This window comes from Emys orbicularis, chromosome 4 (genome assembly GCF_028017835.1).
Source record: "Emys orbicularis isolate rEmyOrb1 chromosome 4, rEmyOrb1.hap1, whole genome shotgun sequence".
Lineage (NCBI taxonomy): Eukaryota > Metazoa > Chordata > Testudines > Emydidae > Emys > Emys orbicularis.
The window spans coordinates 124,363,295-124,503,002 of record NC_088686.1 but is presented as its reverse complement, the minus strand read 5'-3'; the positions used below and the strand labels follow the sequence as shown (position 1 = coordinate 124,503,002).

The following is a 139,708-nucleotide window of genomic DNA, read 5'->3' as shown; positions in this document are numbered from 1 at the left end:
ACTCTGAAGAATTTTGGAAACTTGCTCTTCTTTTCTTGGCAGAGCTCCGTGTTTCTTCCTACCCACAGACCCCAACCTCTTCTCCAAATAAGAATCTGAAACAATTTTGTCCCTGCGGGGTGACCATATGTCCTCAGTGGAGAACAGCAGCTGGTCACCATGACATTGAAAGACCAGGTTATGTAGTGGTAGAGCTGGCTGAATAGTAAACTAGGTCGATTCACCAATAGTTTTGCAAATAGAAGTTTATGTTCCGTTCACTGTGACTCATAGAGTTGTGTTATTTGTTATTCACAAGGATTTGGATGGCCGTCAGATATTGGGGGAAATGATCACGGATCCCAAAAGTTTTACTATATTTAGCAACAAGGATTATTTGTGCCACAAAGTGCCTTTTTCACTACTCACAACTTTCCAGTTTTTAAAAGTTTCTGACAATCCAATCAGGAAGCATAATCACCTCCATATGATTTGGACTTAGGTGGCCACTCACATAACACAAACCACAGGCAGCTGAAGCAATTTGCTCATGAACAACACCTGTACTAAACATTATTTGCCCGAACGGTCTGCCGAATCCAGCTGCAGTGTAGTCGTCCTCTCATGGGCCCTACCTCGGGCCTTCCCACAGGAACCTACGGTCCTGATCACAGTGTATTCACCGAATTATGAGGCCCAGGTGTTTGTGATACTAATGCCTGTCCCCCTGAGCCCTGCTCCCTTTGCGTGGGATGCAGTTTATTTTGGGCAAGGTGGGGCTGACTGAACAGGGCTGGTTAACCACAGACCTCCTGGCACTTGAAGGCCGCCCTGTTACAGAGTGTAATAAGGAGGGGAGAGCAATGGGCCGTGCTATCGTATAGGGGCCACCTTGGCCTATTCTGCCCATCGCCCCACCCTTCACATCCCCGGACCCGTGCAATCTATGGCCTCAGGTTAAAGGAACATGCATCTCCATGGGACGAAAGACCCTTGGATGGCGGCATCTCCTGGCTTTAATCAGGGCTGCATTTCTTTTATGTCCGCCCTTGTTTTGGGGAAAGGACTCTGGATATTTATTTAGCTATTGGTTTGGAATTTTACAGCCAAATCCCATAACTCCATGGCTCAGCGGAAGGGAAATCTTTAAAATCCAGCTGGTGAAAGGCAATGAGGAGAGAAATGGATCAGCCCCTCTCTGGCTACCGCCAGAGTCAGCCTCATGGGACCCAAGTTGAGAAAGCAACAAAGATGTGTTGGTCCTTGTCCCCAGCAGATGCCACCCCAAGGGATATGAGGCTCTCCTTGGGCTGATTTCCCCCGGTAATTGCTTCCTGTATGCAAGTAATCGGTTGCAGAAATGAAAGGACATCACTCCTTTTCCAGTTAGAACTGAGCTTGCCCTCCAAGATATACTATTATTCACTGCAATAAATAACTCTCAGCTGAAACTGAAAGGCCCAGGAGCTAGGAATGGTTCAAAGGGGCAGTGGGTCATTTCTTGAAGATACTTAACCAACCATTCTTAATCGTCTGATGTCTTCTTGGTCTGTGAGAGTAAACATCCCTCCTCTGGAATTATTAATGATACGTTTATTGTTCTCTCTCTAATTCCTATTTTAGGTCATCTAGCCCGCCCACCTCCCCAGAGTCAAGGCCAGATTGTTTTCTAGTGTTTTCTCCAGCCTTGCAGGAAGGCTGGATTGTCAACGGGAGTTCAAATTCCCACTGAATGGGATTTGGGGGCCTAGTTCCCTGAAGTTCCTTTGAAAATCCAAGCCTTACGTGCCCTCTTCCTTGGGGAGATATTCCACAGCCTGAGAGATCTCATCATTTTTCTTGATTCTCAGCCCGTTTCCCCTTTCTGAAGGTCTGCTCTGACGCCTAGCCAATGAAAGACTCCTATTGACTTCAAGTGGGAGTTGGGTCAAGCTCTGAATTTCATCCCATTTCTCCTTGTGACACCTCCAGGGCTCCACTCCAAACGACTCTCCCTCCTCAGTGTTTACATTCTTCTGATATGTCTTGACAGTGACCATCTAACTCAGGTATCCGCCAGCCAGGCGAGACATAATGAGCTATTAATCTCCCCTTTTAAATCAATCCCTCCAGCCCCTGTGGTCATTTCTGTTGTTTCCCTATGAACTCCCTCACCCCAGCCATATGCAGAGGGACTATTACGGGATTGCATAGGCGTAGCTGGGAGCAGAATTTGGCGCCTTGAGTAGTCTATGCCAAGAGCATGTCTGAGTGGCCGCCTCCTTTGTTTGCTATGTTGATAAGCTGCACAGGATGCTGGCACTGTATAAGCAATCATAAACAGAAACCAGACTGTAAAGGGCTATGCAGTCCTTGAACCCTGATCACTTGCACTTATTAAAGAGCTGGCTATCTGTCTCACAATAGCAGAGTTCTGGCTAGATTTCAGTTTGAGGAAGCACATTCTGCCTCTCTAGAGTTCCTTCTCCAGTTTTAGGCAGATGCAGGATTTTGTCTTCATTTCCTGTCCTGGACAGCAGCGTCGTACTGCTGTTTGGTGTTATGCAACCTTCCCCTGTGTTCCGCCCCAGAGGTTCATAGAATCATAGATTATTAGGGTTGGAAGGGACCTCAGGAGATCATCTAGTCCAACCCCCTGCTCAAAGCAGGATCAATCCCCAACTAAATCCCCAAATGGCCCCCTCAAGGATTGAACTCACAACCCTGGGTTTAGCAGGCCAATGCTCAAACCACTAAGCTATCCTTGCTGCATTTCAGCTGGAGGGTGTGTGAGTGAAATGATTCTTGTAAAACACTTTGGGCCATTCAGCGTGGGAGGTGCTACATAATAAAAAAAAAATATTGCGGCCTAGGAAATGTAATAAAATGCCGACGTTCTCTAGCACCTTACATGCATGGGCCTTGTAGCAGGGTGCCCTGCCCCTTTAAGAGCTGACCAAAACCATACAGTTAGCCCTGTCTGCCACATCTGGGCTGAGATGTGGGGTTTAATTAGAAACAGCTGGGTATGGGGGTGGGAGGAGGGTGCAGATGATTCCCCTATAAAGCAGTAGGAAGCTGTGGAGTGAAGGGGAAGCCTGGGAAATTGCAGTGTGTGGAACAGGGTCCTGCAGGGAAAACCCTGAGACCAGGGGAGTTCCCCCAACTAGGAAGGGCTGGGAATAACCTGCTAAAGCAGAGAAGACCCTGAGGGTACGTCTTCACTTACATCCGGGTCCGGATGTAAGCAATCGATTTTCTGAGTTCGATTTATCGCGTCTGGTTAAGACGCGATAAATCGATCCCGGATCGATCCCGGAAGTGCCCCGGATCGATCCCGGAAGTGCTCGCCTTCGACGCTGGTACTCCAGCTCGGCGAGCGGAGTACGCAGCATCGACGGGGGAGCCTTCCTGCCGCGTCTGGACCGCGGTAACTTCGGACTAAGGTACTTCGAATTCAGCTACGTTATTAACGTAGCTGAATTTGCGTACCTTAGTCCGAAGTGGGGGGGTTAGTGTAGACCAGCCCTGAGACACCAGAGCTGTGCCTAGCTTAAGGCAGGAGGGAAGATTTTTGTGTTTCATTTTGAACTTTAAGTTAATAAACCAGTCCCGAAGGAGGGCTTTTGTCATGGAACTTGTTAAAGTCCCTTTCTGGAGTACATTTGAGGAACCAAGTGGGGAAACTGAGGCAGGGCGCTGCTGCTTGTAGGGCCACCGCTGGCCCTGGCGGGGGGTGGGTGCTTAGGAGGTGGCCACCCTGTCGGCACACCTCAGGACCCTTCACATACATTAATTGATGCAAATTGCATGAAGAAGTAGGGAAGTCTGTTTATACCTATTTTACAGACGGGAGAAACTGAAGTATAGAGGCTAAGTGATTTGCCCAAGGTCTCACATGTGGCATAACTGAGAGTAGGGATCAAAGATTCATGCCTCCCGGCGCCCTGCACTAGACAATGCTATCCAGATGCACAGTAGGAAACAATTGTGAGCTGCCAGATATTTTTCCAGTTATAATTTGAGCTGTCCTATTAATGTCTCTCATGTGGGGCCAGCTATCTAAACACTCACCATCCACAACTAAACCCAGATTTTCACCAGAGCTCTGCTCCCATTTAGGCATCCAAACAAAGGCCAAATTTTCCAAAGGGCGCAGCACTCAAAGTGAGGAGCAAACCTGACAATCTGGCAGCTGGGTCAGGCAAATCAGGAATTGGTTGACACGATCTTTTTGCGTTGGAAAATGTCCGTTTGTCGAAGCCAAACCTTTTCACAGCAGCGTTGTCAGTTTTGTTGAACTTTTCTAGGTCCACAATGGAATTCTGGGCAGAAGCAGAGAGAGACCCACCCCCAGAATAGATCGTTGGTTAGGACATTGATGTCAGGACCCAGGTCTAAATCCCTCCTGCACTAGATTCAGAGCAAGGATTTGACTTGGATGACCCATGTGCTCAGTGAGGGCCCTAACCACCGGGCTATTGGCTTTTCTGGGTGGCCTCTTTCTCATGTTTTATCATGAACATCTTTGAAAGGTCTCGTTTTCCTTCTGCATCAGAACAAAAACAAAATTTGAAACCCCCGAATTTTGCACCCAGCGGAATCCTCCTTTTCTGGCCAACCTTTGAGCTGAGCAGTGCTGAAAAATCCTGCCCCTAGTGGAGGGTTACCACCTTTGAAATGCAAAAATACCAGCCCTGCCCCTCTTCCCTCCCAGAAAAGCCCACTGCAACCCCAACCACAAGGCAACGCCACAACCCCCCACCCCGGAACAGCCACTTATAGTATCTAGAGAGATAACACATATAGATAAGATTGTTACCAATCGGGTGTTTGTTTTATCAGCACATTTTGCCAGCCACTCTCTGTAATCTGTTTCAGAGGGGTAACTGGGTTAGTCTGTATCAGTAAAAACAACAAGGAGTCCTTGTGGCACCTTAGAGACTAACAAATTTATTTGGGCATAAGCTTTCGTGGGCTAGAACCCACTTTATCAGATGTATGGAGTGGTGGGCTAGAACCCACTTCATCAGATGCATGGAGTGGAAAATACGGTAAGCAGGTGCCAGATAAATACTGTATTTATCTGTATTTAAATAATACTGTATTTAAATAATGTGCTTACTGTATTTTCCACTCCATACATCTGATAAAGTGGGTTCTAGCCCACGAAAGCTTATGCCCAAATAAATTTGTTAGTCTCTAAGGTGCCACAAGGACTCCTCGTTGTTTTTCTCTGTAATCTGTTTAGTTTCACCAGGTGTCACTGAATGTGCAGTTTCTGATGCAAGGGCTTTTTTCAGTGATATAGTAGGATCACTCGCACCACTGCACTGATCTTCCATTATTTAATATGCCTCGCACGTCTCCTTGCTCTCGCCTGACTCAAACCCTCTCTCACACCCGCGCGGTGCATTTGCTTGTCGGTGGGCAGACAGCTGATGTATTTTCAGCAGTTTTGATCTGTTCTCACTTAAACTGCGGAAGTGGGAACACTGCAGCATCATTAGCTGGACACAGAAACTTTTAACATTAGGTTTCAGAGTAGCAGCCGTGTTAGTCTGTATCCGCAAAAAGAACAGGAGTACTTGTGGCACCTTAGAGACTAACAAATTTATTAGAGCATAAGCTTTCGTGGGCTACAACCCACTTCTTCGGATGCATATAGAGTGAAACATATATTGAGGAGATATATATACACACACTGTATATGTGTGTGTATATATATCTCCTCAATATATGTTTCACTCTATATGCATCCGAAGAAGTGGGTTGTAGCCCACGAAAGCTTATGCTCTAATAAATTTGTTAGTCTCTAAGGTGCCACAAGTACTCCTGTTCTTTTAACATTAGATATCCCGGTGCATTGTGATAATCATGCAAATCTTTAGACCCATGTAAAAAAAACCCCAACAGATTAAATTATTTATCTGGCAACTGGCAAATCCATAAAAATACCGGCCAGGCTGGTCAAATACCAGCCAGCTGGTAACCCTACTAACGGTGACCCCACCCCCAGTTCTGCAGACAGGAGCATTAGTACCACAGGAAGAGGGTAGCAAGAACTTCCTGGTCTGGCTGACATCTCTAAATCATCTGCGAGGCACACATGGGGCTGGGGTTGTGGGAGTGCATTCAGCACTCATGACAAACCTGGGCATCCGCTCTGAGCCTCTTAGTGGTTTTCCAGATAGATGGGGAGATTTTACTACAGATCCTGAGTCAGGCATCAGTCACGCTCATTTAACAGCAGCTGGTACAACAGCCCCAGCTGCCACTCAGCAGGGATGTCTCACAACATCCTCCAAGGAGCCGTGATGGATGCCCTCTTTCCTGAAGTACTTGCCTTTAGAATCTGGGGAAGAGCAGGCCTCAAGGCTGCATCAGACAGGGGGTTAACTCCTCAGCTGGTGTAAATGGAGAGCTGGGCCCCAGAGAGGATCCAGCTGCTTTTGCTTCCCCTCTTGCCCTGCCCACGCACCAGCTAAGGAGAGGGAGCTCGGCGATGGAGGGAGGGTGGTGCTCCCCAGCATCTGTAGGAGGGTGAGGGAGCTGAAGAATGGTGGGATAGCCAGACTGGAGAGGCTGTCCACTGGCTCGGAGCCCAGTGCTCCAGCAGACACACTTCAGGCTCGGTTTTTCCCATGAAACTTCCCTGCCCCCACCAGGGCCGGCTCCAGGCACCAGCCGACCAAGCACGTGCTTGGGGCGGCACCTTGGGCCGGGGCGGCGCTCAGGTTTTTATTTATTTATTTATTGGGCAGGGGCTGGCGTGGCGCGGCGCTGGGGGGGGGCGGGGGCTGGTGCTCGGAGGAGGGGCGGGGGCTGGCGCGGCGCTGGGGGGGGCGGGGGCTGGCGCTCGGAGGAGGGGCGGGGGCTGGCGCGGCACGGCGCTGGGGAGGCGGGGGCTGGCGCTCGGAGGAGGGGCGGGGGCTGGTGCAGCGTGGCGCGGTGCTGGGGGGCGGGGGCTGGCGCTCGGAGGAGGGGCGGGGGCTGGCGCGGCGTGGCGCGGCGCTGGGGGGGCGGGGGCTGGCGCTCGGAGGAGGGGCGGGGGTTGGCGCGGCGTGACGCTGGGGGGACGGGGACTAGCGCTCGGAGGAGGGGCGGGGGCTGGAGCGGCGCGGCGCAGCGCTGGGGGGGCGGGGGCTGGCACTCGGAGGAGGGGCGGGGGTTGGCGCTGGGCAGCGCTGGGGGGGCGGGGGCGGGCGCTCGGAGGAGGGGCGGGTTTTGGCGCGGTGCTCGGAGGGGCGTGGCTTCGGGCGGCGTGGCGTTCTGGGGGGCGGGGATTCAGGCGGCGTGGTGCTGGGGGGGAGGGGATTTCGGCGGCACTGGGGGGGTACGGCGGCGCGGCGTGGCGCTCGCGGGGGGGGGCGGCGCTCTTCTTTTTTGTGTGGGGCGGCAAAAAAATTAGAGCCGGCCCTGGCCCCCACCACCCTGGTCTCTGGACTTCCACTTCCTGCTTCAGCCCCTGCAGTTGAAAACTGTAGCCCTGAGGCCCAGATCCTCCAAAAGGAGCAAGCAAGGCCCCTCCCGACCCACCCCCATGGCAGAAATGGCAGACATGCTTCTGTTCTCAGGGCGATGAGAAGGAGGCGTGTGGGGTTAATAAAATAAAAGAGTGCTGAGGATGCTTGCCTTCTTCAAATTAGGAACGTAATGAAACAACCAAACAACACAGTTCTAAGAACTGCACCGATATACATCACTGATATTAACCACAGCCACCATCTTCCTGGTGGAAATAGAACTGAGAAAGAACGGGCCTTTAAAATGAAACCGTCTGCAGCTCCCCTTTGTCTGGATGGGTGAGGGGAACACAGCCCAGGATAAGGCCAGGGCAGGTGGGTGGAGGGAGAGTAGATGAGTGTGTTGGAGGATAAAGGGGGGAGGGAGACGGGTGTGAGCGGAGAGGGAGGGATGAATGGATGGTGAGTAGACAGGGAAGGCAACGGATGTGAGTTGGTGAGTAAGGGGCAGTGGGGTGAAGAGAGGTGGAAAAGGCTGAGGCTGGGAAGGAGGGAGAGAAAGAAGGAAGGCACATGATCATTGCTGGAATCCTGACAGAGGCGGGTGAGAAAAGAACCAAAAGATGCTACATTCCACAGAATGGGGCTGTACAACATCTGTTCCCCTTTCACTGGCTTGCCAAAGCCTGAGCTCAGGGGCTCTGTGGTTCCTCTGCTTCGGGGGATGGCAGCTCCGGGAGTTACAGCAATAGCTGGGGCAGGCGGTACTGAAGGGCGGAGAGCACTTGCTGAGTCCCTTTTAAACAGTGGCATTTGAAAGCGACATGCACGCTGGGGAAAGGCCTATTTGAGCTGGGTTGGAGGGACGGCCCCTGAAAGGGGTCGCCTACGGGAACACCAGTGACCGCCCCCTCCTCTGAAGGGAGGGGCCAAAGAAGTTAACTATAACGGCGTCACAAAGCAAACATGCACGGCTGGGGTGAGGTCAAAGATGCAGCGGGAAGGGACCAGAGTGGGACACTGGGCAGAGAACCGCCAGGTGGAAAAAGCTGCTGGTGTATCTGACCACCCACCTGCATAGATAGCAAAGCCCCACCCCCAGAGAAAGGGCGGGGCTTGTCGAACAGCTGTGTGGGGCAATGGAAGAAGAGCCAGGATGGGCATGATGTCAAAGGGGGACGTTTGAGGGGAGTGCCCCAGCCCAAGGGAAGGTGCTTGTTGAACAGCCCTGGAGACTGATCAGCGTCTCCTATTTTAATATCTGTAACCTAGATAAGATCTCTCCAGGGTCACTCATCACAGCCCAGTATAGCTCGCCCCAAAGCCCTTCTGAGAGGGGAGCTCAGCCCCCGTGGCCCGTTCCATCTTTGGCCCCTCTCGGCTAATGCTCCTGACAAAGGTGACTGCTCTTTGGGGACGTGGACACCTGTCCATCAGCACTTCAATGCTGCTCTATAAATGCCTGTGGTAGAGAGGAACTGGGCTGAGAACACCTACCTGTGACAATCTGACAATCCCCTGGACACACCTTATGGAAGTTAGATAAACTCTGCCTCATTTATTGCAAGGTGATGAGTCTGGCTCCCCCTGGCCAGTCAAATGCCTGCACCTTGCAGGTTGTGGGGGTGATACCTGCAGCCCTCTGAAAATCTGGATACTTATTTTGGTGCCTAGATGGGAGCTGAGCTTCTTTGGAAAATCTGGTCCTGAGTATTGTATTATTTGTGTTGCAGTAAAGCCTAGGAGCACCAGTCATGGATCAGGCCCCCTTGTGCGAGGTGCTGTACAAACAGAACAAAAGGACAGGGCCTGCCCCACACAGCTGGCAATGTCTACACGGAAGCTCTACAGCTGTGTCACTGCAGCATAGCCACCACCTATGGCAAAGGGCGAGGTTCTGTCTGCATAGGTAATCCACCTCCCTGAGAGGCAGTAGCTAGGTCAATGGAAACATTCTTCTATTCACACAGCACTGTCTATACTGGGGTTAGGTTGGCTTAACTACGCTGCTCAGGGATGTGAGTTTTTCATACCCCTGAGCAGTGTAGTTAAGCCAACTTAATTTTCTAGTGTAGACCAGGCCTAAGTAACTTACCCAAGAGGTTGCACAGGAAATCTGCGACAGAGTTGGAAATAAAACCTAGATCTACAGATTCCTTAGACAGGAAGGAATGTCTTGTGTCTGGTGTTGCAAGACCTCTACTTCTCCCTTGACTGAAGCTGAGAATATTGTATTAAGAAATTTCTAACGCTTTGCCAGTTTACATCAAATTTTATACAGCTTTCCTAGTGAAAAATCCTGGGGGGGGGGGGGGTTTAAGCTAATGCTGCTGAAATTCCTTTCCGAAGTTAGAGGTGGTGTCTTACTTTTTTTAGGGTGTTTCTGATGTCTTTTTGATTGCTGAATCTGTCTGTCTAGCTAGCAGTTTCTCAAAGGGCTGTTGCAATCAATAGTCTATGCTACCAACATCTGCTCTTTGTTTTCATTGCCCTGAGTAGCTGAAAACCTATCTGAGACAACCTCCCATTCTTAAATGTAAATGGTCACATATGTAGAATGACCAACAATTTATTGACATTAATAACAAAAACTAAGGACCTGTCCACATGGGGAAATTTACCAATAATAATTATACCATTATAGTTATACAGTTCCAATATAACATAAGCTAAATCACAACAATGCACTTTTATTCTGTAATAAGTGTCCACACAGGAGCTATTCTGATACAGTAATGCTGAAAAAATTTCCCCATGCAGACAAGCCCTAAGAGACAAGGAGCAGATATCAAAATAAAGAAATGCAGGAACATTACAACATACAGACTATAGACAGGAAAATGTGAAAGCTGACAGCACAGAGATGCATTAAATGGAAACTTCCACTCTTAAAAGAGAGCTCTATGTAGTTCATGTGGGCTAGACCCCCCTCTGAGTCCCCAGCAATCACATTTATCTTTTTTATATATAGCTTTTTTCCCCCGCTCTCTTTTCCCTCTCCCTGTTGCTGTGAAAGATCCACACATAGTCAGAATCATTTCCCCCTCTACAAAAGAAACCATGGCACTGGCTGCATCCAAAGTGCTGTCAAATGTACAAAATAAACTGAAAAAAAGAGAGCTGTTTTTTTTCTTTTTTTTTTTCAGTTAGAGTAACTTTATGTGCTACAAATACCTCTACATACAAACATTTCAGAAAGAAATGTGACTACTTTTTAAAAGTTATTGATGTCCTACTAAATGGACTGCAAGGTGAACCTTTTTACACCTGTCATAATTTCATGGTAACTGTAAGGAACAAGCACTCAGGTTTCAAGCCTCTAGTCTTCACCTGTCTCTGGACTGGGACCCACAACCCTCTCCTTCTGACCGGGGGGGTAGGCTGCAGTCACTGTGCACTCATTGGGTATTTCTACACAGCTCATAGAAGTGAGCCTCGCAGCCTGGGTCAACAGACTTGGGCTAGAGGTGAGCTCACGCTCTATAAATAGCTGTGTGGACAGTGCTTTGAAGGTCAGGCTTGGGGCAGGTTGGTTAGTTTGTAGAGGAGTTGTAGTAACCTTCTTCCCATGAAGTTGAATGCAATCCCTGGTCCACAATGGTAGATAGAACATTCATAAATTTAATATAATATGGTCTTCAGATACTGCATGTGGTTGCAATGCCTGTCACAACCACTGTCTAAACAGCAGAGGAAGTAAACTCAAATGTATATCAGGTAATTTGTTCTTCCAACCAGTCCCTTTATATATTTGAGAGACTCTCCCCTTCCCATCCCAAGTGATCCCTTCCAAAAACTCCCTCTTTGAGTGACAGCTCCCCAGGCATGATCTGTCTCACATGCACATCTTTTGTGCTGTAAAACAGCACAATCTCCTTTCTCTCTGTCTCCCCTTCCTGTTAGGATTTAAACAGCATCCCTTACTTGGGTCCTGGTGGATTACTCTGACAGTTCCATATCATCTTCCCTTAGTGACAGTACATCCTGTCTGTTGTCATACAGGAAAATGGAACATGAATTCAGGCCTTGTAGAGATGAGGCATGGTCCTTGCAAAACTGAAAATGGCAGAAAGAGGTCCACAGGGCAAGAAAGTCTGTCATATGCAGAAGATCAGTTAGATCTGTCAGAGGAGCAGGTGGATTCATTCATAACTCCCCATCACTCTAGTTATGCCATTGGGATTGTTACCAAGCATCCACTCTTACGACATCAGAAGAAATATCCTTTCTTGTATATTAGCAAAGATTGCTCATGTAGATGCCTTTCAAACAACTGCAGCCAGCCCTCGTAGACCCTAACCAGCTCATGCTACTTCTCATAGTGTACTTAGTATGTGTGTGTAACCTATTTCTTCTGGCTCTAGTAAAATCCCTCTGTGGTTTGGAAGCCTCACGTGTTCCTGCTGAGGAACTGTGACTGGGGAATCCTGTGACAGTAGCGATGAAATGGATGCTAAGGAAAGCACCAACGAGAGAACTGCCTCTAGAAAAAAGAAAAGCAAGAGGCACAAAGGTATGACTCCTTCACTCACCCAGTCAACTCTGCAGAGTCCTTGCTGGGATCGTCTTCTGCGTTTGCCAAGCTAGTGACTGCTATTTACAGATCAGCAATGTGTCTCTTCAAAGAGTTCAGTGAAGTGTGTTTGTGCATGTGTTTGTGCATGCACTTGTGTGCACAAACGCTTAACCAAAGGAATGCTAGGTAGGAGACGTGGTTCATCTCCCCTTTCTTACTGAAGGTGGATTGTTGCAGTTGATTGAATCATGCCTAATTGGTTGATTTCGACCACGTATGTGCTGCAGATAAAAACTTTCCTGAAACACTATATAAAATCCTACAGTTATGCCACATGAAAGGAGACCTGCAAAGAGAGAAACTTTGTGCCTTATTTATTATTTTGATGTCTCAGGAGAGCACTCCTCCCCCTTTAAAGAAAAATAAAGGGTGGCGATTGCTGAATTGTTTGTATAAAGTATCAGGTATTACCTGTTCTTGTGGGAGGATTCCTTGAATGACTAGAGAACAGGAGTGAGAGCTCTGAAAGCTGGTATAGGGTGTTGTATCTTTCACGCAGAGCTTATCTTCCAGTTGTTTATTAAGAATGTGAGTTAAATAGTCTGTTAACAAAAACAGACTTAAACAGTTGGGCTAAAAATTGCTGCCCTTGTCACTTGCACAGATTCCATTCTCATGCCTCTTGGGATGTTCTCCTAGCTCTGAGAAGTATTCCAGCAAAACAAGAAGCCCAGACTGTGTACTGCTAATGTAAAAAGCAAGCCAAAACCACTTTTGCCTTGGTGGAAGAGTTGGAAGCACAAGCCCAATTTCTTCCCTTTTTGGATATCACCTGTCATCCTGCAAACATGAAAGCGTTCAAGAAATGCAAAAGATAGGGATTCCATTAGCATCATTAACTCTGCAACTTTTGCTGTTGTTACTTATTTAGCAGTTTAAGCAATAATTGAAAATCTATAAATGGGCATTGTGGGGAGATTAATGTTCATATTAAGAACATAAGAATGGCCATACTGGGTCAGATCAAAGGTCCATGTAGCCCAGTATCCTGTCTTCCGACTGTGGCCAATGCCCGGTGCCCCAGAGGGAATGAACAAAACAGGTAGTCATCAAGGGATCCATTTCCTGTCGCTCATTCCCAACTTCTGGCAAACAGAGGCTAGGGACACCATCCTTGCAAGCGCAGTTATACCCAGAAAAGTGACTGTAAACTGACACAACCTTCTAGCCCCAGTGTGTATTGGAATTAGTCCTGTTGATTTGCCGCTACAGTTAAAATGTAACTTTTTTTTAGTTGCTGTTAGCCTTACAGAATTAACACTGCTCAGGCTCATTCATCTTCAGCAGAGCTATCAACTAAGTTTGATTATCAGGTCCAGCCTCATTGTCTTCAAATTACGATTTCAATTACATCTGTGAAACCCCATGCAATTCACAGAATTGCATATCTGTAACTGAGAGCAGCATTTGCTCTGCATAATCCTTATTGCTGGCAACAATCATGCAATATCAGGGTTGGAAGGGACCTCAGGAGGTCATCTAATCCACCCCCCTGCTCAAGGCAGGGCCAATCCCCAGTTAGATTTTTGCCCCAGATCCCTAAATGGCCCCCTCAAAGATTGAACTCACAGCCCTGGGTTTAGCAGGCCAATGCATGAGCCTGAAAGAACACAGCTTGACTCTCAGATTTGAGCCTGAGTTTGTGAGGCTAGCAGTTCATTAAAGATGTTAGGGTGTCTTTTTATGGGGTCAACTGAGCAAATTTGGAGCAAAGGACCCAGAGTTGTGTTTTTTAGTCACTTCTGAATAAAGCTGTGTTTCAGCAATTCTATTTTGTGCAGCTCAGTAGGATGTAAGTTGTACCACAGTGCAGATAAGCTATATAGCTGCTATCAGGGTGGATTTGATTTAAATCACTAGACAGGCAGACTCAATTTAATCATGGATTTCTACATAAAAGTGCATTCTTATTGGTTGTTATAACCTTAATACATATTCTTCACAACTCAGAGATAGATGAGACCTAAACTGGGTCTCTCTTACAGCCTGCTGCCATTATAGGTTTTCCTTTCTAGTGAGAGAATGGTATGGTAGCTCTCAAATCAATGAAGGCTACACTCAGAGAGACCTCAAGACTTCAGGAATATGCTGCTCAAACATAGGGTTACCATATGTCCGGTTTCCCCGGACATGTCCGGCTTTTGGGTCTTTAAATAGCCGTCGGGGGAATTTGTAAAAAGCTAAAAATGTCCGGGATTCCCCCCCGGACGGCTATTTAAAGACCCAAAAGCGAGGACAGGGCAGCCGCGCTGGGGGAACCGCGGTAAGCCGGCGCCACTCATCTTTCCTCCCTGGGCCCGGGGGAAGCGCGCAGCTGAGAGCTCCCAGCGCGGCGGCGCCAGCCCACGGGGCCCCCGGCCTGGCCGGCAGGAGGCTGCAGAGCGCAGCCCTCCCCCTGCCCCGGCACACAGAGAGGCAGGGAGGTCTCACTCCCCTGCGTGCTGCAGCGGGGCGGGGCTTGTAGACTCGGGCAGAGAGACCCCCCCCCGCCCCTGCCCCCCTCCCCTCGACCCGACCCGACCCCAACCGTAGGAAGGAGCCAGAAGGACTGGGAGGGACCTGCCTGCTGTATGCTTCCTGGGAGCCGCTCCAGGTAAGCACTGCTGGGCTCACCTGGCCCCCTGGCAGGTCCCTCTGGGGGGGCTCCCCTCAGCCCCACTGCCCTCAGCCCCCACCCTGACCCTGTTCCCTCAGCCTCCCCCGCAGTCCCTCCTGTGCCCCCCACCCACAATCCACTGCCCTCAGCCCCCACCCTGACCCTGTTCCCTCTGCCTCCCCCGCAGGCCCCCTTGTGCCCCCCACCCTCAATCCACTGCCCTCAGCCCCCCTGACCCTGTTCCCTCTGCCTCCCCCCCAGTCCCTCCCCCCATCATCTCACCCGACCCACTGCCCCCAGCCCCCACCCTGACCCTGTTCCCTCAGCCTCCCCTGCAGTTCCCCCTGTACCTCCCACCCCGAACCCACTGCCCTCAGTCCCTGCCCCTGTTCCCACAGCCTCCCCCACAGTCCCCCTGCTCCCCCCAACCCACTGCCCTCAGCCTTGCCCTACCCCAAATCTCTTCTTCAGCCTCCCCCGTCATCCCACCCCCATCGCTCCCCCTGCTGTCCCACCCCCTCAACTTCCCACCATTCCAGTACTGCTCCCCTCTGTCTCATCCCCTCCAGACCCTGTCCCTCTCCCCAACCCTCCCCAGCCCCATTGTCTCCCCCGCCCCACTCTACACAGCTCTCTCTACCCTGTCCCATTCATGCTCCCCTCAGCCCCTACCCTACTCCCCCCCCCATCCCAGTCCTGTCCCGTCCCCCTCAGCCCCCCCCAGTCCCAGCCCTGTCCCCCTCAGTTCCTCCACCCTGCTTCCCCCCGGTCCATCCCCACACACCCACCGACTCCCTCGACCTCCCTCCCCCCAATCCCACTGCCTGGACCCACCCCCGTCCCACTCAGGACATGCATGAAAAAGAAGCAATGGGCTTAAATTGTAGCAAGGGAGAGTTAGGTTAGACATTAGGAAAAACTTCCTAACTGTAAAGGTAGTTAAGCACTGGACAAATTACCTAGAGAGGTTATGGAATAGCAGTCATTGGAGTTTTTTAAGAGGTTAGACAAACACCTGTCAAGGATGGTCTAGTTGTTATTACTCAGTGCAGGGGTTTGACTAGATGACCTGTTATTGTCCCTTCCAGTCCTACATTTCTGTGATTCACACTGAATTGCCTTGTGGCACTGTCTAGTAGTAGTGGCACACAGTTCTCTGACATGCAGGTTTATAAAATTGTAGTTAATATACAGTTTAGAGCAGTGGCTCCCAAAGTGGGGTTCGCGAACCCCTGGGGGTTTGCAGAACGTTACAGGGGGTTCGCAAGAAAAAAATCATTAATGGCGGCCAGAGGACCCCGGCATTGGAGGCAGCAGGTGGGACCTGGTTGCAGGGCAGACAACCAGAGCCCCAGGGAGAGCGGGGCCGGGAAGTTGGGGCCGGAAGCCCAAGCCCTGCCCCCGTCAGCGGGGGAGCCGGCAGCCCGAGCCCCAGCGCTCCGGCGGGGATGGCAACCCTGAGCCCAAGGGAGAGCGGGGCCGGGCACTTGGGGCCGGCAGCCCGAGCCCTGCCCCTGTCAGTGGGGCAGCCGGCAGCCCAAGCCCCAGCGCTCTGGTGGGGCTGGTAGCCCCGAGCCCCTTGAGAACGGGGCCGGGAAGTTGGGGCCGGCAGCCCGAGCCCTGCCCCCGTCAGCGGGGGAGCCGACAGCCCCAAGCCCCTTCAGAGCGGGGCCGGGCAGTTGGGGCCGGCAGCCCAAGCCCTGCCCCTGTCAGCGGGGGTGCCGGCAGCCCTGAGCCCCAGCGCTCCAGTGGGGCTGGCAGCCCCGAGCCCCTTGAGAACGGGGCCGGGCAATTGGGGCCGGCAGCCCGAGCCCTGCCCCCGTCAGCGGGGGAGCCGGCAGCCCTGAGCCCCAGCGCTCCGGCGGAGCTGGGAGCCCCGAGCCTCAGGGAGAGCGGGGCCGGGCAGTTGGGGCCAGCAGCCCGAGCCCCAGCGGTCAGCGGGACCTGCAGCACAAGCTCAGTGGAGCTCAGTTGACCGGGGCGGTCAATGGGGTCCAGCAGCAGGAGCCCCAGGGAGTGTGGATCCAGTAGCCCAGGCCCTGGTGCGGGGCCAGTAGCCTGAGCCCTGTGGTGGGCAGGTTGGCAGCTGAGACCCCCAGACCTGCAGGTGGCAGCTCGGACTCCTGTCTTTGTCAGACAGGGGAAGTTGGCATGGAGGGCAGAGTTAGCAGGAGCAATGCTGTACGTGGGGGGTGGTCCAAGCTAATTTGTCCCTCGCAGGACACCCTCCTAGGGAGAAACCTCATGGCGGAAGAAAAGCTGTTTGGGAGCCAAACCAGCCGGAAGCACGTTGTAGCCAGTGTAGCAGTGTTAAGGTGCCTCTGTAATTGTCACTCTCTCTGGAGTGCTGTTTTGCTTCAGTGAGACTTGAGTGAATCTTCTCATTTTCTAGTTTGTTGGTTGTTAGCAGTCTCTCTCTGTGTTGTTTTTATTAGAACTTTTGTACACAAGTTCAATGGATAAGTGGCTGAAAAAGGAAAGTGTAAAGTCGCAAGAATCAGCTAGTGTTTCCTCAAGTCCACACTGTGGAAAATCTACGTCTAATGATCATGATGGTCCTGGAAAGTCACTTACAAAGAAAAGAAAATATGATGATGATTATATAAAATATGGCTTTACATGCATTGGTGATCAAGAATGTCCAAAACCACTGTGTGTGATTTGTGGTGATGTTCTAGCAAACAGCAGCTTCAAACCTTCTCTACTTCGGCGCCATTTAGAAACTAGGCATCCTGCACAACTCGACAAGCCTGTTGATTTTTTCAAGCGAAAATTAGCTGAGAGGAAAAGTGACATTACCAGTTTTATATCCAAAGCAAGTACTGATAATGAAAATGCACTTGAAGCATCATACCGCGTGAGCTACCGAGTAGCAAAAGCATCAGAAGCCCATACCATAGCAGAGAGATTGATATATACGTATAAAAGACATAGTTCATTGCATGCTCGGAGAAAAGGCTGCAAAAAGGATTGACATGGTACCTTTGTCCATTAATACGTTGTCACGAAGAATTAATGACATGTCAAATAACGTAGAGACCACAATTGTACAGAGAGTGAAAAATAGTCCATATTATGCTATACTGTTGGATGAATCAACTGATGTAGCTAATCTAGCTATTTTGCTACTGTTTGTACGTTATGTGAATGAAGGTCTGGTTGAAGAAGACTTGTTGTTTTGCCGACCACTGGAAGAACGTACAACTGGAGAAGATATCTTCAATCTGACTAATGCATATTTTCAAGAAAAGGAAATAGATTGGTCCCGTTGCCTAGGCATTTGCACTGATGGGGCCACATCAATGACGGGGAAGTATACTGGATTTGTAGCTCGAACAAAAAAGGTTGCATCAAAAGTCTCTTGGACTCATTGCATCATCCATAGACAAGCCCTCGCAACAAAACACATGCCTGAGGGACTGAAGGAAGTGCTGGACAATGCAGTGAAAATGGTGAATTTCATAAAATCACGGCCAACAAATTCCAGAATATTTCACGTACTTTGTGAAGAAATGGGTAGTAAACACGATTGTCTGTTGACCCATACTGAAGTTAGATGGCTCTCACGGGGCAAAATCCTGGTGCGCTTGTTTGAGCTTAGAATGGAAATCCTAGTTTTTTTCAACAGCCACCCTTTCCACCTTGCCAGCTGTATGGAAAATAATGTCTGGCTCCAGAGCCTAGCTTATTTAGCAGATATTTTCTCAAGAATTAATGACCTAAATTTATCTCTTCAAGGTCTCAATATAACAGTTTTCAATGTGCAAGACCGAGTTGAATCCACGATAAAGAAGTTGCAGTTCTGGGAAAGTTGTTTGGAAAACAATCAAACTGAGTGTTTCCGTAATCTTCATGACTTCCTGGCAGAACATAAACTTCAGTTGGATCAGTGCACTAAAACCAATATAACTGCACACCTAAAAGGACTTTGCACAACATTCAGGGATTACTTTCCAGCTATATCAGGCGATAATGACTGGATTCACAACCCTTTTGATGATACCACTTTCTCAACACAGATATTGAACACTGAGGAAAAAGAGAAATTGATTGAGATCTCCTGTGATTCCGAACTGAGAAGGAGTTTCAGAAATCTGTCATTGATCAACTTTTGGCTGAGTTTAAGAAATGAGTACCCCCTTCTGGCAGAAAAAGCTGCTGCAGTTTTGTTACCATTTTCAACAACATACTTATGCGAGAAAGCGTTTTCCTCGTATGCACATCTGAAAACGAAATACAGAAACAGACTTGATGCCGAACCAGACCTGAGACTTTATCTTTCTCCAAAGGTTCCGGACTTCAAAGAGCTATGCAGAGCAAAGCAAGCGCATCCATCACACTGAGGAAATTGAAATTTAAAATCCTGGAAATATTCATTTTTAGAAGGGGGTTCACGAGATTTCACAATTTAGAGAAAGGGGTTCGCGGGCTGTTAAAGTTTGGGAACCACTGGTTTAGAGTATAGCAATTTTAAAGCTCTGCATGTTCAGACCAACTGAGCTGAAAATTGTGATCTTGTATTCAAAACTATTAAGATGTGGGCTGAAATAAAATCAGCATGAATTGCTCAACAATATCAATGGAATCAGCATTGCGCTGCTATATATTGTAAAACATTACAGTGAAATCTTGCAAGTATTACATAGCACGCCGCCTTGCCCAAGTGGTAACTAAGCATAACATCTTCCTGTTTCAACATTCTTAACTTGTATCCCTCCTAGAAGTTTTTTTTTTTTTTTTTTCAAACACTGAATGCTGCTAAGTTATGAGTTTTAACAGGTTTTTTTTCTTTTAAACCACAGCACTGAATGTTATTCTAAAATTGTTTTCCAAATATTCTTAAACTCCCAGTTTATCCCCCGCTGATGTTCATTGTGAAAAGTATTGCAGGTCTAATAATAATATTTGGCACTTTTGTAATTCACTGTCCAACATGTGTTTTGTGCCCTCCTCTGGTGGATTTTTAGAGGATAACTGTATAGCTACCAGCTAAGGGAGTTATAGCTTGAACTCAAGTAGTAGAAGCTCATGCTTTTAAGTCTGGATGGCTCGGGTTCAGTCTTTGGTGACTAGTTATGATGGAGGTTGCTACACTTATAATCCCTTTAATCAGAGGTTCTGAATATGCTTTGTTGTAGGCAGAACTAGCCTATAGTTAAGCAACCGAAAATTTAGAATGGGAAGTGTTGAAATGTTTGGCAAAATTATAAGGCTTCCCATCTGGAACGAACATCCCATCTGAGGGATGGGGGCGGGGAGAGAGGAGAGTGAGACAGGACCAGGAAACTGGGACAAGGAATCCAGAGCGGTAGTGGGGGACAGTTGAAATCAGATGAGGAGCTGGGGCGGGTTAGACAGCAATAGGATAGACATAGACTGGAGGGGACGGGGAAGAAGGGTCTTTGACTACTAAAGACCACTCCGTTCTCTGAACATTTGATTCGCGGGAAGCAGGGGAGGGGGAAGAGTAGGGGGCGGAGCGTTCAGGGGAGGGGGCGGAGTCAGGGCAGGGACTTTGGGGAAGAGGCGGAGTTGGGCGGGGAAGGGGCGGAGTTGGGGCAGGGCCGGGGGCGGAGCCGGGGCCCCTTGGAGTGTCCTCTTTTTCCAGGACTGCAATATGGTAACCCTATCAAACAGTTTCACTTTTGTTTCTACTGCCTGTCCCTCCCTTCTCACATTTATCTCCAGACTTCTTCTTCTTGTCCAGATGTATTCTTCCCCCAACAATCTTCTATTTATTGAACTTTTTGAAACTTTGCACTTTGAGAGAGAGGTAAGGGATTGACTCTGTGCACACAAATTTGCAGAGGGACAATAGGGTTGAGGTCTGTTATTTCTAACCTCTATATATTATATTATTTATTTAAAAACACTTTTTCTGTTAACAAGCATGTTATCTCTGGAGACCCAAATCCCCAGTTTGAGAACTGCAAAACTAAGCATCTCTGATGGTATCTTCTAGACTGAGCACTGAGTCCCATTGGGTAGATAGAAAGGTTAACCTAAATAATCTATACAGAAGCCCCTGGAACCCCATAAAACTGGGTCCCTAATCCATGAACTATTGGAACTCATTTACAAAACTTTTCTTAAACATTACATGAATATATTGTCTCATACTATAGAATTAGAATTTATAATCCCTATTCCATGATGAGATATCTTTGAGCTATAATGTTTCTTAATTAAAACTATCTTTAGATAGGTTTTTTCCTCAAAAAGCATTTTATCAAAAAAATCCGATTTAAATAAAGAAAATCCAATTTTTATTTATTTTAAATCATTGATTTTTATCCATCCTGGCTGCAATGCTGTGGATACAGGATTATGCAGCTTCACAGTGCAATGGTTAATATCCTAGCTGAAATTCAAACAATTTAATTGCATGTAGTTGAGAGGAAAACTGTAAGTTTTTATAAAGTAACTTTTAGTTAATTTTAAAGAAATTGACTTATGTGGTCCTTTCCATCTGAGAATCTCAAAGCATTTTACAAATAATAATGAATTTAGCTTCATAGCAGTCCTGTAAGATAAGAAACAGTTCCCCATTTTAGAGATGACAAAATTGAGGCCAAGAGAGTTTCCAGGAGAAGAGGATGGCACAATGGTCAGGGCGATACTCCAGGACTTGGGAGACGTGCGTTTAGTTTTTTGCTCTGCCTCAGACTTTCTGTGTGACCTTGGGCAAGTCACTTTTTAGTTTCTCTCTGTCTGTACAATGGGTAAGGCTGTAAAAAAAAAAATAATCCTGGGCTGTGACCTTGTTGCAGAAACCACAACTTTTAACACAGTTTTTTAGAGTAGCTGCAAATTTGAGTGGCATCGCTAACCCATGCGCCAGGTCACATCATCATTCAAATTTAGTCCAGCCACTCCTCCATCATGCTTGCCTTTGGGAGCCAAGTGGGACAACCAGTGTATCTTATATGTTGCTGCCCTGCTTTGGAAGGTAGGCTGCATGCCTTGGAAAAACATGCTGGCAATATTCCAGATAGGTAACTGCAACTTTAACGAAGTGTGGCAGCAACTTTTGAACCAAAAAATGCAAACAGCTTTCCACAGCCTTAACAATGGGAATAGGCGCACCTCCCTGCGTCACCAGGGGTGAGTGAGGACAAATATCTTAAAGATTGTGGGGCGCTCAGTATTTTAGCCTACAGAGGACCTGAATTTCCAAGGTAAACAAAGCAGTTTTTTACAATGCTCCTTTTACAATGCTCCTTTACCGTCATAAAGAAGAAAAAACATGCCGAAGCCCAAAGTGACATAAGTCAATAGAAGAGCCAAGATCGCCTGGACTTTCAGACATGAGTTTTAATCTCAAGACTATCATTCCTCCCAACTTCTATCCCTCCTTGAGGATTAGCCACAGATTAGGTTTGAAATCTTTGGGCCCCAGACAGCCCCAACCTAACAGGGCGTGCATTACATCCAGGGTGGATTGATCTAAATCGTGATTTAAATCAGCAGGTGGGAGAAGCCTTGATGGATGGATGTATGTTTGTTTGTTTTAAATCATTGCTTTTAATCATGTTTTGCATTTGTACTTTTTAGTTCTTTTCCTAAAGAAAGGTTCATGCTTACTAGTTGATAGACATTAAAATAAGTTCATTTGCAACTAAATACAGCCTTTACACTAAATTTGGTGCTTCTTTTTGCTAACCGGGAAGATGCACTATATCTATACACATTTATTTTAACAAATATATAGCATAACTTATGTTTATTCTGATTCTTAATTTTTACATTTATCATGGTAGAAAATGGTGACTGATTCCTTTCTAATTTACTGGATGATGATTAAAAAGGTTATCAAAATATTTTACATTTAAAACTCCTTTATTAAACAAAGGAAGTATTGTGTAGTTAATGAATTGAACAGATTTTCTGATCGCCATGTCCTTCAAGATTTTAGAGCTAGTAGATCATATCCTCTCACACCTACTTTTTATTCGTAGAGGGGAAGATGAAAACAAGCTTTCCAGCTTTTTCAACTTCCGAACCAGTGTCACAACTTTGAATGAACTAATAATTGAACTGAACTAGTTGAATAAACTGAAATTAAGAAAATACTCTTTCTGGACCTGCAAAAAGGCTACTGCAATGTCAAAAGCTGGTTTAGCCTTTGTTTGCCAGAAGCTGGGAATGGGCAACAGGGGTGGCTCACTTGATGATTACCTGTTCTGTTCATTCCCTCTGGGGCACCTGGCATTGGCCACTGTTGGAAGACCAGATATTGGGCTAGATGGACTTTTGGTCTGACCCAACATGGCCGTTCTTATATTCTTCTTTTCTTATGTTAACAAACTTTGGTTCCAGGTGCTCAGCCAGTGACTTGACATTCTTTAAAACTTGGTAGCAAATATGTACTGCTTAATATTTTTTGTGTAAAATGTAAATAATTTTAACATATTTTAAAAAGTTTAGGCCTTAACACATGTTGTCAATTTCAAATTTAATTTTAAATAGGATAATTAAAAAAAAAACACCTGTATTTAATTTAATTTTAAAAATTCTATTTGGGGATTTAAAAAAAAAATCATCCGTTTTTACCTACCCTTATTACATCCAAATGAAAGTTCTCTCCCACAGTTCTCAATGCTGAGTAAGGCCTGTAGAATCTATTGAGATATCCGTGTCCCAAAAGGTATCTTAACTTTTAAAACTTGAGCAAAATCCATCAGCATTGATAGTATTAGATTGTTGGAAAAATATATGTGCTTTGTGCACAGGTATTTCTAGGTGCATTTGGAATTAAACAAGTATGTGAAACTTTAGTCTAGTGGAACAGTTTTGAGAGCTCCGTGTGAGTGGAAATGGGTTGTTAATGACTAGAGAAGCCTTCCTGGAAGTGTTTGCTTTCCTGACAGGTGTAATTGAAATGTAGATAAAACAAAGCACCTTTTAAAGGTGGGTTACACAAGAGATAATGACAGTCAAAAAGGGAAACTTTAAACTAGGCAACTCCCACCTTTTCATGTTCTCTGTATGTGTATATGTATCTCCTTACTATATGTTCCATTCTATGCATCCGATGAAGTGGGCTGTAGCCCACGAAAGCTTATGCTCAAATAAATTTGTTAGTCTCTAAGGTGCCACAAGTACTCCTGTTCTTTTTAATGACTAATACGTTTCTTTCTCTCTTTCTACATTTTGTTTATGCTGATAGTGAAATCCCACCAGTCCCCTAAAGCACCAGTGGGGCCTATGGGTGGGTCTACACTTAAAAAGCTGCAGCGATGCAGCTGCGCCGCTGTAGCGCTTTAGTGAAGATGCTGCCAAGCTGATGGGAGAGCTTCTCCTGTTGCCATAGGTGCTCCATGTCTGTGAGAAGTTCTCCCGTCAACATAGCGCTGTCTACGCCAGGGGTTAGATTAGCATAACGGTGTCACGCAGGGGTGTGGCTTTATCATACCCCTGAACAATGTAGTTATACCCTACAGAGTGTAAAGTCTAGACCTGGCCTTAGTGTGTAAAAATGGTCCATCCTCAAACACTTGTTTCCAAGTCTTTTGGGAAGGTTAGTGTTGTATGAGATTTGGTGTAACAGATACCAGCGCTCCATAATGCTGCTCTGATGCCTCTTATAAAGAAAGAACTGACCCAAAGGGAGAGGCAGTCTCTATGGGGTAACAATATTTTGGAGTTCAGGTGCCTCTAGCCTTAAGTTTCTTCATGATGAGCTACTGTAAACGAGCGTATGGACTGAGCCCGTCTTTGGCTAATGTGGCCTCTGTGCTGTCCCACAGCCACCTCATTTACAGAGTGTGTGTTCATGGCAGGTCGTGCAGCACTTGCAGAATAGTGCTCAACGGAGAGGAGCCAATCAGCTCAATTTGCATGCCTTAAGGTTTATAATGCAGGAGCTGTGTTACATAATGTGTGTTTGCTATGCTTAGAAAACCCTGATGAGGCTGTTGGAGAGGATTATCCCATTGACATCTGGCTGTTGCTGACCTCCTACATACGTCCAGAAGATACAGTGAAGTTTTCTCTGATTTGCAAAAAAGCCTGGACTGTCATTTGCACTGCTGCCTTTTGGACCAGACTCTACAGAAGGTGCGACCACAAAGAGTTTGTAAACATACGCTTCAGTATTTGTGGGTGTCCATCAGTGTCGGACCAGAATTTGCTACAGAGCTGTTAATAGGGATCTATCTCCTCATTGGGTCAGTCATGCTAGATGTTGGGACATGGTTCTTTTCTAATGTGGTTGCAGCATGTGTGCCTCTGAAATCTTTGCCATTCTATAACTGGTGGTGATTGGCATCCTGTATCCTAGTCTGGGTTGTTTCTATTAAATGTTGGTTTGGAGAACTTTAAATAGTATTTCTTAAGAGATTTGCTTCCTATCCGGTCTGTTTCACAGCCTGAAAATAACCACTATTTTGTAATCTTCCTGTATGTCTAATGTTTAAAAATGTGGTGAGCTCTAATTGTCAAGGCCTAAACACTCAAAAGAATGTCGTGCCCATAAGAGTACATCTTGTGTGCAAAGCTCTCACAAAATGCTTACAGGAAAGTAATGGCATTGCCTCATTTTGAAGGCTTAATTTTTGGGTGATGTTTTGCCTCTTAGTCTCAGGCATTCCTTGCGGTGATCTGCCCATAAATTAACAAGGGGCAGGACTTAATGAAAATAAAGGCATTGTATCAGACTGTGCCGGGTTTTAGGGGCAACCAGAAAGATGGTAGAAGTGGGAGATGGTGCAGAAGAGGAGGAGGGAATAGATGGAGAGCATATAGGTGTCAGCTCACTATGCAAAAGTTCAAGCTTCTTCCTCTGGTCACATCCTTGACTCTCCTTTTTCACTGGGAAGACTGACATTTATTCCTATTATTAAGCATATATATCAGACAAAATCAGCGTTCTTTTCCTATTTGTACTCTTGCCTGTTTTCTGTTTTGCTTCTCAACCTCTTTGTACTCCGTGCCACACACTAAAGATACTAGAGACCTTGCTAAGTCTCACTCACAGCCTTGGCACATCGTGGTGCGAAGACCTTTTGAGACTGGCAGGCCATCTAATGCAGAAACAGTATGGCGCCCTTGCAGAATCTGAAGATGGCTGCAGGTCTCCAGACACCAGCTATATATGAAGGGGCAATGTGACTGCCAAGAGATGTCAGTGGGTGATGTGGTATAAAAGCAGAGTTTGACCCCTTTGTTCAGTCACCTTCTTTAACACTTATTTTGTAGCTCCCTGAGATTTACCTGAAATCCAGTACAGTTATGGCTTTTCAAGGGGTGTCCGAGATCCTCATGAGTGTGATGTCGCTCATGATGACCTGCTTTGAATTAGGTAGGGGACTGTTAGTATTGGGACTGCTTGCCCGTTCCTTTACAGAACTGTAACCGCCGGTTTACAGCCACGCGGTGGAGGCGGGAGAGGGGCAGCATACAGGGATCTTTCCCTGGGACAGCCGCGAGGGGGTGGGACAGGGGCAGAGTTCATGCTTGGCCGATTGCTGGCAGCAGAGACTGGCATTGCTTTCAATGTGAAAGGAGGCCAGTGGTACTACTAAAGTTTTAAGCAGCCACAAGTCTACGGCTTACCATGTCTGCCTGCTACAGAAATTCTGGTGTCCTGCCCCGCTTTCCAGATCGGCAGTGCAAGACCCCAGGCACTGAAGGCGAGGTCCGAAAATTCGACCTAGTCCTGAGTGCGTATGTGATAGGTGCAGTGCATGGTCTTGTTCACAGAGAAAGACTATGTTCTTTGTTCACAACAACATTTATCTTTCGGAGGAATTCACTACCTTTTCTCATTCCCACAGCCACATCTGCGACTGTCTCCCAACCCTGCCTGGCATCACACTCCCAGAGGCTAGCGCACATTAGGCGGAGGAAGAAGAAGACGCGAGAGGACATGTTCTCAGAACTAATGGGCTGCTCCCGAGCCCAGGCAGCCCAGCAGAACCAGTGGAGGGAAAATTTGTCCCAAATGCACCTGACACACATGGAACATGAGGAGAGGTGGCGGCAGGAAGACCAGCAGGCGACTCAAACGCTGCTTGGACTTATGAAGGAGCAAACGGACACGCTCCGGCGCCTTGTTGATGTTCTGCAGGAACGGAGGCAGGAGGACAGAGCCACGCTGCAGTCTATCAGTAACCGCCCTCCCCCGCCACCAAGTCCCATACCCCCCTCGCCCAAAGTCCAAAGAAGGAGGGGCAGCAGAGTCCGTGAAAACTCTCACTCCACCCCTGCAGACTGCTCAAGCACCAGAAGGCTGTCATTCCCCAAAATTTGACAAGTCCTTTCCTGCCTGCCTCACCCAAGCCCCCATCCAAGTTTCACCCCCCAGGTTCATGTGTGGTTGTTAATAAAAAATACGTTTCTGTTCATTACTGTTTCAATCATGTTCTTTTCGAGGAGAGTCTGTCTGAAGGGGGGGAAGGGGCTTGGTAATTGGACAGGACAGTCACCTTTAGCAGGGTACAGAGGCGGGGGCAGGTCCAGCAGCGGGGCACATACACAGTGCAGTGACTAGTTACCCTGGTCAGTCTGGGAGGTGGTTTTCATGTTCTGTGCGTGGGGGGGGGGGTTGCTCTGTGACTTTGTGGCGGGGGAGGGCAGTTACAGATCTTATGCAGCGGTCCTTGTCCTGGATCACAGAGCCACGCAGCAGGGGATCTGTAACCCTCCTCCCCCTGCCATAAAGTCACATAGCCCCCACATACACGCAGTCCCGCTCAGGAGGGCTGGCAGGCTCCGTTGAAACAACCAGTCTGCCCCTGCGAATCCTGTCCTTCCTGGAGTTTAGAAGGATCATTTGCATCAGTACACTACACCCGCTCCCCACCACAGTCTGCGTCCCAGGTTTAAAACATTCCCGCGAAAACAGTAATAAAGACAACGGTGTTCATTAAGAAAATAAAACTGATTTTATTTTTTTGGAAGGGGGTATGTAACTGGAGAGGATAGTCAACATTAACTGGGTAAAGAAACGGGGGCAGGTTCAGCTTCTCTGTACAGAAACTTACGTCAATGGTTACCCTGCTCACTCTGGAACCTTGCTTTCAAAGCCTCCCGGATGCACAGCGCGTCCCGCTGGGCTCTTCTAATCGCCCGGCTGTCTGGCTGGGCGTAATCAGATGCCAGGCTATTTGCCTCAACCTCCCACCCCACCATAAAGGTCTCCCCCTTGCTCTCACAGAGATTGTGGAGCACACAGCAAGCTGCTATAACAATGGGGATATTGGTTTCGCTGAGATCACAGCGAGTCAGTAAGCTTCTCCATCTCCCCTTGAGACGGCCAAAAGCATACTCCACCACCATTCTGCACTTGCTCAGCCGGTAGTTGAACAGTTCTTTTTCAGTGTCCAGGGCGCCAGTATAGGGCTTCATGAGCCAGGGCATTAGCGGGTAGGCTGGGTCCCCAAGGATCACTGTAGGCATCTCCACATCCCCAAGAGTTATTTTGTGGTCCGGGAAGTAAATACCTTCCTGCAGCCGTCTAAACAGACCAGTCTTCCTGAAGACGCGAGCGTCATGAACCTTGCCCGGCCATCCGATGTTGATGTTTGTAAAACGTCCCCGATGGTCCACCAGTGCTTGCAGCACCATTGAAAAGTAGCCCTTTCTCTTAATGTACTGGCTGGCCTGGTGCTGCGGTCCCAGGATAGGGATGTGAGTTCCATCTATAGCCCCACCGCAGTTTGGGAATCCCATCGCGGCGAAGCCATCTATGATGACCTCCACGTTTCCCAGGGTCACTACCTTTGAGAGCAGTACCTTGACGATTGCGTTGGCTACTTGCATCACAACAACCCCCACGGTAGATTTGCCCACGCCAAAGTGGTTCGCGATTGACCGGTAGCTGTCCGGCGTTGCAAGCTTCCAGAGGGCTATGGCCACTCGCTTCTGGACAGTCAGGGCCGCTCGCATCCGGGTGTCATTGCGCTTCAGGGCAGGGGACAGCAACTCACAAAGTTCAAGGAAAGTCCCCTTCCGCATGCAAAAGTTTCGCAGCCACTGGGATTCGTCCCAGACCTGCAGCACTATGCGGTCCCACCAGTCCGTGCTTGTTTCCCGTGCCCAGAATCGCCGTTCCACAACATCCACATGACCCATTGTCACCGTGATGTCCTCGGCGCTGGGTCCCGTGCTTTCTGACAGGCCTGTGCTACTCTCAGACTTCAGGCCCTCACCGCGGTGCCGTAGCCTCCTCGCCTGGTTTATCTGCATCTGCTTCTGGGAAAGGTGGATGATAACCTGCGAGGCGTTGACAACGGCCACAACTGCAGCGATGGTCGCAGCGGGATCCATGCTCGCAGTGCTGTGGCGTCCGCGCTGTCACTGGACCGGAAAAGTGCGCGAACTGATTTCCCGCCGGCGCTTTCAGGGAGGGAGGGAGGGCGGTAGTGACGGACGGATGACGACAATTACCCAAAAGCACCCTCGACCCTTTTTTTTACCCAGAAGGCATTGGCGGCTCGACCCAGAATTCCAATGGGCAGCGGGGACTGCGGGAACTGTGGGATAGCTGCCCACAGTGCACCGCTTCCAATGTCGACGCTTTCCCCGTTAGTGTGGACTCACAAAGTCGAATTACTGTCCTGAGTGTGGACACACAAGTTCAACTTTGCAATATCGATTCCACATATTCGATTTAAGTGAAATCGAACTACCCTCGTAGTGTAGACATACCCTTAATGTGCATGTGTTAATGACTTCATGGGGACTTTACACATGCATGGAGTTAAGCACATGCTGAGGGTTGGCCAACCAACACAAACTGTTCATTAAATGTCAAGGTTTTGGATTTTTTTGTGTGTGTGTGTGTGTGTGTTCATTCTGCAATAGGCAAAACCAATGCCTCAAAACTCTTAATGGAAAAAGCAAAAGGCATGTGTATCCTAGAAATGCATGAGCACTCTCCTGAGATGTAGGAGACACAGGTTTGAATCCCTGCTCTGCCTGACTGGGTGCACCTGTGTATTCCTGCATCCCAAAATGGAGTGGTGCAAGGTCAGGGTCTTGAACTGTAGAGGGTTGCAGCAGGGATCATGCTTTTGTTATGCTCTATTTAAAAAAAAAAAAAAAAATCACAACAAATTGGAGCCTGGAGGTTTATAGGCACAAGGCAATGAATTTGTCATTTGCTAAAACCTCAAAGTGTGTATAAAGATCATGTTGTAGTTGTAAGGACCTTTTGCTTCTGTGCTTAGGTCATGTACTTGGGGACTAACAATGAGAATTTTTGCTAAAACCTGGGCACTTGTCAGCTAAAAGCAACAGGAGGAGAAAGACTTGGGTGTATTAGTTGATCACAGGATGACTGAGGTTTTACTGTGATGCAGCTGGCAACAAGGCTAACCCAGTCATGGGATGCTCAGGTGAGGTTTTCCAGTAGAGACAGGGAAGTGTTAGTACCATTATACAAGGCACTAGTGAGACCTCATCTGGAATACTGTGTGCAATTCTGGTCTCCTATGTGTAAGATGAATTCAAACTGGACCAGATACAGAGAAGGGCTACTAGGATGTCCAGAGGAATGGATAACCTCACTTATGAGAGGAGATTGTGAGACTTTTGTTTAGCCTAACTAAAAGAAAGCTGAGAGGAGATATGATTGCCCTCTCTAAATGCATCAGAGGGATAAATATCAGGGAGGAATTCAGTTGAGCACTACCGTGGACAAATGGATATAAACTGGCCATAAACAAGTTTAGGCTTTAGATTAGACAAAGGTTTCTAACCAACAGAGGAGTGAGGTTCTGAAGCAGCCTTTCAAAGGGAGGTGGGGGGGGGGGGGCAAAAAAACCTCACTGACTTCAAGCCTGAGCTTGATCTGACTATGGAGGGGATGGTATGATGAGACTGCCTACAATGGCATGCAGCTGATCTGTGACTGCTAACAGTGAATATCTCCAATGCCTGGTGATAGGACACTAGATGGGGAGGGCTCTGAGTTACTACAGAGAATTCTTTCCCTCGGCATCTAACTGGTGGGTCTTTCCCACATGTTCAGGGTCTAACTGATCACCATATGTGGGGTTGGGAAGGAATTTCCCCCATGTCAGATTGTCAGAGACCCTGGGGGGGGGGGGGGGGTTTGCCTTCCTCTCCAGCACAGAGCATAGGTCACTTGCAGGCTTAAACTAATGTAAATGGTGGATTCTCTGTAACTTTGTCTTTAAATCATGATTTGAGGACTTCAGTAACTCAGCCAGAGCTTATGGGTCTATTGCAGGAGTGGCTGGGTGAGGTTTTGTAGCCTGTGATGTGCAGGAGGTCAGACTAGATGACCATGATGCTCCCTTCTGGTCTTAAAGTCTATGACAGAAGAGAGAGGGGGTTCCCTGAAAGCTCAACCATGGCAGCAGACAGCCACCTATAAGGAATAATGCAATGGTGGAGATACAAGTTGCATGCAACTGGATGGGTGCCTGTGCCTTTCTTCCTACCAGCTAAATGACTGTCTACGTTGATTGCATTGTCACATCTTGCACATGAAAGACTTGGTATCATCTTGGCACAGAAGTAAGATGAACGATTGCCTCAGGGTACCAGAGACAAGCCAAAGGGAGTGGTATAAGCTACAATTTTTGCATCAGGCTTGCCAGCACTGATCTGTGCCAGGATAGAACAATAGCAATAAGCTATTTCCTCAACAACCCCATGGCTTATTTAAATGATGCAAAGCTGGGCGCCAATACTGGGTGACTTACAATAAGTCAGTGACTTGGGGGGAGGGGCAGTGTGCTTTCCAGGACTGCAGTGATGGAGAGGGAAGGCTTAGCTAACCGAACTAGCCGGGAGCTGAAATGATAGGGTGGCGGCAGAAGAACAAGTTTCAGACACAAGGGTGCAAGTTCTGTATTTTTTGCTATTGCTGCCTATTAAAACTCTGGCCATCCCCAATTCTAAAGGCAGGGTGAAGAAGAAGGGAGGCCTCAGTAGCATACTGAAAGGCCAGTTCTGAATATGTATAAAATGTCATTGACTGGGGTTTCTTCCAGACACTGAGGGTAAGGGATGATTATCCCCTGACAGAAAAGGCCTGCTTCAAAGTCCGTGGGAATCCTTCCATTGACTTCAGGGGGCTTTGAATCAGGGGCAGAGACACTAGACAGGAGAGAGTTGGAGGAGAGGATGAAACTTCTGTAGGGGAAAAGTGCTGAATGTGATAGAAAAATGGCCAAATAAAATGTTTCTCCTGCTGAAGTAGGGAGACTTGGGCTGAGGGTTAGCAGTGCCATGAGAAAAAGACAGAGGGAGCCTAGGAAAAACACCAGCCAAGAGAAGCTCAAGAGGCCTAAGCCTATGGAGGTGTCCTTGCTTCCCATCCTCAGGTTTCACATAGCTCAGGCTGAGGCCTGCCTCGTTCTGTGGAGCGCCATACTTGGCCAGGTTAGGTTTCTTCAAGGCCTGATACGAGGCCTCTCTGATTTTTGACTAGGGTTACCATACGTCCGGATTTCCCCGGACATGTCCGGCTTTTTGGTACTCAAATCCCCGTCCGGGGGGAATTGCCAAAAAGCCGGACATGTCCGGGGAAATAGGGAGGCAGCATAAGCCAGGGTCCGCCTGGCCCCAGCACGACCCGGGTCCGCAGCGCAGCCCAGCCGCCCAGCTACATTGTAGCGAGCTCGGGCGGGGGAGGGGGAGCGCAGCCGCAGAAGGCGGCGGAGGGGCCGCTGCTGCCCCCGGAGGCCGGGCGGACCGCGCGCCCCAGCCGAGCCTGCAGGACCACAGGGAGGCCGGGCCCAGCCAACGGCTCGGGCTTCCCTCACGGGCGGGGACTCCCCGGCCACTGGGGGACCCTTCCTGCGGCCCCATCACCCCACGCGGCAGGAAGGAGGCTGCGGCGCGGGGCAGGGAGTGCGGCGTGTGCCGGGGCTGCAGGGACCCGCGCTGCCCCGGTCGCCGCTGAGCATCCGAAGCCCCCGCCAGGCAGAGGCTGCCGGGGGAGCGAGGGAGCAGGGCAGGCGGGGGGGTGCAGAGGCTGCAGGGTGAGGAGGAGCAGGGCAGGCAGGGACATAGAGGCTGCGGGGGTGGGTGCAGGGGCTGCAGGGTGAGTGGGGAGCAGGGGGCACAGAGGCTGCAAGGGCGGGGGGATGCAGGGGCTGCAGGGCGAGGAGGAGCAGGGCAGGGGGGGGCAGGGCAGGCGGTGGGGTGCAGAGGCTGCAGGGCGAGGAGGAGCAGGGCAGGCAGGGGCATAGAGGCTGCAGGGGCAGGGGGGCGCAGGGGCAGGGCAGGTGGGGGGCGCAGAGGCTGCAGGGGCGGGGGGGGTGCAGGGGATGCAGGGCCAGTGGGGAGCAGGGGGCACAGAGGCTGCAGGAGCGGGGGGGGTGCAGGGCTGCAGGGCGAGTGGGGAGCAGGGAAGCACTTAGCAACCCCCAACCAAGATCAGAGCTGGAGGGAGGAGGGGGAATGTGGGGTGCTCAGAGGAGGGGGCAGAGTTGGGGCAGGGACTTTGGGGAAAGGGTTGGAATGGGGGTAGGGAAGGGGCAGAGTTGGGCGGGGCCGGGGGTGGGGAAGGGGCGGAGTTGGGGCGGGGCTGGGGGCAGGACCGGGGCCCTGTGGAGTGTCCTCTTTTTTAAATGTTTGAATATGGTAACCCTATTTTTGACTAGTTTCACTCCTAGCTTGGACTCTGCCAAGGCCACCAGGATTAACCCCCTTAATGATTTTATAGCTCTTTTAAAATAAGATTAATAATCATGGGCCTCAGTTCCACACCTCATCAGAACAATGGCACCTCCGTCAGCCCCTTGCACCATGCCATAGCCCTGTTTCAACACTGACTCAGAGAGAACGGAGTGACTCCTAGCGAATTAACACCACTGTTTTCTGTACCTCCTGGGTTTTGCCCACAGATCCCCCTACTCAGCACTGAGCAGGCCTGATCCTTCCAAAGTTATGACATGTAATGTTAGGTCTCAGCTCATATCCCTTATGAGGTTGGTGATGGGACAAAGCACCAGAGTGACTAGGGGCCAGGACTACACCTGTACAGAGATGATGATGTCACCTGCATGAGGGGAGAGTGGGGATCTGTTGCTCTCTAGTGGCTGATTCACATGAATGTTAATGAGTGTGCCACAGCCACTCCCTAGAAATGGTTAGTCCTTTAGCTCAGAAACTCCTGGGTTTTGCTCTGAAGATAATGGAGTTTAAATCTCAGTGTGGGCCCGAGCAGGGGCAGTTAAAATTGCAAGCCAGAGATTGACATACAGGGCAAGGGGGTGCAAAGCAATGGGACCAGAAGACCAGACTAGCAGCATGTGTTGTAGGTCAGAGTTAAGGGTACTAGCAGAGCTGTAGGGGAGGCTTGTTTGGCAGCTGCTTGCAGCAGGCTCAGGGCCCCGTTCTCAATTCCCCAGTCACAGGAGCAGTTTCTCTACACACCTTGCCTGCTGCAAAGATAAAGCATCTTTGAATGAGTTTTCCATCCCTCCACCGATGCTCTCCCCCCCGGGTTCACAACACAACAGGGAAGTAGGGAAGAAGCAGACAGTTACCAACTCTCATCATGTTAGTGTGAGTGATGCAATAGTTTGTGCTTTTCTTAAAGCTCCAGCTCCTGGAGTTATGTGAACATACCAGAACATCAGCTTTCCTTCAAAAAAAAAGGGTTTCTAGCCCTCATCTTTTTGTTTTATGTTTGTATGGTGCCTGGCACAATGGGGTCCTGCTCCATGACTGGAGCTCTTAAGCATTTCAGTAATACAAATAAATAATAATAATAATGGTTGTAGAGAGAGAGAACCTTGAAAGCATGACCTCTGCAGATTCAAAAGCCAGAAAAGCATTTTAAAATAGCCACAAATTTGTTATTTTTAAAATCTCATGATTTTTAAGGGAAGCTCATGAGTTTGGGGGGCCTCATGATTTTTGAATGCTCAGGGCTGGCGATACTCTAGGCAGTGAGAAGGGTAGAAAGAGCAAGGGAGATAAGACGGAGAGCCCCAACCACAAATAGGCAAAAATCATGAGATTGCTGCAAAAATCATGAGATTTTTCAAAAAATACACTTTAGGGTTTTTTCATAGGTTCATGGATTTTAAGGCCAGAAGGGACCCTTAGATCAACCAGTATGACCTCCAGCATAGCACAAACCAGAGAATGTCACCTTGTTACCTCTGCATTGAGCCCAATAACTTGTGTCTGAGTAAAGCATCTTCCAGACAGGCCACCTGCAGGCTGGTCTACACTAGAAAGTAGGTTGACCTAGGTGTGTCCCTCAGGGCTGTGAAAAATTCACCCTGCTGAGAGACGTAGTTAATCCAACCTATCTCCCAGTGTAGATGCCATGAGCTCACTGGAAGAACTCTTCCATCGTCCTAGCTACCACCTCTCGGAGCAGTGGATTTACCACAGCAACAGAAGTACCCCTTCCGTTGCTGTAGTAAGTGTCAGCACTACAGGGCAGCACTGCAGCTGTAGTGTTTCTAGTGTAGACATAGCCTAATCGAGAATCCACCACTTCCACTGGCAGTCTGTTCCAAGGGTTAATCACCCGACCTGTTAAAAATGTGTGCCTTATGTCTACCTTGCCATGGATGGTGGGTGAACCATGGGCTTGGGGAGGCTAGCCCCCAGCCTGGCCCACCCCTTCAGCCTGAGGCCCCCCGGCTGCCAGCCCCCCCCAATCCTGGGTTGCCCAAGCACCACCAGCCCTAAAGCACCAGGGCGTACGCACACACATGGAGCACCAGGCAGGCTGCCCCCAGAGCACTGGGTGTGTGGGCTGTCCCCCTCCCCCAGCACCAGACCACTGGGCAGGCATCGGGCAGCCCTCCCTTCCCCCCCAGCCCTGGAGCGCTGGGTGGCACGGCCCCAGCCACCCAAAGTCCTAGCCGCCCCAGCTAGGGTGACCAGACAGCAAATGTGAAAAATTGGGACAGGGGGTGGGGGGTAATAGGAGCCTGTATTAAAAAAAAAAAACCCAAAATCAGAACTGTCCCTATAAAATCGGGACATCTGGCCACCTGAGCCCCAGCCCGAGCCTAGCAGGCTTCCTGGAAGAGGAGCAGCCGGCTTGCCTGGGCTGGGGTCAACTAGCAGCAGCAGGAGGGGGTCTTGGGGCGGAGCGTGGGCAGGACCATGCGGGGCTGTTTGCGGAGGTATAGCCTTCCCAGGTTATTGTATGTGCCACCCATGGATTTGGCTGGCTCCAACTTCCAACCACTGGATCTTGTTCCACCTTTCTCCACTCGATTAAAGAGCCCTTTAATAGCCAATCTTTTCTCCTGATTAATGTACTTGTGCAATGTAATTGAGCCACTTCTTGATCTCCTTTTTGATAAGCTAAACTGACCGAGCTCTGTAAGTCTCTTGCTATCCGGCACTTTTTCCAGCTGGCAAATTGCATTTGTGACTAGTGTTCTCTGTACCCACTCCAATTTTTCAATAACCCAATCACACAGAACAAGAAAGAAAAAGGCCTCATTCAATACCATGGCCACCCACACACTGACTAGACCTTGTACCCACCCACTTCCCGGACCCCCATAGGATACACTGACTATACCCCTCAGATTACAAGGCTGATTCTCTCTCAGGTGAGCTATTCAGGTGCCTGGGACAGCCATGCCCTCAATGAGGGGTCTCAGACCTATACCCCTGAAAACAAGGGGTCTCCGTTCACCAGCTGTTATCCAGGCAACTTGGCCTTCTGATTTGGGGGGCACTTGAGCCCTGTTTTCAAGCTTTTCTCTGCAACTGTGAGGGCAAGAAACTTACTTTTATTTTGAATGCACACTGAGGTTCTCAGCTAGTCCCTTGTTTCCAGGAGATGGAGCTTGAAATAAAACATCAGTTACCACGGGACTTGCAATAAAATCCTGAGAGCTTGCAACACTGAAAAGGGAGCATAACAGGAGGATTCAATGGGCGGGGGGGTCTTAGGGCTGAAGGGTTCAATGGTTTTGTTTCCCTTTCACCCTGAGCTTTGCACTTTTCACCTGGCCCCTCCCCAGCAGCAGGCAGCTCCCCAGGTGCTGCCTCTCTGCTCATCTGATTCACACCCTGCCCCCCTCCCCTTCCCCTAGAAAGCCCCAGACCTATCTCTACTTATGAGAAGTGACCCCTGGGCAGGGCTTCTTCCTTAGCACCTTCAGCCATGGGGCTGGGCTGTAGGTATTTTGTAGGCTTAGTGCTGCTCTGGTCTGTGGGGACAGTCCTTGGGCAGGGGGACTTCCGTAGGGTCAGTTTCTCTGTCTTGCAACAGGGGTATGAGTGTGGAGACTATGGGATGCAGCTGCTGGTTTTTCCCAGACAGGGCCATACTGTCCGCTTCAAAGTTGTGGGTAAGTGGCTGCTTCTTAAGAAAGCTAAGAAGCCTCCTGGTTGCTTGTCCTCTTAGACATGCAGGAGGGTTTTATGGGTCTTCTGTGGAAACCTTTTACTTATACAATATGTAATGAGACCACCTTTTCTTTTCCTGAAGTTCCTACTCTAGTGCTTCTTAGTGGCCTGGCTGTTACCCTCAAATCTTGAGTAGCCTGATCTCCTGAAGTAAGAGTCTGTGGCTTCTGTCCCCTGGAGAAAAGACTGGAGTTACCTAGCTGGATTCAACTGTTAGGGCTACATCTTTCCTCACAACAGCCTGCTGACTTTACCCTCTGCTATTTTTTGGGTCACAGAGGGAACCATGCTGGGGGGAAAATGTAGAGGGACATAACAAAATGTGGCTAGGTATACCAAGCTCTGGTGTACCTCAGCCCTCTGAGTTGCAGACACCTGAATCCTGTGCCTTCTGTGGGCTATCACCTCACTGTTGTCATGCAAAAGTGTGGGATGGCCTGGCCTGGCCACTATCCGCACTCCTGGCTGTAGGTCAGGCTTGGTAAATGAGGGCTGTCCTGTACCTTTTGAGCTGCTTACCACCATGCTAAAGCTCCACTAAACTGAAGGATGGGACAAAAAACAGTCTGTTCCAAACTTGGCTACTTGGCAAAGCTTCATCATGGGCTTTAACTCTTCCTTACCCGTGACATGTATCTCCACAGATGAGTTTGGGACACCCTTCGAAGTTACCAACTGCTCCATTTGTCTCCATTGGGTCACATCTGGCGAGCAAGGAGTAGTGATCTTCTCGGCTGGCTACAATGGCTGCCACGTTCAGAAGAAGGTGAGGGGGCTTCGCACATGTACCTGAGCAACTACAGAAGCTGTAGCTGGGTCCATACCTGCTGCCCCAGCAGCCTGTGCAGATTGGGGGGGAGGCGGGAGGTGCTTGGCACCTACAGACAGTCAGTATTGTGGCATAACAGACTAACTGGCATCTCTTCATTGCAGGATGGCCTTAACCATCTACAGGTCCGAGTGGAGGAACTATTGAGCACCGGGGCCATCGCTGCCACCCGTGACGTGACCATGACATGCCCCAAGCCCCCTGAACATGACCTAACCCCAGAGGAGACCATGCGCCCGGTGCCCCAGCCGCAGCCGGGCCTGGTGCGCCCGGTGCCCCAGCCGCAGCCGGGCCTGGTGCGCCCGGTGCCCCAGCCGCAGCCGGGCCTGGTGCGCCCGGTGCCCCAGCCGCAGCCGGGCCTGGTGCGCCCGGTGCCCCAGCCGCAGCCGGGCCTGGTGCGCCCGGTGCCCCAGCCGCAGCCGGGCCTGGTGCGCCCGGTGCCCCAGCCGCAGCCGGGCCTGGTGCGCCCGGTGCCCCAGCCGCAGCCGGGCCTGGTGCGCCCGGTGCCCCAGCCGCAGCCGGGCCTGGTGCGCCCGGTGCCCCAGCCGCAGCCGGGCCTGGTGCGCCCGGTGCCCCAGCCGCAGCCGGGCCTGGTGCGCCCGGTGCCCCAGCCGCAGCCGGGCCTGGTGCGCCCGGTGCCCCAGCCGCAGCCGGGCCTGGTGCGCCCGGTGCCCCAGCCGCAGCCGGGCCTGGTGCGCCCGGTGCCCCAGCCGCAGCCGGGCCTGGTGCGCCCGGTGCCCCAGCCGCAGCCGGGCCTGGTGCGCCCGGTGCCCCAGCCGCAGCCGGGCCTGGTGCGCCCGGTGCCCCAGCCGCAGCCGGGCCTGGTGCGCCCGGTGCCCCACATCTATCCTCCACCAAGGAACATGGGTATGTCATCTTGTGTGGTGGCCTTAACTGGAACTGTTCCTTGTCTCCTCCTCACAGCTGCTATGTTAGAATTGAGAGTGGTCATATCTCAGGGGAAAGAGGGTTGAGTGGTGTGGCTCATTTCTCCCACAACAGTAGAAAAGGAACTTGAGATCACACAGGAAATTCTGTCACTGGTGCCTGCTTGATGACTGGCCACATCTTGTACCTGTGAGACCTGGTGTGGGGCTCTGTGTACATAGTGGTTTGAGGCAACCTGTGGTGTGAGGATACTGGAATGACTGGGGATCTGGAATAAAAGCCTATTTGAAGGGGTGGGGGGAGTATCTGGTGACTTGGCAGCTGGAGTAATGGAGCACACAAATGGCTACGTTTTTAGGGAGGGCCGACTGCAATCCCTTCAGAGGATCTCCAGCTCTCCTTAATCTACACCCTGCTGTTCTAGGTGCCCATCTCACACAGGAGCAGTGCCGAGTGGTGACTGGGAAGATCCCCTGCCGAGATGCCCTAGGCCGAGCTGCTTGCTCCCAGGCTGGCTGCTGTTATGATGAGACTGACCCTACTACCCCATGCTACTATGGCAACACAGGTAGGAGACCTGGTCTTGTGTTGGCTCATGGAGCCCTTTGCTATCTCTGTCCTGGGAAGCCTGGCCATATGCTCTCAGTTGAGATTGGTCACCACCTATTAATGTGGTGAACTAGGCTGGGATTCAGCTGCTGCTCTAGGACTGCTGTCTCAAGTGGAAACTACTGCCATGTACCCCTTACTCAGGGCGGCAGTGAGCGCCAGTCACATGCAGACTGAGTTACTTCCCAGAGCATGGTTTTGCTGATCTGTCGTGAGTAAAGCAAGACTAACACCACCAAATGTGTGGCAAAAGAGAGCAGCAAGGGAGCACAGTCTGGCATCCACGGAGGGAGGGAGGGAGGTGTGTGTGAGTGACTCTTCTAGCTCCATGGGGTTGCATTGTGGGTTAGTATGGCCTGGAACCTGTTTCCAGAGCGCTGCTGGTACTTGACAGATACAAGCTGCTGCCCTACAAGGAATATGAAATACTGATGTCTCAACAACAATCGCTATATAAACAAGGGTGGGATCCAGGACTCCTGACACATCGTGTTCCAAATCTATTACTCTGTCCTCTGTACTTAATCTGCTCCCTTGTGTTGCAGTCACTGTTCAGTGCCTCGTGGATGGTCACTTTGTTCTGGTGGTCTCCAGGGACATGTCTGATCACCCTATCATCCTGGACAGTGTCCGGCTAGCCTATGCCCAAACAGGGTGTGATCCCATCAGAATGACAGAGGCTTTTGTGATCTTCCGCCGCTTCCCCGTCATGCAGTGCGGCACCACAGTCCAGGTGAGGACACTCCCTGTGGAAGCCAGGGAGAGTGCTCTGCTCAGGATCTTGGGGGACTAACCCATCCTATGTCTCAACTCTGCCAGGTGATTGGGGACAAACTGATCTATGAGAACCAGCTGATCTCTAGCATTGATGTCCAGACTGGGCCAGATGGCTCCATCACCCGGGACAGCACCTTCATTGTCTGGGGATTGGTCCTGCTTTGAGCAGGGGGTTGGACTAGATGACGTCCTGAGGTCCCTTCCAACCCTAATAATAATAGTCTATGATTCTAAGTTGGCCTGCTCCATGCTTGAAGGGCTGGTGTTGGAGAAGTAACTCCAACCTTCCCGTATCCCAAGGGGATGGGAATAGGCTGCTTCACTGACTAGTGAGATACTGTGATCCCTCCGTTTCCCCACTTCAACAGCCTCTCCTGTCCAGAAGGTTTCCCAAGCATCTTGCAGACTAAGCTCACTTCAGAAAAGGGTCAGCCACCTTCTGAAGTGCAGTGCACCATCTACCTAACAGCATATAGAAACAACTGCTGTAATGGGCTCATCTAGGGAGGCAGACCAAAAGTACCCTCTGTTCATGGCACTTTGTATGCCATGAATGAGATTTGACTACAAGTGAGCAGGTGCTTCTCTCCCATCTGAGAAGGCCCCCATGTGGCCATGCTCAGGCACTCCTGCTTGGTCCCCGAGTTGTAGGGAAGAACATCTGAGTTGCTGGAAGGGTTGATGCACTGGCATCCTTGGATGCCTCCCATCCAAGTACTGATAGGGCCTGACCCTGCTTGTCTGAAGTGCTAATAAGGTGACTGCCAGAAGCAGTATTCGCTCAATCTGAATTCATTGAGCATCAGCCCGACCCCCCCCCCCCCCACACACACACACATCTCCTCCCTCTGCTCTCTCCTGTGCAGCTTCCATGCTCGCTGCATCTACAATGCCAGTGACTTCCTGCCAGTCCAGGTGGAGGTCTTCTTGCCCCCCACACCTGCTCCAGTCACCCAGGCAGGACCCCTCCAGCTTGAGCTGCGCATTGCCACAGGTAGGCAGCCCCTTTGACTCCAGCACAGAAATCCCATCTCCTGAAGGGATATAGGCATCTCAGCTCTGCTCTCCTCCTGCCCTCTCCCCACACAGACTTAAGCTACAGATCCTATCTCACGGAGAGAGACTACCCTGTGGTGAAGGTACTCAGGGACCCTATCTACATGGAGGTTCGCATCCTGCAGCGAACAGACCCTAACCTGGTTCTGTCTCTCCACCACTGCTGGGCTACCCCAAGCGCAAACCCCCTGGAGCAGCCACAGTGGCCCATCCTCGTGGACGGGTGAGTGAGGTGCAGGCATCCATATTAGTGGAGGAAAGAATAGTGCTTGGTCAAAATTGAACAGTGTCCCTTTGCTCTCAGGTGCCCATTCTTGGGAGACAACTACAGAACCCAGCTTGTGCCCATAGGCTCTGAGCTGCCCTTCCCAACTCACCACCAGTGCTTTGTCCTCTCCACCTTTGCCTTTGTGGACTCAGCCTCCCAGATAGCACTTGATGGAGAGGTAAGGATGACCTGAATCTACTCAGGGGTGGGAAGGGTCCTTTCCTGGTCAGGCAGGGACCTCCATCCTCTATGCTCCTCTTGTAAAGAGCAATGTCCCCACCATTTGTGATGCTTGCCTCCTAGATGAGGCCATGGCCAAGTGGGAGGGTGTAGCTTTAAAAACCTCTTCTCCTCCTCCTCCCCCCCCCCCCCCCCCAGCATCAAGCTGGAGCAATTGGTTCCCTTGATCTCACTGGCCTATGATGCTCCTAATTTAACACCTCGCTTGAGTCTGGCACTTAGTGCCATTACCCCCAAAATGGGCACAGCATCATGATAGCTGCTTTAGGAACACAGTCCCTTGAACTACATGTGATCCAGGTTGTATATGAACAGTGACCAGCTGGGAGTCTCCGCATCTCAGATGTTTAATGTCCTAGCTCCAGCTGGCTAGTGGATAATGCTCCCCAGGATCGTGTTACCAGCATCAGGTGTCAACAGCCTCCATGGCATTGCTATACCTCAAGATGCATGTCTGGGTGCCACTGGGGGGGGGGGTGTACACACACATACAATCAATCCTGGAGGGGGCCATTTAGGTACCTGGGGTAGAAATCTGTCTGAGGATTGGTCCTGCTTCGAGCAGGGGTTTGGACTAGATGACCTACTGAGGTCCCTTCCAACCCTGAAATTCTATAACCTGGGTTCTCATGGGGCTTAGTCCAACAGCACCTCCTTGTCATGTAATGCACTGGGGCTGGTACTGCCCTCTGCTGGATGGAATCTGTTCTGGTAAGCATCTTTCCAATGACCAGAGTCCAGCAAAGAAGATAAGCCCTACTGCAGCTAAATGTGTCCTCCATTTAGGCCATGTGATAGCAGCTACTTGTTCTGGAGCTGAAGGGCCCAAATTCCCTCCCTTGGTGCTGCCTATGTGTAGGGAAGCTTGTCACAATAGAGTTGCTACCTGCTGGGTCGGAGCTACTCTAACTCAATTTCCATTTGTGTGGATTTCAGGTGTACCTCTTCTGTAGTGCCTCTGCCTGCCGTCCCTCCCAGCTGGAGCTCTGCAGGACCATGTGCCCATCAAGGGCTGCTATAAGTAAGTCTCTGAGGCCTTGCCACTGGTACACAGTGGAAGCTAAACATCCATGTGGGTTTGAGAGCACCCAGCCCCACTGCTTCAAACAAATATTTGAGGATATCCTGGGGCATAACAGCTAGAACTCTGTTCCATTATATAGTCACTGCAATGTGAACTCAGCTGGATCCCCTACATGTGACCCGCCAAACTAGCTAGGTGCATTGTGAATTTGGAGGCAAGTACCTGGGCTAGATGGTACTATGGTCTACTCTGTAACTGCACCCTTGCTATGTAGGCACTGAAATGGGCCACTGGGATCCCCAGAACAGATTTCTAATATAGGCTACTCCTGCTAAAATTGCCTCTTCCCACCTGATCCAAACCCCCAATGACCAACTCCGGAGGACATACTGAGCAGAAGTCACTTATCTGGGCAGATGGGTCTACATTGGCCTCTGCCTCATCAAATACTGCACTCTCCACCTAACCTTAGACAGCACTGGAGAGCTCTCTGAAGACCACTCCTTAACTCTCCCCTTTCCATCTTCCAGGAGGCCGCCGGTTTCTGCATATTGGAAATGGGACAAGAGAGCTCCAGGACCTAGTGAGTTCTCGCAGACCTGTGATCTTCCAAGCGAGTCCTGGGCCACGCAGAGAGCAAGTCTGAGAACACAGGTGAGTTGTCCTGCCATTATGGTTAACTGGTCTCTTGTGTAGTAGCCTGAGACCTGCAAGTCAATGTTGCCTCTAATGTGGGTACTACTCCATGTGCTAAATGTTCCTGGGACCACACATGGATGAGCAAGAAGTGATCATCTTAATATATAAGCTTATGTTGATTTGCCATAGTATGACTCCCAGGAGTAGAAGAACACTTCCTCCTGCTGTGGTGAGGGACAACCAACCCATCATTCAAAGCAAGGCAGACCCCAGTGGGGCATAGAATCATAGAATATCAGGGTTGGAAGGGACCTCAGGAGGTCATCTAGTCCAACCCCCTGCTCAAAGCAGGACCAATCTCCAACTAAATCATCCCAGCCAGGGCTTTGTCAAGCCTGACCTTAAAAACCTCTAAGGAAGGAGATTCCACCACCTCCCTAGGTAACCCATTCCAGTGCTTCACCACCCTCCTAGTGAGTGGTTCCCCCCCCCCCCTAATATCCAACCTAAACCTCCCCCACTGAAACTTGAGACCATTACTCCTTGAATAACCCCTTGATGGTGACTTGCAAGCCAGGGAGACTGTGCCTACAATCAGGGCCGGCGCAACCCATTAGGCGACCTAGGTGGTCGCTTAGGGCGCTACAATTTGGTGGGGTGGCGACCATGGCGGTATTTCGGCAGCAGGACCTTCCGCTGCCTCTGTGGGGGGCCGCATTTCAGGGCAGGACCTTCTGCAGCCTAGGGCGGTAGAAAAGCTGGTGGCGCTCCTGCCTACAATGCACTGGGCTGGTATCAGCACTGACCTCCGCTGGATGGAATTTATCCCCAGGAACTTTCTTTATTGACTGACTGGAGCCTGCAAAGAATAGACGTCTCCCCTGCTAGGAAGAGATGGATGGTGACTTAATGCAGATGCTTGCCTGGTACACTGAGTTGATCAGGTGTAACCTCAAATGGATGTAGTGAAGGCCAACCCACTATTAATGGGTAGTAACAGCATCACTGGGGAAAGGGTGCCTAGTCTTATCTGCATTTGCACATGCACACACCAGTATTGCCTTAACACCCTCTTTTCCTCCTCCCACAGATCCTGTCTCCAGACTGGACCTGACTCCTGTGCTTCTGACTGTACTCTCTCTCTGGTGGCTCTGGCCTCCCTCATTGTTGTGACCCTGTTCTGCAGGAGAAAGGGCTGGATGACAAGATCCCAAAGACTCCATAGTGGCTCACTGTCAAACAAGGGTGGAAAATAAAAACTGCTGAACTGCACTAGTGGCTTGTGGTGCACTTTGTCTGGAGGGAGGCTGGAGCCAGCAGCTGCTTTGTGGACTCTGCCTCCCAGGTGGTGCTTGATGGACTGGTAAGGGAGGAGCTAGAAATCTAACTAGGGGAGTCATTCCTACCATGCTCCAGGCTGGGACTGATTCCTCCTGAGCAGCCCTGGCTCTAGGCACTATCTACTCTGCTGGAACTTGTTTGTGGGGTGGCAGAGGGTAGGTGTTGGGATGGAACAACTTCCTCCTCGATCAGGGGGAGTCCTGAGGTCTCCCTGCAGGTGGGGAAGGTAAACTAGCTACCTGAGTCAATATGTTTCTTCCCCCACACACCCCTGCTGCATGATCTAGTGTGGCACCTGGCTGTTGGATGCCCAGCAGATGGCTAACCTGAGTAAGAGTCTCCTTGTGCCCTCTCAGTGCAGCATGGCTCCTCTTTTGTCACCACTCAGGCTGGTTCCTCTGAACAGAAACATTCTGGGTAACACTCTCTCTGGCCTCTATTGGAGTAGATCTGGTGTCCACTAGCATACTTGTTCCATCCTATAGCGTCTGGAGGTCCATGGGAAGGATCTCCTAAACCCTGATAACCACAGTAATGGAAACTCCTCAGGCTCAGTGCTAGGGGTCTGTCTAACCTAGGACTGTTATCTGCAGGGTAAACTCTCCTTATCTCCTTCCCCAACCATGCTACACAGGAGGCTTCCCTTAGAAAGTAGGACCTCACAGCAGCTGGCTCAGTGCATTGGGCAGCTCTAACTAGCTCCTAACTTGTGGGTTTCGGGTGTACATTTTCTGTAGTGCATCTGCCTGTCACCCCTCTCAGTTGGAAGCCTGCAGGACCATTTGTCCACCAGGGGCTGCTACAAGTAAGTCTGATCTATTTTATCTGTAGAGCAGGCAGGATGTGAGGCACTATTTTACTAGCACCAGATCATTCAATCTCTGTGGACCTAAATACTAGAAGAGGGCACATTCTACATACCACATGAAGATCTCCTAACACAAGCATAGCCTTTCTTCTCCTCAGCAGAAGACCTGCATGTCAGCCATTTCTGTATAACCTTCAAAATACAGTGCACCTGGCTACATGCATTGTAGGCTACCTTGCCTGTGTCAAAGGCATCTGGTAAGTCACCACTGGAGCCAGGCTGCCATCCAAATACAACAATAGCCTTGCATGACAACTCTTCCAAGATAGCACAATGCCTGGATCTGAAAAGGGGTCAAGCATACTGGTGCTCTTCTCTCCTCCATACATCCAGGGTCACTCACATGAATCCATGGGTCCTCTGTTTCCACTCCTTACTGGGACAGCAGTTGGCATTCTGTGACTGGGCCCTAAGGGGGGTTCTGCCCCATCTGCTGGGTGCTCTTTTCCCATTTCTCTGGAAGCCCTGGTGAGCAATGCGAGGCCCTCTCCAACACTCTCTCGAAGTCACTGGTTCCTCAGGAGCCAAAGTGGAACAGAACCCTTGGACTTGGTGAGTGCTTGTGGGTGGGTGAAGTTATCTCAGCAACTGGCCGGGCAAGATGGCAAAGACAAAGGTGAGTTAACACCAGTTAATGGTGTCCTGCTGGCATGGTAACCCTGAGTAACTGAGGGAGCCTGAAAGTTGGTGGCACTAGGCCAGACAGCTTCTTGGAGGGTGGCTAATCTCAGGTGCATTATAGCTTCTGAGCTCCAAGTTGCTGTACCCAGGAGTGGGTGGTTAGGATGAAGTTCATTATTCCAAGGGGTATCTAACTTGCTTTTTGACAGGGGTGGAGAGAATTGGGACGAAGGGACTCATACCGTGTCCCTGTAAAGCTGAGACACAATCCTAACTCTCCCAACTAGGATCTCAAATGGGAGTAATGACTTCCCATTATATGGCAGGGGACACCAGGGATCCTTCTACCCCCTGCAAGTCTATGCCTCAGTCTCACTCTCCTCTTCTCTCTCCCCCTTTTCCCCCCTCTCCTCCCCACCTCTTCCCCCCCCCCCCCCCCTAAGATCCTGGCTCCAGAGAGGACCTGAACCCTATGCTTCTGCACACTGTGTTCCTGGCACTTCTCACTTATCATTGTGGCCTTAGTTACTGTTACTGTGAGTTTGACCTGGAAGAGATGGAGTCAACTGAGAAGGCTCTGAAACTTTTTTTTTTTTTGTAGTGGAGTTGTGAAATAAGACAAAACATGTTGCATCTCGCTTGTTGGGGTATGTTGTAGGTGGGAGTGCGCCCTACAGTGCTCTGACCTAGCAAAGGTCATGGTGGGTAGTCTGCAGCATTGCTCATTTTCCTGGGTGTCACAACTTCCTATGGTCGTGCTAAGGTAGCTAGCAATACTGTTCATGCCAAGGCTAGGTCGCAAATGTGGGGAGGAAACTGGAGATGGTAGGAAGAGCCACTTTCCGTTCCCAGCTCCAATGAGGAACTTCAGAACAGCCTTTCTCCAGGACAAGAGATGTTTGGGGGGGAGATTTTGGACCCCATCCCCCCCAGTCTCCTTATTCTCCATGGTCTGCCTCAAATGAACTCTAACTCTGCTTTCCAACTCAAGGGGCTTAGAAGGAACTAATGGCTGATGCTACAGCATTCTTCTGTCTTCATCTCAAGACTAGATGAACTTTTCTGGAGGTTAGACTTTAGTGAAGCAAGTTATTGGGCTCCATACAGATAAATACTTGCAGGCTATTTTTGTGGATTGGATGCAGATAAAAATTTTGTATGCACACAGGGCTTTACAGCTAGAGGTAACTAGGTGACATTTAATGGCCTGTGATACACAGGAGGTCAGACTAGCTGATCCAAGGGTCCCTTCTGGCCTTCAAATCTATGTATGCTAGAACTACTAGAGCTGTGCAATGATGGTTTTATAGAGGATAGTGAGTGCAATCCCATAGCAGAAACTGCTAGTCAAGGTTGTAGGGAAACAAACATCAAAAAACTTCCTGAAGAAATGGTGAGAGGGCTCAATCTTCCACTCACTCTACACACAACCGTACTGCTAATTCAACTCTTCCACCAGGCTACCATAGAGGCTGGTAAAACATTAGCCACTAACGGTTCCCTGGTGCTAACAGTTAGCTCTGATGTAGCAACACTGCCCTCTACAGTTGGGGCACCATATCTGAAAACAGCCACCTCAGTGCAAGTATCACAGGGATCTATGGTTAATCAATAAACAGGTCAGATGCCATCATCTGTCCAAGAAAGAAGTCTGTGAGAAATGCTCTTAACATGGGGTCAGCCTTGTTCTACCAACCTTCCTGCAGACCTATTGTGAAAGGTGAACGGACGGTGTGCCTGTAAACAACTATACCTGGCTTTGCACTTGAGGATAACTAGTGTTCATGTGAGCAGGGCAGGGTTTATGATGTCCTCCTAAACAAAGGAACAGAGCAAAGGGCAGGAGGCAGTTCCAGTGGATGTGTGAGGTAGGGTGTTGTCACAGAACAACGGGGCTGGGGTTTTGAAACACAACCTGCCAATTCTGGAGGCTTTAAAAAAAAAAAATGCATGAAGAGCTTTCCTGGCAAAGTTAGAGAGATGGAGTCCTGTGGTTAAGAGTCAGGCCTGGTCTACACTACGAGTTTAGGTCAAATTTAGCCGTGTTAAATTGAATTAAGCCTGGACACGTCCACACGACGAAGCCCTTTTTTTCGACTTAAAGGCCCTTTAAACCGGTTTCTTTACTCCACCTCCAATGAGGGGATTAGCGCTGAAATCGGCCTTTCCGGGTCGGATTTGGGGTAGTGTGGACGGAATTCGATGGTATTGGTCTCCGGGAGCTATCCCAGAGTGCTTCATTGTGACCGCTCTGGACAGCACTCTCAACTCAGATGCACTGACCAGGTAGACAGGAAAAGCCCTGTGAACTTTTGAATTTCATTTCCTGTTTGCCCAGCATGGAGAGCACAGGTGACCACGCAGAGCTCATCAGCACAGGTAACCATGATGGAGTCCCAGGATCGCAAAAGAGCTCCATCATGGACCGAACGGGAGGTATGGGATCTGCTCACCATATGGGGAGACGAATCAGTGCTAGCTGAACTCCGTAGCAGTAAACGAAATGGCAAATTAGAAAAAGTCTCAAAGGCCATGAAGGACAGAGGCCATAACAGGGACGCACAGTAGTGCCGCGTGAAAATTAAGGAGCTATGGCAAGCCTACCACAAAGCCAGAGAGGCAAACGGAAGGTCCGGGGCAGAGCCGCAGACATGCCGCTTCTACGCGGAGCTGCATGCTATGCTAGGGGGTGCAGCCACCACTACCCCAACCCTGTGCTTTGACTCCATCAATGGAGAATCACGCAACAGGGAAGCGGGTTCGGGGTACGAGGAAGATGATGATAGCTCACAGCAAGGAAGCGGAGAAACCGGTTTCCCCAACAGCCAGGATATGTTTATCACCCTGGACCTGGAACCAGTAACCCCCGAACTCACCCAAGGCATGCTCCCAGACCCTGAGGGTGCACAAGGGACCTCTGGTGAGTGTACCTTTGTAAATATTACACGTGATTTAAAAGCAAGCGTGTTTAATGATTAATTTGCCCTAGCAATCGCAGCCAGTACAGCTACTGGAAAAGTCTGTTAACGTGTATGGGGATGGAGCGGAAATCCTCCAGGGACATCTCCAGAAAGCTCTCCTTGATGTACTCCCAAAGCCTTTGCAAAAGGTTTCTGGGGAGGGCTGCCTTATCCCGTCCGCCATGGTAGGACACTTTACCATGCCAGGCCAGTAGCACGTAGTCTGGAATCATTGCATAACAAAGCATGGCAGCGTATGGTCCCGGTGTTTGCTGGCATGCAGACAACATCCATTCCTTATCTCTCTTTGTTATCCTCAGGAGAGTGATATCATTCACGGTCACCTGGTTGAAATGGGGTGATTTTATTAAGGGGATATTCAGAGGTGCCCGTTCCTGCTCGGCTGAACAGAAATATTCCCCGCTGTTAGCCACGCGGTGAGGGGGAGGGGTGAAGTGATCATCCCAGAGAATTGGGGGGCGGGGGGTTAGTTGGGTTTGTACTGCATGTTAACCTGGAAACCGCAGCCCCTCCTTTTACATTGTAAACCCATTTTAAATGGCCAACCCAACGGGTGCTTGGTATGGGAAATGAGGGCGCTGCTGATTGAAACCATTCCCACATGTTATGAAGGTTAAAAAAGCCAAAAGACTGTGGCTTACCATGGCTGCCTGCAAGCCGAATTCTGTTGCCTGGCACTGCGTGAGTGATCTCTCACACCAAACCGGCAGGCCCTCAATATAAGAGGAAAAATGCGACCTTGTAATGAAAGCATGTGTGCTGTGTAATGTGAACAGCAAAATTTAACGTGAAAGAGTGTATCCATTGTTCTCTAAAATGTGTCTTTTTTTTAACCACCTCTCCCTTCTCCTCCACCAGCTGCAAATGTTTCTCCTTTGCAGAGGCTAGTGAAGATTAGAAGGAGAAAACGGCGGACTCAGGCTGATATGTTCTCGGAGCTCCAGATGTCCTCCCATGCTGACAGAGCACAGCAGAATGCGTGGAGGCAGTCAATGTCAGAGTGCAGAAAAGCACAATACGAACGAGAGGAGAGGTGGCGGGCTGAAGAGAGCAAGTGGCAGGCTGAAGAGGATAGGTGGCGTCAGATTGCTGACAGAAGGCAAGAGTCGATGCTCCAGCTGCTGGAGCATCAAACTGATATGCTCCAGCGTATGGTTGAGCTGTAGGAAAGGCAGCAGGAGCAGAGACTGCCGCTACAGCCCCTGTGTAACCAACAGCCCTCCTCCCCAAGTTCCATAGCCTCCTCACCCAGACGCCCAAGAACGCGGTGCGGGGGGCTCCGGCCACCCAGCCACTCCACCCCAGATAATTGCCCAAGCATCAGAAGGCTGGCCTTCAATAAGAGTTAAAGTTTTAAACTGCAGTGTGTTCTTGTCCTTCACTCCTCCCCCACCCCTCCCGGGCTACCTTGGCAGTTATCCCCCTAGATGTGTGATGAATTAATAAAGAATGCATGAATGTGAAGTAACAATGACTTTATTGCCTCTGCAAGTGGTGCTCGAAGGGGGGAGGGGAGGGTGGTTAGCTTACAGGGAAGTAGAGTGAACGGGGGAGAGGGTCATCAAGAAGAAACAAACAGAAGTTTCACACCGTAGCCTGGCCAGTCACAAAACTGGTTTTCAAAGCTTCTCTGATGCGCACCGTGCCCTGCTGTACTCTTCTAACCGCCCTGGTCTCTGGCTGTGCGTAATCAGTGGCCAGGCAATTTGCCTCAACCTCCCACCCCGCCATAAATGTCTCCCCCTTACTCTCACAGATATTATGGAGCGCACAGCAACCAGCAATAACAATTGGAATATTGGTTTCGCTGAGGTCTATCCAAGTCAGTAAACTGCACCAGCGCACTTTTAAACGTCCAAATGCACATTCTACCACCATTCTGCACTTGCTCAGCCTATAGTTGAACAGGTCCTGACTACTGTCCAGGCTGCCTGTGTATGGCTTCATGAGCCATGGCATTAAGGGGTAGGCTGGGTCCCCAAGGATAACTATAGGCATTTCAACATCCCCAACGGTTATTTTCTGACCCGGGAAGAAAGTCCCTTCCTCCAGCTTTTGAAACAGACCAGAGTTCCTGAAGACGCGAGCATCATGTACCTTTCCCAGCCATCCCACCTTGTGATCCACCAGGGCTTGCAGCGCATTGAAAAGTACCCTTTTCAGTTTATGTACCGGTGGCTTGGTGCTCCGGTGACAAGATAGGGATATGGGTTCCGTCTATCGCCCCACCACAGTTAGGGAATCCCATTGCAGCAAAGCCATCTACTATGACCTGCACATTTCCCAGAGTCACTACCCTTGATATCAGCAGGTCTTTGATTGCGTTGGCTACTTGGATCACAGCAGCCCCCACAGTAGATTTGCCCACTCCAAATTGATTCCCGACTGACCGGTAGCTGTCTGGCGTTGCAAACTTCCACAGGGCTATCGCTACTCGCTTCTCAACTGTGAGGACTGCTCTCATCCTGGTATTCTGGTGCTTCAGGGCAGGGGAAAGCAAGTCACAAAGTTCCATGAAAGTGCCCTTACGCATGCGAAAGTTTCGCAGCCACTGGGAATCGTCCCACACCTACAACATGATGCGGTCCCACCAGTCTGTGCTTGTTTCCCGGGTCCAGAATCGGTGTTCCACGGCATGAACCTGCCCCAGTAACACCAGGATTTGCACATTGCTGGGGCCCGTACTTTGGGAGAGGTCTATGTCCATGTCAATTTCTTCATCACTCTTGTCGCCGCGCTGCAATCGCCTCCTTGCCTGTTTTTGCTTTGCATTTTCTGGCTCTGCATACACTCCAGGACAATGCGCGTGGTGTTCATAGTGCTCATAATTGCTGCGGTGATCTGAGCGGGCTCCATGATCCCAGTGCTATGGCGTCTGGTCTGAAAAAAGGCGCGAAACTATTGTCTGACGGAGGGAGGGAGGGGCGAGTGACGACATGGCTTACAGGGAATTAAAATCAACAAAGGTGGCTGTGCATCAGGGAGAAACACAAACAACTGTCACACCGAATGGCCCCCCCAAAGATTGAACTCAAAACCCTGGGTTTAGCAGGCCGTTGATTTCATGGAGGGAGGGGGAAGCAAATGAATACAGAACATCTATCTTTTACATCTTAGGCTGGCAGCAGACGGTGCAGCATGACTGATAGCCATCAGCATCTTCTGGGTGCTTGGCAGAAGATGCTGCATTACGATTGCTAGCCATCATCGTCAAGATGGTGCAATAGAACTGCCGGCAGGACTGAGTCTCCAGGAGACAAAACATGTCTGCCCAAGCGCCTCTGACCGAACTCACTGAGGAGTACGACGACGATGGATACCAGTCGTAATACAGCATCTGCTGCCAAAAGGCAAGGAGCTGCTGCTGTATAGCAATGCAATATCACGTCTGCCGGCACCCAGATGACATATAGTGATGGTGAGCTGAGCGGGCTCTATGCTTGCCGTGGTATGTCGTCTGCACAGATAACCCAGGAAAAAAGGCGCGAAACGATTGTCTGCCGTTGCTCTCACGGGGGGGGGGGGCTGACAACATGTACCCAGAATCCCCCGCGACAGTTTTTGCCTCATCAGGCATTGGGATCTCAACCCAGAATTCCAATGGGCGGCGGAGACTGCGGGAACTGTGGGATAGCTACCCACAGTGCAACGCTCCGGAAGTCGACGCTAGCCTCGGTATTGTGGACGCAGTCCGCTGACTTAATGCACTTAGAGCATTTTATTAACACCCCAATGGAGTGTTGATAAGTATTATGTACATGGTATTAATAAATATAGGGGGTGTTGGGCAGTTAACCAAATGTATTATGCTCTTTCCATGTCAATTCTGTTCACCCTTGTCAAGTATCCCGTAAAACTGTAAAGCTGAAGTCAGCTTTGGCACGCCAAAGTAAGTGTCAAAGACAAAATGCATTAATGTTCTGCCCCAGTACGAGCTGGGGTGATACCGTCCCAGACCAGTAGCTGGAATACTAGTATCTAAAACAAAGATGAGGAAGAAAAGGAACAAGTTAGGAAACTGTTTTTCAGTGATGTGTAAAGAGTTTTGTAACTTGGAAAATACTCTTAGCTGAAATGTGTAAGATGAATTCAACAATGCTGCATGAGATGGCTTCCCAGAAACTGGTAGCCCATTGAACCCTTTCCCTGTACTGTACTGTTATAGACTTTTAGCAATAAACACGAGTGACCTTGGTTATTTGGTCTCTTGAATACATTTCATACAAAACCAAGGTGTGGTCTAGCAGTTGATCATACAACTTATCACCAATCCACATTTTCTGATGGAGCACAAGAGCTCACAGCAGGAAAAGTGATTGCAGGTGGCTGAGGCCCACTTCCCCTGCAGGGTTTTGGAAATTGAGAGCCCTTGACTGGGGCTCAGTATTCAGTGGGAAGTCATGTGCAGAGAATGGTATGTGTGTGATGTGTACACAGCAAGGTGCAGATGAGTTCTGCATCAGTTCAAGCTCTCTCAGGTACTTACAGGTCACTGCTAACTATGAACTGCAGTGACTGAACATGAAGGTCACAGATGCATGAATCACTGAGGCCGGAGCTGTGAGGGTGGGGTACATGTCTTCTGGCCAATCATAAATGGGAGGAGGGGGGGGGGACTAAAGGACCTGGAAAGTCCAACACCTTGTGTATGTAACTTATTCCCACTCAGCACAGCTCTCTGGCCCTCTAGTGGTAACTGGCTACAGGGAGCCTGCTACAGCCATGACTAACAGAGATGACTGCTGGCTGATGCAGATGCTCATGTGTTAAGAGCCAAAGGTTCCCTCACTCAGTCCCTACTGCTGCTATTTCACAGAGGAGCATCACCTTAGGGGTGTCTAGTCAGAGGGCAGCTGGTTCAAAGGACTTTTCATCCCCAAGGCTTTCAGTGTCAGTTTGCTGAGCCCTGCAAAATGGTACTGCTTACAGCTGCTGTGAAGATTAGAATCTTGCCAGCATTTCAGCCCAGGTTGTCTAGCCAGCACCCCAGTTGGCTTCATACCAATGCTGAATAAGATGGAGGGTAGGACTGATTCTTGCCACAGCAGGGTCGAGCCCTAACAGCTGCTTGAGAAGCTGCTGTGATAGCAAGATGGGTGTTTGAACCATGCCTGCAGCTACCATTAGGGGCAAGGATCTCACTGGCTTTCACACAGAGTGGATCTGATCAATGAAATATCTAAGGAAAAGGCAGCTGCTGAAGTGGTACCAATGGCTCCTTTGAGGGGAGAAGCCAGCACACCTGTGGCTAATGAGCTGCTTCCTAAGTGAGTTTTAAAAGAGGGCACCTAGGCTATATAAATGGGGGCAGGCCTGAGGACAGACAATCAGGAAATGGGCAAGAGGTCTCCAGGGAATGCTCACTGCAGACCCTCCTTGGAGAGAGGAAGTGTCAGGAAGCCAATGGAGGGGCTGGGCCTGCTGCCCTTCCTGCACCAGAGAAAGCTGAAGGCAGCAACAGGGTAAGCTGGCTCTCTCAGAGCCAGGTGGGGCTGAAAGCTGGGCACGAGGTGTGAGGAGACACCAGAGCTGTCCTGGAGAGTCTGAGCATGGTGAGATATCAGCACTCTACTTCATGTGTTGCAGATACAATTTGAACTGTGCTGGGGAATTCTGGACTCCTGTGGTAGTTTCTTGCAATAAATTAACCCTGCAAGGGTTATGCACATTTGGAAAGTCTTTAAGGACTATTTCTGGGGAAACTGAGGCAGGTGTACTAGTCCTGGGCTCCAGCAGGGCCATCCTTTGACAAATCCCTTTCAAACCCCACTAAAATGACCCATTTCATCTATAGTGTTCAAACTGCAACAAAACTAAATTCTGTGCATCTGTGAATTTCTGTGGGAGGCCTGATCTGGTGGTTAGACCAAGGGCTAGGGCTTCAGGCCTGCAGCCTGGTATTCCCAGCCCTGCTACGTGACCTCTGCCACATTCACTGCCCTTGCTGTAGAGTGGGATTGTGATACGTTCCGTACCTACTTTGCAGAGGACTGGGGAGGATTCATATTCTTAAAGGGTTTGGAGATCACTAGCTGAGGGGCACGTGAGAAATAGCAAGAGCCTGTTTGTACAAGAAGCTACAGCAAGTCCAATGCTATCCCACAAACTCAAAGGAGGTTAATAATTTCACAACTCATCCAGGTACCAGGACTTTACTCATCAGCTGAGAACTGCAGGGAGATGGGGCCAGGGGATACTGACCCTATGCCGGCTCCCACCTCTCTTCCGGTCATCACTACTCAAATAGCACTGGGAGCACTTAAAAGGGATTCAGATGATGTGGATAGTATCTCTTACCCTTAGATCCCCTTGCCCAAGGTCTAGGGGCTCTTTCCCCTGCATGCGCTACCCCACAGCTCATCAGGGAGGAGGTACACACAACTCCCACACCCCAAGAGGGTTCAACATTCTTTATTTTTTTACTGAAAGTAGATAGCTGCTTACAAAAAAAAATGCACATTTCCCCATCCCCCACTTCTCTCCCATTCCTATGCCATCCCTCTCTTTCCCCCACCCAGCCTCTCATTCACAGCTGTCCGTCAGTGGATGGGTTTGGTTCCATTTCGTTTGTTACAATCACAGAACAGAATCTAAACTGGAAAGAAACACGAAACTGGAAAAACAAAGCCTTTGAGCACAGGGAAGGAAGGGGGTGCGCTAGGTTGGCCTCCCCGATACCTCAAAGTAAAGCAATGATAACCCCACCCACCCATGTTACCTCCCCACAATAACCCCAACACTACAGTGAAGGACACAGCCCATCCTCCCAGATCCTAGGAAAAGAGGCTACAGACTGTAGAACTTCAGGCTCCTGTCCATGCCCGTGGAAGCGATGAATTTAGCATGGTGGCCAAAGGCCACACCCGTAGTCAGGCCACTGTGCTCTGTAGGGAGACATGAGAGATGATTAGGGGCGAGACACCAGATGGTTAATTTGCAATTCATCCTACTAGACCTTCCCCTCCATCCTAGGGCCACCTCACGCAGCGCACTCCATGGGAATGGGGTCTCAGGGACACAGTGAAAGGAGCAGCTTGCTCATCCACTCGCTGAACCCAGCACAGGCACATGACTCTCCCAGCTGAGCACCTCACCTGTGAAGTGGAGGATTTCCGTCCACTGCTTGCAGATGTAGATCTGGACGTCCGTGCCGCCCAGGGCCAAGTATGTACCGCTCTGGTCAAATATGAGGGACTTCACCTACAGAGAAGAGAGAGATCTGAGCCCCAGGCACAACTCTGAGCCAGACCCGGGGGCGCTCTCCCTCCTATACCAGGCTGCCAGGAACTCACTCCCCCACACACATACTAATCAACCCCCTCCCCCAAACACTCACCTACTCCTACCATACAGCTGGCTCCCAGAGGGGCACCTCTCCCCATATACCCACCCTGCGCAGAGGGAGAACCCCCAACACACATGCACACACCCCATACCAGGCACTGGCTCTCTGATGCAGGGAGAAGCCCAGTCAAACTAGGATGCACAAGGACATGGAGGAAAAGCCGCCAGGTCACACCCCTCAGCTGGCTCATATCGGGGAGAGGTTGGGGGAGCAGGGACAGGGCTTGACAGAGCAGGAGGATCGCACACACCTCAAAGTTATTGTCCAGCTGCAGCGTCTTGAAGTTCTTGAGCTTGCGCAGATCCCAGAGTTTGACAGAGGAGTCGTCAGCGGCCGTGGCCAGGTAGTAGCCGTTCTCTGAGAATGCAATGCTGGTGATGGGACCGGAGTGCCCTGGGAAGTTGGCCACATTGGTGCGTTCCTGAGACAGACAGACAGTTAGTTGCCCATGGCTGAAAGGCAGGCACTGAGTCGAGCCAGGGCCAGCTGGGAAAAGATGGGGGCAGCAGGTAGGCTGGATCTTCCCTTCCCATGAAGAGAGCTTGATCCAGGGGACAGGAGCCTTCTCTGCCCGCCCTTGTGCTGTGATAGATTCTCATCCCCCACAACCAGACTCCAGCTACAGAGCGACTCTTTCCCTGGGGAAAGCACCCAGCTAGGACATCTGTGCACACTATCCAACAGGGGCCAGAGTGGAAGACATATGTGATAGCCAAGCTCCACCCACCACCCAAGCTCCGCCTAATCATGGCCTGCTCTCCATAGTAAGGCCATACCTCTCTTTTCCTGCGTGCTTCAACCAGCACTGAACACTGTCAACGCTAATGTACAGCATCGTTACATTGCAGAGCTAACATCACTGAGGTGAATGGAGCACTTCGCCCCCACTGGTTCAGGCTGTCTGCAAACTCAGGCAGCCACTGCTGCATCACTCGCACACCAGTCACGTGGGAAATGGTTGTAACAACAAGGTAAGAGCTAGAGGCAACTTTCTTTTAATGAAAGCAGAGATCCTAGTGTGCCAGGGAGGAGGCCCTAGCTGGCCTGACAGCCCCATGCTCTAGAAAGTATATAGGGACCTGGCCTCGGTCTGAGCACGCTCCTAGCCATGAGGCTGGAGCTGCCAACATGCCAACATCCTCCAGTACCAGGCTCTGCAGCCATCAGGCACACCCAGCCAGCCAGCCCTACCTTCAAGTCCCAGATCTTGATTTGAGAGTCCATAGTCCCCGTCCCAAAAATGAGCCCATCAGGGTGGAACTGAGCACAGGTGAGAGCTGCAGAGACAGAGAGAGACAGAGAAATTCAGGGACACTGCTGGGGGGGGGGAGGGGGGGGACACATCTCAATTGGATAACAAAAAGGACACAGCAGAAAGCAAAGCCCTCTCCCAGCCTTCCCCATCACAGGGTTCTCAAGGACTCGTGTGACACAGAACACAGCCCTTCCTGCAGCCTCTTCCCCAGCAAGAATATGGAAAGATTATCTAGGAGAAAACATTATTCTAATGTTGATGTTGGACTCCACTTAAACTGTACACTAGATTAACATACAGGGAGTGAAAACATGTAATTCAAGGTTAATAGTGACCATGTTCTACGGCAGAGGTCTCAAACACGCGGCTCACGGGGCTATTTCCTATTCCTATTGCACACACCCCCGGCCTACCTTCAGGCCAGGGGTGGGCAAACTACACCCGCGGGATTGCCCCCCTCGAGCCCCACGCCGCTCCCTGAAGCAGCTGGCATCACGTCCCTGCGGCTGGGGGTGGGGGAGAGGAGCAGAAGGCTCCCTGTGTTGCCCTGATTTCCAGGCACCATCCCCCTGCAGCTCCCATTGGCCGGGAACGGGGAACCGTGGCCAATGGAAGCTTCAGGGGAGGTACCTGGAGGAGCAGCAAGCAGCATGCAGAGCTCTGCGTCCCCCCTCCCACAGGGGCTGCAGGGACATGGCCTGCCCAGCCTGCCCTGGCCCCGGTGTGCGCCGCTGCCACCCCGGAGCTTCCTTCGGGGAAGGGGTTGGAAGAGGCGGGGCAGGGGCGGGGCCTCATGGAAGGGGTGGAGTGGGGGCAGGGGCGGGAGCAGCGAGGGGTGTGCGTGTCAGTGATGCGGCCCTCATGGTCATTTGAGTTTGAGACCCCTGTTCTACGGTCTATTTCTATTTCTGAAACGGATGTGCTTAACAAGCTCCTCATCTTACGCTCTAGAAAAATCATCCAGCTAAAATGAAATGGAGCACAATGACCCTGCGAGCCAGGGGTCCCCGATACCCAACCCTTACCGCAGCCAGAGGTCTCATCTGTGACCTTGGTGAGCACCCGGCCCGTCTGGATATCAGAGAAAGCCCAATACTGAAAGAGAGGAACAAGGAGTGAGTGCATCCCACAGCCGCCAGCCCTCCACTGCCTCCTGCCCACACCAGCTCGCTGATCGAGGTGAGCTCCAACAACATGGGGGGGAAGGAGGGGTCAGGGGTGACCTGGGTCTCACCTGGTCATCAGAGGAGCTCAGGAGATAGTCGCCGGTGGCATGCAAACTCAGCCCTGTCACGGCGCTCTCATGGGCCCTGACAACCTGCACGCAAGTGGCGCTTGGGACCGACCAGATCCGGATAGTGGCATCAGGAGAAGCAGAGAACACCAGCTCCTAGGTGTGTGAGGAGAGAACATGCACAGGGGTTAGAGCACCAACATTGGGAGGGGCGAGAAGAGGTTAATACCAAGGCACATTGTAGGAGGGGACCAGACTGCGATATGGGCCTGGAGACCCCCAAAAGGTGGCCCCAGAATCCCTCCCGCAGCATGGCACGGCCAAAGGAGATGGGGAGTTGGCCCTGGCCCTTACCTGGGACGGATGGAACACTACACTGGTGACCTTCTTGGCGTGCCCTTTGAGAGTCGCCAGGATCTGCTCCGAGCTCTTGTCAAAGACAATGACATTTTTATCCGCCCCGCCTGGAACACAAACAGAGAGGGGTGGGGCCCAGAGCTGTGCAGACCCGTCTCCCCTCAACATCCACCACCCTGGAACTAAAGGAGACCCACAATCCCTGGCAACTGGGTGTAGAGAGGTCCTTACTGCCCTCTACCTCATCCCCACCAGCCCGCAGCCGGAAGAGGGGTGTGCCCAGGAAACAGGGAGACTTTTGACCCATATCCCCGCCCTCTCGCAAACATCAGCAGCAGGTTCCAGAGGCCACAATCCCTGCCAGCCCGGTGGAAGAAGCTGGCACCGAGGCAGCTGTCTTACCGGTGAGGATCTTGTTGGTGTCGGAAGGACAGAGGTCCAGAGCGAGGATCCCTGGGATGCTGGCGCTGTGCAAGCCCTGTACAAAGAAAAGGGGGTCAGACGGAACCACTGTCAAGCAGGAAGAGTCCCTCGAGGCAGGGAGAGATCCTAACGAAGAGCTCTGGGTACAGACTCCATAACCGGGACTCTTTGTTCCCACCCAGATCTGCACCGCACCCTGCTATATTCCCCCACCTCCCTCCCTCCCCAGTGCTTGCAAGCCAGCACCTGTTCGGCTCAGATGGGAGAAGCAAGCGGGAGACAGCTCAGGGTCCAGGTGCCAAGAGATACACCAGGGCTAACAGCCCACCTGCTGAGAGGAGACTCCAGAGCCTCAGTGGACCAAGAGGGAGAAGCAGTGACTGTCCCCTAGCAGCACAGCGCCCCCTGCTGCCACAGCAAGGTGGGGACAAAATGTGCCCAGGTTCTGAAAGGCAGCACAGCCCTCTGTAGTTGCATAAGGGACTGGGCCATCTGGGGAAGGCATTCACTGCATTCCGCAAGGTTTGAGACCCCAAAAGTTAACTTTCGACCGTCTGCATCAGAGAACTCACCACATGTGAGGCCACCTGTCGATACTTGCTGAGCTCCTCTGGCTTCACCAGCTCCTCTGGAACCGTCTTGCCTCTCTGCAGAAGGAAGAGCACCCAAAGAGAAATGACCATGCTCCTGGGAGAGCACCCAGCCCCCTGCCTTTCCCCCACCCGGCCAACCCCACCCAGGGAACAGAGAGATCCTCCTCACAGGACAGATTCCCTCAATAGAGACCTCCAAAACCGCTGAGCTCACCTCCCTGCTTCTTTACCCCCGCTCCAATGCAGAGCCCCCTCCCAACTCAGACCCCTCCAGATCCTGCCCCCCACCGCAGGGAAGGAAGGGGATCCAGGGAGCAGGGTCTCACCTTCTTACGCTCCGTGGTCAGCACCGTGGCTTTGTCTTGAAGCTGGAAAACAGAAGAGTGAACTCAGGAATTGTGACGCTAACAGACGGAAGGCTGGCACAGGAGGGCAGCTCTCTGACTGCCTGCATCATGCAGGAACCAGGGCACAACAGATGGGGCAGGGAGATGGAAAAGAAGCGACTGCATGGGAAGCAGGAATGAAAGTCGCTCCTGCAGCAGAGCAAAGGGTGAATCTGGGACGGATGACTCTTTACCTTCTGGATGATCTCGGGGGTCATGCCTGCCAGCTCTCCCAGATCCATCGGCTCGCCAGCACCCTGGATTGGGGAAAGAAGAGGCCCATGAGTCCAGCAGGAGAAGAGAGAGCACAGTCAGGAGACACAAGGAGAGAGCTGTGCAGGAGGGACTCACCGTGATGTTGGGCTGGGAAGACGGCACAGCCTGGGGGACTATAAGGCCAGCCTGGGGTTTCAGAGTCGCCAACGCTGCGGAGACACAAACAGCGGCTCAATGGGTTAAAATGGGAGCCAACTGCAGGCTCACAGGAGTGCCACAGAGGTTCTGTTACAGCTACCTTTTCCCATCAGTACTGACCCCTGCCTGCTCCAGAGGCGCAAGCTCCTCCCCCTGCCTGCTCCTAGGGCATTAGAGTCAGAATCCCTCCCCGGACTGATTCTCCCCTTGGTGCTGCAGCCTTGCCCTCAGTCAGACCCCCTTCCCCCACCGATTTACCTTCTCTGGCAGCGGTGACCTCTTTGGTGAGACGGGCGATGACGCGGCAGGCAGCATCATGCTGGTACAGTGCATGCGACAGCTCCTGGCGGGTGGTCTGCAGCTGCTGGCGGAGCGTGAAGCTGTGCAGCATGACGGCGTCCTATGGAAGGACTCGCAATGTGAGGGAGCCAGCCAGGGCTCAATGCTCTGCCCACCCCAGCTCAGCAAGCTCCGCCCACCTGGGTAAGTAGAGTGGATGGCTCCACCCAACCTCAGCAAGCAAAGAGGGTGGGTCCTCCCATCCAATCGGAGCAGAATCCTGTTCTTTCTGCTGCCCCAGCACTCCTCTCATCATCTGTCCACTTCAATGGCCTCCAACACTATCCCCATGACAGCACTTACCCACTCATCCTGAAGGGCTTTCAGAATGGCCGGGATGCTGGTGGCCGAGGGTGGCTTGGGCCGGATTGGGTGGGCAACTGTGAATGAGACACACAGGGGTGTGTTAGCCTCAACAGCAAGGATTAATCCCTTTCCCCATCTCCTGCATCTCTACTTTTTCTCCATCCCCAACGCCCACCCTCAAACACACCCGCTCATCCACCCCTTTATCCAGATCCATTTGCACCCTCACTTCATCCTCTACTGTATGCCTACATCAGCTGCTGGTGGAAGAATCTCATTAGAAAATGCGGCTGTTAACGTATCTCTGCAGTCACCATACTGGGTCACAGCATCTAAGTTGGTGTCTGACCTACTACCGCACCAGATCAGGCTAGTGGCCCAGCTAGCTCAGTAGCCTACCTAGGATAGTGGCCAGTATCATGTACAGCAGAGACCCCCAAACTCCAGTGATGCAACTCTTGTGACAGTGTGAACTGTCAATGGGAGGGAAAGGAATAGAAATCCCTAAGCAGCTGACTCCATTTAACCAGTCCTCTCAGAGGCTGTTGGGAGAGGGAGGACTCTGGGCCTATACAAGCCAAACCCAGCTCATTCCAACAGGGGAGAGAAGGAAGAGGCAGCATTCAAAAAAACTGAATGCATGTCAAGAGAAAAAACATCTCCAGAAAGGAGCCAGAGGAGAGCCAAACTCCTTGGGAAAAAGGTACAGAGTTTGGTGAAAGTGGGCCTGCCTCCCCAGGAAACTTTGGACTTGCCTGAGAAGAGGACTATGGGGAAATCCTAAAAATTTTGGGTGTAGGTGACGATAAAATGAATACTGATTCACCCATTTTATAAGAGCTCCTACATTCTCTTGGTGTCCTTCCTTCCCCAACCCTTTCTGTGATGGTCAGACCAACCTGGCCCACCAGGCAATTGCTTGGTGAACTGTGGGAGCTCAGGCCATCAGGGTAGTAGTGATGGTCTGCCCAACTCCCTGGAGCTGGTGAGAATCCACCAGGTCACACCTCTAGCTCCGCTCCCCTCTGCTTGATACCTTTGATGTCGATCAGTTGCTCTTCAGACAGCGGCTGGTTGTTCACTGGGTCAGTCCCATTCTCCGCGATGTACTTTTCAATCAGTCTTCGCTCATAGACGTGGTTTGAGACCGGAGACACGCAGGGGTGCTCTGGCACCTCATTTGAGACTGCAAAGAGACAGAGACTGCAGGGGTGACAGATGGACAAACAGAGCCTAAATCCCCACCAGTACCCCATGCTTACCAGAGGACAGAGAAGCCCCAAGACAAAGGTAACAAGACACAGATCAATCTTTCCTACAGCCTCAACATGGGTAGCATTGTCTCCACGTTTACCCTATTCTTTTTCTATGTATGCTAATGTTTTTCCTGATATTTTAGCTCCACTGATTCTCCCCACCCTTATTTATTTAGTGGCACAGTGGCCAAAGGGTTACCGTGCTCCACCACAATCCTGAAGGTTGTGGGTTGGAGTCACACTGGATCTAACTCTGGAAGGCCACCTTCAATTCACCCAGCTGCAAAATGGGTACCTGATCCCTTGGGCAGCCAAAGGTGGGTGACGCCAGCCCCATCGCTGTGTTGGCTATGAAACTTCCTTGCCCTAACACCTCAGCCCGGGGATCTGTTTGTCTGTCCTTGAGCCTTCCCAACCCAGACACTGCTCCTTTCTCAGGAACCACACGACGCCGGCAGGGGAGCGCTGGGGCGAAGCGGCCATGCAGACGGAGGGATGCAAATGCAGACTCGGGGCCTTGCAGGGGGAGGGGGCGGGGTTACTGGCCGTGCAGAGGAGCCGGGTTCGAGGCCCCCCGAGCGGGCGGCACGTTGGGGGGGGGGCTGTTTTTTAGAGTCTCCTCGTTGGGCTCCTTGCGCTGGGGAGACACCAGGGCCCGCGTGGTGGGAGGTGTCAGCTCCACGGGGCCGGCTCGGGAAGGGCCCCCCCTCCACAAGCTCCCAGTCCGTCACTCACTCGAGCATATGAGGGACATGGCGATGTCTCCCCTACGGGTCCCGGTTCTGCTTCCGGGTCACGGGTTCTGGTTCCGGGGGAGAGGGCAGGGTGTCCCCTCTCCGTGTCCCAACCGAGGCCGGTCCCGTTCCGCGTCCACTCGCTCACGCGGGGCCCCAGCGCGCGCGGGAGACTCCGGAGTCCCGCCCTCGCCGGAAACGGAACTTTACTCTTCCCGGCATGCCCCGGGCCGGCTCGCCGCATAGATCGGGAACTTCCGGCTACCGCTTGGGCGTTTCCGGAGGGGGAGCACTGCTTGGCTGGAACGGCCGCTCCCGGCATGCACCTCTTCCTGGAGACTGTAATTCCCAGAATGCACTGGGCGGACACTACCCGGCCCGCCCCCATGACTACAATTCCCAGCGGCCCCGGTCCTGGTGCTGAATTTCTCTCCCAGCAGCAGCGTTCCAGCCGCGCTCTGCCAACAGCCGCGCAGCCCCCTGCTCAGTCACTCCCTGCGAGGCGCCAGACCGGCCCAGGCTGCCCCGCCCCAGACGCGTTGCTGGGCCTGGGGCGTTTCCGGGGGTCGCGGGCCTGGCAGCTGGCGGTGACGTGCGAAGCCCGGAGCATCCCCGATGCTCGTTGCTCCCGCTGGGGCCGGGTGACTTGCCCCCGTGTTGCAGCTTCCCACGTGCGTTGCTGGCTCCTGGAAGGCAGCCACCACTGGGGCAGCGCCGCAGCACCTGTCCTGGGCTGGCAACTGACTTAATAGGGGACAGGAGGGGGGCTCACAATGACACGGGAGCTTAGGCCACCTGTACGCAGTAATTGGAGCCAGGCTGTCCATCCTGGAGCCAGCAGTGCCTGGGCTGCCCTCGCTGCTTCCCTCCTGTTGTGTGCAATGCTGGGGCTTTGCAACATGCTGCTACGTAGGGCCTGGGCATCGGGTCAGGAGTGGTCCTCGATCTGGCTTAGATGATTCTTCCCAAAGATGGCACCTCTGGCTGCTGAGTCATTGCTGGCCCCAATGCAGAGAGAGAGCCTCCTTTCGAGTCAGACAGCCTGCAGCACCCAGCTGTCCTTTCAATCTCTCCCATCCAAGTACTGAGCTACTGTGAACTTGCTCAGCAGGGGCTGTGATGCGATCACTGTCTAAGATGGGTGCACGCTTGACCTTTGACCTCATTCCCACCACATGCTGTGAATGCTTGGGGTCCAGAGGGTGGGACTTGGGTGTCAAATTTCACCCTCTGACTGGCTTGGTGCCCTGTCAGTCTGCATAATCACAGCTCACAAGCTGAGACATGAGTCACCCCTTCATTTTCCTTTTCCATGGGGCTATGCAGCTCACAGGGGAGTGAGTCGGGGGCTGGGGAGAGGTCACAAAGCCTATAAGCGAGGACTGGTAAGTGGCTGATTCTCAACTAAAAGGAAAGATTGCAGTTGCCCTGGGGTTGCTGGGATGTTATTCGCCTACTCGGCATTCCTGACATTGCGGTGCTGGCCTGGGGCCAGCAGAATCGCAGGGATCCTATAACCTCATTATGATCTGTGTCTTTAGCCATCTCTCTCCTTTCTCTCGGCAGAGATTCCTGGGACTGAGAAGAGAGCCGGAGAGATGACTGGGTGGGATCCTAAGTTCTGGTTCTGCCGCCAAGCCCTGCTCCGACCAGTCGTGGCTATCCTGATGTCAGTCGCTTTCCTTCATGTAGCTGTGGCCAGCACTCAGCACTATCGCGGGGAAGCCTGGAGAGAGGCGGCTGTCCATGCTGACTTCCTGTCCCAGCTGGCTCAGGGCATGAGGGAGACCCTGGAGGAGTGGATTGGCCGGGACACACTTCAGCTAGTGACAGAGGTAAGGCAGGAATCCTAGCTGAGTCAGGAAAAGGGGTGGAGGGCTCCATGTATTTGTGCGGTGTGCTTGAATGCTCTCTAGGATCAAGGTTCACCTCCTCTGTCAGTTCTATTGAAATAACTTTATAAGCATTGCCAGAGCTGTCAGAAGAGACCTATGGAGGGAGGCAGCATATTCTAGTGGATTGAGCAGCCACTGGGACTCAGCAGATCAGGGTTCCATTCCCAACTGGGCAAGGTGACCTTGGGCAAGGGTCCCCCATGCCTCTGTTTCCCTATCTATAAAATGAAGCAAAAGCTACTGTAACGTATTTTGAGATCTAGTGATGACAAGTGATAGATAAGAACGAGGTGGTGGTAGTATTATTTTATTATCTACATAATAAAAATAACTGGTACAGGGGGGCATGGATCAGCACTTACATCACACTCCCCTGTCAGTACCCAGCCCAAGCTGGGGAAGCTAATGATCCAACCAGTGAACCAAATTCAGTGATAAATCCTGGTCATGTGCCACCTGAAGCACGTTGCGATACGCTAGGAAGTCTGGTACAATACATTTCCAGTGCAGCCTCTATTGGCCAATCCCAGCTTACACATTTCCAGAAGCTTGGTATGTCCCCCCAGGGATTTCAGACCATGGAAGTTTCGATCAACTCAGCCATCTGCTCTGACAGAAGGCAGGGTGTGCCGAAGTCTTGGGACTGTCATTACAGACATAGGTTCTATTCCAAGCTCTTCTGGTGGCAACCCCCTGCAACCTCTTACCTGATCTGTCAAGTGACAGTTGCCTCCCAACGTAGGGGGTGTTAGGCCTTGGTTTATTAAGGATCGTTAAGTGCACAGAAATGGTAAGAGCAGAAGGATGGTCCCGTGGTTAGGGCACTAGCCTGAGACTGGGGGACCTGGATTGAATTTCCTCCTCCGCCCCAGCTTTCCTGGTCAAGTCCGTTAGCCTCTCTGTGTCTCAGCTTCCCAGCTGTAAAAAGGGGACAACAGCCCTTCCCTGTCTGTGCTGTGAGGATAAATACATTGTGAGGTGCTCAGATACTACGGTAAAGAGGGCTGTAAAAGTGTGTTAGAGAGAAGGAGCCTCTGTTTTTTTTCATCTGGGGTGGTGGAGCCAGCTGGCTGGTTCAGCAGCACTTCAGAGCATAAAGGCTTATTAAGTGAGTGAGATTCCAGCACCCAGGCTGACTTGTGTGTTGGGGAAACTGGCTGTCTTTCTGTAACCGGGGGAACCAGCCAGTCAGCTTTGAAAATAGCAGCATTGGCACCGGATTAGCTGAGGGTCTGAGGGTTTGGGATACATTCCCTAAATACTTGTGTCTCTTGTTGTATGCGTTCTCTTGGATGCAGGAGCTGAGTGGAGTCTGTTTGTTCTGGGCTGGATTGCAGCCAGGACGGATACAAATTTGTGGGTATTTTTGTTTGGTTTTTAAATTGGATTTTTTTAAAAATTATTTAAATCAGTTTCTTTTAAAAAATAAACCTGTTTAAAATGAAATCCTGAATTTAATCAAAATATGTTCAGGCCTACCTACATTTATTGTAATATCTTAGAACATTTAAATAAAAAATCAATAAGCTAAATCCCTGAGCCCCTATCAAAAACTATGAGCTAAAGGCTGCTTTACTAGATAAAGAATAAGGGGTAAAACATCTCACTTTTGAGGTCATGCTTTCTACATATGGCACAACAGGTCATGTCCTGTATTAAGGGGGGACACGGGGGCTGGGCTACTGGATGCAAGAGACTGATCTAGTCAAGATGGGCGTTAGGATCTGACCTCTGACTCTAGGAGCCACTACCATGTGTCTTATCATTAGGGAGCAAAAAGATGTACCAAATCTAGTGTCAAGGCTCTATTTAGTTGTAAATTAGCATGTTCTAAGATTAGATCAACCAATGAGAACACTTTTCTTTAGAAAATAACTGAAGTACAAATGGAACCATTAATTAAAATCGATTTAAAATTGAGGCTGTCCACTTGGTGATTTAAATCACTGATGTAAATCGCCTTGATTTAAATCAGTCCACCCTGATTGCAGCCAAGCTGAGCTTGGCACCAGGCCTAAGGGGTGGTGGGAAAATGGACTCCACACCACCCTTGTGGTTTTCCTATGATGAGGCTGTCATAAGAACATAAGAAAGGCCGTAGTGGGTCAGACCAAAGGTCCATCTAGCCCAGTATCTGTCTACCGACAGTGGCCAATGCCAGGTGCCCCAGAGGGAGTGAACCTAACAGGCAATGATCAAGTGATCTCTCTCCTGCCATCCATCTCCATCTTCTGACGAACAGAGGCTAGGGACACCATTCTTACCCATCCTGGCTAATAGCCATTTATGGACTTAGCCACCATGAATTTATCCAGTCCCCTTTTAAACATTGTTATAGTCCTAGCCTTCACAACCTCCTCAGGTAAGGAGTTCCACAAGTTGACTGTGCGCTGCGTGAAGAAGAACTTCCTTTTATTTGTTTTAAACCTGCTGCCTATTAATTTCATTTGGTGACCCCTAGTTCTTGTATTATGGGAATAAGTAAATAACTTTTCCTTATCCACTTTCTCAACATCACTCATGATTTTATATACCTCTATCATGTCCCCCCTTAGTCTTCTCTTTTCCAAACGGAAGAGTCCTAGCCTCTTTAATCTTTCCTCATATGGGACCCTCTCTAAACCCTTAATCATTTTAGTTGCTCTTTTCTGAACCTTTTCTAGTGCTAGAATATCTTTTTTGAGGTGAGGAGACCACATCTGTACACAGTATTCGAGATGTGGGCGTACCATGGATTTATATAAGGGCAATAATATATTCTCAGTCTTATTCTCTATCCCCTTTTTAATGACTCCTAACATCCTGTTTGCTTTTTTGACCGCCTCTGCACACTGCACACTGTCTCAGCTGCTGGTAAAATTAGAACAGCTTCAGGGCTGCCCAAGGCCCCAAGAGGCTACCCTCGCAGTCAGAAATAGCCAGAGCACAATGGCACTCAGGCCATGCCACCCCTTCCCCAAGGAAGACCGTAGCACTGTCCACCAACAGCTCCCAGTGTAGTTAGAGCTCGCTTTAGGCTCTCCAGAGACTCTCCCTAGGCCAAGGGAATTCCGCAGGTCCCTTCCAGCCCTACGTTTCTATGATCTTGAAGGCAAGGGAGTGGTAGATCTGAAAGGCAGCCATGTCTCCAGACAGGCCCAAGCCAGGGTGGAGGAATAGCCTTTGTTCCCCCTCTTACAGCTCGGTAGCAGAGCTCTGCGGAGATGCAGTGACTTGCAGGTCACACAGGGGGTCTGTGGTGGAGCCAAGAATGAGTCCTAAGCCAGCACTTTAACCACAGCCCAGCCATCCCTCCTTCCTTTGCAGCTGGGGAGAGGGACCTGCTGGAGTTTTTCTGCTAGCCCTGGCAAGGTCTTCCTTTCATCCCGGAGCAGAGAGCGGCGCAGCAGGGGCACAGGGCTTCCTGTAGGAGGCAGCTTGGACAAATCTCCCACACCAGGTGCTGCTCCCCTTACTGGCAGGGAAGGCTGTACTCACCCAGCCAGGCACCAGCTCCTGTTGGGACTCCCATGTGAATTCACCTGCCCGGCCAGCGAATTGGAGCTTGGCCCAAGTCAGGGAGGAGGCTCTGATCCAGTGCCTTTAGCAGACATGAAGGAGTGGGGTGCTCCCCCACTCTCCCCTTATTTTCCTCCCTGGTCCTGTCTCCTCTCACTCGGGTATCTCTAAGCCAACTGAGAAAAGTGCTCTCACTCTCTCTTCCCTGCAGAACGTCTCTGCCGTGTTCTGGATTGTGTCCTCTGGCATCTCGGCAGGTCTGATCACCCTGTCCGGAATCGCAGGGCAGATCCTAAGCGCATTCGGAGTGAATGGTAAGTTGTTTGTTATTTACCAGTGTCACCTAGAGACCCCAGCTGAGATCAGGTCCTCATTGTGCCAGGTTCTGCCCAGACCCACAGGGAGAGACAGGCCCTGCCCCAGCTGAGATCAGGGCCCCGTTCTGCCAGGCGCTGCCCAGACCCACAGGGAGAGAGAGGCCCTGCCCCAGCTGAGGTCAGGGCCCCGTTCTGCCAGACGCTGCCCAGACCCACAGGGAGAGACAGGCCCTGCCCCAGCTGAGATCAGGGTCCCATTGTGCCAAATGCTGCACAGACACGCAGTGAGAGAGAGCCCCTGCCCCAAAGAGTTTACAGTCTAAACAGACCAAATAGACAAAGGGTGAGAGGGGAAACTGAGGCACAAAGAGTGTGAGGAAGATGGCCAAGGTTACCCAGCAGGCCAGTGACAGAGCTGGGAATAAAACCCAGTTCTCCTGAGTCCCGGTTCAGTGTTTGATCCCCTGTTTGACCCTGCCTTTCTGAGCCATCCTGCATGCGGTGGAGGAGAGCGGGTGTTTCTCATTCACCTACCTGGCAGGGAGGATCTGTTTCATCACTGTTTCTAACTGGAGCATGAGGGACCCAGTCCCACCCTCCACAGCAAAGAGGGGTGTGTTCCAACCTACACTCAGTGCCTGTATCACTGCAGGGTGCTTCTTCCCTTCCAGCACTTGATGGGTTAAAAATGGTCCTTCCCCCCAGGAAAGAGGGGCCTCCCAGTCTGGTGGTGAAGGTTTGTGTCTTTCAAGGGGATTCCAGTGCAGGGGGGTTACTTCACACATGCAGCCCCTAGTACCTCACCCCAGGATGCCCGAGCCTGTGTGGGGAGATAAGGCGACAACATGGTTTCTCCTTCCAGGACAGGAGGGGTTACGCCTGCAACCGTCACCTCTTTCCCCATCCTGCCCTTCTCTCCAGGAGCAGCCTGTCCCAGCCCCACTAGAGTGGGGATCCCCCTGCCTGCACATGGGGGTTACCCCAGTCCCACAGGGCGTCAGCACAACATCACGTCTCACATGTGTCTAACCACTTTCTTCCTCCTTCCCTTTCCAGGAGATCACGTGGTGCAGCCCCTTAAGCTGGGCCCTGCCCAGGTACAGACCCTGCTGCTGTGGGGCCTGGCCGCTGTGGTGGGCTATTGGCTGCTCTCGCAGCTGCTGGGCCTGTTGCTGTCCATCCTGGGACATGTCATGTGGGGGCTGAAGGTGGCGTTCTTCCTGGGCTGCTTCCTGCTGATCATCTTGGCAGTGCCCAACCCCTCGGTGCAGGCCTTGCTGCTGCTGTGCCTGCTCACCCTGTATGCCCTGCTGGGGAGGCTGAGCAGGGCGCGCCACTCCGGGAGCCAACTGGAGGCCAAGGTGCGCAACCTGGAGTGGCAGGTGGAGGAGCTGCGGCGCCGGCAGAGGCGGGTATCTCCCAGGAACCTGGAGCAGGATGAGTGAGGAGCGGGAGGTGGCCCCTCCCAGCACACTATGGACTCTCACACCACAATTCACTGCTATCCTGGCCCTCTGCACATGCTCATGGAGGCCTCTCCACCCTTCGGTACTCACAGCCCCTCTCCTCTGTGCACACTCACAGGCCCCACCAACCCCATGGCTCTTCTCAGGCCCCTCCCCTCTGCACACTCACAGGCCCCACGTGCCCCATGGTCCTCAGGCCCCTCCCCATTGTACAAACTGACATGCTACTCGCAGGCCCCACTCCCATTCCCCAGGGCACTTGCAGGCTGTCCCCACACCCACCCCAGGGACAAGTGAAGCCCAAAGGGAGCTCTCTTGAGTGGAGGAATGAACCCATGGGAGATAGTGTGATTTTCCCCAGCCTGCCCTGGTCTCATGGGCGAAGGATGGGAGGTGCTCCCTCAGCTGCCTGCCCCCACCCCTGCCATCTCCCATAGATTTGCTGCCATGGGGCTCATCATGCTAGGGCTTAAAAGGGCTGCTTTGATGTTGGTGAAGTCTGGAACCAAGTTGGGGTTTGGTCTCGGGTGCTAAGATGCTGAATTCCGCCCCTTGTTATTTTCCTGCTGTCTCCCTCTTGTCCCCTTCCCATGCTGCCCTACAGCTGCCACCGGGGCTCCTGGCCTTTCCCTCCACCCTCTACCTCTGCCTGATCCTTTCCCCACCATCACCCCATCCTTCGCCCATCCCCCACCTAGCCCTGGACCAGTCTCGCTAAGAAGGCCGGGTCCTAAGGGCTTGATGCACAGAGATGCTGAGCTCTTGCCGCTCCCATTGACTTCAGCTGGAGTTGGGGGTTGCTCAGTGCCTCTAGAAATCAGATGCTGGATAGATAAACTGGGGGCAAGGGCATTGTATCCCATTTCAGGAGGGGGCAGTGTACCCCCGGGGGATCTCTGATCAGGGAGGGTGTGTACAGGGGAAGGGTTTCCCCAAGTGCCTTCATCCAAGCCAATGGTGCCTTCTTATGCTAAGAGTGGATTGCTAAAAGTGTTTGTTGGGAGGTGGGAGGGGAAACTGGGATATGTGTATGTGGGAAGATGTTTACAGGTCTTTTTTAAGAACCCCCCAACACCATCCAAGCCAAAGACACACAGCACATGGGAGCGGGCACAGGGAAGTTCCTCCTCCGTTTGTCACAGCTAGGGTGGGAGTTGTCTCTTGGTGCCACCTCAAGCATGGCAGGTGGCCTTTGTGTTAATCTGCCCCGGGATCGTGGCAGAGCGGGCCATGATTGATCAGAAAGGAGGGATACGTAGCAACTCCTATTCCTCCTCCTACGTGCCCCTAGGGAACGTCAACACTTGGAGCAAGGGGTGTGAGTCCCAGCTCGCGCAGATACTTGCGCTAGCTCTCACTCCGCTAGCGTGCTGAAAAGAGTAGCGTAGACAGCCTGGCCGAGTACAAACCCTCCTGAACCCCGTGGGTGCAGACTCGGTACGGCTATCGCCTTCCACCACTCTCTGCAGCTCATGCTACCCAGCTACGCTGCTGTTTTTACTGTGCTAGCTCCATGAGAGCTAGGGCGAGCATCTCTGAGTGCAGGGATTCACAGCCCCGTCCTCTCGTGACCACGACAAGCTCAGCTGTTCTCTCCCCCGCCTCGCCAGCTAGGGGCCGGGCTTGGACTGGGCATATGTTGTCGGCAGGAGGTTGCCAATCTATGTTTTGAAAGTTCTGTCTATTTCAAACGAACAGGCCATTTTGTTACCAGGTTCCAAATAAAATCTATTTAACCACACTCTGTCCAGCCCATGGGCAAGTTTGGGTTTCTTTCTTCCGCCACTCCCAGCAGGTGGCGCTGCAGGGAATGACAGAGCCCCCGCCTCCCAGTCTCAGTCTTTCCCAGCTGGAGGACTAGAGCACAGGAGTGCTGGCTGTGGGGTGAACAATGTGCTACTCTGGTCCCAGCCTCTGCCAGCAGGGAGTGGGGCAGGAGTGCTGGGGGAAATAGAGCTGTAGAGAGTGGTGCCCTGGCTGCTGGGGGATGGATGGTGCAGGAGGTGCTGCTAGGCAAGGACAACTCCTGCGAGCCTTGGGGGAGGGAGTCTTTGCCAACACCCTGGCTAAGCCCTTGGCTCTCCTCTCTGTGCCCAGCTGTCAGGATAGGAATTCTCAGCTTATATTACAGTCTGGGGTCTTAGGCAACAAGCCCTGGTGTCTTGGGGTGCGGGGGGGGGTGGAGGATTAACATCCACAAAGCTGTCTGTGCTCATCCCTCACCACCTGGAGCCCCCAGAAACCCCAGGGATGAACAGGAGTGTGTAGCGAGACGGGGAGAGGAATTGTGCTGCCATCCCTCACCCCGCTCAGTAGGAGAAGGGCCAGTTGCCCTGTGGGGTCCTCCAGGGCTGGGAGTTCAGGACATGCCAGGGGGGGAGTGGGGATACCATCCAGCAGGGAGGGAGCGAGAAGGGGCCGGGGCCCCAGAGCTCTCCCTTTCTTTGGATGCGAATGGAGCACTGGGACAGCCCAGCGGCTGGGTGGGGCCCCATCCCCTCGCCCCTGCAGGCTGATCAGTACCTCTTAATCAATTCCCTGCTGCTCCAGGGGTCTCGGGCATTGGCGCACCTCGCTCTCTCCTGGTCTCTGCCGCTGGCACACACTGGCCTGGTGGTTGGGTTTAGTGGGTGGTGTTGGTGGCCTGTGGTGTGCAGGAGGTCAGGCTAGCTGACCTGATGGACCTTTGTGGCCTTAAACTCTTGGACTCTTGCAGCCCCACTCGTGGCCCAGGGCCCCATTACGCTAGGCACTGTACAGCCACAGAGCAGAAAGGGGTGGGGTCCCGGCGGCTGCGTCTGGCTAGGCTGCTCCTGATCTCAAAGCAGCTCTGTGTGGGCTCAGTATTGCCCTCATCCCACCTCTCTCCCATGTCCCTTGTTTGCTTATCCCCTCTATCCCTGTATCTGAAGCTCCCAATTCCTCCCCATGCCCCTGTCTGGGTCTCCCCCATGATCATCCAGCTGTTATATGATACAGGCTGAAGGCTCCAAGCTGTTGCTTTCTGGCCTGTTTAACCCTTCAGGGCCTGGGCAGGTTTATTTCTGCCCTGGCAGGGTGCGGGTGAAGTAGGGTCCATGGCAGCCCAGGCTCTCCCAGAGTCTGAGGGCAGAGCCGACCAGCTGCGGCTCCCTGCTGCTGGCTGGCTCCTCTCAGTGAGGGGAGGCATGTCGGAGCAAGAGCAAGTCTGGGCGGGAGCTCTCCGTGGCTCCCAGCACTCCTCGGGTGACCAGGGGCTCTGGCAGGCTGCGACACAGGCCCTGGTGCAGCTGGGCTGGGGGAGCCTCAGGGCAACAGGCTTATGACGTGCTCAAGAATCCACTTGCTCTGTCCCAGCTGTCTGGTTATGTACAAAGCACCAGTCACCAGGGGGCTGAGCTGTGGGCTGAGCTGTCCCCACCTCTGTCTGTCCCTGTGGCTCTCTCGCTGTCTGCCCAGGGCCGGATTTACATCTTCAGCGCCCCCTGCCCCCAGCTGATCTTCGTGTTGCACACAGTTTTAGAGAGATAAGGCACCCCTAGAACGCTGGTGCCCCTAGGCACATGCCTACTGTGCCTAATAGGCAGGCAGATGCAAGGCTGGATTTCCAATCTGTCCCTGCTGCTCTCTTGCTGTCTGCCTGTCTGTCCCTTCCTGTGGATCTCTCACTGTCTACCTGTCTGTCCCTGTGGTTCTCTGGCCATCTGTCTGTCCACCTTTCACCTTCCCTCGCTCTGTCTCCTACCACTCTTCCTTGCTGCCTCTTGCTCTCTTTTGCTCTTTCTCCTTCTGCCTGTTTTGCCCTCCTGCTCACATTCTCTCTCCTTTTCGCTTTCTCTCCTGTTGCTCCCTTGTTCTGTCCCGTCCCTGTTATAGCCTGTATGATACTGGAGCCTGAGCCACAATCGGTGTTCCAGGAGCCATGGCGCCAGGCTCTGTACGCACAGGGTAGGAGCCAGCCCCTGCCCCAAGCAGCTTCCAATCTCCCATCCCATGCACAGGGAAGCACCAATCCTGCCCCCAGCTCACACGCCCTGTCCCTTCCCCCCCTCACTGCCTCGCTCTGTCCATCCTTGGCTCCTTCTGCCCCTCTTCCTCCTTCCATAGCTTCTCACTCATCCCCTTGCTCACACCTTTTCTTGTTCATTTTCTGCCATTATCTTTCTCCCTCACCCTCAGTCCTGCTCTATTGTCTCTGTCTTGTTCTTTCCTTCTCGGCCTCTTTCTCTCCCTCTTTGGCTCCTTCCTTCCTGCCTCTGGCTCCATCCTAGGCACCGTGTGTTGCTGGTGATTCGCATTACCTTACCCGCTTTCCCAGGCTACCTTCTGTGCTAGGCGCTGTACCGGGGCAGCGCTAGGATGCTGGCTGGGAAGCAGAGGGGTTTAGGACCCGGCCGTGGCGGCAGGCGAGCAGCCCATGTGCTCCCTCCCTCCCCATCCCTCTATTGTCTGGGAGCTGCAGCCCCGAGCTGCCGGCTGCAGACAGAGGCGCGGCAGGGGCGCACGGGCAGAGCGGGCGCGGCGCTCGGGGGCCGGGGCATGCTGCGGGCGCAGGGCGCGGGCGGGGAGATCTGAGCCCCGCGCCAGCCCCATGGCCCCGGGCCGGGCAGGGATGGCCCCCCCGCGCCTCGCTGCCCCCCTGGCCTCCGGCCGCGGCTGCCTTGTCCTGCTGGCCGCGCTGCTGGCCCTGGAGACGGCGAGAGGTGAGTGCGGGGGCTCGGGGCGCGTCCCTCGCTCGGCACCCCACGGACACCCCGGCAACGCCGCTGAGACCCCTGGGCTTCCCCCGGCCCGCCGAGCCCTGTCGGACCCCGCAGGAGCCGTGCGCCCTCCCCCCCATCCCCGGGGATCCAGCGGGGACCCCAGCCCTAGTGATCCGGCTCTGAGCCCCATAAGACCTGTGCGGCCCCGGGCCCAATCACCTAGGTCTGAGCCCCATTGGACCCGTGAGCCCCCTACCCCCAGTGGGGACCCCTGTCCCAGTGACCCAGTTCTGAGCCCCATAGGACCCGTGCAACACCCCCAATGCGATCCAGTGGGGACCCCTGCCCCAGTACCTGGCTCTGAGCCCCACTGGACCCATGTGCTCCCCCTGGGATCCAGTGTGTACCCTGACCCAATGATCCAGCTCTGAGCCCCATTGGATCCTGCAGGACCCATGTACCTCCCCGCCCCCCATGGGATCAAGTGGCAACTCCTGCCCCTGGGACCTGGCTCTGAGCCCCTTTGGACCCCACAAAACTTGTGCCCTCTCCTAATATCCATAAGAACCAACATCCCACCTCCGTGGTTTCCCCCACCCCCTGTGGTCCAGAGCCAGCAGGGCCCCTTGTCTTTCCTCTTAGGTCACAGCAGGGGTCCCCACAGGCTTCCCCACATCCCCTTTAGGGTCTGATCCTAGTGGAACCCCAGGCCCTCCTCAGGAGCTAACAAGGTCCCCAGAGCTCTCCCCAGCTCCTCTGATCTGTTCCTGAGCCGCGGTATCCACACCTCCCTGGGTCCCCTGCTCAGGACACAGCCCAGGCTGGAGCTCCCCGGGCAGCAGGATTCCCCCTAGAAAGAGGCCAATCAATCTTCCCTGGGGCATGCAATGCTTCTGATGCAGCTAGCTCTGAGGGCAGGGCAGGTCGGGCCCTCGCAGGCTCTCTCCAGGGCAGTCTAGTTGTGAAGGTCTTCAGCCATGGGGCTGATCCCCATCCCTTGGGAAGCTGCTCCCAGCTCTGCCAGTCCTTACCCCTTCTGTCCCAGCTGCTGTCTGTTAGTCTGAAGGGGCCTCCTCCCTCCTGGGTATGATGACTGTTCTCACCTCTAGTCATTTCCCCCCCACCCTTTCTGCCACCTCCCCCCAGAATCTTTCCTGCTCTGAGATGTTTAGCCCCCAGTGCTCTAGGTGCAGTGGGAGCAGAACTGTGCAGGGCTTGGTGGCCCCACATGCTGGGATGGGATGGGTTGGACCTGATGGAGCAAGTGTGTCAGTTTCCCCATCCGTGCTCCATGGGGTCCCCAGACCCAATTGATTCTGTGTTGCATTGGCAGCAAAATCACTTGCTTGTGATTCTACAGGGTCCGTTCCTGGTCCTCCAGGTCCCACGCGCAATGGGGAGCTTCTGGGGTCCCCAGGCACCACCGGAGCTGTGGTTCAGAGCAAGCCATCTCTGGGGGGTTTGTTCTGTCCCACGGGGCTGGTGCCTGTGGTGGGATTGTGACGTTTCATGGTGAATCCTGACCTCGGTGGGGACAAACGGGGAAGGACTTGGGCCATATGAGAGAGAAGGGTCCCTGGGCTGAGCAGGAGGGTTTGGAGAGGGGACTGGGAAGGGAGGCAGGGAGCCAGACCCCCAGTAGGAGAGGGAGCGATATGGGAGGCAGGGACCTAGGCTGGAGCTGTCAGGATGATGAGGGGAAATAGATGAGAGTGCAATGTAATTAGCTGGCCGATCAAGCAGGGGGAGGGGAGATGGCAGAGGTCACTGCCTGTGGGAGGCAGATACCAGGCTTGTGAAGAACCCACCTGTTTTTTCCCCCCAACTCCCACCCCCTGGATCTTGGGATGTAGAGACCCGGAGGGTAGAGGGGGATGTCACAGTATCTCTCAGCCACCTGCTCCCTCCCTGGGGGACAGGGACTGGGGCAGGCGTGATAAGGGATCACAGCGGTGGGGAAAGCAGCCTTTAATGGGCTGGCTGATGGGGGGGGGGGGGAGAGGGGTTTCATAGCCCTGGACATGCTGGGGAGGAAGGTTTGGTGATTTCCACCCCTCTGTGTGGAAGGAGCTGGCTTGTCTGGAAGAACCGTCATAGAGCGTCTTACCCCATATGTGTGACCTCCCCACTCCCACGGTCTGTCACGGGTACCAGCTTGGCCCGTGCTGTTGCTAGCCCATTAGAGTCCTAAACAGGAATATTCCCCCCCCCCCCAGCACAGACTAATAATTAATAGGGGGCCCCCTTGAGCTTCTTGGGGCCTTAAGCAATTGTGTAGTCTGCTTAGGCCCCTGCTCTGATCTTGGGTGACACTGGGGATTGAACCCGGGACCTCCAGAGCTAAAAAGCAGGAGCTGCTACCACTGGGGCTGTAACAGACGCAAATCCTCTGTAGATCGGGCACAGATGGGGAACTTGCACCACACACCTGCCCGTGGGCTAACGTACATAGCAGCACGGCTTGAGAGACGGACCTAGGCCAAAATACACCAGGGCCTTGAGCCACAGCCCCTCCTGCTGGTGGGGTTGCCTCACTGCTCGGTCCAAAGGGCCAGACTCTGAGTCCCCCCCTCCCCCCATACACTTCAGACCAATCAGTGCCAGACAGCCCCCCCCGTTAATTGGATTATGCTGGCTCTAGACACAGCACCCTCTGCTAGAACATCATGGGGCTGAGGCTTCCCCCTCCTGGACCAAACCCCAGGCTACTGCACAACAAGGAGCAAGGAGGCCCTGGACACCGTTGGTGGGCGGGCCCCCAGCCTGGCACCCTAGCTGAGGGGCCTTCAGGGAAAGCCAATGAGAACCTATTAAGCAGCGGGCTGGGGGCAGGGGGAGGTCCCCACACTGGGCTGGCAAGGCAGTGGGGGCACAGTCCCAGAATCCTCTTTTGAGATGGCAGGAGACTTCTTCAGGGCTCGTGGGGTAGCATCATGGGAGCCCCCTGCACACACAAACCTGTCTGCTGGATGGCTGCCCCCACCACACACACACCTTCTTCAGGAGGTGGGGGTTGTGGCCCTCACACTCAAAGCCCCCTCCTCTTAACAGTGGCAGCCTTGCCCCTCAACCTCTCCCCCTCCCCCGCACCTCTCTAGTAGCCACCCTCCTCTCTCCGCACTGGGCTCAGCACTGCAGCTGTCTCTCTGCAGACTCGGGCAGACATTACAGCATTGATGCTGTGCCAGTCAACTCCAGAATCTCCTTTGAGGGCCAAAGACTCCTCATTTTGGAAAATGGCTCCTGTGCAAGCTGAAAGGCGCTAGCCCAGGCGACATTCCTGCTAGTCCTGGCCAAGTAGGGGAAGTGGCTTTCAAGCTCCATGCAGTGACCCCCTCTGCAGCCTATTTGCAGGTCGAGATGGTGCTAACACCGAGTTGTGGTTGTTAAGTAAAGATCACCCCATTTCTGACCGTCGGAGCAGGTTGGGTTATTTTCTGAACTGCTCTCAGAGAGGTAGGGAAATTCTAGAGTAAAGTTACCAGCACACCCAAGCCTCTGAAAAACGTTGAAATCAACTGATTTCTGAGATCTCCCAGATGGCTGGTTCCATTGCCATTGAAGTATTGACTCTTCTTTGACAAATTGTGTCAACTCTAGGGCTGGGTGAAGAATAAAATAACCATTTTTGCAAACCATGTTGAAATTGGTTTTGTATTGTTTTTTAATTAGTCGGGGGGAAATTGGTGGGGTTTTTTTATTGAAAATGGTATTGACCTTTTTGTTATCGGAAACCCAGTGGGTGAAAAATCTCAATGATTTTCCTAATTTTTGTGGGGTTTAGAGGGTTTTTTGTGTGTGTGTGGGGGGGGGGGGGTCTTTTTTTTTTTTTTTATAAAAAGAAAAAATGAATCGGCTCCATTCGAATGGCATGTTGTTGTGTGTTCAGTTGTGTCACTGGTGTGCTTAGGTTCCATACAGACCCAGAACAAAAACAGCCCCTGCCCCAGAGAGCAACAATCTCAGACACTTTTGAACCCACTAAGTTCAGATGTTAACAGAAGCAAAGACCAGCACGTGATTAGCAGTCAGGCTCTCTCAGTCACTCAGCTTTGGCCCTCCTGCCTCTTGTCATGTCAAAGTCCCACTGAATCTTCAAGTGTCTGTGGAAACCCTGGGGAAACAGCATCTGAATTTCCACTGGCTCTGTACATCACAAAGAAGCAAGCGAGCACAAGCCTGTTCGTATTACAATTGCACCTACTCCCCGCAATGGAGATAGTGGGAGTTCGTAGTGCTAGGTGCTGCACGTGTTCACGGAAGAGACAGTCCCTGCCCGGCAGAGCTAGCAAGCTCAATAGACAAAGGGGCGGGGGGGAGCATTTGCCAAATGGAGCACTGAGGAACAGGGAGCTTAGGCCAGTGTTTTCAGGCGCTCGACCCTCTGCTGAGCACTTTTGATAACCCGACTCTGATTTGGATGCTGAATGAGAGCTGAACTCTGGCAGATTGAACGTAAGCTTCGTTGCTGAGCCATAGACAATCTGGCCGTAAGTGACTTGCCAAAGGTTTGCTTAGATTCAGAGGGTGAAATCCTGACCCTGTTGAAGCCCATGTGAAATTTTCCACTGACTTCAGTGAGGCCAGGATTTCACCCAGACTGTACCTCCAGAAGGGCCCACTGTTCCCATCCTGACTGATCTGCATCACGCAGGTCATGGAGCCTTGGCTGTGAGAAAGGCTGGTCTTTTGATTAAAGCACTGGACAGGGACTCTGGAGGTCTGGGTTTAAACCCCACTTATGCCACAGACTCCCCGGGGAGTCACTTAAAAAAAATCCGTGCCTCAGTTTCCCACCTGTAAAATGGGAGTAATAATAATTTTATGTAGACTGTGAACTCTTTGTGGCTGGGCCTTTCTCACTGTATGTCTGGGCAGCACCTGGCACAACGGGGCCCTGATCTCAGCCGGAACCTCTAGATGCTGCTGTAATACAAACAATTTAGCTCTCTTTTCTCCAGTGGGGGCAGGCTTGATCCACCCACTTGAATAGCTCAGGAACAGTGACACTCCACTCCAGCTGACATCCTGTCCTGGCATCTCCTCCCCTCAGGAGGGGTTGGGTTTGGGGGAGGACACGTGCCCTGGTAAGTGTGTGGGGTAGGGGACACATGACTGCTGGCAGCAGACCTGGTTTTTCTTCTCCCCGCAGTGAGCGGAGAATTGGACCCCCCCGACCTGGTGTACCTGCCGGCCGAACTCAAGGTGCTGGACGTTCCAGACCATTTCCGGCTGCAGCGGGTGGATCGGTACCTGCCGGGAAACACTTCCCTGGGCTCCCGCTCTGAGACTTACCTCCTCCTCCATCGCCGGCCCACAGCAAAGCCTCTCATCCAAGCCACCTACCTGCCCTTCACTGCCCAACAGGTAAACCTGCCCATCCAGCGGTGCCTCCGCTCTGGGCTCAGCTGGGCATCTCGGTGTCCTGTCTGACCCACCTCTCCCGGTCTCAACCTGTGTCTCTCTCTCCAGGCGGTGCCAGCAGCTGATCCCCACCACAGGTACGGCTCCGCGGCCTGGGACGTCCGAGCCGTGTCCATTGAGGGCACAGTCTCTCCAGCTGAGCCGTATGCCAGGGTCCTCTTCCACCTCAAGGGTCAGGACTGGCTGCCGGGACGGCATGACCTGCCCTGCGTCTCCCTGCACGCTTTCCACCAGACGTGGGCTGTGCATGGAGCCTGCCGCCTCCAGGTCAGTACGTGACCCCACCCCCACCTGCCCTCCTAGGAGACGGAGGGCCCAGCACCCAGACATGCTTGGAGGAGGGGTGGGGCCAGTGGGAGCTGAAAGTCCCTCTGGTTGGGTATGCTGTGCCCCTTCCTAGCACCAGATCGCGGTGTGTCGGGGGTTGCCATGGAGAAGATGAAGGTTGCGTGTCATAGCCATAGCAAGGCTGCAGGGGCAGCTGGGGTTGGGGGGCTCCCCGGGACAAGGCTAGCTCTTCTCCAGGGGGTGAGCTTGGAGGTCTAAGTGATTTTGGACTGGGGGAAAGAGGAGTTCTCTGTACTGGGGACAGCAGTTAAGCGTTGGTTGGGCTGGAGCAGGAGTTGGTTTCCCCCTGGGGTGGGTGATGGAGACTTCAGGGCCCACCCTAGAGGTGGGAGGTCAATGAAGTTGGGGTTAGACCCATGCTCTCTGAGCCCGCTCCCTGCTCTTCCTACTCAGGCACCCCTGGGAGTGTGCGTGGTGGAGCTGGAGTTCCCCCCACGCTGGTTCTCCGCCACACACCCCTCCTCACACAGCCAGCGCAGAGCTGCGGAGCTCACCCAGCCCCCTGAGCGAGCCGAGCTGTACTACAGCCTGGGGACTGGGGAAACGTCTGCAGAGTGTAGCCATGCAGGGCCCCGGGAGAGGTCCCGGCCGGGCGCTGAGGGCACCAAGGAGAGACTGCACTATGTCGGCGCTGTGGAGCTGCGAGCCAGGGATCCGCCTCGGCGCCAGGAGGTGCGGCTGGACGACAACGTGCTCATCCGGGTCCCCGACATGGCACTGCGGCCGGGGCAGCTCTTCACGGCCACCCTGATCCTCCAGCAGAACTTCACCGCCGACCTGCTGACCCTGAGGTGAGATCCAGGGGGAACCAGAGACACAGCCTGAGGCACAGGGACCCTACCCCGACCTGCTGACCCTCAGGTGAGATCCAGGGGCCCATCCTGAGACATGGGGGACCCTACCCCGACCTGCTGACCCTCAGGTGATATCCAAGGGGACCCAGGGATCCACCCTTTGACATAGGGACCTTACTCCAGCCTGTTGACCCTCAGGTGAGATCCAGGGGGACCCAGGAACCCAGCCAAGGACTCTCTTGGGTTCAGAGGGTCTTTGCTTTGGGTGACGTCTCCTCAGGAGTCCATGCTCTGATTCTGAGCCGTGCTTCTTTCAGGATCAAGGTGAAGAAGGGGCTGCAGGTCCTAGCTGCCCGCCCCGCCGTCCCCGAGGCCTGGACGGCCAAGCTGGACAAGTTCAAGGGCTCCAAGCATCACACCGCTCTGGTCACCTGTCGCCGGCTGGATGCTGGCCAGTTGGACTGGAGGTAGGAACCACTTGACTCCTGGAGGGGATAGGGCTGACACACTTATTCTCCGGGGCATCGGCCAATTGGGCAGGATGTAGGGAACCATGTGACTCCTGCGGGGGCTGAGCTGATACCTGTGTTCTCCTGGGCATCAGCCAGTGGGGACAGGAGGCCATGTGACTCGGGAGAGCGGTGATGATGTAGCTGTTCTCCCAGGACCCAGCCAATCAGACTGTAGGTCTGATGCCATTGGCCTGGGGACCGGATGGCTGTTGCTACTCCCCCACATATTGACCAATCAGATTGGAGGGAGGGAACCATGGGCCACTGAACAGGACGGTCCCTCTCTCTGTCACCTCCCGGTTGTGCTTGAAGGTGGAATTTGTGTGGCTCGCAATGGAGCAGGGGTGAGATGCCACCGCCCCTGTGGGCGCTGTATCCGTCCTCTGCTTCACTGCCCCCTCGCTCCCTCCTCCCTCCGTCTAGGGCAGCGGATTTCCCCGAGTTCCTCTACCTGGACTTGGTGGTGGAGAACGGCACGAGCGGCCTGGCCTCCACACGCCCTGTCACCTGGCAGGTGGAGTACCCTGGCCAGGACCCTGAAGCCGAGAAGGACAAGATGGTGTGGGAGATCCAGGTGTCGGAGCGTGACGTTAGGGCACTGGTCCCGCTGGTGAAGGTAAGGCCTTGCAGTTCTGTCCCCATGCCGGGCGGCCCCCCAGAGGCAGGGTCTCAATCTGTGTCCCCTCTTGGTCTCCCCAGGAGCAAGAGATCGTGAACACCGCCCCCCTGACGGGGATCCCCCAGGCGGTGCCGGTGAAGCTGGTCGCTGTGGAGATGGGGGGAGCTGTGTTCGAGGTCACCGAGCAGATGGGGTGTGAGTCCGCCAACAAACAGGTCCTGAAGGTGAGAAACAAACGAACCACCCACTGCCCCACAGGGAGGTGCCCTCCAGGGCCATCATCCCCCATCCTGGCCCTCTGAGACCCAGATCGCTCCCCTCTCACTGTCAGATGCCTCCCAGAGCATCATCCCCTAGCTCTGCCCTCTAAGACACCAGCTCCCCCACCCCACCCTCAGGTGCCCTCCTGCAGCATCACCCCCGTCCTTGCCCTCAGAGATGCCAGCTCCCCTCTCACCACCCTCAGGTGCCCTCCTGGGCCATCAACCCCTGTCCTCGCCCTCTGAGACACCAGCTCCCCTGTCACCATCCTCAGGTGCCCTCCTGCAGCATCACCCCCGTCCTCACCCTCTACAATGCCAAGTCTCCCCTGACCCCTCAGGCTGGGGCAGGAGCAGAGTTTACATGGGAGCGGATCCGGTGTGACCACTCCTCAGGTCATAGTTCAGCCCAGTCAGCCAGTGGGGTGGTACTGGAACCTCCTCTTCCATCTGGAAGGTCTGGGCTTGCCCACTGCTCCCCCCTTCAGGCTCTGAGCCCCCCCGGTTCCCCTCACCGCCATTCCACAACTCAACAGCTCTGCCATTCGCCTCCTGTCCCTCCCCACATCGCCAATGGCTCCACCGCCACATGTCCTTGGCCCCCTTCTTCCACTTGGGGCTCAGCCCCTATTTGGTCCCCATCTTCACCACCTCTCACTCAGTAGCCAGGGGTCACTGGTTCCCTTCTGCTCTGTTTTGTGTTTGCAAGCTACTCCCCACACCCTTTCCCTGGCTCCGTGGAGCGTCCTGAGTGGCAGGCTTGGGTGGCGGGACAGGGGAAGGTGTCGACATTTGTCCACTTGTGCTGTCCTTCACGCCCTCCTGGCCCCCAGGTGACGGACGCGTGCAACTCCGTCTACGTGGGGGGCAAGGAGAACCGGGGCGCCCGTGGGGCACGGGTGGATTTCTGGTTCCGCCGGCTCCACGCCTCGCTGCTTTTCACTGTCTGGGTGCCGCTGCTGCCTCTGCGCATCGAACTGACCGACACCACGCTGGAGCAGGTGCGCGGCTGGAGGGTGTCCGGTGCCGCTCCAGACAGGTCAGTCCCTCTGGCTCCCTCCCTGGGGCTGCTGGGTGGGCAGGGAGAGTGCCAGGGCATGGTGTGTTGGGAGGACGCCAGGGCCTGTCCAGTGGGAGGGTGGGCAGGGCCTGGCAGGCAGAGAGGGCATTGGGGCCTGGTGCATGAGAAAGATGTGTTGGAGGTGGGGGCTAGCGCCGGGAGCTGGGTGCAGGAAGGAAGCAGGCAGGGCTGGCACCAGGGCCATGTCCAGACTCCAGTGTAAGCTTTGGGGCAGCTCAGATGCCACAGTGATGGGCGCAGTCTAAGAACCTGGCTGGACTAAAACAGAGAGGGGGCCCAGGGGAGACGTCCCCTTGGAGCAGGCAGGTTAGTTGAGTGAGGAGCCCAGAGTCTCTAGTGGCTGGCTGAGTGAAAGGTTCTGCACTTGGGGCACAGGCAGTTGGGGAGGTGGGGGCCAGAAGCTGGCGGGGAGGAGCCGGGGTCTCTGTGATGGGGAAGTGGGACCCAGAATCTCTGATGGGGCAGGAGAGGGGGATGTCCTAGACTCTCTGATGGGGCAGTGGCCCGCGGAGGGGTGTCACAGATCCACAGGATCGGTGCTATGCCCCAGCTTTGGAACAGTCTCTAGGAGGAACCCCTCAGTGGGCCAGACCCCCAAGGGGTCTCGCTTTTCCTCCAGGGCAAGCCACACGGCGTCACCGCCTCCTCAGACTGAACCTCTGGGCTTTCCGCACTCCTGCTTCACACCGTGAGCTCCGTTCAGCGAGTCCCACGCAGACAGACTCCTGGCAGAGACGTGTCCATCCTTCAGGGATTAATGCACCTCACCCAGCATTTGCTGTGACACCAAACGGTGTTATCAGAACAGCTGGGTTTATTAGTCAGTGGGAACGCAGCATAGGAAGGCCTTAGGTTAGCACAGAGGAATGAAGGTTAAAGCAGCGTCCATTCTGGGTAGCCCAGCTAAGCTGTAGTAACCCCCAGGGTTCAAGCTCTGTGTCTCGTCCATCTGGCCTCCTTCGGCTGGAGCCTGGGCGCTAGGACCCTACGAGGTGGGAGGGTCCCAGAGCCCGGGCTGCAGCCTGAGCCCAACCGTCCACACTGCAATTAAACAGCCCCGCAAACCCGAGTCAGCCAGCATGGGCCAGACACGGGTGTCTGATTACAGTGTGGGCATACCCTCAGAGGCTCCACTGATATGGGGACCAAGATCCAGACAGCTAGGCGACACCCATATCTACGTCTCTTCTCCTGCCCTGAGAGCAAACAGCCCTTTTCCACTTCCTAGCTAACACGGGGGAAATTGAGGCACACCCAGTCTTCATACATAAAATTCCCACTTCATAACAGGGAGTCCCAGAGTCTCTGATGGGGCAGAGGCCGGAGGGGGCAGGGAACCCCAGAGTCTCTGATGGGGCAGAGGCCGGAGGGGGCAGGGGACCCAGAGTCTCTGATGGGGCAGAGGCCAGGAGGTGGGGTCTTAGAGTCTCTGATGGGCAGAAGCCGGAGGGGGTGGGGGCGGGGGTGGTCCCAGTGTCTCTGATGGGGCAGATGAACAGAGGACAGGCTCTCCGTGTCAGTGCAGAGGCTGGCAGGGCGGGGTCCTGGAGACCATAGCACCGGGATGAGATGGCTCTCAGCCACCTGCACCACGTGGGGTTAGAGCCCCATGCCTGGGCACTCCCTGCTGAGACCGTGGCGCTCTCCTCTGCGACCAGTGGCCCGGCGGAGCCCGAGGAGGCTGGGGAGGAGGCGGAGAGGCGAGCTCGCGGCTGCCGGCTCCAGTACCAGCGCGCCGGCGTCCGCTTCCTGGCGCACTTTGTGGCTCACCCGCTGGACGGTGGACGGCACCTGACCTACATGCCGAGCCCTGACTGGCTCCTGGATGTCTCCCACCTAGTGGGCGGGCAAGCCAAGGTGCAGGACCCCCGCGTGGCCACGCTGGAGGGCGGGAGCGTGGTGATTGGCCGCGAGCCGGGAGTGACGTCAGTGGAGGTAGGGGCTGGGGTGACTGGGGGGTGCCCAGGGAGGTGGAAGCCAGGAGGGTGAGCAGGGGGAGGAGCATGGGGGTTGGGGTGGGGTGAGCTGGGGGATGCATATAGTGGCAGGGAATGGTGTGTGGGGACAGCTGAGCAGAGGGATGGAGTAGGGGGCTCCAGGGAGGTTGAGGGCGAGGCACAGAGGATGGGAGTGGAGGTGGCTGGGGGGAGGGGGAAGCGTGGGAGATGGGGGGAAGCTGGGGGGGCACAGGGGGAAGCATGGGAGATGGGGGGAGGCTGGGGGAGGGGGAAGCGTGGGAGATGGGGAACATGGGGGAGAGTGTGGAGGCTGGGGGGCACAGGGGGAAGCGTGGGAGATGGGGGGAGGCTCTGGGGAGGTTTTCTGTCCAGACTAGAGCTGCTGCTAGTGCCTGTGTCCCCCGCTCTGCCCCCGGTGCAGGTGCGCTCCCCCGTCTCGGACTCCATCCTGGGCGAGCAGACCCTGGTGGTGTCGGACGAGAAGGTGGCCGTGTCGGAGCTGCAGGCCCAGCTGGTGTCGGGCCTCTCGCTGGCGCTGAGTATGGAGCCGGGACATCCCGACATCCTCACCGCCACCTGCCAGGCACTCTCAGCCCTGCACTCCCCAAAGCAGGTGAGAGGGGAGCTCCGTGGGGCCTGGGAGGTAGAGCGCAGGGCTGGGGACACGGGGTGTAGCCAGGTGATTCCTGGGGATGTCCCAGGCTCCTGGGGCTCCTTGGCCGTACTGGCCCTTTAAAGCTGCAGCTTCTGCCCTTCCAGTACTGGGCCTTGGCATGCAATCCAGACCTCTCTGGTGGCAGGTGAGGGCAGGGACCGCGGCGTTCGGCAGGGCCCTAGAACCCATGGGGTTGGGCCTTGCACAGCGTCTCTTCCTGTTGCAGCAGGGGTGGGAGGAGGGAGTCAAGCGCATGTTGCTGTGGGGAGTTGGGGAGTGGGGCCTGGTGCAGCTCTGGCCCCCACACAAAGTGGGGGCGGGCAGCAGCACAGGGCTCACGGGTGTCTCTCTTCTCACACCTTCCATTTGCTCCCACCCCCTGCCCGTCTGTGTGTCGTCCCCCTCCCCAAACACTACACGCTTGTTGCCTGATCCCCTCTCCAGGAAGCGGCACTCAGTGTCTGGCTGGCATTCACCGACCACACCCTGGCCCCTGTGGAGCTCTACGGCTGGCGGGACGTGGCGCTCTCTGTCTCCTCCCTGGACCCTAGCGTGGCCTGGGTGCGGCAGGACGAGGAGCTGGCTCGCCCGCTGATCGTGGCTGAGGGGCCAGGGCAGGGGCCCCTCCTGCAGCTGGGCCTGCACATCGCAGACTCCTGCCGCAAAGGCAAGCACCGGGCACCGCTGGCCGCTGGCACCGCCTGGCTGGAGGTGGGCGTCAGCCAGCGGCTCCCAACCCCCGGTGGCCCACGGCCCCGCGATCCCCGCCCCGAGTCCCCCTTCCAGCGGGCCGAGGGGGCCATGTCGGGGGAGGCGGTGACAGCGGCGGCTACGGAGACCATGGTGGAGCCCCGGAAGCGGGCCCCAGCCGGGGTGGGACCCGACCTGACCAAGTTTGAGGGGCCCCAGGGCGGCACCTCTTCCGAGGAAGATGGGCCTGGGGAGGAGGAGGAGGAGGAGATGGTGAAGGCCCCCGAGCGGGTGACAGACCTGGAGATTGGGATGTATGTTCTCCTGGGCGTCTTCTGCCTGGCCATCTTCATCTTCCTCGTAAACTGCATTGTCTTTGTGTTGCGCTACCAGCGCAAGGAGCCCCCTGACTCCGGGCTGGGCCCGGCCCCCTCCACCCAGCAGCCCCACAACTGGGTGTGGCTGGGCACCGACCAGGAGGAGCTTAGCCGCCAGCTGGATCGCTGCAGCCAGCACCAAGAGCTCAGCCCCAATCCCACCCCTGACCCCTCCACCACTGCCAAAGATGGTGGCTGCTGCTGCTGCGGGACTCCCCCAGGCATGGAGGGGGGTAGGGGGGAGGCTGAGGCCCCCGAGGTCACAGGTCCCGATGGGGGGGTCTCCGCCAGCACTTTCCTCCCTGCGGCTCTGGGGAGCCCAGCCCTCCCCAGCACCTTGTCCCGGAAAGAGGTGGCTGCGCCGGGGGGCAGGCGTAAGCGGGTGGAGTTTGTGACCTTTGCCTCGCCCCGGGCCCCTGAGGGCACCGTGTCCCCCCCGTCCTCCTCTGCCCCCACCGTCCAGTCCATCCTGGTGGCCAGCGAGGACGACATCCGCTGGGTCTGCGAGGACATGGGGCTGCGGGACCCCGATGAGCTGAGGAGCTACATGGAGAGGATCCGGGGCAGCTCCTGACCTCGGGCCCACCGCATCAGGGCAAAGCAGTAAGGGACCAGCCCCCGCTCCCATTGGCCACCATCCCAGGGATCTGCCCTGGGATCCACTGGGCATTCTCTGCCCAAACCTGCTCCCTCCCAGTCAGTGTTAGGAGGAGAGCACTGCCCCCTGCGTTGCTGCCAGGGGTCAGGGCTCTACCCACTAGGGACGAGTCGTACGCCCCTGGATCACTGGGACGCAGGGCTGTGTTCTATAGAATTGACTCTGACTCTGTCTCTGTCCCGGGGATCCAGCCTGGGCCCCCTCAGTTTCTACCTTGATCCCAGCTGAGGCCCCTCTTTCCCTCTCACTGGAGGGAGTTTGACCTCGTGGGTTTGGAACCCAGACGTCCTGGTTATCGCCCAGGTTCTGGGGGTGCTTTCCCCACTGGTCTCCAACCCACCAAGGGGCAAGCCGGGGCCGGATTCCCATTTTGCTTTGGCTCTCATTGCAATGTTGTGTTGATTGTGATGGTTTTCATGGCGAGTGTCCTTCCTGTGGTCTGACCCTCGGGATATTCCCCTTCCCCCCCCCCCCCGCCCACCTTGCAAGGGTGGGCCCCCTCCCCGGGGGTGCCGGCCGGCCCCCTTCACCCCGGCCGTGCGTTCGTTTTGTACGATCTCTGGCATTTTATACCTGTAGCGTCGGGAGGCTGCCACGACGGGTCCTTTATTTATGGAAGATTTTTAATTCTTATGTTGTTACAAAAATAAAATATTTAAAAACAAATACCCGGCCCCTGGGCAGATGCGGGGGGGGAACCTTTCCATCCCTCCCTGCCTTTGTACTCAGAGCACCCCCTGGGTGGAAGGAGGAGATGAGCAGCTGCAGGCTCCTTCTGCTATCGAACTTCTCCAGTCTCCCAGCCTCATTCTCAGGCCTCATCTGCCACCGTAGGCCATTCTTCCACTGGACTGTAGAGGGGAATGGGGGATGGCCCCTTGAGAATACCATCTCCACTGAGGGGCCTTCCAAGCTGGTAAAGAATTGGGAGAAGGGCCTAGCTACCAGCCCCCAACAGATGAGGTGGATTGGGGGAGTGGCTGAATTGCATTCACTGTCGCTGTTACCTGCTTGCCACAGGAAGCAGCTCATGAATCAGAGCAGCCCTGGGGCTGCTCTAACCTATCCTGGGGCCAGGCACAGCCCAAGGATAGAGGGAGCATGACAGTGGCTTAACACCATCCCCATGCTGGAGGCTCGAAGAGGTGTCTCCATGAAGAGTAACATGCGTGTGAGGTCAGCAGGAACATGTGCGCACTCGATTCACACCCCACACAGCCGCACGGTGAGAACGGGCCGCTTAAGAACAGCCTTCATCTAAAAGGGAAAGTTTCCCTCGGGGCCCGGGCCAGGCAGCAGGGCTCCCCTCTCCCTGCTGTCCCAGCCTCCCCTCCCCACTGCCAGCAGCTTCAGCCTGTTTGACAGCCTGGCCCACAGACCATCAGATCGATTATAATTAGATTTTCCATTGCCAAGAAAAGCAGCGCGGGAATCATCTATGCTTTTAAACCTGCAAATGCGGGGATCCCAAATGGGAGAGATGGCCAGTTGGTTCCAAAGTGGGCCCAGCCCAGTGTTGCTGGGGGTTAGGAGCTTGGCTTAAAGGGAGGCTGCCACCTTTTGACTTGCTGTGGTTTTAGGACACTGAAAGAATTTGGACGATCGGATGGATTCTTTTGTTCCCCGTTGCTGCTTGTCTGTTTGCATGTCAGCTCGGACAGAGAAACTAGACAAGAAGGATGGGCTAGTTTTGTTCCTAGCCCAGCCCACAGGCTCCAGCGTTGACCTTGGGAAAGTCCCACTCATGCAAATGCCCATGCTTAACTTTGTGCACCCTATGCTTAAATGTTTGCGGAGGGGGGGGGGGGGAGTTTAATCTCTGTGCCCCAGATCACCATCTGTAAAATGGGGATCCGAAACCTTCTCTTCACGGACAGGAATTTGCTCCCCACTCAGCTTGGCAGAGACCTTGGGAGCTTTTCGCCTTCCTCTTCCTGTAACTCCTCAGCTTGACTCTGCCGAGAGGTTAGGTTGTCGAGCCCTTAGGTTCCCTCGGAAAGCAGCAGGTTTGTCAGTGAGGTGGAAAGTAGAGTTGTTTGAAATCTAGCAGTTTCAGTTCCTGGTGGGGTCTGTGGGCAGGATTAGCTGGATATACAGATCTCACTTCATCAATTCCCTGCCATTGCAGAGGCCTTTGATGACATGCACCTCAAGGGCAGCATCTCCGAATGGAGAGCTAGATCCCTGCCAGCCTGGCTCATTAACTCTGCCCCCCTCCCCCCGCTCTAACCTCATGCCCATGCAGCCATGATCCTGTGGGGTAAGGTGGGGTGGGGTGAATTCTGTGGAGGGGACAGGGTTCTCAGTACCGCAGGAACGGCCTTCAACTGGCAGTAGGGCTGTCTCTTACTAGGTGTTAGATTTCAGAGTAGCAGCCGTGTTAGTCTGTATCCGCAAAAAGAACAGGAGTACTTATGGCACCTTAGAGACTAACAAATTTATTAGAGCATAAGCTTTCGTGGGCTACAACCCACTTCTTTGGGTGACAGACCCAGACCAGTGGGGTACAGGAGTCCGGTAGAGGGCAAATATACTGGTCACTGGATGAGTAGTTTTCTGTTCCCTGAGTGACCAGAGCAGGGGCTGCACTAGAGTAATCAGGAACCTGCTAGAACCAGTTAAGGCAGGCAGGCTAATTAGGACACCTGGAGCCAATTAAGAAGAAGCTGCTAGAATCAATTAAGGCAGGCTAATCAGGGCACCTGGGTTTTAAAAGGAACTCACTTCAGTTTGTGGTGCGAGTGTGAGGAGCTGGGAGCAAGAGGCGCAAGGAGCTGAGAGTGAGAGGGTGTGCTGCTGGAGGACTGAGGAGCACAAGCGTTCTCAGACACCAGGAGGAAGGTCCTGTGGTGAGAATAAGGAAGGTGTTTGGAGGAGGCCATGGGGAAGTAGCCCAGGGAGTTGTAGCTGTCATGCAGCAGTTACAGGAGGCACTATAGACAGCTGCAGTCCACAGGGCCCTGGGCTGGAACCCGGAGTAGAGGGCGGGCCCGGGTTCCCCCCAAACCTCCCAGTTGACCTGGACTGTGGGTTCTTCCAGAGGGGAAGGTCTCTGGGCTGTTCCCCAACCCACATGGTGAATCTCTGAGGCAGGAAAATCTGCCAATAAGCGCAGGCCCCACCAAGATAGAGGAGGAACTTTGTCATAGTGTACGTGCAGCACCTGGCGCACAGGGGTTCTGATCTCAGCTGCTAGACCAGCCCAAAATACCCACAATTTATAAACCTTGCTCTGAAGGTTCCATTTACAAATGGGGCTCCTGAGTGCTGAGACACTTGGATAAATGGTTAATTTGTAGGGCTGGCAAATGAATAAAAAAAATAATTGTGAGTTAAAAAAAATCACGATTAATCACAGTTTTCTACATTTTCAAATATATTGATTTGATTTCAATTACAACACAGAATACAAATATCAGGGGGTAGCCGTGTTAGTCTGTATCCACAAAAACAACAAGGAGTCTGGGGGCACTTTAAAGACTAACAGATTTATTTGGGCATAAGCTTTTCTGGGTAAAAAACCCACTTCTTCAGATGCATGGAGTGATGCATTTTCACTCCATGCATCTGAAGAAGTAGGTTTTTTTACCCAGAAAAGCTTATGCCCAAATAAATCTGTTAGTCTTTAAGGTGCCACTGGACACAGAATACAAAGTGTACAGTGCTCACTTTAGATTAGTATTTTTGATTACATACATCTGCACAGTAAAAAAAGCTAAAAGAAATTGTATTTCAACTCACCTCATACAAGTACTGTGGTGCAATCTCTTTGAAAGTGCAACTTACAAATGTAGAATTATTTATTTTTTTACATAACTGCACTCAAAAATAAAACAATGTAAAACTTTAGAGCCTACAAGTCCAGTCAGTCTTGGAAGCATGTCCTCTGGAATGGTGGCTAAAGCATGAAGGGGCATACAAATGTTTAGCAGATCTGGCACGTAAATATCTTGCAATGCCAGCTACAAAAATGCCATGCGAACATCTGTTCTCATTTTCAGGTGACATTGTAAATAAGAGGACAGCATTATCTCCCATAAATGTAAACATTGTCTGAGCAATTGGCTGAACAAGAAGTAGGACTGAGTGGACTTGTAGGCGCTAAAGTTTTACATTGTTTTGTTTTTGAGTGAAGTTATGTAACAAAAAATCTATATTTGTAAATTGCACTTTCACAATGAAGAGATTGGGCTACAGTACTTGTATGAGGTGAATTTAAAACTTTGTTTAAAAATATTTGCACAGTAAAAAAAATCAAAGAAATCTAAAGAGAGCACTGTACACTTTGTATTTTGTGTTGTAATTGAAATCAATATATTTGAAAATGTGAAAAACATCCCAAAATATTTATAATTTAAATGGGTATTCTGTTATTGTTTAACAGTGTGATTTAAAATTGTGATGAATCACATTTTCTTAAATTGAGTTAATTTGTTTTGAATTAATTGCTTGAGTTAATTTCAATTAATTGACAGCCCTATTAATCTGTTATAGATCATTCGTCCATTCTGTCCCGCGCCGCTCTGCCAGTGGGCACCAATCGCAGCAATCACCCACTTGGTCAATTTTCAAACAAGCACCTTTGTGCTCTCTCCCAGGCTGCTATTCATCATAACCATCTGCATTATCCGCCTTTCAAACTCTGTTTTGCCGGGATGCCTACCACAAACTTGCCAACTGGTGCACTGAGACCACTGAGCAATATTGCCTCATTGTTTCCTGGTGTTCCTCCAGCTGTCTGTTGTCTTTGAGTTAGATGAAGGTGAGGTGAGGAGGGACCAGCACCTTGTTCTGCATCTGCACGGCACACAGCAGTACTCATAATAATCTTACTAACCACTTAACCAGCTCTAGTACCTTCTGCTGATGTGCTCATGAGCAGCTCTGGTACACACTGGTCATGTCTTTAACCTGCTTAGAACAGCCAGCCATCACGTATCAACCCTTTATAGACTGTTTGGAAATGGACCCTTGCCGGGAAATGCAATCCCCATCATTGATAACAGTCATTCTGTTTCATATTCTCCCGCAGTGTTTGGGTTGCAAAGGCTCCAGGGGCAAGTCTTGTTCGTTTACAGAAATCTCTTTTCATTGGAGTATTGTTTTTTTACAGGAACACTTTTTTGCTTTGAGATCTGCTGTGCTTTTCCCTGCATTACTTTCACTCGTCATAAAATCATAGATGCCGGCTGGGTACTTAAGGGCCATTGCATTCACCCCTCTGTCTTTTCCACCACATGCTGGTGGCTTGGAGCACCTTTAACCACCCTACCCCACCCCCGGAATAAATTAAAGCCCCCACTCTCTAAAATTCCATCTTTACAAACACCTCCACTTGGACCAACCCCCAGAGAACAGCCAGGCACAAGCCACCGCCTCTCCCCATCAGAGCCCATTTAGCATTACAGAGTAACACAGATCATGGCAGTTCTGAGGGCCCATCCACCAGTGGTGCCAAGCAGGTTTGCCACTCTATGAGAGCGTATCCAGCCTTTGCCCAGTTAAGCCCTGATATTAGCAGGGGTTGAGAAGGAGATTTTTCCCTTGCATAGGATGGGGCAAATCTTCCACCCACTCCTGGGCTCTGGGAATCATCCCCCACCCCACCCCTCATTTCCAGTGCCTTCTGCCTGTTGATTTAACCCCTTACTGGTTCCCATCCCAGGAGATCGGCCATCTCAGGACCCTGCTGGATTGCAAAACCCAGGCAAGAGAGGGCATCCTTAGGAATTCTGGCTACTGGAGGGCAGATCTTACAGCCTGGGGGTAGCCAAGGAGGCAGGACAACGTTTCCCAAGGGTCTCCGACAAGGAGAAAGAGCAAGCCCCCAAGTAGGGTGACCAGATAGCAAGTGTGAAAAATCGGGATGGGGGTGGGGGGTAATAGAAGCCTATATAAGAAAAAGCCCCAAATATCGGGACTGTCCCTATAAAATCGGGACATCTGGTCACCCTACCCCCGAGTGAGCCATGAGGAGGCTCCGCTCCTTAGGGCATCCCCCTCCCCCTTGAGTCTGTCCCTGCCTCCTGTGGGTGCCTTATGGGTGAGAGTCCCTGGTGCCCTACTAGGGGCATCCATCCTCCCCCTTCTCTGGGGAGGTTTGCTGACCCATGGAGCAGTTCCACCCACCAGCCCAAGCCAGGCAAGTCACTGAGCAGAAAGGGGCAGCTGGAGGGGGGCAAGGTCCCCTCAGTCCCCTTCGCGGCCGACGCAGGCGTGGCAGTTGGGCTGCTGCTGCCTCTCGTAGTGGCCAGAGATCCAGAAGAAGAGCATGAAGGTCACAGTCTGGATCCCAGCCAGGAGGAAGAAGTAATAGTCCATGTGGCAATTGTTAATGTTCCCTGGGGAAACAAGGGGTGAGCCGTCAGAGCATCCCCTGCTGGTATCAGGCAGACCCCTCCACCTCTAACCCCTGCAGCAACCCTAGCCCAGGGCACATTTCTCCCTACACAGTCACTACAACCCGGCACCAAGTAGACACCATCTTCCACCACATTCCCAGCCCCAGGGACCCGTCCCCCCTGGCACTGTCAGCAGAACCCCCTCCATGGAGAGCTCCCCCTGCTGGCAGGGGATGATGAGGCCTGAGAGTGGAGAACAGACCTAGCTCCCAACCTCCCTCGAGCACCCCCCGTCGGCCCCAGGGATACATTTCCCACCCCCAGCTTTGCTGAGGGGCTGCCTCTCTCCCTTCTGCTTTGTATTTTCCCCCGGGCCCCGCACTCACCGTAGTCCTTGGGGCAGTGCATCCAGCCATGCTCCGGCACTGAGAGGAGAGTCAGCAGCCCAGAGCCCAGGAGCGAGCCCACGCCAGATATGAAGAAAAAGAGCCCCATGATGGCTCCCTGCATGGACTTGGGGGCCTCTGAGTAGGCAAATTCCAGCCCTAGGGGAGAGCAGAGAGCTCTGAGGGACCTCAGTAATACTAGGGCAAACAAACACTGCTTCTAGCCACCAGGTGATGGGATCAAACAACAGGCTGTTTGCTACCATGCCAGCTGATTGATAAGCTGGCAGCCCCAACCCAAGCACTTGCCTTGAACCTATCAGTCACCTATCCACCTACAGATCAAGCCTTGCATTGCTTAGATTCATGAAATCAGAGGCACCTCCTTCCTAGATACAGCTGTATTTGATGTTCTCTGGCCCCACCCAGCATGGTGCTAGGGGCTGTTAGTCAGACCAGTTGCACATGCTCAGTCTAACCCCAGCACCTGGCGCTTCACACCTCACCTGTGCTGCCTTATTGTTACTGGACCCCATCGCGCTAGGCGCTGCACAAACCCAGCACAGTTACCTGGAATGCTGGCAAAGATTTCACTGATGCCAATGAGAAGGTACTGGGGAATCTGCCACCAGATGGGCAGTGTGGCGGCAGAGTACACATCCTCTCCGATGCGCTGCGGGATGGTCTGGTTGTTCTTCACATACTGCAGCCTCTTGGTCTCCAGGGCGCCTGCCGAGGAGGGGCAGGATGGATCAATGTGACATTCCCCCACACACGCTCAGAAGGGGTGAGCCCCATCTGAGCAAGGCCCCATGGGCCCCTGATTTCAGGGCAGGGAGAGTCTATCGGCCATCCTCTGGGATCCCCCCGCAATGCCGGTCAGCTCCAGCCCTTGCGTTGGGCAGTAGCCTCCCACCCACCAGCCATGGCCTCCCTAGCCATGGGCATCAGGTGTTACCTGCCACAATGATAGAGGCGAGGCCAAAGAACATGCCCAGAGCCATCCTCTTCAGCGCTGAGGGCAGCAGCTTCCGCCTCACCAGGAACGGGTCAATGACTCGATCCTTCAGTGGGACCAGAACCAGCAGGACCACCACATTGGCTAACAGGAGCCAGGCATCAGGGAACTAGGGAGAGAGAACTGGGTCAGATCTAGCCCTTGGGCTAACAGAACCAGGCAGTGGGGATCTAAGGAGAGAGAACTGGGTCAGAACCAGCACCTGGGCTAACAGAACCAGGCAGTGGGGATCTAAGGTGAGATAACTGGGTCAGAACTAGTCCTTGGGCTAACAGAACCAGGCATCCCCTTGAGAAATAACTCTACAGCAACTGAAAACCCTTATTCTGAATCGCCTGCCTCTCCCAGCCCTGACTCTCCCCCTGCTTCCCCATCCCCTCCCTGCCATAGGTGCTGGAACTAGGGGTGCTGAGGATGCTGCTGCACCCTCTGGCTGGAAGTGGTTTCCATCATATACAGGGTTTACAGTTTGGTTCAATGGCTCTCTACACCCCCACTACACAAATTGTTCCTGGTCCCCTGCTCCCCTCCAGCTGCCCGGGGCCTGAGGAGACGCGGAAGCAGCTGGGACAGTTTCTGTTCTGTCTCCAGACAGGCTGGTGACCACAACCAGCATCACATGCCGCTCACGCTAGGCCTCTCACAAAGAAGGGATTGTGCTGTCAGGGGCAGGTGATATCCTGGACCCGCCTCCTTGCCCAGGCTGGGGATGTCACCCTACTCGAATAGGCAGCAAGATTCACCCATGCTGCTCAAGATGGTCTCTTCCCTTGGCCTGGTGCCAGCCCTCTCCCCGTCACCCCCTCTTGGGGTGTCATCACCAACCCCAGCGATGTCACTCAGCCCCTGAGCTGATGTCATTGCCTGCCATCCCCACTGCATGCCATGGCCCTTCACCGTGTAGCTGCTGCCCACGCCACTGCCCGTGCTGTTGTGCTGGAAGATGTTGGGGATGAAGAGGTGCAGGCCTTGCAGGTAGTAAGTCGACTGCATCTGGAATGTAACAGGGAGGTCAATGTGGGGTTCAGATCCATGGGACATTCCTCCCCCCGTCACCCCTCTTGGGACATCATCATCCACCCCAGTGATGTCACTCAGCCTCCCCTACTCCCTGCCAGGGGCATTGTCCCTCCTCTGCCCCCTTGAGTTGGGGTCATTGTTTGCCATCCCCACTGCATGCCTTGGTCCCCATGGGAACTGAACCTCTCTCCTACCCCACCAAGGTAGGGAAGAGCCACACACACCCCGGCACCCTACCCCAGGAAACTCTGCCAAGCCAGGACTGGGGGAGCAGTGTACGGGTGGCCCCCGAGAGAGGGTTAATCATAGAATCATAGAATATCAGGGTTGGAAGGGACCTCAGGAGGTCATCCAGTCCAACCCCCTGCTCAAAGGAGGACCAATCCCCAGATGGGTCCTGCTTTGAGCAGGGTCCTACTGGGTCGTACCAGCAGCCAGTGACTATTGTTCTTTAGCATTGCCCCGAGGTGGCGAATCAAAGAGGAAGGAAATGAGGAGGAAATCTTTTGAAGGAATGGACACAGTCCCTGTCCCAGGTGGCTGGTCCTTTAAGGATAAATGGGTCTCAGCCCCACCTGGGACATGGTTCACTCCCCGCTCCAGGTGTGAAGCTGGGCCATGTGGCCCCTCTGGGAGTCACAAGGCAGAGGGCTGGGGAGGGAGAGAGAAAGATGCTGAGCTAACAGGGGTGGGCCAGGAGAGCAGAAAATGGGGGGGGCAAACTTTTTGGCCCGAGGGCCTTATCTGGGTATGGAAATTGTATGGCGGGCCATGAATGCTCACGAAATTGGGGTTGTGGTGTGTGTGGGGGGGTGAGGGCTCCGGCTGGGGGTATGGGCTCTGGGGTAGGGCCAGAAATGAGGAGTTCAGGGTGCAGGAGGGTCTCCAGGCTGAGGCAGGAGGTTGGGGTGCGGGGGGGGTGAGGGCTCCGGCTGGGGGTGTGGGCTCTGGGGTAGGGCTGGGTATGAGGGGTTGGGGATGCAGGAGGGTGCTCCGGGCTGGGACTGAGGTGTTCGGAGGCTGGGGCGGGGGGTTGAGGCACGGAAGGGGGTCAGGGGTGCAGGCTCTGGGTGGTGCTTACCTCAAGCAGCTCCTGGAAGCAGCAGCATGTCCCCCCACTGGCTCCTACGCAGAGCCACGGCCAAGCAGCTCTGCACGCTGCCCAGTCCGCAGGCACCGTCTCTGCAGCTCCCATTGGCCTTGGTTCCCAGCCAATGGGAGATGTGGGGGCATCGCTTGGGGCAGGGGCAGCGTGCGGAGCCCCCTGGCTGCCCCTACATGTAGGAGCCGGAGGGGAGACATGCCGCTACTTCCGGGAGCCGTGAGGAGCCACCCCACGCTCAGAGTGTGGCAAGCCCCTGACCCCACTCCCTGGCTGGAGCACCAGAGTGGGGCAAGCCCTGGACCCTGCTCCCCAGCGGGAGCTCGAGGGCTGGATTAAAACATCTGAAGGGCCGGATGCGCCCCCCGAGCCGTAAATTGCCCACTCCTGAGATAGGCTGGCATCTCGGAACCCGAGAGAGGACAACTCAGGGAGAGTCCTGGCGCCAATCCTGGGCTAGGGAGGGGTGCGAATAGCTGCTGGCTGAAGACTCAGACCAATGGGATCGGCAGCAGATGCCAGAGCTGAGGAGCTCTTGTGCAGATGGACTTGATGGATTGTTCTGCGCTGCTTATGTGATGAAGCCAGCCTCGGTGGGTGGGGGGGGGGGTAAAAGCTCGGAGGAAGCCTTTGTGGATTATTTCAGGGACACTGAGGCAGAGCTGCCTCTGGCCACGAGGGGGCGCTCTGGAGGCAGCATCCCTGTTTGCAGCCCCCACCACCCTAGGATCTGAGGGTCTCACAAGCATTGATGGTATCGATCCTCAACTCCAAGCTCCGTGAGGACGGCTCGATGCCGACCCCACTGCCAAACCCCTCTATGCATCAGCACGTCCGGTGCTGCCGCTCCACCGGCTCCCTACCTGGAAGTAGACCATCCAGTAGGGAATGAAGGTCAGTAGCACCGGCAGGATCTTCGCCATCACCTGGAAGTTGGCAAGATCCTCCTCGGGTGAAGGAGCCCGGGGCTGAGATTTGCCGTCAGGGGGAGGATCCGCGCCCTGGGCTTCTGATTGGAGAGCGCCCGGCCTTCAATGAAAGGGGAGAGCACAGATGGCATGAGGAGGCCAGCGTGGGCATGGCCCCAGAGGGGATGGGGGCAGCTGCGCTTCACCAGCACTGACCCTACCTGATACGGCGCGCTCGGCTGCAGCAGCTGCCCCGGAAGGCCAGCCTGAGCATGGCAGAGACCTGGCTGCCCGCGGGGGGCTTGGTGACAAAGGTGGGGGCAGCCAGGAGAAAGACGAGGAGGGCCAGGGCCACGCAGGCCGCGGGGATGGTGTAGCCGATGAAGAAGTTGACATTCTGCTGGATGAAGGCCACCACGAGCAGCGAGATCACCGCCCCGATGTTAATGCTCCAGTAGAACCAGTTGAAGAAGCGCCGTGTGGCATCGTGGCCACGGTCCGTCACCTGCAGGGAGCACAAGGCAGGACAGCGTGAGCCAGGCTGTGCTCCGCTGTGTCCAGTCGGGGCCTTGTCCCCTGTCCCCACTGTGGGAAGGGGGGGGTCCCAAAGGAAATGGGGGGGTTAACCCTTTATGGGCCGTGGGGAGAGAATTTCTAGATCCCTGGCAGGGGCTGCCTCCCATCTCTCCTGCCCTTTGGGGAGCCAGGCAGACCCTCAGCCTGGCAGGGGGACTCTCACCACCACCCCGCCCACCCCAGGGACTTCCACCTGCAGGGAGCGCCAGGCCAAAACTGAGCCACAAACATGGGGGCGGGGACTCATCTCCCCTCCCTCCCACTCCTTAACCTAGACGCAGCCTCCCTCCTTCCTATCCTCTCCCCTCTTCCCGACCTCCTGCTCCATCCGTTCCCCAGCCCTTCCCATCCTCTCGCCTACCCACCCAATCAGGGTGCCCCATTGCAACAGCACCCCCTGGGGATGTGGGGGGTGATGGCCCCCCTGCCTGGCCGAGGCTCTGCCTGGCTCTCCAGAGGGAAGGAGAGATGGGAGGCAGCCCCTGAAAGGGGTCTAGACATTCTCCCCCTACAGCCCGTAAGAGGTTAACTCCCCACCCCATTTCCTATGGACCAGAGAAACAATCCCCTTCCCCCAGTTAGACTCCTCACCTCCCCTGACTGGGGCGGAAGAACTCCCTCACACCTGGGGGGAGACAGGTGTCCCCTTGTGCTCTGGGAGGCAAGATCATCCCTAGGGACATTCTCCCTGCTCCCAGCCAAGCCTGGGAACTCTGGCTTGTTCCTGGGGTCTGGGGTGGTAGAGAGGAGACTTTACCCCATCATCTGCTGGGGCGGAAAGAGAAACAGTCTCCCCCATAGCATGATAGGGAAAGCCCACCCCCCCAACCTCCCGTGTGCATGTGTGCAAGCGTTAATCTGTGCATGCACACTGGGGACTTGTTTGTGCCTGCATTTCCACGTGTGTGTGCTTTTGCATGCGTGTGTGTGTGTAAGCACATGCATGCTTGTGCATGTTTGTGTAAATGTGTTCTGACACGTGTGCAAGCTCGTGGCTAGGACGTGTGCCCTTGTCTGCATGGCTGCTTGCGTGGATGTGCTTTTGCTTCTGTGCGTGTGCAGAGGTGTGCTAGATGTATTTGCATGTGTGTGCCCATGCGCATGGGTATTCATGTGTGCAAACTTGTGTGTGTCTGTTTGTATGCATTGCCTCTGTGTGTGTGTGTGTGTGCACACGTACTGCATGCATTGCCTCTGCCTGTGTGTGCATGCGCGCGCGTTGCATGCATTGCCTCTGTGCACATGCGTGTTGCATGAATTGCCTGTGTGTGTGCACAGGTGCGCATTTCATGCATTGCCTCTGTGTATGTTTGTGCACGCGCATTGTATGCATTGCCTGTGTATGCACATGCGCGCTCATGCATGTGTGTGCAACGTTAACCCTTTGGCACTAGCCAGGGCGAGGGTCCTGCCCAGGGGAATCTCTTTGGGGGGTGTATATGTGTGTGTGTGTAACCCTTTGTGTGCTGGACGTATTGCTCTCCAGGTTGCTGACCCTGGGGGAATGGAGGGGAAAGGCATGCCTGTTACCTGGTCGGCGCCGAAGGGGGTGAGGTTGGCCTTGACGGAGCTGATGCCCAGTGCCAGAAGCAGCAGGCCAGTGTACATCAGAGGGGCACAGTAGTGGCCGGGTGCCGACTGCTGGCACTCCCCACTCTGGTTCCGGCAGGGATGCTGCAGCGGGTAGGCCGGCATGTCCCCGCACAGAAAGAGTCGCCCGTCTGACGAGGCTGTGGCGGGCAGCAGGCAGGCCGACACCAGGTAGAGCAGGAAGCTTAGCGTGATGGTCCAGTAGCGGCCCAGGTAGACGTCAGCCAGCCAGCCCCCGACGGGCGAGAGCAGGTAGGAGGCACCCAGGAAGAGCAAGGCGGCCCGCGAGGCCTGCGATCCCCCCCAATTGAAGTTGCTGCTGTTGAGGTAGAGGACAAGATTGGAGACGATGCCGAAGAAAGCTGCCCGCTCCAGGATCTCCACCAGCAGCACAGCCGCGCAGGCCACCTTCCGGCCCTCGAAGGCATCCCATAAGCCCCCGGCCGGGGCCTCTTCCTGCCCCAGCAGGGGCCGGCGCTCCCTTCTGGTACCATTCCGGGCCATGCACCGCCCTGCCTGGGCACTGCACGGGTCTTCCTGCTCCCCCTGGCCTTCTCAGCCTGTGCTCTGTCTGTCTGCCCTTGCTGCTCCGTCTGTCCTGAGCCTTCCCCTCCCACGCTCTGTCTGGCCGTCCTCCCCTCTCAGTCTCTGGCCGCCTGTAGCTCTGGCTGCCTCTGCCTTCCCTGCTCCGTCTCTTGCTCTGGCAGACTCTCTCTGTCTCACCCTTCCTGGGCGTGTTTTCTCCAATCTCTCAGACCAGCTCCCACTTCCCCATTTCTCTGCTGAACAGAGACATCATATGACATCTCCCTTCCCAGAAATGAAACTTCCATTCCATGGGTTCCCCTTTCTCAGGGGATCGCTGCCCCGCCCTCTCCCCCTGAGTGACACCCTTCTTCATGCTTTTCCAGCCCTTCACCAAAGTTTCCCTTTACTCTCCTTTCCCCTGCTCCAGTCTTCTCCCAAGATGATTCCCTCTGCCTAATAATCATACCTAGCACTTTTTATCAGGGGATCTCAACTTTCTTTACAAAGGCATTCACTATCATTAGCACCAGATAGGGAAACTGAGGCACAGAGGGGCAAAGTGACTTACCCAAGGTCACCCTGCAGGCCAGTGGCAGAGCTGAGAATAGACCCCATCTCTCATGAGTCCCAGTCCAATGCTCTTTCCACTAGGCCCCACTGCCCCCAGGAGCAGCTGGCCTGCTTAAAGCCAAGAGGGTGGAAGCACTGGTGGGAGACTGTCAGAGCACAGGGTCTCCCATCCCAAATATGAAATGAATAGCTCATCGCAGCGGAGATTTTAAACTCCTTTTACAAAAAAACAAAGAAACCCTCCTGTAGCAAAGGAAATGCAGGCAAACAGGAAGCAATAGTTTGTTCTAGTAGCTCTTGCCCAAGACCAGTTCGTGTGCAAACAATGGGCTCCTGATGAGAGGGATTTAACTAATAACCATCCTGAGTCACTCCCAGTTGTCTCAGAGGAGTTCTGGAGAGCCCTGGGGGAGGGGCCAGAGAATAGGTGACAAGCTGATCCATAGATTTTCAGCCCAGATGGGACCTTCAGCTCCATCCGCAGCTCCATTACACCTAGGTGGCAATGGAGCTGCAGATGAGCCTTTTGCAATGGGGCTTCTGCCCCGAATGCTGCACGGCCCCATCCTGGTAAGAACACAAGGTAGGTGTCATTGCCCAAAGCCTTGTGGTGCGTAGCATGGCCTTCCAGCTCCCACAAAACCCTTTTCCTCCCTTCCGCCCCTATGGGGTTTGCAGATTGTATGTTTCTCCAGTGCCCCTAGCTTTGGCTCTTCAGAAAGGGCCTTTCCTACCTCCTTCCTCTCGTGGAAGTCCAGTGCACTCCACCGTTCCAAACTCCCCTGCCAACGGACAGAAGACTCTCTAGGAGGACCAGAATCACCACGCTGGATCAGGGCGGGGAGCCATCTGTGCTGCCTCCAGCTAGTGCCAGCTGTTTCAGAAGGTCCAAGACCCTCACTGCTGATAGTTGTAGGACCACCATCTTCCCAGCCCCCATTAGAGGTTGGCTTATGCCCTGAAGCAGCAAGCCCAGGACCAGACCTTCCATGGCTTCACATCAGCATGGCTCCACTGAAGACAGTGCCATGACATTGATTGACACCAGTTGAGGATCAAGCCCTTGTGTTTTTTTTAAAGTCCTTCAGACTCTAACTTCTCCCATCCTGCCTGATTTCCCCCTCCCCCCATGGGTAAATAGTGCAGCCGGAGCCCCCTCTCGCCAGCAAAACGCCAGCAAAGTTATCCATTCCCTTTTGACAGCGTGCCTTGGGAAAGTTCACTCTGCAAATTAATCCCGGTTGGTTTGTATGGCAACATGGTCATGTGGATTGACATCTGGCAGACAGCTCTTCCTCGGAGCTGTCATCTCTCGCGCTGGTATTTCAGCAGCAGCTGCTATAAAAAATACACCCCCAGAGTTTCTATTACCAGTTGATATATGTTGTGATTTCTCCTTTTGATGCTCCCTCTTACAGAGCATGGAATTATTTAGTATCTGTCCTATGACGTCTCCTCCAATTTGCTTCAAGGAGGGCAGGTATTTGGCCCAGTATTGAATGCCCTGTGAAAAAGATTTTGTTGTCCCTCTGCTGAGCAGTCCTAGGTTTCAGGGCCTTGCAGCTCAGCTGCTCATTCGAATGAGGCAAGTGCAGGCTATTAGTACAGCTTGTATACCCCAGTCCCTGAAGAGAAGCGGTCACAAACAACATGCGGGCAAACCCTTCTGTCAGGGATCTCAGCCCAAAAACCAGTGCTTGGTGCCCACGGAGCAACAAGAACTGACGCTAGTTAGAGAGATGAAGGCAGACAGCAAACTCTCCTGTAGCTTGCCACAGCTAGGAACAGAGGAATTGCCAGACTGGATTAGAGCCACGGTCCATCTAATCCACTGTCCTGTCCCTTCAGGGGAAGGTGAAAGAACCCTGCAGGGGGCAGAGGTGGGATAATTTGCCACCAAGCAGGGCTCATCCTGGTCTTTAATAGAGATTGGCTTAAACCTTGAAACATACCCTGCCAACGTTTCTGTTATCGTTAATTATGATAACGCTGGAAGTTCTTGATCTCCATATAAACATCCAATCACTTTTGGAAGCTTGTTCAATTCTGAACCTCAACAACTTCCGGTGGCAGTGAATTACACAGGCTCATTGCACATTGTGTGGAAAAGTATTTCCTTTCACTGGCTTTGAATTTGCCCCCTTTCATCTAGTGTCCCCTCGTTCTTATGTTAGGAGGCAAGGAGAGCAGAAGTGCCTGATCTCCCTTCTCTAGACCAGTCATTGTTCGATAGATGTGTATCACGTTCCCTTTCGAGCGCTCAGCCTGTACGTTCTCTCAGGGCCCAATCCTGCACCACTGGAGTCAGTAGGAGTTTAGCAGCTGACCTCAATGGGAGCAGGATCAGGGGCTTAATGCAGCTTTACTAGATGGAATATGTCACTCATCTGTGGGAGCCACCCCCCTCCCCACTCACACAGTGTCACTTTCAGCCAAACATGATGTAATCTGTGGGTGAGTGTGGGTTACATATTCCCCCCCGTGCCTGAGCTGTAGCCGCTGTGAGTCTGTTAGAGCCCCAGCTAGGGAGCCTTTGCTTTATAGCACCTACTGCAAATGCTCTAGAGGTTCCCTGGTTCAATTCCTGGTGTGCCCACCAGGAGGGTAACTGTCACAATGGCAACCCACACCCTTTAGGTATTCAGGGCCGGATCCAAAGTCCACTGAACTCAACGGACAGGTTCCTGTTACTTCCCCAGGCTTTGGCTCAGGGGCGGTTTGTGGGTGTGATGGGGTGTACGCCCTCTCCCATGGCAGAGAGAGGGTTAATGGGAGCATGGGCATTCAGTTAGCCAACCTGGCTGCACCTCGAGGGAAGGTGGGGTAATTCTGTTAGCAGGCCCACTGGGGAGGAGCTGGATGGCTGATCGCAGGCAAAGAGGCCCAAGGCAGCGGGGGAGAGAGACATGTACACACAGCAAGCCTGGGGAGAGGCAGACAGGAGCCAGGCCGCCAGGGAGAAAGCCCGGGAGGTGTCGCTCACTACAAGAGCAGGTGAGAACATTGCAGAGCCTGGGAAGCATGGGCAGAGGAGCAGGGCTGGGAAAGGCCTCGAGACAGGCTCAACTAGGAAGTAGCCCAGGGAGGAAGCAGCAGGTCTGAGGGAGCAGACATGAGCTGTTTGCTCCAGGGCCCTGGGCTGGCACCTGGAGTAGAAGGGGGGCCTGGTGTTCTCCCACTGGCTATGGTGAAGCTGGTGTGAAACCCCCTGACACAAAGGGCAGGTAAGCGTAGAGTGGAAGACCTGGCGTGAGGCAGTCGGGTGATGGTTTTCTTGGACCCACTGTTACCCCAGAAGGGGTGAGGACTATATGTGCTCTGGGCCTCTGGCTGCAGGGCTGAGTCCTGAGAAGCAGGCCACCGCAGAGCTGTGGATAAAGGGTGGCAGAGGAAGAGAGCCTGCTATTCTGCACCCAGCCACGAGGGGGCATGATGGCCGGTGAATCGCTCTTCTGCGGTGGAGTTCCTTCTTTCATAGGGCAGTGTAAATAGCTCACGGGGGGAACCCGCCCCTCCCCCCCGTACCACGTCTCTCCCAGCTGTGACAGGCAGCCCTGGTCCCCTGGCATCTCTGTGCCATGTCGGTGAGCCTCCTCGAGAGGGCAGCCCGATAAAGCTCAACAGAGCGTGTGTTTTGATGCCATCTGAAGCACGGCGGGGGGAGGGGGGCGCCGATGACCCAGGTGTCCTGCATGTGACATTTCAGCAGTTCCCTTTGACAGATGCTTCCCGTACCCCACATCAAGCCCTGGCTAGCCACAGTCAGATGGGTGAGCAGGAACGTCAGAGCGAATAGCAACAAACGCGATAGCAGAAAGCCCCGGGGGAGTGGAAGGAGCCGTGCTTAGCATCAAAATAGCACAGTGCACCTCGCGATGCTCCACTGGAATCGCTGGCTCAGAAGGGCAGAAGAAGCCCTAGAGCCAATGTCTGCCCAGCTTGATGGATGGAAGACCGAGAAGTGGCTGTAATGGTGCTGAATGCCGGAAGCTAGAACAGGAGGAGTGCTATGCCGGGAATGCCAGTGGGAGAATGTCAGGTTTCAAACAGGGCTCCTGCTAGGCTCACTGTTGGGCCGCCCACACCAAAGAGCCGTCAGAAGCGTCCCTTCGGGTCAGTCCCACAGGACCAGCAATCCTAGGAGGGCACTGGCTCTGCTTCTTGAGGGACGCCCAGAACCTCGCCGGCACGAGCGATATGCCCACCCAGCCGCTGATGTGGTGAAATAGCAGGAGCAGCAAACACAAGCGCCGGGGAAGGATTCCCCCTAGAGCAGGGGTAGGCAACCTATGGCACGTGTGCCAAAGGCGGCACGCAAGCTGATTTTCAGTGGCACTCACACTGCCTGGGTCCTGACCACCAGTCCGGGGGGCTCTGCATTTTAATTTAATTTTAAACGAAGCTTCTTAAACATTTTAAAAACCTTATGTACTTTATATACAACAATAGTTTAGTTATATCTTATAGAGACTTATAGAAAGAGACCTTCTAAAAATGTTAAAATGTATTACTGGCACGGGAAACCTTAAATTAGGGTGAATAAATGAAGACTCGGCATACCACTTCTGAAAGGTTGCCGACCCCTGCCCTAGAGGCTGAATGGGTCATGGCAGACGGAACTGCTTTGAGACAAGATAGGTCATGTGACCAGAAAGTCATTGCCCCTGGTCATGGGGTCCCTGGGGATCCCAGTGCGAATTCGGACATGCGGTCTTATCGCGGTGTCCCTGGGGATCCAGGTGCGAATCCTGACACATGGCCTGTGCATGGGGTCCCTGGGAATCATGGGGCACATCCTGATGCACAACCTGGGCGTGGGGTTCCTGGGGATCCCGAGGTGAATCCTGACACGCAGCCTGCAAGTGGGGTCCCTGGGGATCCTGGAGCAAATCCTAATGCACGGTCTGGGAATAGAGACCCTGGGCATCCTGGGACCAATCTGGACACATGGCCTGAGTGCGGGGTCCCTGGGCATCCTGGGACGAATCCGCAGGTGCGGCCTGGGTGCGGGGTCCCTGGGCATCCTGGGGTGAATCCTGACATGCAGCCTGTAAGGGGGTCCCTGGGCATCCCGGGTCCGATCCAGACACGTAATCTGGGCGCAGGGTCCTTGGGGATCCTAGTTCAAATTCTGGGCATGGGTTTTTGGGGATCCTGGTGCGAATCCTGATGCACGGCCTGTGTGGGGGATCCCTGGGGATCCGGATGGATCCTGACATGTGGTCTGGGCATGGGTTTTTGGGGATCCTGGTGCGAATCCTGATGCACGGCCTGTGTGGGGGATCCCTGGGGATCCGGATGGATCCTGACATGTGGTCTGGGCATGGAGTCCCTGCGAATCCCGGGGTCGGCTGCTGACATGCGGCCTGCAACCCATTTCCACTAGCTAGTTTTGCTTTCGCCCGGCCCAATTGCTTTCAAGCTTGCTGTACTTTGCAGAGGTGGCGGCCGCTGCTGCCTTTCAGCACCGGGCTGGGGGCTCCCTCCCCACCCCTGAGATGCTGAGTTGGCTTCCTGGAGACTGCAACCACAAGCCAGAAAACAAGAGCGAGAGACTCTTGTGTGGGAGCCACACACCAGATAGAGAGAGAGCGAAAGAGCCTGGTTTTGGCCCTCCCTTCCCAGCCTACAATGCAATCACACTGCAGCCTGTGCCAGTGACAGCGATGGACGTGCTGTGGGTATCCCTGGTGGCTCTTTTCCTGATGGCACCCAGACAAGGTACCCAACCCTCTCTCCATCCCCTCTTTGTTCCCTTCTCTCTGGGCCAGGATCCCTATGGGTTTAGCCTCTCGGCCGAGCTCTCCAGCCAAAGCACTGTTGTAGGATCCGGCCCTTCCTCTCAGCCTTCTGCATTGCACACTCTCTGGGCCAGGCCCTCAGCTGGGGTAGGTCTGGGGACTGAAGTCTTCCCTTCTCCCACATCATGGGCACAGTGGGAGGAAGGTCTCTAAGCTGCCGTCAGGTGGACAAGATGTGAGGCCCCATCTCCTCTTCTTCACCCACTTCCTCATCCCCTCCACCGCCTCCCAGGACACATGGCACCCCGCAGAGCCAGCCCCTCATCCCTTACCAGCAAACACCCTAGCAAGGGCTAGTGGGAGGGAAGAGACCTGGCCGGGGATGTCCTGTTCTCTCCCGCCTGCAGAAATGCTGTCCAGCCCAGCATAGCGTGATACCTAACCCTGACCTGTGTGGGGCAGCCAGTCCAGATAAGCTCCTGTCCCCTCCACTCCTGGAGACAGAGCTGGGATAGGGAAGGGCGGCCATGGGGTCCTGAGGTGGAACTGGGGGGATCCGTCTGGCACAGAGGGAGGTGAGACTGAATGTAGAGCCATGTCGGCGAGGCTAGGGGCCCTGGGATGGTTACCCGGGCAGAGGGACAGGCTCGGAGTGGGGATTGCCAGAGAGATGTGGCTCTAGAAATGGCCATTCTCATGCAGAGGGACACGTTCCAGAGGACTCGGGCGAGGTGCAGAGGTGTTACGTTTCTGCTATGCTCTGCTGTGGGAGTCTCGCTTTCAATATCAGAGCACCCCCGGGAATAGCCATCGCCCTTTCTTCTCCAGATACCACCTAAGCTTAAGTATCAGGGGGTAGCCGTGTTAGTCTGTATCCACAAAAACAACAAGGAGTCTGGTAGCACCTTAAAGACTAACAGATTTATTTGGGCATAAGCTTTCGTGGGTAAAAAAACGACTTCTTCAGATGCTTCTAAGCTTAGAACAGCCGCTCCCCCCCCCCCCCCCCCGTAGCGCGATCAAGTGAGAACAAGGCACCTGAGCGATTTCTATCGGGGGCCCCAGTGCAGAGCTGATTGCTTCAGGGAAGCCCTTCCTGCTCCCCACACACCGCAGTCCCTTTGGGCACCCTTCAGGCTGAGAGGATGAAGGGTTTTGCAGATGAAGGGCCAGGCGCACAGCTGATGTAAATCAGCATAGCTCTATCGAAGAGCTGGCGCCATGGCCATTTACACTAGCTGGGGATCTGGCCCCTAATTAAATTAATCAAAGCACCATATAGCATCAGCGTCATTATTTATTATTCACCCAGCCCCACAAATGCGTGTGGCACTTTATACGAAACAGATCTCCGCCCCAGCCAGCATATAAATCCGCTTGTTCTGACTGTTGTTATTGACTGACCTATTATTGTGGTATTGTTTGTTTCCTGTGTAACTGTGCCAGCTGCCACGGCCTGTTTATTTCTTAATCAGTTTCTTTGCTGCTCACTGCAGCCCTGTGTGTAATTGGGGGAATGGCGCCTTTTCTAAGAGCAGTCTCCTCTTAAAGTGATCTGCGGGCGGGGCCCTGGGAAATGAATGTTGATGCTGATTTTATGTGGAATGAATTTATTATTTTTTTTGGACGGGAGGGAGAGGGAGCATCTCATCACACTTCCCAGTGAGACAGTTTCCATTTCACAACCTACTCCCCCCCGCCCCGTCACAACTGCTGCTGGTTGTCCCCCTTGCTCAGTAGAGAGAGACCTAGGATGGAAAGAAGCCTGGACTTCCGTAGCCCTAAAGATCAGCATTGAGCCCTATTGCTGGTCTCTACTGCCATCCTTACTGAACCTGCATAACTAGACAAATTCAGTCTCCAGGGCTGTACATTTAGAGCCTTTTCCCAGCACTAAATTCACAATGAATTAATTATTATTAATAGCCCAACTTTAACCCCCGCCCAGATCACCATGTGCCTGTTGAGTTCTGTCCTTTATTCTTAATCACTTAATCACTGGAGACCATTCAGAAGAAAACAATGCGGGAAATTGTTGCTAGAATCCAGTCCTATTGTTATTTCTTAACTATCCTGCAATGGCTTTATTGATGCAGTAAAGTCTCAAGGGATCAAATCGTCTTACGGTGTAAATTGATCTAGCTCCATTGAGTGTGTTGATTTACACCTGCTAAGGATCAGGCTCATTATACTGTATCAGCAAAGCTATGATCGGATATTTAAGAAATAATAAAAGGACTCAATTCTGGCAACGCTTCCCTCGTTATTTTCTTCTGATCATCCGTTTCCATGAAATCATCTCAGAGTAAGAAACTACTGGCCATGTCTGTCCTATTGACTTTGGCGCACTCGATGAAGGTATCCCGATGTAAACATGGCAGCACTCATTTAACAAAATCGATACATCAACAATCGGATTAATAAGCGCTTTGGGGGCAGGGATATTCATCGTATAAAACTCCAGCGCTATGGAAACGATTAGCAACAATAATGCTTGCTCTCTTTCCTCAAATCATTATTAAACTAAATATCACCCCGTGAGATTAACGCCAGGCGTGATGTCCATTTTAGTCATTTGTAGAAAAATCACCTACCCTCTCCTGCTTCTGTATAATCGGTGTTGTTGAGTTGGGTATTATATTTGGCAAGAGAAGGATTAATTCTAACTTTTAAATGCATTTTATATCCCTAACAACATAACACTTGGTAACACTTAGGGCTAGGTTTTTAAGGTGTTTAAGCACCTAATTCCCATGGACCTTAGCCTTATTATATGCTCTTCAATGTGTTTAGAAACAATGAATAATAACAAATATATTATAAAACAATACTATGTATCTATATTTCAATATATATTCGTCTATATGGAAAGGATCTTGCATTCTGGAATATAGCCAGTACATTATGCATTTTCTGCACAATCTCTCAAATTAACAGCAGGTTATAGAAACCTCTTGAAGTCAACAGTTATACCAGGGATCCAGTTTTCCTTTGACCTTTACATACAATAGTTTGCTGTTCTTTACGATTGCGTTAAGAAAACCTTCCCTCTGATCTGTCCATTGGTGCCATCTTAGCACAAGAGCAGAAATATGTCACCATATTATACAGAAGGCGCCGAATGCTGAATGTCTTCCTCCGGCTGACAGGTATAGCGAAGGTGGATTAAATATGTATATACGGCCCCCACCACCATAGCATCTGGATACTTCACAGTCATTAATATATTTATTCCCACAGACACCCCAGGAGGCAGGGAGGTAGGGGAATGGAGAGTCAAAGTGACCTATTCCAGGTCATTGAGGGAGCTTGTAGCAGAATAAGAAATTGAACCAGGGTTTCTTAAGTCACAGGCTAGTAGCCTAAGCACTGGGCCATCCTGATGTGGATAGCATGGGGTGGTAATAGGGGGATAAGGATCAGATCAAATTTGCTGTGTGCAATCCATTTCAGACACCAGGCACGGGCAGGCGATTTTTCTGTGTTGTGTCCTTTCCCCAGCCAAAGAAAACCATTTCACTCCCCATCGCAGTGGAAATACCCTGACTTTAGCCATCGGCCTATATCCCCTGCAGTGAGGAAGTAAAAGAATTAATTCAGACAGCGTAGCATTTCTAGTGATAAACATCAAAGCATTCACAGGCAGAGAGTCTGTAGCTCAGCCAGACTGTCTACTCCCTGCTAAAAACCCTCCATAAAATGGTCTGTTGGTATATGTTATATCAACAAAGATCCTGGGAAAGCCAGCAAGGTTAGAGTGAAGGAGACAAAACTAAAATGATACAAGGCCCCAGGGGCATAGCTTACCCAGAGGGAATGAGATAAGAGTGTTTAGCCTAAAATAAAGCGATGTTAACAATGAGATCTATTAAGCCGTGGAATTGCCTCCCAGGGGAAGTCCTGTTGCTTGGAATAATTGGAGTGAACAGAGCGCTCAAGGAAGCAGGGGCTAGTCCTGAGCTGTCTGGAAATGGATGAAGTGACCTGATTTTTTAAAACCAGCCTTGCTGGTGGTGCTGTCAGTTTTTCATGCACCATCAGTCGCGGGCACGAATTAGAGCAGCTGCCTGCAAACCAAAAGATAGCTGGGCATCCACCTGCCATTTTCTAAGGGCACAGTCTGTCGGCATCGGTGAATTTAATAATTAGGCGCGCAAGGGTTCTTCCATCTCTGATTCTGACAGCTGCAAAAGTGGCCGCTACATACTCCGTTTTGGGGCGCCCGACTGGGCACCTCTTAGGCCTGTTGTTTGGAACTGTTGAGTCCAGACGACCCTTGGAGCTGTGGCGGCTAAGACACAGCCTCACACTGGGCACTCGGTGTCAGTGGCTGCTTTTGAAAATTTGTGACTATGGGCCAGATCCTCAGCTGGTATGAACTGAACTTTGCTTGAGGGGTAACTGCAAAGTTGTACAGATCTCGCCTGCAGCAGGCAATTTCCTGCTCTCTAGCCTAGCTTTTGCTTTGCTGTGTTTGGTCCTGTCTCACCTGATTACAACCAAAGCCCCTGCTTGCATCCCAGGGATCCGCTGTCCCAGCATTCACCCCATTGCTCCAGAATCACGACTGTCATTTAAAAAGAAGAGTGTTTCTAACCCTTTGGGTCGTGAGAATAACACCAGCGATAGGAACTGAGCGTCACCAGTGCAGAAATTCCTGCCTGAGGGTACATCTACACTGCAAAAAAAGACCCGAGGCAGCTGACTCAGGCTCGCAGGGCTCAACACTACAGGGTCAACTGATTTGGAATTATGCTTCAGGGCTAAAAATAGGCGTGTGAACATTCCCGGTCGGGCTGGAATCCGGACTCTGAAACCCAGAGAGGAGGGAAGGTCTCAAAGCCTGGGATGCAGCCCGAGGCGGAACATCTACACTGCAATTTTTAGCCCCCTAACGTGAGCCCAACTCAGTTGACCCGAGCTCTGAGACTTGTGGCTGCTGGGGGTTTTTGCAGTGTGACGTACTCCCTACAGTTACTGCAGAGATGGACATTACTGTCTGGTATCTTTTTAGTTCTTCTAGTCAGTCTGCTTTTGCCAGTCAGTTTCCTTGCTTGACAGTATCTCAGTGGAATTCTCTATGGCTGGTGATTGATTTCTCCCCCCCCCCCCAGTGCTGTCACCTGAAGCTACTGGCAACAGCTTAAATCAGAACTAAAGACTGGATGGCTCTGGAGAAAAGAAACGGCACGTGAAGGCTTTACCTGAGTGTGCCGAGAGCCTGAAAAAATAGCTCTACGAGGTGTGAACTGCCCCGTCCTCCTCAGCCAGGCCTCGGGGATTCTGGAGTTCAGCATTTCCTCTGTGCAGTCGGCCATTTTGTTGCAGCCACGCGCCCGGCATTTTGTTTTCTGGCTCCCTGACCAGCTGGGACCTGCCAGCAGCTGCCTGTTGCTCAGCAGCTCTCCCAACAAGAGGGAGTTAACTGGGTGACAGGACGGGATCCAAGGAGTCAAGCAGCAGGGGGTCAGGGATCCAGAGTCCAGGAGTAGCTAGGGAGAGGGGCAGCCAGAAGTGTAGGTCGGAGACCATGATGTCTGTCTGTGTAGGGGCGGGGAATGGGAACCCCGGGTGTCCCATGGTGATCGACTACATTAATATTGCTGCAGGGCACAGAGGTTGTTGCCACAGGTTCTGGTCCTGTTATGTGAGGAGCAAATGTGACACTGCTTATACCCCCATGGATCCACCTCCGAAATGCCTCTCCTCCTGGAAACCCGTCGGCAGACAGAGCTGGGTCTTTGCACCTGATGCTAGATAGGAGTCGGAGGAGGGAGTGGATAACTAGGCAGTCTCTGACCGACATGGGCCACTGGGATAACCTCCTCCGTGCTTGGGTGGCTGGTTAGTTCCACTGCCCAGCTGACCTCACCATTCTAAAGTCCGTTTTGCTTTTATACCCGTAGCTGCAATGTCTCCTTTCTCAGTGGCAGGCCGTAACTCCTTGTCTCAGCATAGCTGACTTCTGGAAGCAATCTCTCCCACTCCCTCGTCCCCCATCCACGGGACCCCTTGTCCATCCTTCCAGACTCTTATCGCGTCATTAGCCTGTATCTAACACATGACAGTGTCCCTGAACAGGGGGGCCAGGCTACACAGGACTGTGCCACTGCCCCATTTGGGACTGTCACCCACGGGCGCTTTAAATGAGGGGCGCCCGGCTGCCCAGTTCACTCTTCAGCTTGCTGACTTGTTTGTGTCACTGGGTTATTGTAGCCACTCTCCCTGATGAGCGACTCACTGGGTTAGCGTTTGTGATTCCCCGAGGAGGAGGACTAAACTGAACATGCTGGAGAGTCTCACTCTGCTTCCCAGCAGGGGCTCCAGTGTGATTCCAGAGCGTGTCTGTAGCCTGGCGCACAAATTGCCTTGTGTGGATGCAATGCCTGGGTTATTGGAGCCCCTCCATGTGGCTTTGCCTGAGTGGGTCAGAGCTGCAGCTGGTGTAAACCAAAGAATGCTGATGCACACCAGCTGAGGATCAGGCCCCTAAATACCTTGGGAGTTAGGTTGATGGGAATTAGGAACCTAAATACCTGTTTTCTTTGTCCTCCCCCTGGCAAACACTCTGAGCATGAAGGGCAATTGAGTCACAACGAACCAGGCGCCAATTCTGCAAACACTTAGGCACCCACTTAACTTGAAGCTTGTGAGTTGTCCCATGGTTAATGTGAAGCCCGTACCTAGGTGTTTGTGGGATCAGGGCCTGTGGCATGTCAATTATTTGGTCACTTTGATTACACAGGGCAACAGAGCAGAGAAAATGCAAGGGACCCCCAAACCTAGTCTATATAGTGGTGGTCCAAGTGTAGCTAGCTGCATGCCAGGGAGTAGCTTACCACCAGATGCAGAGGTTCTCAGCCTGTGAGACACCCTCCGGAAGTGGGTCATGACCCATCCTAACTGGGTTGTGGCTAAAACCGGGTGGAAAATTCTGATTTTGATTTTGACAAAAGATGGGTGAGTGCTGGTCGGAAAAGGGAAACACTGTCCCTGCTTGGAAAATTTCAACATTTCGATGAAAGACGGGAAGAAAGTCATCCATGGATTCCCCCTTCTCCAACATCTCTAGTGGCGTTTAAGTGAAAGGAATTGACAACCTAACGAATATATGCAAGGTCAGATCCTCAGCTGGTTTTCACCAACTTCAACAGAGTTATGCAGTTCAACTCCACAGCAGAGGATCTGACCCAATGTGCCTCATCGACATGAATAAATTCAGGCCAGAATTTAGAAGGTTTCTGACCATCAGAGAGGTGTTGTTCTGGAACAGCCTCCCCATAGGAGTAGTGGGAGCAAACCTCTTAATTCATTTTAAGAGAGAGCTGGCCTAATGTATGAGTGTGATTGTTTGACAGGGTTGCCTGTGGTGGTGTGGGGCTTGGCTCCAGAGCTCTGGGTCTCACTTCGGTTTATGTCTTTTGCTCCTAAAACTCATGCTTCAGGGTTTCAGCCAGCCACCTGCAGGGGGCAGGAAGGGATCCCACCACAGTGTGTTCTGGGAGGTTTTGTATCTCCTTCCTCTGAAGTATCAGGGATGGTCATGGCTGGAGATGGAACATTGGGTTCAGAGGACTATGAGGTGTGGCATCTACCATTTTCTCTCTCAGGTGCTTGGCTGGCTCATGCTTGCTCATGTGCTCAGGGTCTGACTGATCACCACCTGTGGGTTTAGGAATAAGTCTTCCTCCAGGTCAGATTGGCAGTGACCGTGGAGATTTCAACTTCTTCTGCAGCACGTGGGTGGGGGTCACTTGCCAGGATTATCTGGGTGTATCTCACTTAATCATTTCCCTGCCACTGCGGGGGCCTTGGACACTGGGGCACCTCGGTCCTTCCTATTCTCTGCCTGTGGCACATAACAGACTAGTCTCCTGTAGGCTGTAAGGCTTTGGTCCAATTCCAGTTGCTGGGTTTAATGTGCAGGTGGTAGGGGGTGATGGTGGCTTGTGATCTGTAGGAGGCCAGATTAGAATCTGGTCGTCCCTTCTGGCCTTAAACTCTATGGTTCTAGTGAGGTTGTCAATTCTCATGATTTGATTGCCAGTCTTGCAAAATTAGTTGTTTTTCTTCAACTCCGAGCTCCTGGAGTCATGTTATTTGGGGAGAATCTCAGCTTTCATTGCAAAATAAGTTGCTAACGCTCACAGTTGAGGAGAAAAGCTTGAAAATGTGACCAAAAAGTTCATAAATGAGATAGCAAATCTAAAGAACCTAAAATTGATTATTTTTTTAAAATCTCATGATTTTTAGGCCAATTTCATGATGGGGGGGGTGTTATTTTTTGAACACTTGGGTTGGTCATGTTGCACCTATAGTTTGGTTAAAATCTAAGTCACAATCATTTTTGAAACATGGATGAATTTTCAGCTGTTTGGTGGGTCACAGACCCCAACCCCCCCAAAAAAAATTAATTGAGAGTTGCTGGTCTGGCATATAGAACAGGGACTGGATATCCAGAGTTCTTGATTCTGAACTCTGCCACTAATTCTCTATGAGTCCTTGAGCAAGTCATTTAATCTCTGAACCTCTGTGTGCCCACCAACAAGAGTCAACTTCTACAGATGCTCCTGGTCCTACTCCCTCCCACCCTAAGCAAGACCCCTATTTGCCCCTGACTTGGGGAGCAGATGGTTCTTTGCCACCTGGGGGTTCCTGCACACTAGATAAATCTCCTAGCTTCTCCTTTAGGGCAAGTTCTGGCTGCTTTGCCTTGTCTGAACAGCGCAGAGAAAAGGCCAGGGATCTGGCTCACAGCATTCCAAACTGCTTGAGATGATAGTGCGGCTGCCACCATAAGCCAAAAATCATGAGGAGGAGCGGAGTGGTTATTTTACCTCTGTATTTAGCACTGGTGCGACCACTGCTGGAATGCTGTGCCCAGTTCATGTATCCGCAATTCAAGAAGGATGTTGATAAATTGGAGACAGTTCAGAGAAGAGCCATGAGAATGATTTAAGGATTAGAAAACATGCCTTATAGTGATACATTCAAGGAGCTCACTCTATTTAACTTAACAAAGAGAAGGCTAACAGGTGACTTGATCACAGTCTATAACAACAAATATTTAATAACGGGCTCTTCAGTCTAGCAGAGAAAGGTAGAACACGGTCCAATGGCTGGAAGTTGAAGCTAGGCAAATTGAGACTGGAACTAAGGGGTACATTTTTAACAGTGAGAGTAATTAACCATTGGAACAATTTACCAAGGGTCGTGGTGGATTCTCCAGCACTGGCAATTCTTTAGTCAAGGTTGGTTGTTTTGCTAAAAACTCTGCTCTAGGAATGATTTTGGGGAAGTTCTATGGCCTGTGTTATACAGGAGGTCAGACTAGGCCATCATCTTGGTCCCTTCTGGCCTCGGAGTCTACTAATCTATGAAATTTTGGGTTTCGGACAAAAAAATTCAGTTTTCTGATGAAAAAATATTTAAAAAAAAAAAAAAAAAGGAAAGCAGAGACTTTCCATGCACACACAAATTAATCAGTCAGAAACCGAGTTTTCCATTTGAAAAACATTTCAGTGGGAAATTTTCAATCATCAGCAATAATAATAAATTATCATGGTAATAATACAAAAAAACATAAAGCAATACAACAGCCTTAAGTGAAAAGGGTTATAGAAGTGCGGATAATGATGATAATGATCTATTAGCTCCATGGGGCATATGCCGTAAACACATCTTCCCTGCAGATGTTCGTCTGCGTGTGTTTATTTCACTGGCTTTTCTCTGTCACTCATCATATCCAAGCACATCATGAACATTCATGAATTAAGATTCCTTTTTTCCATTCCCTGGACCTTGGTTTAGTCCACATCCCGCCTCCCACTTCTGATCATGGGTCAAAGCCAAGCCGTGGTTTTTCTAAGCCTGGCCCTGCTCCAGCTCCTGTAGATTCCTCTCAAAAAGAAGCCTCTGTCTGCGCCTAGCTGATCTGTCGCACAGAGCTCAAGGGGCCGTTATGCAGAGATGCAGGTGCAGAAAGATGAAGGCTTTGGAGAACTGAGGTGATATGGGGGAGGGCAGGGAAGTCAGCAGGAAATAGGATCCACTCTGGGCTGTGCTGCTAAGCTACAGAAAACAGGTAGCGTCTCATAGACTTACTCATGCTGAGTAGCACCTTTCTGCAGTCCCGTGTAAGCCCAGTGGGCCAGATCCCCAGCTGATGTAAAGCTGTGTCACTCCATTGGAGTCAATGGGCCACATCCTCAGTGGATGTAAATTAGCCACAGCTCCATGGGAGTCAATAGGCCAGATCCCCAGCTGGTGCAAATGCCCCTTCAGTCCTCAGACTCTGCTGAGCCCGCTGGGATGCCATTCAGCAGAAGCAGAATGGTCTGAAGAGGCTGAATGAAACCCCAGGCTTGAGAGTCAGGAGCTCGCTCGCAGTTAGGCCTTGATCCCATGCTCACTGGAGTCAATGGAAAGGCTCCCACTGACTGTAGTGAACTTTGGAACAGGCCTTTAACCTCTCCAGGCTTGTTTTCACGGCACAGTCAAAGTTCCCCTGAGTCAATGGCTCATCAGGCTGACGCAGTTAAAGCATGTCAGTTTCACACACAAAGGAGTGATCACGTCCAATTGCCTTTGGCTGCCTTAACCCAATGGGCCAGCTACCCATTTTGCAGCCTGATGAACTGGAGGTGGCCTCTCAGAGTGAGATCAAGCAAGACTCAAACCCATGTCCTTGAGGGTTGTAATCAAGCATCTTAACCACTCAGTCGTGGCTCCTCTTAATTATTAACTAGTTAATTAATTAGTGAGTTTATGTTCTTGTGCCTGGCCTCCTGCCTGGGGATAATGACACTCATCCTAGCATGTGGGAGGACTTTATGCATTTGCGGTCTTAAAGATCTTTGGGCGACGAAAGTCCTAGCAAGGGAAAGTCTTGTTACGGGTGGGAATAACAAGGAGGGAAAGAAAATGAAAGACACAGTACCCCCAGAATAAGCTAAGTGGAGCTGAAAAGAGAGATCAGTCGTTCCCAGCTATGAGGGATTCAGGAAATTCTTGTGTGTGCAATGAATCGTCAGGCCTGGCGTGTGGAGGAAAACAAGGCCAAGAATAGTTGTGCGCTCTATTTCCGAATTCTGCCCAAAGGGACACAGACAGGCTAAGCCAACGCGAGGTCTCAGTTCCTCAGCAGCAGAATCAGAACAATTTCCCGAGTCGCTGCCGTCTTTGTCCCTCTTTCCCCCCAGGGCAAAGAGGCGAGGCACTGGGAGAGCCCTGCTTTTGTTTTAATCCTCAAAGATGTATTGGTGCTCACACTACCTTGCCGTGTGTGCACGCAACACCCTGTTGAGTGCAGCATGTTTCCGTGGAGGCAGGAGCAGATTCTGTTCCATGCTGTAGAGTCAACTCAGAGAGGTCGGGAATCTCAAAGATTCAGAGATGATCATTTCCACCTGGGTGGCTCGGGCTGCATTTGTGCAGGAACGATTCTTGTTCTATACAGGGCTGTTGACCGCATGCAGTTCATGCCTTGCTGCCAGGAAACTCACTATGTGATGCCAGGAAGGTGTGTAATACGTTGTTGTTAGTATTTGTGTTCTGTATCCCCATTGTGCTAGGTGCTGCACAAACCCATAGTGAGAGACACTTCCGGCCCTGAAGAACTGACAGACCAGATGGGGAAAGGAAGGTTTTTATCCCCGTATTCCATCCTTTCTTCTCTAATAACAGTGTTCCTTAGAATGGTTTTCAGTGTCCTGAGTGCTGGTTTCCCAGAGCCTTTATTATTAGTATGGTAGGGGAAGGAAGCGCTTTCAGCTAAGAGATGATGCAGTGGAGAGTTATAGGAAAGCTGGCAGCAGATGCAAAGGAGAAGGCTCTCACTCTGAGATTGTGGGAAAGAAAGTGAGGCATCCAAAACAGAGAGAACAAGCAGGGAAATGGAGTGGCACAATGTGGATACAATTTAGAAATAAGGAAGATAACTTTGGCCCCGATCTTTAAACAAACAAGGTGCCAGAGCATTGGGATGGGAGAAAGGGGTAGAGGAACATAATTAAAATGCTAGAAATCAGGGAGAAGTCCTTCACAGGAGACTGAGGGTAATAGCAATAGATGCCAAACAGGAAGGCACGGACTGGATTTCCAGTCAATGCGAAGATGGGTTATTTCCCATAAACCCCAGAGCTCACCCACTACTTCATCTCCCTGGTCTCTGCCAGGTACTTTTGCATCCTTTAAAGTCTAACCCCAGTTTGTCAGAAGGATTGTCTGAGTTAGAACAGCATCTGCAGTGCTGCTTGCTAGGATGAAATGATCTGAGGAGTGGGTCTCCATCCTCATGCTCCAGGGCATACACTGGTGACCAGCACAGGTCAGGAACACAACTGGGTGAAATTATTCATTGGCAACTTTTTCTGGCATACAATGAAAATTCAATAACTCCAAAACCTTTCATGAGTTCATGTTATTTTCACCAAATTGTTTTCAGTCAGGAAAAAAATACACTTTAAAAATTCAGAGAAAATTGAAACGTTTCAATTTTTTGGTTCAAAATGACTTTTTCTTCCAACTTTCCTTTAATTTTATGTTTTAAAAAAAACATCAAAACCATCCAGACATTTCATTCTACCCCAAACTGGCAATGTGTAAATCAAGATTGTTTTTTTTTTTTTTTAATGCTCTAGGAATGATTTTGGGGCAGTTCTCTGACCTATGTTACACAGGCGGTCAGACTAGATAATCATAGTGGTCTCCTCTGGCCTTGGAATCTACGAATCTATGAAAAATAGTTCTGTGTGAACATTTTGATTTGCAGAATTTTTTTATTTTGGTTCAAATTGAATCAACTCCCTCCCTGCCCCCCCACCCCACCCTTCGGGGACCAATTATTCAGAATTTCCAGCAAATCAAAAAATCCATTATTTGCCCAGATCTGGTTAGGAAGGCCCCTCCCTCCATGCTATAATTATTGTTATTTTGATTATTATTTGTGTTACCCTAGCACATAGGGGCCCTAATCATAGACCAGGTGCCCATTGTGGTAGGTGCAGTACAAACAGGAGCCGGTGGACACTGTCAGAGGGGGGGCAGCAAAAACAGATACAAGGAGATGCTCTGCAGATCAGGAAATAGTCTGAACAGGTTTCAGAGTAGCAGCCGTGTTAGTCTGAAAAGGAAAGATTCTACCAGGTTGTCTGTCACTGTGTCATCATAAAGTGGGCTGTTATGATGATGAGACATTGACAGTTGCTCTTATTCCTCACATTCTTCTCTTGCTGTGCAAGGCCCTTTGCAGACATGGCATGATCCGGGCTCCAGAAAGCTTACAACTGAAATGGACAAAATTCAAATGGTTGGAGTGGATGGGGGAATGAAGGGATGGGATAGCAAAGCAAAGGGTTGGGTCCTGATGCTCCTACTCCCACTGGGTCACTACACGTTGTCAGTGGGCCATCCAAGGTATGCCTCAGTGGGAATAAAGGGTACCACAGTCTGGTCCAAGTGGTGGGGGTTGGCAGGAGGTTTGCTAGAGCTGATATAGGGAGGAATCACATTGTCCATTCACATGAATAGGCTTGTTTATGGTGAGATCGCACCGGGAGCTCAGTCGAAGGGTGATGAGAGGAGTGAGGAGGATGGTGAGTGTGGGACAGGGCCGAAGGGAGAGGACTGGGAAGGGGGATTTGAAGGAGAGCCCGGCTGCTGGGTGCATTGGAAAGGAGGAGGCCGTCCCAGCTGGAGGGAGCTACAGGGGGAAAGGGATGCCAGCCCAAGTCCTCGCCTGGTGTGAATCATCATTGCTCTAGTGAAGTCAATGGCACTACGTTGATTTACACCGGCGTGGTGCCGTTGGAGCGCAAGGGCAGGGGTGTAGATGTGCGGGCTGTGTCAGCACAGGGCTCACTGTAGCATTTCTCAGGGAAGCCACATCGACAGAAATTTAGTGGCTGAGTCTTTTCCGGGAGCTGGTTGCCATGTCACTTCCCCTGTACCACAGCCTGTGCCATTCGACTGCCATGACTTTCCCAGCAGTTCAGAGCCCCAGTTGGGCTTTGTTGTTTTTTTCACGAGCTCCCTATAACACGTGCACAGAGGTGAGCCCTAACCAAGCAAACTCCCGTTACCAAGCTCAAGGATAGCCCAGGGCTGGGTTCATTAGCTTCAGAGAGCTCTGCTCTGGTGAGCTTGGGAACTTATCCATAGTTCTATGGAGTTTAGGAGCTCTTCAGGTGATCTGAGCCCCATGATCATCTGACGGCTTCAGGTGTCCTCCAAGACCTTCAGCTAACTGGGGCTCATCAGACTGATGGGTTCCCCCACAGTATTATTGGATCTTGATGCGTTTGGTTGCGTGGGACCTTCCCACCGAACAAGAAAGAAACGACCAGCCTCTGAAAACATATATCAACATAGCTAAGACAGCTCTAGACAGCGTTAGATCGACGGAAGAATTCTTCCATCGACCCAGCTACCACCTCTCCAGTAGGTGGATTAACTACAGCGACGGGAGAACCCCTCCCATTGGCATAGTGAGTGTTTACGCTAAAGCACTATGGTGGTGTATACCCTCAGATTGGCTCCACATTTGCAGCAATCTACTCTATTGCACTTGATTCTGTCTGTCCAGCCATCTATCCAGGCATTTATACCTCACTCATTTCTCTAGCATAGCTCATGACCCAGAGATCCCTCAGCTCTTTTCATGGCTAGGAATCTTACATTGGCCAGAGGTCCCCGAAAGCTCTCAGCTAGACTGCCTGGTCTCCTGAGATCGCCAGCCTCGCTGAATAACCTGGAGAACTGGCCCCAGGTTCAGATCAGCTTCCAGAGTCTGTGGATGCTTCTCCAGAATGGAGCCATTCAGCCCAGGCCTAGACATTTACTTGGGGTGGTTTCCTCTTCTGGATCTCAGTAGTCACCCCGGTGACAGAGATCTCACCCCATTCTAACAGTTTCCATGTTTGTTCCAGTCCAGGCAAATACAACGTCTCCTGCCATCCCCTGGAACATCACACATGGTGGACACAGGAACACGTCTGCAGAGCCAGGTGAGGACACAGCGGGCAGGCTGGGGGAAGCCCCCTTGTGCTCAGTGTGTCCCTCTCCATATGGAAAGGACAGGACTTGGGGCAGAAGACACCAAGGGTGGGTCCTTAATCAAGGTGATGGACATAAAGACTCTGTAGCCTCCTGGATCTCTAGCACCCAGTCTGGGTCTGCCAAGGGCGGGATTGCTGACTCCATCATAGCGAGGAGATGGAGCAAAAGCTGTGATGGGTGAGCGGCTCCAGCAGCACTGGGAGATGGGGGTGCCCAGGTTAGGACGTGCAGTAGCACAGTGGCCCCCTGATATTAAGGGAGAGTGGGGAGGTGGGGGTGCTCAGGTTATGCATGACAGCTGCCCAGCACTCCTTGTGCCTCGGTGGGTCTCCTCACTGCTGAGACCAGCTGGCCTGTAGCCGTAGCTCAGAGTTGTTTTTTTGAGATCACCGTGGGGCGCTCACGCGCTCGTCTGTGACATTTGGGTTGAAGAGGAAGGAAGCAGCGTGGGCGGCAGCGTGTGGTGCACCTATCCCACCTGTAAAGAATTCAGCATCGCTCACAAAGAGCGCGGGGTTAGTCACATGGCTTAGCCCAGCCAACGCCCTCTGCCGGAGCTGGGGATTTCTGCACCAGCTTCCACAGTGCTGCCCCACACCAGGCCCTTATGGGCCCCACGCCCAGCCCTTATGGGCTCCCCCCCCCCCCGCTCTGCCCCACACCCAGCCTTTATGCCCCCCCGAGCGCTGACCCATGCCTTTATGGGCAGCCAGCCCTCTGCCCCACCCCTTATGGGCAGCCATCCCGCTACGCAGGATCCCTTATGGCTCTGACCCATCTTGCCCATCCCATGGATTATCTCTGAAATAACGTGTGCTGCCCTGCAGGCCTCTTGGGAGAGGGATCTGTCCGTTTGGTGAATGGCAGCAGCCGCTGCAGTGGTGCCGTGGAGGTCCATCATGATGGGCGGTGGATGCCAGTCTGCCAGGAAATGTGGGACAAGGAGGCCTCCTACGTGGTCTGCAGACAGCTGCACTGTGGGGAGGCAAAGGAGACAGAAGCTGAACCCACCCCCAGCCCTGTGTGCCCGCCCAGGTCAACACCCACAAAGGAAGCCACCCTGTCCTCTCAGAACCTCTGCCCTTCCCTGCACATCCACTGTGTGGGTCTGGAGAGCACATGGAAGCAGTGCAATGTGTCAGAGCTGTGCTGTAATGGGAAGCCGGCCAGCGTCACCTGCACAGGTAAGAAACAGATCCATCCCGTGTCTTGCAGAGCCCAGGTTAGCCATCAGCAGCTTCTAATGGGAAACCATCCATGCACGCTGGCTGCTCTCCTCTTGCTGCTGCTGCCCTATCCCCATCAGCCATCCGTACTCCATGGTGAGGCCAGTCCGGCTCTACCCCTGCCCATTGGCCAAACCCCAGCCCTCCCAGCTGCCTGTTTCTGGCCCATGAGGGAGTCTTGCCCCTCCACACCTTGCAGGTTAGAAAATTGAGGGGGCCAGCAGGTCCTTCCGCCTGTGAGCTCCATCGCAGCATCCCAGGTGAGTTCCCCTGCATGCTACATTCCTGATAAATAATTAAATGGCTGATGGAGCTGAGACCAGATCTATCCACCCATTCACTGAAACCAGTTCCATGGATCCATCCATCCACCTACCCATTCATTGACACCAGCTCCATCCATCCATCCATCGACACCAGCTCCATCCATCCATCCCCATACATAACCTATCATCCATTGAGAGCAGATCCACCCCGCATACACACCTCTTCATCCATCCATTCATCCTTTCTCTTTCTCCCTCCCTGTGCCTATCTCTCTCTCTGCCATTCCCAGAGCCCATCTCTGAGCTGTGCTCACTCCCCCTTTGCCCTCTCTGCCAGGTTCCCATTCTGTGCGCCTAGTTGGCGGGGGCAGTTGCTGTGAGGGCCGTGTGGAGGTCGAGGTGGACGGTGTCTGGGGCACAGTGTGCGATGACGCCTGGGACCTGGATGACGCCGGGGTGGTATGTCAGCAGCTGAAGTGCGGCTGGGCCATCCAGGCTCCAGTGGCCTCCTCCTTCCACAAAGGGACGGGCCCCATCCACCTGGATGAGGTGAGCTGTGCTGGGAACGAATCCCAACTGTGGGACTGTCCAGCTGAGAGGAGCCATGATTGCGGCCACAAGGAAGATGCCGGTGTGGTGTGCTCAGGTCTGTTCCTCTATCCAGAAGAGTGCACTTGTCCTTCTGTCTGTCTGGTGGAACATTACTGTCCATCTCTGTCCAGGGGAGGATTCCTGTCTGTCTGATGGAGAGCATCTGTCTGTCCACTTGTCCATCTGAAGGAGTGCTCCTGTCTGTCTGTCCATCCATTGGAGAGCTCTTCTCTGTCTCCCTGTATGGTAGAATGTTCCTGTCTGTCTGTCTGTGTGTCCATTGGAGAGCTCCTGTCCGTCTGTCAGAGTACTCCTGTGTGTCTGTCCATCCAGTGGAGAGCTCCTCTCTGTCTGTCTACTAGAGCACTCCTGTATGTCCATCTGTCTGGTGGATTGTTCCTGTCTCTGTCTGTCTGGGATGGGCAGTGAAATTAGACTCTGGCAGCTTGGGGAAGGGATAAATCCCTCCTGCCTCCAGCAGGCTCCAGGTGCAGCAGGATCTAAACTTCCATCGTGGGCAGCTCCTTATTGTCTGTGTTGCATCAGAGTGGGGACCCCGAGGCTGTTCCCTCTTTGCTGACCTGCTGCTCCCCATTCCCGCACAGAGCACCAGAAGTGGCGCCTGTCGGGGGGCAAGGACGCCTGCGCTGGCCGCGTAGAAGCTTATTACCGGGGCGTGTGGAACACGGTGTGCGACGGGGCCTGGTATGAGGAGGAGATGGGCGTGCTGTGCCAGTGGCTGGGGTGCAGCCCCTCTGGCCGGAAGCTGAGCTTCAACCACACACAGGAGGGCAGGATGAACTACCAGTGCTCAGGGACCGAGCCCTCACTGTCCTGGTGCCAATGGCACTACAACAACTTTAACCTGTGCCACCAGTCCCAGGCTGCCGGCGTGATCTGCAATGGTAACGCTGCCTCGTCACATACTGAACCCCCACCCAGACAGACCCGAGCAGGGATCAAACCTGCAACTCTCAGGAGAAAAAAACACACGCCACTAAGGCTTGAGCTAGGGAGAAGGGAGTAACATCACATTGTAATCTTTGAGACCAAGAAGGAGACATGTCCATACATATGCCAGCGGCGCAGCGGTGGCGGGGGAGAAGAAGGCAGACATGAGGGGCGATAACGGGATGGATGGGGCGGTAGGACAGGGCAAAAGAGGCGAATGTGGGGGGTGATCCAGGGGACATGGGCAGGGTGGCAGGAGAGGGGAGGGAAGGAGGCGGACGTGGGAGGCGATCGAGGGGACGGGTTGGGCGGTGAGAGAGGGGAGGGTCTCCACCCCAGAATGGGTCTGCCCCTCCAGCCCCGCTGACTGTTCTTCTCCCTCTGTCTGTGGCACCCCCCAGGCTCGCTGGGCTTGCTGAACACGTCTGCTGTGCCCTCCACGGAGATGACGACTCCAGACGCCAGAAGTGAGTGTCTGGGGGGCAGACCCTCCCCTCCTTCCTGCAGTGCCTCTCTCCTGATCCGAGACGAGCCCTCCCCCACTGGAGCGGGAGGGGATGTTTGCCACCCCTGCCTGTAGGTCAAACCTCTCCAGGATCACTGCACCGTGGGCAGCTCTCCTCTGGCGGCACCCATTCCCCAGAGGGGGCAGCCAAAGAGGCCCCCCTCCCCTCAGCAGGATTCCCCCCGAGAGCCAGGGACTTGGCTTTGAGCTCCTCCTGTGTTCCTGCTGTCAGCGCGCCAGGCGTTCTGCCCCACCCAGCACCCCCACCCCGGGCAGAGCCCTACACGGCGTGCACTCACAGGCCTCCCCCCACTACGGCACCGCCGGCAGGGTCAGGGCTGCAGGGAGAGCTCCAGGGAGCTGGACCTGCCACCCTCCTGTGACCTCCCCCATGCCAAGTTTGGGGGGCCAGGAAGGGGCTCATGGGTCAGCCCATGGCCTGCCCCAGAGAGCTTCCGAGCTAGGGGCCTGCACGGTGCTGGGAACACCCCTGACATCAGCAGGGATGGGGCCCTATGCCAGGCCCTAGTGACAGTTCCCCTGTGTCGTGTGCCTCTCTGACTTGCCATCTGTCTGTCTGTCCATCTGTCTGTCCCTCCCTTTCTCCCCCCGCCCCATTGCCAGGCACAGCTGAGCCACTGTGCTGGGAAGCCAAGGCCCTCTCGAACTGGACTCTCCTCCTCCTCTGTGTCATCCTGGGCCTTCTCCTCTTGGTCACCGTGCTGGCCTTCACCGCCGCCCTTCTGAGGATGAGGAGGAAACACGGTAGCTTTGCTGCTTGGGGCTTTGCCAGAGTGAGATTGGGCACTTGGGGGGCCAGGCAGAGCCATGGCCCGCCGTGAAGAGCCGTCAGACAGGCCCTTCTGCATGGGGGAGTGACATCACGGGGGCTGCAGCGGGCCAAAGCACTGGTCCAGGGTGGGGCCATTGGCAGCACCCAGCCATGGGGTGACATGAAACGGGGCCCGATCCCCCACTGGTGTCAATTGGCCGTAGCTCCATTGGAATCAGTGGAGCTGTTCTGATCTACACCAGGATCTGGCCCTGGTTACCCACTCAGGGGCTCAGGATTGCTTCGCCGTGGCTGCTGTCCTGTCCCCGAACGCCCAGGCAGCGCGCCGGGTGTCGCTCATGCTCTGCTGAACAGTTCCCCAGAGCAATGGCAGCCTGCAGCATGAAAGGGGGAGCGAGCCCAGCACCAGAGCATAGGACTAGACGGGACCCGCGGGGCATGCAGGACTAGTGCGGACCCCCTCCCAGCCTGGGGTGGGCCCTGGCCTGGCTGTGCCAGGCCCTGTACGGCCTCACGGAGCAACCTGTCTCCTTTCTCTCCCTCTCTGTCTGCAGCCCACGCCGTGTCCTCTTCCTCATTAGCCACCCCGGTCCTGGTGAATCATAGCGCGCAGGGCCCGGAGACGCCCGCAGGGGGTGCCAATGACTACAGGAAAGCCCCCCCCAAAGCAGAAGGTATCAGCTGTTGCTTGGCTGCCCCCACTGCCCCTCCCCCACACCCTATCTCTTTGCTCCCTCCCACCTTCCCCTCCGCCCGCTGCCCCTCCCTCCCACCCCACCTCTCTGAACAACCAACCTGCTCCTCCCCCATAGCCTCCCACACTCTGCCTCCTCACACCCAACCTCTTTGCCCCCACCTCCCCCATACCCTACCTCTCTGCCCCCACCCCACCTTCCCCTCTTCTCGCAGCCCCTTCCATACTTTCTGCTCCTCCCCCTCCGCTTCTCTGCCTGCCTCCCCTTCCCCTCCCACACTCCCTGCTCCTCCCCCCAACACCCCTCCCTGCCTGCCCTACATCCTGACTCTCCCCCACAACCTGCCTTTCAACCTGTCTCTGCCCCTCCCCTATACCACACCTCTCTCTGCTCCCTGCCTCTCAGCCCTTCCTGGTAGGGTTGTCAACTTTCTTATCGCACAAAACCGAACACCCTAGCCCTGCCCCTTCCCTGAGGCCCCGCCCCTGCTCACTACATTTCCCCCTCCCTCGGTGGCTCGGTCTCCCCCACCCTCACTCACTTCCACAGGGCTGGGGCAGGGGGTTGGGGTGCGGGAGGGGGTGAGGGCTCTAAATGGGGGTGCTGGCTCTGGGGTGGGGCAGGGGATGTGGGGTTTGGTTGCAGGAGGGGGCTCCAGGCTGGGGGGTGGGGCCGAGGGATTTGGAGTGTGGGAGGGGGCTGCGGGTTGAAGCAGGGGTTTGGGTGCAGGAGGGGGTGAGGGCTATGTGGTGGGGCCAGGGATGAGGGGTTCAGGGTGTGGGAGGGGGCTGTGGGCTGGGGCAGAGGGTTGGGGTGCAGGGGGGTGAGGGCTCTGGGCTGGGGTGTGGGCTCTGGGGTGCAGGAGGGGGCTCCGGGTTTGGGAGGGGCTCAGGATTGGGGCACAGGCTTACCTCGGGCGGCTCCTGGTCAGCGGCACAGCGGGGCTAAGGCAGGCTAGTCCCTACCTGTCTTGGGGCACTACGTTGTGCCCCGGAAGCGACCAGCAGATCCGGGTCCTAGGTGGGCGGGACAGGAGGCTCCGCAGCTCGCGCTGCTCTCACCCGCAGGCACCGCCCCTCCAGCTCCCATCGGCCGGTTCCCGCCAATGGGAGTGCGGAGCCGGTGCTCGGGCAGTGCATGGAGCCCCGTAGTCCCCCCGCTTAGGAGCCGGACCTGCTGGCTGCTTCCGGGGCGCAGCGCAGTGCCCCAGGACAGGTAGGGACTAGCCTGCATTAGCACCACCAACCGGGCTTTTAACAGCCCAGTTGGCAGTGCTGACCAGAGCCACCAAGGTCACCTGGTTGAAAACCAGACATCTGGTCACCCTACTTCCTGGCCATCGTCTCCCATCCTGGCTGAGTATCCAGCCCAAAGGCTCCCGGTCCTTGGTCCATGGGGCGCTTGCTGGTGGGCTAGGAGAGCCGACTGCTTACATGGCACCGGCCCCACCCCAGCACCGTTCCCAGTTGCTCCATTTCACCCGAAGGCACTGAGGGACCTGGGCTGGGAGCCATGGCTGTGTGGCCCCAGGGGGTTCTGGGAGGGCCGGCAGGCACTGCCCCACACTTGGCAAGCCCTAGTCCAAACAGGTCCCCCAGTAACCGCTCCCTTCATGCCCCCCTAGCAGAGCCGCTGGCCGTGCCCGCTCCTGGCTCCGAGGACTCCGATTCCGACTATGAACACTATGATTTCAGCAGCAAGCCGCCCGTCGCGCTCTCCACCTTCTACAGTGAGCGACCCCCCCACACCTGCACCATGCGGGCTCTTCGCAGCCTGGGGCTTCTGCCTCCCCACGGGGCCCTGCCTTCCCTCACACTGCCCTGTGCCAGACTGGGCTGCCCCTGCACACACAGCTCTGCCAATGCTTCCCCATCCTGACCCGCAGCCACCGCTGTTCCAGCCTTGGGCTCCCCACCCCACAGCTCTGCCAGTGCCCCTCCATCCTGACCCACAGCTCTGCTGTCCCAGCCCTGGGCTCCCCACCCCACAGCTCTGCCAGTGCCCCTCCATCCTGACCCACAGCTCTGCTGTCCCAGCCCTGGGCTCCCCATCCCACAGCTCTGCCAGTGCCCCTCCATCCTGACCAACAGGGACTGGGGACAGGGATGTATGGGGGTGGGGTCAGAAGGATCCGGGGATGGGTGGGTAGGGGTCACAGGGGTTGGTTGGAGTCAGGAGGATCGCGGGGTCAATGGGTACAGGGGTTGATTGGGCTCAGAGGGGATCCAGGGATCAGGGGTATGGGGTTGGCTGGGGTCAAGGGGAACTGGGGGGGTCAGGGAGTACTGTTAGTGGTGATCTGCCAGCTCACCCTGCTGTGATGCTGGGCCAGGCGAGGTTTGCTGGAACCCTTTGCCTCTGGTTGCAGATTCACTTCGGCACCGAGCAGCGGACGAGACTCTCCCTGCGAGCGGCTTCCCCCCGGCACCTGGCCAGGAGGTGCTGAATGAGGGCCCGGAGCCCTGGGGCCAGCCAGAGCAAAGGCCCCGCGAGGGTGAGAGCTGGTGCTGCTGACTGGGCGAGTGATAGAGATGGGAAGCACAGTACCAGGAAAGGGGCCCCAAAGCCCCAGCTCCCCTGGTGTTCGCCTCTCCGTCTGCCTGTCCTCAGTCCCCATCCGTCTGTCTATTCCAGTGCATGGGGTGGAGCGGAGTTTGTGCTGATGGGCCCTCGCTGGGGCAGAGCAAGGGTGGGCCATTTTCCAGCTCTCCCCACACCCCGGGCACTGGGGCTAGGTGGACAGGGCAGTGCTGCAAACCCTCCATCTAGCTCCAAGGGGCTCTCTGTAGATTTGTAGCCCCCCTGGATGGGGCAGGCTCGGGCACTGCCAGCATTGGTCGGTGGAAGGCTGCGTTAATGGAGAGGCTGCTTCTCTTGCAGAGCCCCCCGCTGAGTCCAGCTCATCCTCAGAGGACAACTACTACAACAGCGGCACCACCAGGCAGCAACAGTGGGACAACCCGGCCCCTCCTCCCACCGGCAGCCTCTTAATGCCAGCGCCTCCTGCCCAGGGCAATGGTGGCTCCCAGCTCTCCTTCCAAGGTTAGCAAGATGGGCCAGCGCCCGCTGGCTCTTATGGCCAGTGGGACCATCTCTGAGCATTGGCCCTTGAGGCGCAACGTCCCAGCACGTCCTCTCCTGCCCCAGAAGAGGGAAGGGGAGGAAAGTCTGGGCTGGGCCCAAGATCCAAGGCTGGAAAATCCAACCCCTTGTGTTTGTGGAAGGGAAAATCATCCCAGGAGCAATGATTCCGCCCCATCCTGCCCAGCAGGGCTTCCATGTGCGCTGGGCCCTGACCATCCCTCACAATCTCCACGAAGAAAGGCCTCCACGGACCCTCCAGACCCTTCTCTGTGCATCGGTGGGACAGGAAAAGGTCACCCATGGGCCATTAAGTCTCTGACAACGCCCTGACCTGCAGGGCGGGGAACCTCTTCTCTGGGGACATCAGGGCTGATGACCTGGTCTGGACTGAGACAGCTGATGGGAGATAACCTCTGTCCCCTTCCTGCTGGATTCCCAGTATGGATAGTCACTCCAATTCCCCTACCAGAAGCCTGGAAATGCTCCTCACCCTCTGCACCAGAAGGGTGAGCGTGTCCGGGGTTGTCTCCAGCAGGGCCCGATGGAGCAGACAGCTCCAGCACCTCATCCGGAGAATGGTATGAAAACTTCCACAGCACAGCGCACCAAGGAGACCAGCCGGGAAACATGCCGGGTGAGGAGAGGATGGAGGGAGCCTGGGAAGGGAGCTGCATACCTACTGCTTGGGGAGCAGGTAGTGGCCCTGTGTTCCCAACAGCCCCGAGCCTAATTATGGGGGCTCATGTGAGATAACCAGATTCAGATCAGGTTACAGTCCACTCAGAAAGACAGAGAAAGAGAATGCAAAAGGGGAATAGGAAAGGGAATGGATAGAGATCAACAGGGGGATGGAGAAAGAGAGAGAGTGAGTAACTGAGGGAGGGACAGACAGGTGACTATGGGGATGGAGGGAGGGTTGACAGGTGACTGTGGGGAGGGAGGGAGAGAGGGAGGGATGAGAGGTGGTTGTGGGGATGCAGGGAGGGAGGAATGAGAGGTGGCTGTGGGGATGGAGGGAGGGATGAGAGGTGGCTGTGAGGAAGGAGGGAGGCAGGGATGAGAGGTGGCTGTGGGGGTGGAGGGAGGGAGGGATAAGAGGTGGCTGTGGGGAGAGCGGGAGGGAGGGAAGGATGAGAAGTGGCTGTGGGAGGGGAGGGAGGGAGGGATGAGAGGTGGTTGTGGGGAGGGAAGGAGGGAGGGATGAGAGGTGACTGGGGGTGGAGGGAGGGAGGAAGGGTTGAGAGATGGCTGTGGGAATGGAGAGGGGCAGGGATGAGAGGTAGCAGTGGGGAGGGAGGGATGAGAGGTGGCTGTCGGATGAAGGGATGCATGGAGTGATGAGAGGTGGCTGTAGGGATGGAGGAAGGGAGGGATGAGAGGTGGCTGTGGGGGTGGAACGGGGCAGGGATGAGAGGTGGCTGTGGGGATGGAGGGAAGGAGGGATGAGGTGGCTGTGGGGATGCAGGGAGGGAGGGATGAGCGGTGGCTGTAGGGAGGGATGAGAGGTGGTTGTGGGGATGGATGGAGGGAGGGATTAGACGTGGCTGTGGGGATGGAGGGAGGGAGGGATGAGAGGTGGCTGTGGGGAGGGAGGGAGGGTTGAGGGGTGGCTGTGGGGATGGAGGAAGGGAGGGATGAGAGGTGGCTGTGGGGAGGAGGGAGGCAGGGATGAGAGGTGGCTGTGGGGATGGAGGGAGGGAGGGATGAGAGGCGGCTGTGGGGAGGAGGGAGGGAGGGATGAGAGGTGGCTGTAGGGATGGAGGGAGGGAGGGATGAGAGGTGGCTGTGGGTGTGGAGGGAGGGAGGAAGGGTTGAGAGATGGCTGTGGGAATGGAGGGGGGCAGGGATGAGAGGTAGCTGTGGGGAGGGAGGGATGAGAGGTGGCTGTCGGATGAAGGGATGCATGGAGTGATGAGAGGTGGCTGTGGGGGTGGAAGGAGGGAGGGATGAGAGGTGGCTGTAGGGATGCAGGGAGGGAGGGATGAGCGGTGGCTGTAGGGAGGGATGAGAGGTGGCTGTGGGGATGGATGGAGGGAGGGATGAGAGGTGGCTGTGGGGAGGGAGGGAGGGTTGAGGGGTGGCTGTGGGGATGGAGGAAGGGAGGGATGAGAGGTGGCTGTGGGGAGGGAGGGAGGGAGGGATGAGAGGTGGCTGTGGGGAGGGAGGGAGGGAGGGAGGGATGAGAGGTGGCTGTGGGGAGGGAGGGAGGGAGGGAGGGAGGGATGAGAGGTGACTGTGGGGATGGAGGGAGGGAGGGATGAGAGGTGGCTGTGGGGATGGAGGGATGGAGGGATGAGAGGTGGCTGTGGGGATGGAGGGAGGGAGGGATGAGAGGTGGCTGTGGGTGTGGAGGGATGGAGGGATGAGAGGCGGCTGTGGGGATGGAGGGAGGGAGGGATGAGAGGCAGCTGTGGGGATGGAGGGAGGGAGGGATGAGAGGTGGCTGTGGGGATGGAGGGAGGGAGGGATGAGAGGTGGCTTTGGGGAGGCAGGGAGGGAGGGAAGGAGGGATGAGAGGTGGCTGTGGGGATGGAGGGAGGGAGGGATGAGAGGCGGCTGTGGGGATGGAGGGAGGGAGGGATGAGAGGCGGCTGTGGGGATGGAGGGAGGGAGGGATGAGAGGCGGCTGTGGGGATGGAGGGAGGGAGGGATGAGAGGCGGCTGTGGGGATGGAGGGAGGGAGGGATGAGAGGTGGCTGTGGGGATGGAAGGAGGGAGGGATGAGAGGTGGCTGTAGGGATGGAGGAAGGGAGGGATGAGAGGTGGCTGTGGGTGTGGAGGGAGGGAGGGAGAGGTGGCTTTGGGGAGGGAGGGAAGGAGGGTTGAGAGGTGGCTGTGGGGATGGAAGGAGGGAGGGAGGGAGGGAGGGAGGGAGAGGTGGCTGTGGGAATGGAGGAAGGGATGAGAGGTGGCTGTGGAAGGAGGGAGGGAGAAGTGGCTGTGGGGATGGAAGGAGGCAGGGATGAACTACGGGAGTTGATGGGATCTGTTATTTCAGAGTGGCCGGCTCTCTCCCAGCCGTTGGGGAGCTGTGAGCCTGGGAGCAACGACTCGGAGGGCAGCGATTACGATGATGTCCAAGGCCTGGCGTACTAGGAAAGGGACATCACTGCAAGTCTGTGCCTCCAGCCCTCCCTCCTGCCTTCAATACAGTGACAGCAAATCAGTGGGTGATAACTGAACCTCATGTCCCTGCACTGTGTTTGATTAGCACAAGGTCAGGCTTGGGGGGGAAGGTTTGTCAGCGGGTCCCAGAACCAGCCCTGGACTGACCAGCATTTCCCAGTGCAGACCCTGTGGCTCCAGAAGGGGCTACACTCCTCTACCAACTGACAGCTCTGACCCTGAGAAATCCACGGAGTCCTTCCCAAGAACATCCCCTTCCCAGCCCACGTTCTCTGCTGATGCCCAGCTAGCCCTGACTACTCAGGCCCTTAAGTGAACCCCCGGTGTCTGGGGGGTGTCCGGGACTCCATCCTCAGTGCTCAGGACACAGGCCAAGCTCTCCAGGATGGCTGCCAGGGTCATGGGCTCTATTCCCAGCTGGGAAAGGTGCTTGGACACACGGTGATGGGCGCAGCACAGAGACCTAGCTGGAGCCCTAGGGATGGTAAGCTGGAGGTCAGAAGTCCTAGGGGAGCAGCCAGACTGCTTGGTTCCCTTTCGGACAGTGACTTATGAGGCTGGGTTCAATCCTCGGTATGTAGATTCCCCATGGCAATAACCAGTCCCCAGTGATTAGCCTGCAGACAGGAACTGGGGTGCTCAGATTCAATGCACAGGGGGTAGCTCCTCCCCCAGGCCTCTGGCTTCATCCCCACTGGGCAGAAGCAGCTAGGAGGGGATGTTCCATAGCTGGGTTCCAGCAATGACTCTTTCCTGTCGGGGGAGTCTGTACATCACAGGCCAAGCAGCCTATGAGATCCAAGCCCCTGGCTTTGAGGGGAAGCACTGTGGTTGAGGCAGTGCCTGACACTCACGAAAGCTGGGTTGCATCCCTGGCCTTGCTGCTACCTCGCTGTTGGAGTGTGGCCAAGTCACCTCCCCCGTCCCTCAGTTTCCCTGTTGGAGATGGGGATCATGGTGCCCCGTGCGAGTCTGCATTAAAGGAACGGCGTTGAGATCCTGAGATAGAAGGTGCTGTCAATGGGCAAAATATCCTCTGAAGAACTGTGGGTGATGGATGAGGCCATGGAGGATGGTTCTTCCCTCTCCCCCAAGCAAGGGGCTGCTGGCAGTGCCAGCGGATTCACAGCTACTGCCCATGCTGTACCCGCCTCCAAAGCTGTCACTGGAGAGAAGAGGCTGGCTCCAACCTTCTATGGAGGGCTAAGGCTTTTAGGGATTTTTTTTTCCCTTGGAAAGTGTAGGTGAAAATGGAAAAAAAAAAAATGTCATCGACATTTTTCCCTGAGATCTTCCTAGGTTTTCATTGAACAGAATCATTATCTTTCCCCGCACAAAACCCCAAACCTTTCAACAGAACCGGCCTCTGCTGGGGGAAAGCCCTTTTTGCACCAAAAGAAACGTGTTGACAGGAGAATTCTGAGCAGCTGTAAGAGTGAGAATGAGAGACTCTGGGTTGCTTTCACTGGGGAACCCCGAGCGGCTGGAACTGTAAAGTTTCCCTGCAGTCACTTGTTGATCCTCCCCACGGCCCTGCCAGGTGGCTGAGGATTCCGATCTCCATTCTACACGGGGGGAAAGCAAGGCACGGCTAGATGAAATGACTTGATCACGGTCATCCAACGAGTCAGTTGCAGCTCCTAGCCCTATGCTTGTTCCTCCAGCCCCCTGGGACACTGCTTCTGTGGTTTGCTCAGGGGGCATTTTATTTAGCTAACAATTTCCTGCAACGTGGACCTGGGACCCTGAATTGGAACCTTCCCCTCCAGTTCTGGAGTGGGGGCGGGGTGAGGGGAGAGGAGAGCTGCATGGAAGGATGGCAATAATGAATGTATCTTCCAGGATCTGGGAGCACAGGCACTGTGTAAATAGTGGAGCAGCATGTGGCTGCCGCGTACGGCCGCTCCCTTGCTCTCCCGTGCGGCAGCACCATTGCAAGGCATGTTGTGAGATTAAAAGGCTTTGACTAGAGGAGCTGGAAGGAGAATCTTTTTATTTAAGCTTTTAAGAATGGTGGCTGTGGGGTCAGAGTAAAATTCCAGGACAGATCCCAGCTGGTGTAAACCGGTGTCTCTCCATTGGAATCCATGGGGCCAGATCCCACATGGGCAGTGTTAATTGCCGTCAGTGGAGGATCTGGCCCTTAGTGTGTTTGTGAGAGAGAGAAGCCTAATTTGTAGCCAGGCTGCCTGTCAGCCTGTGATACCCCAGGGGCCTCACCATGCACAAGGCCCTGGAGCTCCTCCCAGATTCACTCTGGGTCAGACCCCTGGGCCTGTATCACCTTTGCGTTGGGTTGTCAGATCATTACACCAGGGATTGGGGTCACAGAATGTAACTGTAACAATGCTGGTTCTGGCGGGACCCAACTGAGAGCATCAATTCAGGACAAATTGCTTAAAGCAGGGCAGTTACAGCCCAAGGCTAGGGTTTCTGTGCACACCAAGGCAAACCAAACCAGCCAAAGAGAGAAGACTTTGGTTTTACCCCACTGGCTAACCACAAGTCACACAAGCAATTCCCTTAGACACTCCAGTTTCCCAGTATCACCACCAGTGCCACTCGTTATGGGGACAACTGGTTATGAAAACCAATGCCCCAGTAAAAGAAAAAAGGTTCTCTCGATCCCAAAGGACCAAGCCCCAGACCCAGGTCAATATACAAATCAGATCTTACCCACAAATCACGCTGTTGCCAATCCTTTAGAATCTAAAATCTAAAGGTTTATTCATAAAAGGAAAAAGATAGAGATGAGAGCTAGAATTGGTTAAATGGAATCAATTACATACAGTAATGGCAAAGTCTTGGTTCAGGCTTGTAGCAGTGATGGAATAAACTGCAGGCTCAAATCAAGTCTCTGGAACATCCCCATCTGGGATGGGTCATCAGTCCTTTGTGTAGAGCTTCTGTTTGTAGCAAAGTCCCTCCAGAGGTATGAAGCAGGATTGAAGACAAGATGGAGATGAGGCATCAGCCTTTTATAGTCTTTTCCAGGTGTAAGAAAACCTCTTTGTTCTTACTGTGGAAAATTACAGCAAAAAGGAGTTTGGAGTCACATGGGCAAGTCCCTGCATACTTTGCTGAGTCACAAGGTGTATCTGCCTTCTCTCAATGGGTCAATTGTATAGCTGATGGTCCTTAATAGGCCATCAAGCAGGCTAGGCAGAGCTGACACCAACTTGTCTGGGGTGTCACCCAGAAGCATAGCTTAAATTCCAAATACAGACAATATAGAGCCAATATTCATAACTTCAACTACAAAAATGATACACACATATAGACAGCATAATCATACCCAGAAACCATAACCTCTCCATAGACCCCTTACACGACAACCTTTATACAGTATTTGCTGCAAATATATAACAGTTGTCGCAACAGTAATCTATACGGTTACATATTATGTCAATAATGTCACACCCTCATTCCTGAGCTGCGCCATATCTGAGCAGGACTGGGCCCAGGTAAGCTCTGCCTCAGGGAAGATGCTCTTGTTTGCCATCCAATCCTCTGGGCTAACTCCACTTCCCATTGGGAACAGGGCTTGATCCATAAAAATAGCTTGTAGGCGGTAACAGAAAGGAGGTACTGTTACCCTGAAAGAGGCCCTTCAGCTCACCCAAGCACTAATTCCCTTACCACCCCCTGCCTGACAGCGAATCCAGCAGTGACTGATAGCAACAAGGTCATTCTGAAGTGAATCGGTTAATACTGAGCTTAGAATAAACACCAGAGCCCACAGCTTCTCTCTGCTAATGGAGGCCAAGGCGGTCCCACTAGTGCCGCCAACTCCCAGGACTTCAGCCTCAGTCTCACAATATGTGGGGTCAGGAGCGCCGCCAGCTTTTCTGCCGCCCTAGGCGGCGGAAGGTCCCGCCCCGAAATGCCAAACCGCCCCCCCCCCCCCAGAGGCAGCGGAAGGTCCCGCCGCCGAAATACCGCTGCGGTCGCCGCCCCCCAAATCGTAGTGCCCTAGGCGACCGCCTAGGTCGCCTAATGGGTTGCGCCAGCCCTGTGTGGGGTTTTCCTCTAAGTTCCTGGTCTCGTGATTTTGGGGAGCGTCTCAGCTTTTCTTTACAAATAAAAGTAGGTCTCTGGCCCTCGTGGGTGTGGGGAAAACCTTAGAGGAATCCCAAAGGCTCAGAAAGCAGAAGGCAAAGAAAAAGAAGCCAACATTTAATAGATTAGCTTAAAATCATGAGATCTAAAAAGAAAATCTTGTGATTATTTTTGGAGCCTGCTTCATGATGTGCTGAACACTTGGGGTTGGCCATGCTATCTCTGCCAGAGGGAGATCTCGGCTTATCAAAGTTAAGGATTAAATAGTCCTGCTCATCATTATACACATTGTAGGGATATCCACTGGAGAACAGCTACCAGCTGTTACTTAGAGGTGGCCAGATGCCAGCTCAGGTAATTGCAGCTCGGCCTTGTTAATTTCTCCCCAGTGGTTTGAGCTACAGCAGTTGAACTCCTCCTGGGTGTATAGCCAACTCTCCCTGGAGAGAGAGAGAGAAAGAAAGAGGCCAAATGTTCAAGTCCTTTCCTAAACGCTCTGATTTGATCTACTGCTTTAGCATCCTCAGGGAAGAATGATCCCTTCACAGGCAATATCCAAGCTACCAGATGTGCAGCTTTAGAGATCTGCTAGAACGGGGAAAGTTTGCAAGCAAGATACAAACCCAGTTTGCAGAGCTCACT

General features: G+C 53.3%; 5 protein-coding genes across 6 annotated transcripts; 3 read left to right on the top strand and 2 right to left on the bottom strand.

The window, feature by feature from the left end:
- Window positions 1-36,671: 36,671 nt before the first annotated feature.
- On the top strand, window positions 36,672-44,471 carry ZP1 (zona pellucida glycoprotein 1). Its single transcript, XM_065403367.1, has 13 exons — window positions 36,672-36,858; window positions 37,561-37,682; window positions 37,850-38,008; window positions 38,462-38,612; window positions 39,058-39,201; window positions 39,788-39,975; window positions 40,062-40,161; window positions 40,888-41,013; window positions 41,109-41,298; window positions 41,380-41,521; window positions 42,520-42,604; window positions 43,138-43,190; window positions 44,433-44,471. Exons 1-13 carry the CDS (start codon window positions 36,672-36,674, stop codon window positions 44,469-44,471), a joined length of 1,686 nt encoding a protein of 561 aa, XP_065259439.1.
- A 10,981-nt stretch (window positions 44,472-55,452) lies between these two features.
- PRPF19 (pre-mRNA processing factor 19) lies at window positions 55,453-63,875 on the bottom strand. Of its 2 annotated transcripts, none has more exons than XM_065402737.1 (16): window positions 63,701-63,875; window positions 62,746-62,912; window positions 61,707-61,783; window positions 61,323-61,464; window positions 61,002-61,075; window positions 60,845-60,907; window positions 60,591-60,632; window positions 60,244-60,318; window positions 59,651-59,726; window positions 59,246-59,355; window positions 58,892-59,047; window positions 58,683-58,752; window positions 57,594-57,679; window positions 56,653-56,823; window positions 56,152-56,257; window positions 55,453-55,941 (listed from the first exon to the last, which is right to left on the bottom strand). In XM_065402737.1, the coding sequence occupies exons 1-16, from the start codon at window positions 63,706-63,708 to the stop codon at window positions 55,844-55,846; spliced, it is 1,521 nt and encodes a 506-aa protein (XP_065258809.1). In that variant the 5' UTR covers window positions 63,709-63,875; the 3' UTR covers window positions 55,453-55,843. The 2 variants fall into 2 exon arrangements, with proteins under 2 accessions (XP_065258809.1, XP_065258811.1); XM_065402739.1 differs by having other exon boundaries at window positions 62,746-62,895.
- A 144-nt stretch (window positions 63,876-64,019) lies between these two features.
- TMEM132A (transmembrane protein 132A) lies at window positions 64,020-88,849 on the top strand. Its single transcript, XM_065403968.1, has 13 exons — window positions 64,020-64,116; window positions 65,266-65,534; window positions 69,304-69,406; window positions 80,710-80,924; window positions 81,030-81,248; window positions 81,723-82,120; window positions 82,441-82,590; window positions 83,059-83,251; window positions 83,335-83,478; window positions 84,348-84,553; window positions 86,254-86,530; window positions 86,975-87,166; window positions 87,653-88,849. The coding sequence occupies exons 1-13, from the start codon at window positions 64,020-64,022 to the stop codon at window positions 88,847-88,849; spliced, it is 3,660 nt and encodes a 1,219-aa protein (XP_065260040.1).
- A 6,273-nt stretch (window positions 88,850-95,122) lies between these two features.
- SLC15A3 (solute carrier family 15 member 3) lies at window positions 95,123-102,378 on the bottom strand. The gene is made up of 8 exons (XM_065404080.1): window positions 101,815-102,378; window positions 99,930-100,213; window positions 99,664-99,829; window positions 97,576-97,671; window positions 96,619-96,787; window positions 96,231-96,389; window positions 95,661-95,819; window positions 95,123-95,274 (listed from the first exon to the last, which is right to left on the bottom strand). The coding sequence occupies exons 1-8, from the start codon at window positions 102,376-102,378 to the stop codon at window positions 95,123-95,125; spliced, it is 1,749 nt and encodes a 582-aa protein (XP_065260152.1).
- A 19,857-nt stretch (window positions 102,379-122,235) lies between these two features.
- On the top strand, window positions 122,236-134,977 carry CD6 (CD6 molecule). The gene is made up of 13 exons (XM_065403365.1): window positions 122,236-122,308; window positions 123,641-123,718; window positions 124,598-124,954; window positions 125,600-125,908; window positions 126,459-126,758; window positions 127,206-127,271; window positions 127,934-128,074; window positions 128,657-128,776; window positions 130,422-130,526; window positions 131,166-131,291; window positions 131,678-131,839; window positions 132,414-132,515; window positions 134,880-134,977. The coding sequence occupies exons 1-13, from the start codon at window positions 122,236-122,238 to the stop codon at window positions 134,975-134,977; spliced, it is 2,037 nt and encodes a 678-aa protein (XP_065259437.1).
- The last annotated feature ends 4,731 nt before the right edge of the window (window positions 134,978-139,708 follow it).

Bases quoted from the DNA above. Each gene is read 5' to 3' on its own strand.
- ZP1 (XM_065403367.1), top strand. From the start codon at position 36,672: ATGGGGCTGGGCTGTAGGTATTTTGTAGGCTTAGTGCTGCTCTGGTCT. The intron at 41,522-42,519 runs GTAAGGATGACC...TGTGGATTTCAG, and splicing joins AGATAGCACTTGATGGAGAG to GTGTACCTCTTCTGTAGTGC. The intron at 43,191-44,432 runs GTGAGTTCTCGC...CCTGTTCTGCAG, and splicing joins CAAGAGAGCTCCAGGACCTA to GAGAAAGGGCTGGATGACAA.
- SLC15A3 (XM_065404080.1), bottom strand. From the start codon at position 102,378: ATGGCCCGGAATGGTACCAGAAGGGAGCGCCGGCCCCTGCTGGGGCAG. The intron at 100,214-101,814 runs GTAACAGGCATG...TGCTCCCTGCAG, and splicing joins CCCCCTTCGGCGCCGACCAG to GTGACGGACCGTGGCCACGA. The intron at 99,830-99,929 runs GTAGGGTCAGTG...CTTTCATTGAAG, and splicing joins AGCCGAGCGCGCCGTATCAG to GCCGGGCGCTCTCCAATCAG.
- CD6 (XM_065403365.1), top strand. From the start codon at position 122,236: ATGAATAGGCTTGTTTATGGTGAGATCGCACCGGGAGCTCAGTCGAAG. The intron at 127,272-127,933 runs GTGAGTGTCTGG...CCCCATTGCCAG, and splicing joins GACGACTCCAGACGCCAGAA to GCACAGCTGAGCCACTGTGC. The intron at 128,777-130,421 runs GTATCAGCTGTT...ATGCCCCCCTAG, and splicing joins AGCCCCCCCCAAAGCAGAAG to CAGAGCCGCTGGCCGTGCCC.
- TMEM132A (XM_065403968.1), top strand. From the start codon at position 64,020: ATGCACCTCTTCCTGGAGACTGTAATTCCCAGAATGCACTGGGCGGAC. The intron at 65,535-69,303 runs GTAAGGCAGGAA...TCTTCCCTGCAG, and splicing joins CACTTCAGCTAGTGACAGAG to AACGTCTCTGCCGTGTTCTG. The intron at 69,407-80,709 runs GTAAGTTGTTTG...TTCTCCCCGCAG, and splicing joins AAGCGCATTCGGAGTGAATG to TGAGCGGAGAATTGGACCCC.
- PRPF19 (XM_065402737.1), bottom strand. The intron at 61,465-61,706 runs GTAAGTGCTGTC...GTCCTTCCATAG, and splicing joins AAGCCCTTCAGGATGAGTGG to GACGCCGTCATGCTGCACAG. The intron at 60,908-61,001 runs GTGAGTCCCTCC...TCCCCAATCCAG, and splicing joins CTTCCCAGCCCAACATCACG to GGTGCTGGCGAGCCGATGGA.